This window comes from Mixophyes fleayi, chromosome 11 (assembly GCF_038048845.1).
Source record: "Mixophyes fleayi isolate aMixFle1 chromosome 11, aMixFle1.hap1, whole genome shotgun sequence".
Lineage (NCBI taxonomy): Eukaryota > Metazoa > Chordata > Amphibia > Anura > Limnodynastidae > Mixophyes > Mixophyes fleayi.
The window spans coordinates 63,974,693-64,118,871 of record NC_134412.1 but is presented as its reverse complement, the minus strand read 5'-3'; the positions used below and the strand labels follow the sequence as shown (position 1 = coordinate 64,118,871).

General features: G+C 40.3%; 1 protein-coding gene and 2 long non-coding RNA genes across 5 annotated transcripts; 2 read left to right on the top strand and 1 right to left on the bottom strand.

Moving 5' to 3' along the window:
- The first annotated feature begins 16,270 nt into the window (after positions 1-16,270).
- LOC142107605 (uncharacterized) lies at positions 16,271-23,480 on the top strand. Its single transcript, XR_012679985.1, has 3 exons — positions 16,271-16,682; positions 20,946-21,086; positions 22,499-23,480. It is a non-coding gene; the product is annotated as an uncharacterized LOC142107605 (long non-coding RNA).
- Positions 23,481-82,534: 59,054 nt separating this feature from the next.
- LOC142107597 (carotenoid-cleaving dioxygenase, mitochondrial-like) lies at positions 82,535-136,148 on the bottom strand. Of its 3 annotated transcripts, none has more exons than XM_075191115.1 (12): positions 136,054-136,148; positions 124,586-124,781; positions 120,077-120,285; positions 115,987-116,102; positions 113,811-113,913; positions 113,377-113,505; positions 105,454-105,614; positions 101,953-102,120; positions 91,627-91,758; positions 90,595-90,774; positions 88,232-88,342; positions 82,535-82,778 (listed from the first exon to the last, which is right to left on the bottom strand). In XM_075191115.1, exons 1-12 carry the CDS (start codon positions 136,091-136,093, stop codon positions 82,659-82,661), a joined length of 1,665 nt encoding a protein of 554 aa, XP_075047216.1. In that variant the 5' UTR covers positions 136,094-136,148; the 3' UTR covers positions 82,535-82,658. The 3 variants fall into 3 exon arrangements, with proteins under 3 accessions (XP_075047216.1, XP_075047218.1, XP_075047215.1); XM_075191117.1 differs by lacking the exon at positions 136,054-136,148 and adding an exon at positions 134,793-134,854; XM_075191114.1 differs by lacking the exon at positions 136,054-136,148 and adding an exon at positions 125,667-125,821.
- Positions 94,680-101,067, top strand: LOC142107598 (uncharacterized). The gene is made up of 2 exons (XR_012679984.1): positions 94,680-95,117; positions 99,486-101,067. It is a non-coding gene; the product is annotated as an uncharacterized LOC142107598 (long non-coding RNA).
- Positions 136,149-144,179: the final 8,031 nt, after the last annotated feature.

Genomic DNA, 144,179 nt, shown 5'->3' with positions numbered 1-144,179 from the left:
GCTGGCTATCTGTGTCTTTCCATCCCATCCTTAGCGCCCTCAAGTCCTTGTGCAGCACACCATTTAAGGTGGTTCTCCCTTTCAGTCTTGGCTGAAGCCATGACACCACTGCCTTCTGTGCTACCCTAATATCTTCTACCTGTACAGTTACTGTCAGACAAGCAGTAGTCTTATACAATTACACTTTATACATTTCTTAACAGGGCAGGCGTCCACTTTTAAGTTTGTCCTTTCTACTCAGCAGCTTTTGGATTTCTTATTGCTGGGTCAGTGTTAACACCTAGGGGACATTACAGTGCTCACTTGGAAGAACTTCCAATATTGACCCACTGCCTTCTAGATTCTATGTTCCAAATACAGTGTGTCAGCAATGTTTTAAATACACAATGAGATTGTTTAGCCCTTGAATTGGGCCCCATGGCTGCCTAACACTCCATATGGGGGGACGTGAAATGTATCGACCTTCATTACAAAGGATACATTTTTGTGCCGCATTGATGTGAGCTTTCAATTCTGGTGCTCTTCCAGAAAGGAGCCAGGGAAGTCCAGGGAAACGCTGCAATGCACAGGTCTTCGACAATTCTCAACGATCTATAATGCCTCTGATATCAGCTGTGATATCCCCTCTAACTCATCCGCCCACTCATCCACCTCTGAAACTCCACCTTCTGCTGAAATGCCAACTAGATATATTGTTCCCCAGGAGACTTATGACCTCCATATGGTTTTGTAACTTCTCAAATCCTTACCAATGAAGCAGGATCTGCTAAATAAACAGGGCGTTGAAATGTTGGAAGTCAAATTGAAATAAACTTTTCTTAAAGAAGTGGCTCCCCTACAAGCAAACATTGCACATCTTGTTATCTGCACTAGAGAGATTCAGGCAGCCTTAGAGGAACAACACACTAGAGTTCACTGGCACAACAGGCAAAAGAACTAACCTTACAAGATAGAGTTGACGACCTGGACACTAGAGACTGCCAAAACAGCTTGTGTCTGCAGGGTATACCAGAGGACATCCCGACCCAAGTCTGATAGACATTCTGACAACATTTTTAAATGAGATTGTCAATCAAGATTCCAATGAGCTCATAATATTTGATAGCATACACACAGGGCTCTACGTCTACATAGCTCTTCAACCAAAAGACCACATAACGTAATCAGTAGACTACACTACCATGAGAAGATAGAGGAGACCCCAACTAAAATACTGACACTGGATAGGATCGACTATGATGGACAGAAGATATAAATATTCCAGGATCTTTCCTGGCTTAACCTCCAGCTACCTAGGATATTACAGCCACTCATAGACGAGCTCCGCAAAACTAACATTAAATAAAAGTGGGGCTCCCCGTTCAACCTACAAGCTTCAGGCAATGGAAAAACATTGGTCCTTCGTGAACCTTCTGATCTAGAGTCCTTTTATTCAGCCCTTGACCTACAGAAAGTCCTTCTCCCAGAATGACAAGACCATCACCAACCTTTGTTACCACAGAATGAGGAGGGTTGGCATGTTGTTGTAGCTATTCTCCCCTGATTGTGGACACTTGAAGAATCCATCTCTGCGGGAACATAACAATGTGTGTTTCCTCGGTTTTTCCATTTTAAGAGTTGTCCTGATCATTTATCTGATTGCTGTTTTCCCCTTGTGAGGGTGCTCCTCTTCTCTCTTCCAGGTTTTGGAAACCGATGAGTACAAAGTCTTGATATAGCCTGTCATCTATATTGTAAGAATGTTGAAAGACTTTGCTCTGACTTGCTATATTTACATTTCCTGACTCTAATCTGTCACAGATGCCTTTAATAATTTCATGTTATGTGCTACACCTCAGGCACTCTCCCATTGGTTCTTTAACAGACTTTAGCTTACCCATTTTCGCTTATAGTAGTTTATGCACCATAATCCATTATTATTGAGATGTTTCAATCCCTTGTTATATTTTTCCATATTTAGCTTTGTATTATTGTAATTCACTACATTATTTTTGTTAGTCATAATTGTCACCGACCCCCGGTGATCCCCCTACCGCAAGAGTTTTATCTTGATCATGGGTTAGTCTTCTCCTCTCTTGTTGCTCAGGAGCAGTTCTTCTATTGATTTTTTGTTGTCATACAAGTTATGTGGATTACTTGTTCTCTGTTAACTTTCCCTACCTGTTCCCCCAACCTGTATAGCTCTCCAACATAATATCCAGTCCAATATATACTATTCAGCTGTGGTTTTGGTCATTTGAAATATGCCCGCAAAGCTTAAAATTGTTTAGGCCAATGCCAACGTCTTAAATATCCGATAAAAAAAGGTCTAGCGCTTTATGGGAACAGCAGTTAGAAAAAGATGATTTTGGGTTTGCTCAGGAAATCGCACATTAAATAAGTGGTGGATCCTGCCCTCTGCAATCACCACTTCTCTCATTCCTATGTTAGCAATAATAGCAAAGGGAACACTCTGGGGGTTGCTATACTCCAAGCATCTACAATTCTTAGATATGTAGAGATTTCGATTGGAGGACTGTGGAGCTCTCCTGATAAAATGTAAACTTAATAACCCAATCTTATGCTTGTCAATTTCTATGATCCAAATCAGGGTCAATCAGCATTTCTTGAAATACTTATGAATCAGGTGATGTGTTAAAGGACTGTATTGTTGTGGTAGGAGGAGACCTGAATTGGATGCTCCCCCCTGAACTGAATCCTTACAGTACAGCTACTACACACCCACAGAAACTTTATTGTAACGTAAGGCGCACCTTTCATGAGCACAAGTTGGTCTATATGTGGAGACTTCCGTATCCTAATGATTGCAACTACACATTTTTCTCCCACCCACATGGCGTTTTTCTTTAGAATTGACTACCATTTCCTCTCTCATAGGTCATTCCACTTGACTCTTGATGCCACTATAGGTCAGGCTACCTGGTTAAACCACTCACCAAACTCCTTAATCTTGCAATTAAATCACCCTCACTTTAAACTTTGCTCCTGGAGACTCAATGAGCTTCTTATTCATGACCCTTATTGTAAAACCCAACTTGAGGCCAGTATTGATGATTATATTGAAGTTAACAATAATACTGAGGTCTCTAGATTTTTGCTTGGGAAGCTCATAAATGTAACCTCCATGGTAAGTGTATACAGCTGTCCCTGATAGCCCCTGCTCCTGGCTTCTCAAATCGACCCAAATGTCCATGGCTCATATTAAAATATCTCTGTTGAAGCACCTGATCTGTGCTGCTAAGACTGTGATACCAGTTCACTGGCGGCCTCCCCTCCCTCCGACTTTAAAAGAATGTTGTGCTAGGCTGGGCTACTACATGGACAAGGGCAATGTTTTGCTATCATTAAAGGACAAAGTAGTAGACTTCTGCACCACCTGGTGCCACTGTTTGGAATTTAAGGGCACTAAGTGCTATGCCTCTATATGCATGTACTGCCCTCAGTGATTGTTTGACTTACTGGTCCCATTTTATTCTGATTTTACTCTGTATTATATCCTTTTGTTGCCTTTTCTTCCTTTGTCACTGGGCCCTCCACACTCTACCATTTTGAACCCCCCTTTCTCTGTTCTCTCCCTACCTCTCCCGCCTCCCTCCCCTGTGTTGCAATATTGCATCCTTTAAATTGAAGTTTCTCTATTCCTACAGATTTTGCAACAATTGATTTGAGTGATAAATACTGCCTTAGGATGAGACCCAGTCCACAGCCTTTATAAGTGTCGACTACTGTCCCTTTAATCTCCCCTAATATTAGTTGTAATATAAGATGTATCATTTTGTATTGGTATCTTGAAGATTTTTACTTTCTTTCATGCTCCTAATATTTGTTTTGTTCTTATTCCAATTTGTTTTTTAAATTGTTCGATCTGTTTGCTGAAGGCAGGGGCGGGCTGTACCGGGGGGCAGTCTAACAGCTGTTCGGGCTGGCCGCCTCCCCCCATTATGACGCGGCCGCATCACGTGTCAAGTGATGCGGCCGCCTGTGCGTGCGCCCCCCGGGCCAAAACCTGCCAGCCCGTACCTGGCTGTGGGGGGGGGGGGGGGTTGTATGTTCCTCTTTTTAAAATTCAATACACAAATATTAATAAAAAAAACAGTTAAAGTTAGCATTTTCATAATTTACACAACGAAGGTTAGAAAAAACAAACAGAAAAAAGTTACTGCCCACTCAATTGAGAAAGGACATCTTATATAGGACCAAAAAATCTAAAATGTTAATGGTCATGCATACTGTGCCTTTACAGGGTCTAGCTCCCATTTCTCCCCTGCTCTAAACTGATGCAAATTAGAGAAGTACAGCGCTCCAACTTAGCTGTTTTCTCAATATTTTAAACAATGTTCTTTGTTAGCTATTGATAAAGGAAGACATTTTTTTTGAAGCAGAATAAAGTATACAGAATTAGAAGAATGGTCAATCTATTCTAATTTCTAGCTGTGTTTTACCACACTTTTTGTTGTTTTTCATACTTTCAGTGCTAATGTGTTGACTAATAATGAAAGAACTAATAGAAAATATGCCAAAGTGTAAGCTGTTTTGGCAAATCTGGCTTTGTGAATAATGACATTAAAAATTATTGAAAAAAATGTGTGAAAATTAAGTGATTTTTTTCAGAATTAAAAATCATCACTTTTAGTATGTTATTTTTTATTTTTATGGTGTAAATACTGCAGACTGTTGTATCACCTTGTATACTCTAAATCTCATTGTAGTGTTAAGTGTTCCATTTCTTTTAACTGGATAATAGTCTTTTTTAAACCACTAGCACCAACAATTAAAGAAGATTGAATTAATAACATAATACATTTGCATATAATAGCCAGGCCCTGTTATGTTGTAATGCCATTAAACAAGTTTCAACAAATTCATATTTTCAGGTAGAACTAGTTGGGAATTACAAGCTTTACAAAGTGTCATTCCTTTTAAAAGTAAACTGCAGTCACATCATGGTTCATGTAATGTGACTCATTCAAATTATATACTTTGAACCACATTGTTACACTCTCTCCCTTTCCCAATATACAGTTATGGAGTTTACACAGCTTTTTCCCTAGACCATAGATGCCGCAGGGATAAAACAGTGTAGGACTAGTACCTTTTACAATAACCATCCATGATGTACTTTAATTATGGGGGGGGTGGCCAATAGAAGTGAGATATAACATTATTAGGTCTTCTAGTTTGAAACTTTGCCAATACCCAGTAGACAGATCTCTGCAGTGTTTAAATTTTTCACACACAAAGAAATTTGAGTATTGGGAAGCTGAACGGCATGTTCAGACAATAGCTCACACCACAAGTGTGATGAAAGACCCACCGATAATATTAAAGTGTTTTTAACCAGAAGGCTGAAGGATATCATAAATAAGGTTATGTTAACAGACATAAGAGAATGTGTGTGTGTATGTTAGGGAATTTAGACTGTAAGCCCCAATGGGGCAGGGACTGATGTGAGTGAGTTCTCTGTACAGCGCTACGGAATTAGTGGCGCTATATAAATAAATGATGATGATGATGGGAATGTTCCTGTAGGTTACTGTTACTGTTTAAGTTAAGGTGAACCTTAATTTAAACAATTGGAAATGCTAGGCTTGGGGAACTTTACTAAAATATTGTGCATTGATATAACAGATTATATTGTTTTTAAATCTTTCCAGATAATGTATATCACATATGTGGGCAAAGGGCGCATAATTGGTTAACTTCGAGCTTCAAAAGTATATGTTTTTCTAGGAGGAGTAGTTCCTGGAATAATGACTGTTTCCCGTGATGAAATGACTGACACTCACAGAACAAATTCACCGATATACGCACACACACAGTATAAACACAGACAAAATAAATATGATTCCAGGGGAAGAACCTTTAGCTACAAATCTAATTACAGAGTCCAAAGGATTCCAGATCATGGTTATATTAGACCATACTAAGTCTACTCGGAGAACCCTAAATTATAAATATATGCAAGCCCTGGCTAAAAAAAATTGACAATATTACCAAGTTGTATAATGACACATACAGGAAAATGGGTGGGTAAGGAGCTGCAAACATATAAGAAGGAATTAGTACAGCATAGAATGGTACTTAATTATCTTACTACAATTACTATTGAATATAATGGGATGTTAGCCACACAGTTTTATGATAAGTGTTGTGATAGTGGGCACAAGAATTGGTGACTGGTATAGGTAAGCTCCTTATCCTTATAGTTGGTGTCTTTATAGTAATTGGCTTATGTATCAGATGTGTTCCTGCTGTGCTGAAGTGTGATAACGCTCCACTGAAGTGACCACAGAAAATGACAAGGTAATGGTATTAAGAGGGGCAATTATTACAGAAAATGAAGTGTTATATTATGATCTTACAATAGAATCTTGAAAAGGTGAGAGTGTTAGGTATACTCTCAAAGGGTGAAACTGTTAAAGTTAAGTAATTGGACGAAGGTAGAAAATTATTAATCCCTGTACACTACAATCAGTTGCTATGAGAATCATAACTTTTATTATAAAATATAAGTTTGTTAACCTTATCTTCTATGTTTTAATATAAAATATATTGTGGTTAAATTAGTCAAATGAGTGTGCTATCACTCTGTTCGCAATTTCATGGGAAGTTTTCTGGTGTTATTACTGTAACGGTCACACCTTGCGAATGCTAGCTATAAATAGTATCATTTTTTTACACACTAAATGTCCAGCACAAAATGATCATAAAAAGCGGTTTAAACAGGTCTAGAGGCAGGAATCTGAATAAGTATACCTGGCCCCACAATGGAAAGTTGACCCCACCTCGAGGAATGCAGGGGCAGAGCAGATGCCAAACACTTTTGAGTCACTATCTAGGAGGATCTACAGTTTAACAATGACAGGAGGAATCGACCAATGAATCGTCGATCACTTGAGAGTGCAAGACCCTTCAACTAATGACTGAAGGCCTTACAGCTGTAACTGTGTATCTCTGTGATGTCATTACTTTTACAACTTTATAGTGTATAAATTGTTCACCTCTGGCTTCAGACTCCAGAGTGTTCTGATTGAAGCTAGAGTTGGTGCCAACGAGTGCATGCGTATATGTATAGCAAACTTTGCCTTGTTATTCTTTGCTAATAAATCCTTTGTGCTTTAGAACCACAGCGATCACAACGGAGAATCTTTATTACAGATGATAGTTCCGGACATAGCAGCTCATATCAAATATGGACCAAACCTGGTAGATCCCAACCATTCCAATAGTTCATTTATACGAGCCATGGGGTAAGCGTCTGTGGTGGTCACCTCATATAGCTTCCTATAGTCCACACAGAAGTGGGTTGTCCCGTTCCTTTTTGGGACCTGCACCACTCCTACTGCCTAGAGGCTTTAAGACTTTACAATCGCCCTTAAGGCTAACATCTCCTCAATCTAGGTCCTGACTTGTGCCAGCACTGCGGGAGTCATACTATATGCTTCTCTCTAGATTGGTTCACCTCCCCATGTCTACATGGCAAGTGGCCAGTTGGGTACAGCTGGGCTTGCCATTGAAATGAACCCTCTGTCCCCCACAACACCTTTCTCATCTCCTGGTTCTGCCCTCATCTAGCTATTCCCCGATGATCACTGCTTTTACCCCTATAGTGCTTTTTGCTACCTCGAGTAGTTTGGGCAAGGGGTCTAAATCTGGATTGTCCATGGAAACACATCAGACTACCATGGCAACTCCCTGTCGGTCCACATAGCCTTTTAACTGGTTAATGCGGAAGGTTCTTAAGTTCTTCCCTCCTTTGTCTAAAGCTACCACGTAATTTACTGGACCTGACTGTCTCATCACTGTGTATAGACCATCCAAGGTTGCCTGCAACTCATTCTGGGACGAACAGCATGAACTTTTGCCCTACTTACAGCTCCCTATCTTGGGCATAGGCGTCGTACCATTTTTTTTCTGGTCTGGGACCCTTTTAAATGCTCCACATCCTATCTCGCATTTCCTCCACATATCTTAATACCAGCTGTTCCAGGGTCTGAAACGTCCCTACCAGCTTTCCCTTATCAGATCTGAGGGTCCATGTACTTTCCAGCCATAGAGCAGTTTGAATGGGGAGTATACAGTGGGCAGTTGTTAGCATGGTGGCTTAGTGGTTAGCACTTCTGCAGCACTGGGGTCATGAGTTCGATTGATTTCCTACCATGGACTTATCTGTGTAGAGTTTGTATGTTCTCCCTGTGTTTGTCTGGGTTTCCTCTGGATGCACCGGTTTCCTCCCACACTCCAAAAACATACTAGCAGGTTAAATGTCTGCTATCAAATTGACCCTAGTCTGTCTATGGCTGTGTGTGTGTGTGTGCTAGGGAATTAAGACTGTAAGCTCTGATGAAGCAGGAATATCAGGAACTGTACTAGCTGTACCTCCGTGAAGCAGGGACGGCCGCCTAGTTGTTCCAGCCGTGGGCGACCTGTTGCTAAGTTCAGCGTCCAGCTCCATCGGGCGCATGCGCAGTAGCGTGTCCCTGTTTCGGTGGTCAACCTGCCCACTTCCATCCCCAATCACCCTATTGCCTCTATTTAAGCTCGGTTCTGGCACCATTAGGGTGCCAGAGTATCAGGTCTCCAGTCTCATCATGATCATCATCTATTTATATAGTTGCCACTGATTCCGCAACACTGTACAGAGAACTCATTCACATCAGTCCCTGCCCCATTGGAGCTTATAGTCTAAATTCCCTAAAACACACAGGCAGACTAGGGTCAATTTTGATAGCTTCCAATTAACCTACTAGTATGTTTTTGGAGTGTGGGAGGAAACCCACGCAAACACGGGGAGAACATACAAACTCCACACAGATAAGACCATGGTCGGGAATTGAACTCATGAACTCACGGATCACTTAGCCACTGTGCTGTCTCCAGCTATATTCTCCTTGGTTTGACCTGGTTTCCTCTGCCCATTCTTCTGATTGTGTCATTTATTGTCTCCTGTTGTGACCTCGACTTCCTGACTATTCTCCTGGATTGCGATATTCTGTCTACTTGTTAGTCTGACCTTTTTTTGGATCCTTCTTCAGTACCGTTTCCTCCTGATTGGCCTTACTCGGATAGTCTGACTTCTATCTGTCACCACACTGGTAACTGTCTTGAAGGACGACGACCTGTTTATCCCCTGCAGCCAAGTCAAAATCTTCTTGCGGGTTTCCCTGGTGAATACCAGTAATACGTTAGACTCCGCACCTCCTTGTTCAGTGGCGCTAATACGATTTGGTGATTCTGGTACATCCCAGAGTCTGACAGCGGTACTTCCCAGAGTCTGGCAAGGGACTGATGTGAGTGAGTTCTCTGTACAGCGCTGCGGGATTAGTGTCGCTATATAATCAGCTGATGATGATGATGACTGGGGCACCTCCCGATATGCAAACAGAAGTTGCTGCAGTGTCCTTTCCATATCTCTCCCTTCAGACTGCACATAGGCCCTTAGTAGGTGTTTCAAGGTGCCATTAAACCTCTCACACTGGTCATTGGTCATAAGATGTGGTCCAGAGGCATCTAATACCCCATTTTTTCCTCAGGGTATGAACAAGATCCCCATGGAATTAGGTTCCCTAGTCTGTGACTACCTTCTGAGAGTATCTGACCCAACTGAAGATGTCCATCAGAGCCTGGGCTACATGCTCTGCATCTATGGATGACAGTTCCACCGCCTCAGGGTACCTTGTGGAAAAATACACCAAGGTAAAGATAAGCTTCTTCCCAGTGTGACTGTGAACCTCTAAAGGGCCTACAATATATCTGGCCACCCAGGAAAAAGGTTCTCGGATAACGGGAAGAGCTTGCCACAGAGCTTTTCTAGAGCCTTTCCCTATCCTCTTACATGTGTCACAAGAGGCTTTATACTGTTTTACTTCTTGGAGGACTCAGGGCCAGAAGAAGCACACAGGGCAGGATGCCAAATATCCCACGGCAGAAATATCATCGGCCAGGGCTCATAACTGTGCCCAATAGGATCAGGGTACTACCAACAGCCTAACCTCCATCCCTAGACCCTGATCTCCTGTGGGCAAGACCTTCTTGTATAACAAGCCCTTGTCCCACACAATCTTACTGCCTGTAAGACCCTCTGCCTCTGTGTCAGCTGCGTTCTCAGTTAAGCTAAGGAAGGATCCATCTGGTAGACATTTCTGAACACTGCTCTGTCAAAGTCTAATTCAGGAACAACATTATATATCACAGGGTTACTCCCTGAAGGATAATTTTAACTGGTTACAAGCTCTTGATAGCAGGGAGGTGGTCCTCCATTTTGGAGGAGGGGCTGTCACAGGATGGTTCCTACTCTGACTCCGGTTCACCCTTTAGACATAATGTGTGACGAGTTCTTTGCCCAAATCTTTGCCCAAAATCTCCTTTGTGGGCAGTCTCTTTAAAACCCCCACCTCCACATTCCCATGTCCCGCTCCCCAGTTCAGATCTACTCGGGCAACTGGGATATCAATTCGCTGTTCCACCACAGTGGCAATCTGACATATTGTCTGTCAATAAGCTGGACCTGAGGATCACATCTGGTTCCACTAGCCGAAGAGAGGCTCCCCAAACTCTTAACCCTTGCACCTTGCAGTCTCCCACCCAATGTTCTTGGAGATGACCCTGCATGTTGCTGGGGCTGTTCTTTTTCCTCCCCAAAATCAAGTTTACCATGTAGACCCCATCTTCTGCCTCTGGCACATCAGAATGGATGGTGGAGCTTCCATGCCTACTTGGTAATCATTCTGAATGTAGATTGAAGATGGTATCTTGGCAGTGTGGCCCAGTCCCGTCACAGCATTAAATCTGACATTTAATTTAATTTAAGTAGCTATATTTCTTCCCACAAGACTTAAATGTTCTGGCTAGTCAGAGGTGCTAGAAACCCAATGTTTTGACGACACTGGGATGATTTTTGCGTCTTCCAGTTGAACTTTTGCCGAAAAGCACATTTCTAGATGCACTTCAAACAATGTAATGAAAGACCTTCTAATACACAAAAGTGACACCTATAATAAAGACAATCCTAAAGTCCCCTTACTCTAATGATTAGTTTAGGACATACTTGAAGCTAAACTGAGCAGTATTTTAGGAGGCAAACATAAAAGAGTAAAAAAGGGTGGTCATAAAGTAGAAGTAGGTTGGACGTTAATGTGAAGATTAAAAAGTTCCACCAAGTGCATTTTCTGGCATATTTGATAGACAGCACTTGTAGACACATATTGATTTTACTGTGCTGTTTCCAAAGATTGGAAGCTATTATATCATAGATAGATAATTTAGTTTATTATGCGAGTTGCTTAATAAAATGAAATATTTTCTTTTATACACAATCGCTTAGAACATACAGTACAAGCCTTAATGCCATAAGTAATGCTGAATGTCCATAATGCAACTGACCTTTTAAATCACCTGTTTGTTGTCAGGTATATAATCTTACAACAGAGTGTCAGTTGCCTCCCTGAGTTAGTTCCAGGAATCAGAGCAAAACAAGTTGAGGCTGCATCTTTCTCACTCCCTGCATTAATTTAATACATCTTAACCATTATCTCTACACTGGGGGAATTCTTCAATTTGACCACCCCTCCCTTTATAATGCATATTACTTCCTACTAGTTAGGGCAAAGAAAAGCAGCATAACTCTTTCACTAAGGGAGGGAATGCACCCCTGGGATATTTTACAGATAAGCATTATTTTTATTACACTTAATGTACGTGTATTTTAGCTTATTAAAAATTATGTTTTATTCGGTGGCATTGCTACTGGTAAGGAGATCCGGTGTCGATAACCATATATACATTTGAGCTCACTTTATGTTGTATACCCGGCAGGGGAGGACTGTCAAATTTTAGCCCGGCTGGGCAAGACTTGATTCAGCAGACTATTTTAAAGGAAAAAAATACAGGTGGCCCAGTGACCAAGCCCAAGGTAGCCCACTAAGGGACTGGACTGGGGGCCGACGTCCCCCTGCCCCCCAGCTCATCTGACCCCTAATACCTGGTATGAAGAATAGATCACTATATGAAGCCTTTTACTGTATATATGGATTTACCACACTATTAGTACCACCTTTCTTTTATTTGTTTTATTTTTAAATATGAATACATTTTAAATCTACAGTATAATTTATTTTCTGTGAACAAAATGCACACCCTCCTCACACTTTTTTTTGTTGCAAATGAAAAACCAATGAAGAAGTCAGTAATGGTAAAGCACAATTGAGCGTTTTTTGCATATCCTTGAAGTTTATTTAATTATCATTTTATTCACATTTATTTTATTATAATTTATGTTTTTATATTAACTCATATTATTCATTAATCATTTTATTCACAGCCCATATCATGATCTCTTTGTCACATTGTTATTTCTCTAATCCACCATCTTATCCTCCTCTGTTTTTCTTTGCTTTCTGTTTTGATTTTTTCATACATTTTAAATATAACATTTTACTATTGTTTAATATTCACTATTATTCATTTGCGTACCCCATATATAGAGAATCAAGGCTTACTGATATGTGCAGTGCCAGAGTGCATTAAATCTCAACATCACTATGCTTGAGGCTAACGAGCTGATAAAGAAAAGAATCAGATATAGTGTAGTATTTTTAATGCTATTATAAACATCCATTGTTGTGATAATAAATCTGTGTGCCAGATATAATAGAATAAAAAGTTCCCGTTGTCCTGAGCCTGATGCCGCCATCAGGGACGCTTTTCCCCAGGCAATCAGATACAGCCAGCAGGTCTATAAATAGACCTCCCAGGGGTTACAGTTTCAGTCTGCGCCGGGTCGCTTCCGTTTGCCAGAAGAGGTTGTATTGTGTCCTCGGCTTTGTTTTTTTTTTGTTTTTTTTGTTTTGCCAATCATGTTCCGTACGAATGGTTCTAGGGACCAAGCTGCAAGACAGAAGATTGTAAAAAATAAAAAAATGTGCCTTCTTTTTTTTTCTCTTTTGGAACATTTTTTTGACCTTTTCCCTTCACTTTGGAATATGTATGGACTATTTTTTTCTACTTTGTTTCATGGTTTTGGGCTTTTTATCTTCATGTTTGGAATGTGTTCTAGTACTTCTCTTCCTTTATGTTAGGACTATGGTTATCGATAAGCCTTTAGAACTGAGCTAGAAGAGGTCTTCACCTTTATCAGCTGCCTTTCCCGTAGTACGTAATAAGTTCGCAGGTACTCAGATGTCCCCAGGACTTATCTTTATGGTAGTAGAGGCTTATCAGATTAACTCCAGAACCGGGTAGAGAAACTGGAAGACTGGATGTGAGTAACTGGAGACAAGTCTCGGTCATGGGTCCGTAGCAACAGGAAGGTCCGGATACAAGCCAGAAGTCGGGGCAGAAAACAAACAAGTAGGTTCAGAATCTAGCAAAGGCCAGGGTCGCAAGCAAAAATAGCGAAGTCCAATATACAGGACAGTTTTCTAGATGAGGCCATACCAATGACCTATACAATGGCTTTATTATTTCTTTCTATCTGCTACTGATTCCTCTCCATCTGCAACCAAGCATCTGACTTGCCTTCTTCATTACTTTGTTACATTGCTTACCTGCCTTTAAGTCACCTGAAATAGTGACTCCTAGATCCCTTTCCTTCTGAGTAGTTTCTATTATTGAGCCATCAATACTGTAGTTAGCCTTTGGGTTTTTGAGCTTCAAGTGCATGATTTTGCATTTTATGGCATTAAACTGTAGTGGCCACTCTCTTCAACGTCCCTCTAGTCTACCTAGATCATCAATCATTTGTTTTACCCCTCCTGGGGTGTCTATCCTGTTACATATTTTTGTGTCATCTGCAAAAAGGCATACTTTCCCTTCAATACCATTTGCAACGTCTCCAATAGAGATATTAAAAAGCACTGGTCCAAGTACAGATCGTTGGGGTTCTCCACTGGTAACGTTTCCCTCCTGTGAATGCACTCCATTTACTATAACTCTCTGTTTTCTATCCTTCAACCAAGATCTTATCCATTCAACCATCTTTAAATCCAATCCCAAGCTTTCAAGTATATTTAACATGCTGCGAAGTGGGACAGTGTCAAGAGCCTTACTAAAATCTAGATAAGCTATATCTATGCCCCCCCCCCCCCTTGATCTATTACTTTATCAATTAGGCACCAATATTTTTAGTTCAACGATCAATCTAGCTTCCTCTTTGTTGATATATTTTTTATAGAATCCCCTTCCCTCTGAATTTCTCTTCTCTTTGCATGTGGCAAATATGTAAGGCACCTAGCATCACAATTATGTGCGCTGTTATAATGATGTGATACACTATGCAGGTTAAAGCCTTTGCAAATCTTTCTGAGATGTTTTATGATTCTGACCTCCAAAGTCCTTAAGCTACTTCCTATGTATTGCAAACTACATAGACAATATGATATATGATATTATTTATGCCATTGTTTGATTGTAATACTTGTTTGTTGTATTCAAATTAAAGCTATTCACAGATTTAGTGTTTCAGTATTCCAGTGTCCTACAGTTGGCGTAATTGACACAATAATAGAAACCACCATTTTTGGTGTATGTGTGTGTATACAGTCACTAGCCCTTCGACTTGATGAAATATGGTAGTATGTGAGTTTAAGTATCAAATTAGGTGCCTTACTGAATACCAGAATGGGGTAATCTGGTAACGCACTCCCTATTATCTTTTTGTAAAATGTCCTAATGTTTTTTAAGATTTATTTTGTAATTTATGGGCTAAGTCAGAATATTGTGTAATAACTTATCTTCATTATCCTCAATGTTGTTGGTTTTACATGTTAAGAATGCCTCTATATTACCAAATATTTAACTTCTTCTCAGGCCTTATTAACTAACTGCAGATCATAAGATGTCTCCAGAAATATATATTTTAATGTCTCACCTTGCAATATATGGTTCTTAGGGGGGTATTCAATTAGATTTCAGATTTGCGGTAACGCGCCGGAACAGCTGCGAAACGTAATACACGTTACCGCAATAACGTGGACTTTCGTTCGCAGCCCATAGGGTTGCGTATGAAAGTCTGCGTTAATGCGGTACTGTAATACCCGCAAGAACGCGCACTTTTCGCGATAACGCGCATTACCGCGAATCGGAAAGCTAATTGAATATGCCCCTTAATATTTAAACAGCTTTGCCTGATTCTTTTAAATTACCTAACATGTATATTATCCAACTAACTGTGTTGTGTTGATGGCCTTACTATAATTCGTAGTAAATGTCAAACTGCATGGATTCGTATTCAAATATAGCAGGATTTTGTTTTTGAGAAATTCCTCACTCACCTGCTATATTAATAGCACATCATCAATAGTACATCAAAATTGTACATAATTGTTAGGAACAGCAGGTAATTGCTGCCTTTGTTTTGGCTGCTGCAGTGTAATAATACACCTTAGTATGTCAACCTGGGTGTGATCGCATAATCTCCACTCACCTGGAGCTCTATCTGATACATGTCAGTTGCCAACTGCTTTAAAATTTTGTTTGTTTCTCTAAACAATTGACAGTAACAGCATTCACCAACTAGTTTCTCCATGCTCCTGCTTCTGTGCTACTTATGCTATTATCTGATTCTCGATTTTGACCTGTACCTGTGACCTGACCACTCGTGACAACTGACTGGATTGACCTATTTGCTTATGACCCCAACTACGTCTATTGCTGCCTGGATTGGCCTGCTAGCCTGGTGTTTGACTATGCCTTATTGTCTGTGACATCGGGCTGCAGGATCATGGTGTCCACAATCCACTCCATCGGACTTTCCTGTGACTACTTTGATACTCATTCTGGATATATAGTGCAAGGGTGCCTCTGCACTTTCCCTTGCACTGTGTGTTGCTCTACAGCACCATCTCAACATAGGCCACAAGTGGTATACATCTAATTATTTCATCTGTTGTATTTGGTGTTACAGCTCTTCACAAAACTGCCAAGCTGTTATACTGACAAAGTTACAGCACCCTATTGCATCTCAGCATATCAGCTCTACCTGGTCCAGTTGCAACCGCCAACCCTGAGATAACTGCTCTGCATCTCACTACAAAGTCTTCTGTGGTGTCCACCTATCTCAGTTAAGTTACTACTATGCGAGATTAAGTCCTGTGGACAGTCAAGTGCAAAGCAACCATTTCTGGTTCTATGGGAGCAGGGGGTTGCTCTCCTTAACATCAGGATCTGGTAACTTAAATAGTAGGGTGATTCATGACAATAATATAGCAGGGATACACATATTTTGCAGCATGAAAAATAGTATATATAGTATATATATAGTATATATCTTAAACACAGACCTTGCACCCAACTCTAAATGAGCTCTGCAATGTCTACATAAAATAGACACCTTTGTATTTCGGAGAACTGCGGATTACAGTCATATGCTGCTTAAAATAGCACTAAGCTTCTAATTCATTGTAATCATTAAAAAAATGACAAATGTGTTGTGCAACAGTTGAATAAATTGGAGGTGTGACATGCATACGTGTTAATTCTGGATTTTAAGGACTTATGTACCTTTGTTTTGTATTTACTGGTGAACTCACTCAGTGAAATAGTATACTTGAATTAGGACTGAGACATAGCTTTTATTCTAATAGGTCATAACCACTATTTTCTTTTTTCATTTTGCTTGGTAAAAAAAATGAAATTTTTGCTTCTGGGAGCCTTACTATACCTGACTGTAATGGGGCACGTGGGAGGTAAGTTAATTCATCTTAATGCTGTTGTTCATAGAATAAATGATTTATTATACTTTAGTTTATTTTAAAATCAGATGATTGTAGCAAAGTAAATGTTAGTACACAGGGTCTTTATTATAAAGGATTTATGTAAGGGATTATGAAATTAGTGGCTGTAACACATTATTAAATGCCAATAAAGACAATTGTGGAGTTAGATATGAAGTTATGTTAGATAGCAACATCTAAGATCTATGTCCTCAGCCACATCCTGTGTGTAGTTTCCGCACTTATGAGTGTATTTAAAAGTTCAACAACATGTGAAGTTTATGTTTGACAAGTCAATGTGAGGCAAAATTCTACAGTAAAAAAATAAGGAGGATAAAGAAAATATGAAAATTGAATAGTATAGTATGTACTTTGAAAACTGCTTTCCAAGTACCGGTATATGTAAATAATTTAATAAACCAAAAAAAATTTGTAAAAAAATGCCAGACACTGCAATGTGGTTCCATGAATCCCACTCTCAATTATTTTTATGTTTTATGTCTACTTCTTTTGACAACAATAATTTCCAATACAGCCTTTTATTTTCTCAAAATTTTGCTCCCTAATTCAAGGTTTCAGATAAAGGTCAGTTACAGTTGCACCTACTCTTCTGTTGCATCTGTTGATGTTTTTACACTTGGGGGTATATTTAGTAAACTGCGGGTGTGAAAAAGTGGAGATGTCACCTATAGCAACCAATCACCATCATCAACTATTTATATAGCAGCGCTAATTCTGCAGCGCTATACAGAGACATCAGTCCCTGCCCCACTGCCTCACATCAGTCCCTGCTTACAGTCTAAATTCCCTAACATACACACAGACAGAGGGAGAAAGAGACTAGGGTCAATTTGATAACAGCCAATGAACCTACTAGTATGGTTTTAGAGTGTGGGAGGAAACCCACACAAACACAGTGACAACATACAAACAACATACAGATAAGGCCATGAATTGAACTTGTGACCCTAGTGCTGTGAGGCAGAGGTGCTAGCCACTAAGCCACAATGCTGCCCAGATTCTAGTTTTCATTTATTTAGTACATTCTACAAAATGACAGCTAGAATCTGATTGGTTGCTATAGGCAACATCTCTCCTTTTTCAAATCCACATTTCAGTAAATATCCTCTTTGGTGTTGCAAGGTTTAGTCATCTCTTTGTTCCTGTTTATCTACATCATCAATCAAAGTTAGCAATGATGAAGTAGAATACCATGGCAGAATTCCATAAATCTGTTCTTCTTTGTCAAAGCGAATTTAATTAAGGTTATGAAAAGTGTTGCAATTTGGAACCAAAAGCACATTCAATAAATATTTTATTTTTTGCCTTTACATATCTCATTATATAGAATATGTAATTAAAATATAAAAATGATACTCTTTGGCGTTGCTTATGCAATTATTGACATTTTACTTGCCAGTAATATTACATGACCTTCGTTAGCTTTGGAAACTAAAAACAATGAAATAATAAAAAATCATTTTAGATTCCACTTTAAAGGGTACTTCAAAAAAAATATATATATTTATGTGTCCCCTCTTCTCTACCATTATATTTTTATAATGGGAACTGTCATGTATGCAACTGTGTCCTAAACAACAAGTTGAGATTTAAAACAGCAGAACAGCAAACCAAGTATCCTGATTACTTCCTAACTCTACACGTGTGAGGTTTCTGGCTTATATGAAAGTAATATTAGTATTATTATTTTTAATTTATAAGACGCTATAAAAAAGGTCTGCATCATCGTATATGAAATAGTAGTAGAGTGTACTCATCCAGCTCTTCATTTTGATCTTTTGATTTAATCTTTCATCTGAACAAGCAGATATCTGCAATTTACACCACCATAAGTATGGACATTTTGTACAGATCTAATCTTTTGGTAACATGGTTGCATAACCAGATTTAAAACGCTCGTGGCTAGTAAAAATCTAGTTTATACTTGGCCTACTTTCTGAGAGTGATGATGGATATGGAAATTGTTTTCAACATAGCATCAAAGTTAATATGTGAGTGTGTTAGATCTCACCATTGGTTACGTGTATATAAGAATAGCATATTTATGTCATCGTAGAGTTTCACCACTAAGAAAATGTTAAGACTACTTAACAAAAGAAATGACTGTTACATCATTACCATTTGTCTTTTTCATCTTGTCTATTTTTGCTTAGTGATTATTTTTCAATACCTTGCCCACCATGTATGCATGTTTAGCTGTTTCTTAATTTGGTGTATTAGTCGTGCCCTTTTATTAAGGTTGACTCTAATAAATGGCATTCCGCCATATTCATTTTGGGAGAAGGTGGACATGGTGTCTGAGGGGCTAAATCTTAAAAAGTATTAGCGCTATCGAGTTGCAGCTTGGCATGCAAGTGGAGAACCTGCATGTCAAATTTCAGAATAAAATAAATAAAAATGACAAATTTGGAAAAGTTTAAAATTGAAAATCTTGAAGTCAATGATTTTCTGATTTTTTTGGGGGTGAGTGTTACTCAGTCCACAGGGCGTTTTAAGACTAGGGGGTATATGTATCAAGCTGAGAGTTTTCAGCAGGTTTTAAAAGTTGAGATGTTGCCCACAGCAACCAATCAGATTCTATTTATCAGTTATTTAGTACATTTTATAGAATAATAGCTAGAATCTGGTTGGTGGCTTTAGGCAACATCTCTACTTTTCAAACCAGCCGGAAACTCGCAGCTTGATATATTTACCCCTAGGGGTCTGTCTTGTTGGAAAGCTATTGTGCCAGGGGAGTGCATTTGAGGGATGACCTTTTTGAGAAATCTTTTTTTTAAATATACAATTTGGTAAAGTATGCCCCATTTTAAATATAGGGGATTTGCCCAGATAGTTTAGATGCAAGTCCTATCACAAGGCTCGTTCACCCCTGATCTGTTTAATAATAGGTTTCATTTTGTAGGTATATAGGTGAGAGTGGTATAATGTAAATATAATACCTAAAAAAGTTATATATTTGTGGGCCCAGTGAAGTGGAAAGGTGCTTCTGTTTGTGTGAGTGGAAAACATGTTGTGTTTTTCGGCCCCTTCTCAACTGCAAACAGGGCCGGATTAACCCGAGGTCTAACTGGGCTACAGCCCAAGGGCCCCGGGCATCCAGAGGGTCCTTGAAAGTGCTCAGCAGCATTATTGATCAGTTGGGGGCTGGGGCGCCCCGGCCCGATCAATGCTGCTGAGCACTTATCTCCTTCTCCTGGCATTGCGGTCCTTCCCCGGCGCGCTGTAGTCTCCTTACTGAGGAGATCTCGTGAGTCTCACTCTCACGAGATCTCCTCAGAAGGACTGCAATGCCAGGAGAAGGAGGTAAGTGTCTTGGGGCTCACAGGGGGGTGGCTCGGATCACGGGAGGGGTGCATCTCCGGGGAGGGGAGGGGGGGGCCTCACGGAGGGAATGGAGGCCCCCTTCGCCCAGGGGCCTCCATTCCCTTAATCTGGCCCTGGCTGCAAAGCATGAACACTTCAAATTCAAACAGGAAAAAATACAGAGGTATAGCTTAATTTTTAATTAAATTACTGACTGTTTTTTCATGTAGCACACAAATATCAACTTTAAATTTCAGTGTACAAATAAGCTATCAAGTATTTGTGTGCTACATGAAAAAACAGTCAGTATTTATCTTATGTGCAAAACAGAAAACTAGTTTTCACCCCTTGCATTGTAACATGGTTTTGTCCAGGAGACTTAAATAAGATACTTCTTAATTTAAGATTCTTAATGAATCAGGCCCCTGATTGCTAACTTTTACAAATGGGATACGCTAATTGGAGAGATTGAGCAACAACTGAGTAATTGATTAAATGGCACTGCAAAGTAGAAGTTAACACACTGCCAACATCCACATGAGCAATCATATAAACATAAAGATATAGAGGTATAAATCCCTAAAAAAATATTTTAAATTGCTTTAGCAATGTACATTTTATGGATCGCCTCTTATGGTAGTTTGATTACAAAATAGTTTGAGACAAAATTAGTGCTTTAATACATGAAAAACATATGTATCTATGCAAGCACATATAGACAAGGATTAATATATTAGGCGCTAACACGCTAGTGTAAACCTCAGAAAAACAGTACATTCAGTATAATATATAAATACATAGAATGTGTAGACTATTTATACTCCGGCACAGGATATTTTCTTTAGGCTGTCTGTACCAGTTCCAGCTCATAGTGTTTTTGCTGTTGTTTATGATTATATTTCCTCTTCCCAGGACAGCCTACTCTTTGCTACTCATGTCTGAAATTCACCAATATCACAGAGTGCAACAAGCAGCCCCCACAACACTGCACCAAGAATGAATCTTATTGTAAAATAATACAGGAAAAAACTGGTGTTCCTGGAATAGAAATGTGTGAGTATAAGATTTGTAAATCTTAAGCAACCATTGCAAACTTTTTATTGGGAAAACACATATGATAACAAGTCCTTACATATCCTAATCAATCAATAATGTAACTAATAAAAATACCTCTTCAGTACCACTACTTTTTTACATAAAGGTTTATGGCACTCACTGCTGCATTTGCTTACTATTCCAAGGAGATGAAAAGTAAATGTTTAATCATCTATCAAACATTACAAAGGGCCTGAGTCATTAAGGAAAAGTAAGGCAAACAAATGAGTAAATGTTCCTCGGGACAAACCATGTTACAGTGCAAGGGGTGCAAATTAGTTTATTGTTTTGCACTCAAGTTAAATACTGGCTGTTTTTTCATCTAGCAGACAAATACTTGATAGTTTTGTTTTTACCCTGAAATTTAAAGTTGATCTAGGACATGCCCAACCCCAACTATAAATCTGTCCCCTCATTTTAAATTTACCTCCCCCTCCATTGCAACATGGTTTTGCCCAGGTGCAAAGTTACTTATTTTTTTCTGCTTTGCTATCCTTAATGACTCAGGCCCAAAATGTGGACAATAAGACATGTTACAGCTAGGGGCTACCGACATAAGCTTCTAGAACAGATGACAGAGGTCTTTATCTGTAGCAGCCGCCTATACCGTAGAGCTAGTCACGCTCACCGGTACTTGGATGCCCCCAGGTCTTAACTCTTAGCGTAATGGAAGCTTATATGCAATACCGCAGCAGGTAGAAAGGAGGCAATAGCCAAGATAGTAGCAGATAGTCAGAAGCAGGCTGGGGTCAGGAGTCCGTAGCAGGCAGAGTAGTCAGGGTCAGGCCAAAGGGTCAGAGCTGGCAGTGAGTAACGATATCCAGATAACAAAGCCAAAGGTCAGGGCAATCAGATTACAAGCAGGGTCCAAAGCAAGCCAGGAGTCAGCAACGGTGATTCAAACAGCAGTAGATTATAGAATTGAGAGGACAAGAGCAGGTCAGCAAAAGAGAAAGTCCACGGCAGGGAGGCTACACCCGCAGTGACATTTAATACACAAATGCACCAATCAAATGTCAGGTCGGCAGGGGTGAATAATTGGCCGCAGGAGGTTAATAATTAAAATATTTAATTTTCACACTTGTGCACGTCCCCGGCTGCCCTCATGCTGGGTTGTGGCACAGACACAGACAATGTCCCAGCCATTGTCCTGAAGACGACCGGGATGAAGCGGAAGTGACGTCCCGGTAGTCATTGCGACTCTATTTTGGTCCTTTTTATGTTCTATTATTCCAGACAGTGTTCCCCATTACATAGGTTTTTAGAGAGTTATGAATTATTGAATGAATGAATAAAAACTTACCTTTGATCATTTTATAACCTGTTGTCATTATACCATTATATCTATTTGCTTATGCTGTTTCTTACAGTTTCCAAAGTGACAACCACCAAGGGATGTGCCAGCGCAGAAGAATGTAGTGGAGAAGTTGGCAGCATATGGCTACCAAAAATACATATACGGTGCTGCACAAAAGACTTATGCAATACATTTGAGAATATTGACAAAGAAGAAAACCAGATCCCCCTGTCATATGCTGAAATGGCTAATCCAATACCTGCTATCTACACAATAACTATAGGCATTATACATTCTATAGTGTGTTTAACTTCTTAATGACCAAAGACATTTTGTACCACATAAACCACACAACTTTTCACATATTTGAAATATGTTGTGTTCACAGGGACCTTTTTTTTCGTATCTAAATTATTTTTAAGTTGATTTTTTTTTCAGGAAAATATGGTTTTCTTCTAAAAGAAAACTTAAATTCAGGGGATGATAGGTTTCTTTTTTGTTTAATTTTTAAAATCTTTGCCTACATTCAGGAGTCTGCAATTGGTCACCACTCTAGCCAGCAAATGTTAACTAGATCTAATAATAACTGAAATGCAAGACACTTTTAGATTCAGTTTGCCTGGATCCATTAGGACATACTGGAAGTGGAAGCCTGATACAGTGATCCTGTGCCCTCACCTAGCCTACCAGTCATTGACGGAGCGGCCTCGTGACATCTCAATACAGCTTCACTGAATGTACCTCTCTAATGCAGAAGTGCCTTGCATTTTGTCTAACATAGTTCAGGATGTGATCTAAACTATTCCTGGTTCCAAACCTTGACCCCGCCCCCCTGGGCTGTGATTTATATGCAGACATTCAGAGATATGGGATCTTCATTTTGACTGTTAAGTTGAGTAGGCGTTAATGATAATTTAATCACTCTTTTTTTTCCCCTCAGTTAATAAACCTCCTGTAACTGTAATACCTTGTAAAAGAGCTGCAAAAATATCAGGTGTTTTTTATTGATTTATTAATTTTATATTCAAATTATCAATTCTGTATTGGAACTGCTATCCTGTATGCCTACTGAAACCATCTGTCCTGGTCACCACCTGAGCCACTTTATTGTTCTCAGGCTTGAAACAGTGTTGCTTTTTTTTCTTTTAGCAGTCCTGTTACAGGGTCTGAAGCAACAAGCAGATTTGTTTTATTTTTATGGGTGTTTATGTTGTTATAATACATTATAGTTTTACTTGGGTTGGGGGTTTTCAGTTTAATAAAGAGTACGGTTAGGGGCACAAGAGTGCATCATTGGATCCCCTAGCAAAATTTGAGTAGGAGCCGGTGAAGCTGCTCTAGCCTCCAAGGCTCCCCTGCTCAGCTCTAAAAAGAACAGAATGGAGGCCTCGTCTGGGCATTTCTAAATACCCCTCTCCTCCAGGCTTGTATGATCTGTATAAAGTGAAAAAAAGTGAAAACATTGATACATACATATTGTCACCCGCCGGGGTATCGGGCAGCTCACCCGACCCCCGGCACACTTACCTGCCTCCGGCGGTCCGCTCTGTCCTGGGCGCCGCCATCTTGGATTCGGGTCTGCCCATGCGCAGACCCGCAACTTATAAAATCTTTGCCTGTCCTCCTATTGGCCAGGCAATCCTGGCGCCAAATACAAAAGGCACTTCCTCCAAACCCTCAGTGCCTGTTCCTCAGTTACCTTTTGGGTACCTTAGACGTGACTATCTGTACTACTCGTCTGCAAAGCTGACACTCTACTCACGTACCTGCTACTATCTCGTCTGCAAAGCTGACACTCCATTCAGGTACCAACTATCTGTACTACTTGTCTGCAAAGCTGACACTCCATTCAGGTACCAACTATCTGTGCTACTCGTCTGCAGAGCTGACACTCTACTCACGTACCTGCTACTATCTCGTCTGCAAAGCTGACACTCTATTCACGTACCTGCTACTATCTCGTCTGCAAAGCTGACACTCCATTCAGGTACCAACTATCTGTACTACTCGTCTGCAAAGCTGACACTCTACTCACGTACCTGCTACTATCTCATCTGCAAAGCTGACACTCCATTCAAGTACCAACTATCTACTCTACTCGTCTGCAAGCCGACACTCCGTTCAGGTACCAACCATCTAGTCTACTAGTCTGCTAAGCTGACACTCTACTAAAGTACCTGCTACTATACTCGTCGGCAAGGCTGACATTCTATTCTAATACCTGTTATCCTACCTGCTGGGTTCCAAACTTCCCAAGAGGGCCTTGTGCAGTACTCTAGCAGGAGCCGCGACCTGCGAGCAAGACGCAGCTAAAGACCATACTGCCTTGCGGCAGTTCCTGGTGAACACCGTCTGCTCGTTAGACTCCGCACCCTGTTGGTGTAGCGCTAAACTGTGCAGACCCTAGGATTCGCATTGTAAAGACCTGCTATCGCTTGAGGCCGTGGCACACATATATATATATATATATATATATATATATATATATATATATATATGTATATATATATATATATATATATATATATATATAAATATATATATATCCAAATACAAAAAGACAGGGGCGCCACACATAGTGTAATATATTCTCAGCAAGTGATATTAAGAATCCAAGTAGTGTTCGTACCAAATAGATAAATCAATACAGCTTATCTGGTATATGCGGCTGTATAACCTTATAAGGGATCTCTGGGTGATCTCAGACCCCGGGACCAGGTTACTTTAATAACTGGAACTCGATGAGATAGCCACAATACTGTAACACCATTTAAATACTTCTTAAATGAGACTAATATTCATAGAAACGATTTAATTAACAGTAAAATCGCTTGGCATTAGGGTACAAAATATGCCCGTACATATAGATAAAATAAACACAGCTTATCTGCCCTCCTCCAGGCAAACGTAATCTGCAAAACACGAGCGTGAGAACAATCCCGGCCGGCAAAGGCAGCCACACTCCAGATGACGCCAGTCAGACAAGGAACACCAGATATACCCAACGCGTTTCGCCTTAACAAAGACTTTTTCAATGGATTATTCCTTGAAAAAGTTGAAACAATCATGTTCCTGAATCTGTTTTATCTTTTTCCCTAAGTTGGAAGCTATTGTTTTCTTTTTGAATTGAAATAAACATGTTTGTTTAAGGAGGAAAAGAGAAAATCACTTCACAATGTTCTATAGTAACAACAATCAACAAGCAGGGCCAGATTAAAGGTTCAGACCGCCTTGGTCTAATATGCTCATAGTGCTCCCTCACCTTTCATGCTAAGCTAATATGCGCTAGATAAAAATGAACTTGTACTTAATTTAAAAAACAGCTTCCTGCAAACCCCCTTTCCACCGTCCCACCATCAATTTCTATGTTCCACTGCTTTGAAAACTGAGCTCCACAACAATCTTATGCCACTCATTTTGTTTTCATTAAAATCAGAACTGTATAGCAGAACGAAGGCATCTACGAGCACTACTGAGGGTGAAGATGTGAAAGGGGAGGGGGCTGTCACACCTCCACCTATCATCATCCTTGTCTCTCCTACTCGCTTATCCTCAAGCCTCCACCCAAGGACGACTCATTGTCTTCAACCTATACCATGGGAAAATGTCAAGATTGAAACCTTACTACATTGTTTTCATGTTTTCTTTTTACTTTAGGGAAAAACTATTCTCATATTATAGAATGAGTTTCAGTTTCCAAAAATTTTGCACCCCCCCCCCCCCCCCCCCAAAAAAAGGCCTGCAGCCTAGTCAGCCTATTGGATAATCAGGACCTGTCTGCAAGCACCCTCTCTGATAGCTAATTGCTCTGGACATGCTTGCTGCTACTTCGGAGATTATAAGATGGTTGGGAGAGGGGGGGATAAAAGGGGAGGGTAGAGGATAAAATTCTGGAGGCAAATACAAGCATCTTTACTAAGGATTTTTTTTTTCAAATTATCGCTGCATTAACTTTTTCTAGTGAATCTTTAATGAGGTGACCTTAATTTAGAGATTATCCATAGTTGTTTTATTTCTATGAATGTGAACACTTCCAATATTTTTGGCTGATGATTGACTGTACTCTTCCAGTTACTAATCCACCTGTAGTACTGAACACTCAGAAAGTACACTAGAACATAAACTGAAAAGCATTTCCATAACAAATTTAGTCATTCTGGCTACTGGCCTAGCTTATTATGCTAGAATTAGAGGTGATCACAATCAGGGGATAATATTATATTGCACTTTATGCATGTGTATGCCATTTTATGATAATAAGTTACAGAATTAGGTTGCTCTTCATTACAATTTACACAAAAAAAACATTTACATCATTCCCATCATTGTAGTTTTTGGGGCAGTGGTGTTGATAGATTTTACCTTTTCCATGGAGGCATTTGTGGTGATAGATTAGTTAATTCATTAGTATGCTCATTACTTTGCGGTTGTTGTGAACACCCTTTATCTGACACATTTGATTTTCTGGCTGTACAAGTGCCTGAAGACTTTATGCAAATGTTTCTTGACAAAAGCATTCTGGTGTAGCAAAAAGGCTCCTATATTATATATGTACACACTTGTCAGTTTGAATGCATATCAGCATATATTGTGTCATAGTTGCTAATTCTTCTTTAACTTTATCTTCTATCTTTGCCTTATCGTCAATGATCATTTGACTCCCAATATCAATATTGATCTTAAAGCACCATTGTCAACATCATCAGTGTTTTAAAGTTTGCCAACATTATAAAAGCCTGTCTGCTTCCATATATTAGTTGATAGGGGTTGCAGGAGTTAGAGTGAGAGTAGTGGAGAGAGCAGGAGATTGATGAGTGGTGTGAAAAAGAGTACTGTGAATTTTATTTTGTGTACTTATTGTATAGATAGAATTTTTAATGCCTTATCTTTATTGTAGGCTATTCAAACTGTGTAATGTGTGTGTGTGTGTGTGTGTGTGTGTGTGTGGGTGTGTGTGTGTGTGTGTGTGTGTGTGTGTGTGTGTGCGCCATTTTTATGTTTAAACCTGTGTTTGTCTGTTCTGTGTTTGTGATGGTGAGAGGAAGGAGAGGGGAGCAGTATAGGTCCAGTGGGGAGGAGGAGAGAGATAGAGAGGAGCATGTAGGTGAGGAGCCCCATACCCCATTCATACTGCACCAAAAACCCGGGTATTTGCCAGGGCAAACCCAGACGACCCAGGTCGCGGTGCAGTATGAATTGTCCCAGATCTAATTCCCGGGAATTAGACTTGGGTCTTTTGGTGGAGTAATTCCTGGGTCTGCCCCGGGAAGCCTGCACTATGAATGGTGCGAACCGGGTCTCACCAGACACACTGTTAAGGTAAAAAAAAAATCACAAGAGGAGCCAATCAGAGCTCTTCTTGTGATGTTGCCATGGAGAACCCGGGCAGACTCATGTTCAGTATGAATTCGGTCTACCCAGGATTTTGACTCCGGGGGAGCCTCTGCTCCCCTCTGTCCCCCAGCAATGTCCCGGGTTCATATACCCGAGATATTATCTGGGCAGCAGTATGAAAGCTGTATCACAAGCTTCAGGAAGAGGCAGGGTCTTCTGCTGCTAGTGGAGAAACTAAATCTAGGCGCAATGTGCGATTTGAGGAAAATTGTGTGCTTGTGACTGACATAGTTCCAGTGTATGACAGGCTTTTTGGGTAGTCAAACTAAAAAAACTATTTTCTAATGAAAAACAGCTTTGGTCTTCTGTATGTGGTGCTGTGAACGTAGTTGGCCCTATTAAACAATCCATTGAGAATTGGCACATATATAAAGAGAAGGGTAAACGAAAAAATGTTAGATAAGAGGAGAGCAGCAGCGGGACTGGTGGTGGCTCCGCCTTGATCTTTGACTATACCTACTCTGAAGAAGAATCCAAACAACTGATACCAGGAGAGATCATAGAGGGGATCCATGTCCGAGACACAGACAGGCCTCTGTCTCAACCTAAAGCTGCTAAGTAATGTCTACATTTATTTATTAAAATGCTTTATGCAAACTCAATAATCCAGCATTGTGTAAATGTTATATACAAGTTAACCCTTGCATGATACTCATGCATTCTAGTCAAATCAAGCTACTTAAGGTGTTAAAAAGGTTCTTGTCATGCATTTGGGCCATAGCCCAGGCCTCAACCACTCCCCACTGTCACCCCCGGCAACCACCAACCACTCCCAACTGTTACTTCTCCTTCAAGAAATATATATATATTTTTTTTTAAATCTTTATAAACACTTTTAACAATTAAGAAATTAAATTAACAAATTAAAAACATCTTAGTATACCAAATTTCAGCCCTTTCTGAATTTTTTTTTCCACACACACTAAGAATTTAGTAGGTCAGTGTATAACTCCGCCCAGCAGGTGGCGCTGCAGCTTGGTTTTATTTTTTCCACACACAGACAGACTAACACACGCCACTAGACATTTATATTATAGATTCTTACATTGAATTCAGAAGTCTGACACCTATAAGATAATCTGATAATGCCATGTTTTAATTTCACAGCTTAAATATATTATTTAAATGAAATATATTAATATCAATCAACTTGCAATTTTAAATACACAGGTTCATCTCAAATGTAGCCAATGGCACCAATCACTCTGTTTGATGATGAGAAGTTATTAGAAAGTGAATCCACCTAGGCTAAAAGCAAAGTTACATATCTACTGACACTGTCATCACAGTTTACTGTAGACATAAATCCCTGTAAATGTTTTGGAACAGGTACTGTTGAGTTATATATATATATACATATATATATATATATATATATTATTTTTATTTTGTTAAAAAAAGGAACATCACAACTGTATGTGTCTCACGATTCAACACCAACAACACCAGCACCAGGCATCGCATATTTTACAGATATTATTATTTCTGAGCAGAAGTTGAGTCTGGTGAACCTGCACCACAGATACTTCCTGAAACTGTTCCACTCAAACCAACGGAACCGGCAAATGTTCAAAATTTGGCAATTTCTATTTTGCACTTTAGTGAAGTGCAAAACAATTTGTTTAAATTCCATCATATTTCAATGAGTTAAATCCAAAGACAGCTCACTAAAGGAATTTAATATTTGCATTACGTCCGACACACCCAATGGCGCATGTGTACTACTTTTGAACTCTCTGGTAATCTTGGTTCGGCCTGTGCCCATATGCAAAATCTACTCAAGAACCGCTTACCTGTGTCAGCATCCTCAGGCATGAGCGGCCAGAATACGACAAGATCAAATCCACCTACTCCAAAAGGTTCTTGATTGTGTATCAGGGGATGAAGACGACCATCAAACAGGAGTTTCAGAGTTACAGAGGCCACAGCTAAGAATAAGACATAATGGGCAGTGAGTGATTTTAGAGAGAAAAGTTGATGGCAGATGAAATGTGGGAGACAAGCTTGTGGACAGGGGGGCATTTGAAGGAAAAGCTGTTGAGGATGTGAGGGAAAAGCTAGTAGGCTGACAGGTGACATGATAGGTGTCATGTATATGCTATCATTTTCAAGGTCAACCACAGTTATTATTATTATTATTAATATTTATTTATAAGGAATTGAATTTTCACAGTTGAATTTTTATATAAATCCGTGATCTCTATAAGAAAATTACCACTGTAGCCCTTCTCAAGTAATGTGAGTCACATGAAGGGACTTGAGTTTGTATGGAAATCTTTGTCTGTGTTAAGAGACATCACCAGGGCAGATGTCACATTCTTATTAGCAGCATGAATTGGAACAGCCCTCCTAATGATGGAAGCTATTTGAAGCTGGATATAAACCTATCCTGGCCAGGGTAGATTAGGGATAAGAGTTCCAAAGTAAGTACATTCACTGGGACCTTTCCAAAAAATTTTAAGTCAAAATTGAGGACACATATAGATCTATAACTCACTCATAAAGTAGGATAATTTCTTTTTTTTTAATAACTGCAATATTCCCCCCGGTAGTGACTTTTTCCCTTGGAGGATAGAATTAAAGAGCTCCAAATAAAGAGGAGACAGCCCTGTTGCAGTTTTTTTTTATAAAAATCTGCAGTGAGCACATCTGGGGGTAAATGTATTAATCTCCGGATTCTTGAACTCCCGCGAGTTCGGCGTCTTCAGTGCTTAAATTTAAAGTGGCGCTGCCTTGTAAAGTGGCAACTGCATTCTTTTGTTTTTTGATCATTTGAGAGATCTTTTCTGATGTGACTTTCTGGTTGAGTTTTGAGCTCTGAGACAATCGAGAGAAGCTACACCTAGCATAGGATGACTTTTATTTTTTTAATGTGATTAATAGGGGTATCATGAGTATCATCTAGTAAATTATAAAAAGAGGAGTAATATTACTAAAAATCTGTCAGCTACCTTCTCTGGGTCATATGATGGTTGAAACAATTCTTTTGCAAGCTTTACTAATTTCGGATTTATCCTTTAATTTAGGGACAAGGGACAATATTGTTCACTAACTCCCTATTCATAGAATCACAATATTATGCAGCTTTGAAACTGACAGTTTGGGAACAAAATTTCTACAATGAAAATGTCATCATTCTGAATGTTGAGATCATACTGCCAACAATCAGAATGTCGACATATTTAAAATGTTGACTGTTTGAATGTCAACATTTTCATTATGTCACCACAGATAACATGTTGACATTGTGACTGTTGACAGATTGCGATGTTGACAGTCACAATGTCGACATAATGCATTACATTAAAAGTGGCAATACCGCCAGCACAATATTAAAAATAAATAAATAAAACCACCAGAACTACCACTTACACTACAGTAAAAAAATAAAAATAAAGCATCAGTAAATAAAAACAAAAGCCAGTGTGTGCCCACTTCCCCCAAACAGCTTCACCAACCCTAGTGTTGCCAGTGCTCTAGGATGGTATTAGCAAAATCGGAGAGGATAAAAAGCAGGGGTCCCCCCTATTTTACTTGTACCAGTACTAGGCTTTGCCAGACGGGGCTGCTTATACTATAGCAGGGGAACCCATAGCAATGCAGTTATAACCGGATTGGGACATTGCTAATATTTCCAGGAGTTATGCAGCATCATCTGGGGCAGATATTTTACACTGTCTTCCAGTGGAGTCATCAACCAAAGTGGGAATTCGCAACTAGCATCCAGGCTGAGAAAAGCATGCTGCTCTTTTTGATAGGTATCTTTTATAATAGTTTCACTGGGTAAGCTCTTATTATAACTGCGTAATTAACAATACAGATTTCCCACTTGTGGATTGGTTGGAAAAAAAGTATTGTATGAAATGCATAGTAAATATCATATTCTGGGTTTTGGATTACCGTAAGGACCCATTTTAATGTTGGTGATTATCTATGTGTTTATTTAAATTGTGAATACAAACTATTGGTTTACAGGTATTTAAAAAAATAAATAGTTTTCTCATATTTTGTCTTGTATTTGTTACTTCAGAGTTAACCTCACTTAAATGTTTATAACCATATAAATGTTGGACAAAACTGTAATATTTACTTGCCACATAAAGGTTTAGGGTGTTTGTCTTACGAGCAGTTCTACATTGTACCAAGAAGTAAGTTCAAAAGAAGACTTAAGGATGTCCTTTGTATGTGGAGACAATGGGCCTGATTCATAATCGATTGGATCTCCCGTTTTTTGCGGATCTTACGAAAATCTTCTCTGTGCATGCCTAGAAAGGGGAGATAACAAGGAAAATCCGCTGCGTAAGCTAAGATTTACTTAAGTTAAGATGAAAATCCTTCTTAACTGCACTTAAGAAGATTTCTGACCACTTAAGAATAAAAGGTTGGGAATGGGAGGGGAATGGGCGGAGATCCTAAAGAAGTTAAGAAGAGTAGGCGTTATTTGTACTGACTTAAGAAGAGTAGGCGTTACCTCCGTATCCGTCAGATAGTTAAGAAGAAAAAGCTGTGAGTTGTATCTTAACTATTTATGCTTAAACTTAAGGAAGCTCAGGGTCATGTTTAAATCCAAAGCAGCTACAGCAGCAGAGATGAGTATCAACAATAAACTGTTCTAAAAACATTGTTCGTTTAAAACGCTCTACTAAATATGCACAACACACATTTTAATACACTTCACCTTTTTTGGGGGGGGGGGGGGGGAATTAATTTTATATTTATCTCAAACATTAAACATTGTGTACATTTTTTTAAAAGCAACCTCTAATTGGTTCTAATTGCAACCACCATTGTAGTAAATTGCACTGTAAAGTGGCTGATGTGTCAACAGTTAGTTGCTGATATTTGTTAAAAACAGCTAACAATACACTAGTAATAATATAAAAGCATAACAGCTTACCTACTTACATAAGGGACACATAGGAAATCCACACAAACATGGGAAGGCTCCCTCTACATTACAGAAACGACGAGATGTTGCCCCAATCACCAAACTTCTGCGAGATCACAAAATTTGCTACCGATGGGGATTTCCATTCCACCTACTGATGGGCCATGAAGGTCAGTCCCATAAGATTAAGACAGCAGATCAAGGAATCACTTTGTTATGATCTCTAGGAATACCGATACCCTCGACATTGGCAGCAAACACTGCAGAGACCACAAGACCAGCAGTCCCCACGGCCTCATGAACGCAAACATGAAAGACCCAGAAAAGTTTCCAAATTTGATATCACAGGACCCCACTGACTCATCCAGATGATCAGCTTATGTCACCTGAAAAAGACTGTCTGTGACACTAGGTTCGCTATACTTGATAGAACCTTCGCATGATTGTAAGTGAAGGAACCTGTGCCTCGAATGGTCCTCGAGGTTTCTTCGGGAAACTTGTATATTTAGAGTACATGCACGATACAGTACTGTTGTTACTTTTTGGTTACTTTTTCATTACTTTTCATATCTATGTTCTGATGTTAACGTTATTAGTATTTTTTAATAACAATGATTTAGCTCACATTAGCGATCATCTTGTGCCTCATGACTTGAGAGACAATCTGTAATCTACAGCTCTTAGCAGTTTCAGGAAGGCCCTTCGGGTCACGACAGAGATGCACTTTTGAGATCAGTCACATGACTCAAGCTCATAATTTATATTGAGGTTACGTTATTTAATTACGCAATTTGTATCATCTAGTAGATCTTAATTGCCATCAGCCAGTAACCTCATTTGTTTGCTTATCTGATCTAATGCTCCTTAAATGCATTTCATTGTATTTCTTCTCTATCTCTCTCTCTCCTAAATTTTTCTAAATTTTGCTATAAGTATACACACATGCTTTCTTACTCGCAATGCTTGAGATTTCCCTCCGAGCAAGTGTCCCCACTGCTACAAAACCACCACCCACACTCGCCAAGTACTCAGGATGTACTGGTTTCAATTTTCGGAAGACAAGTCTTGTCAGTTAAGCTGTTTTCCCCTCCCTGTCCTTCTCGCCTTGGCCTGGCACCTTACTGTATCAACCATGACTGTCTAAGTTCTAACTATAAATGTTAACAGTCTTAACACTCCGCAAAAATGTACTATATTGTTCCAGTACTTAAAACGTCATTCTCCACAGATTGTAATGGTACAAGAAACGCACTTTCAACATACGCGCCCAAACCTACAAAGTAAAAATTACTCTGCATCTTCTTTTCTTCTCATGAAAGTTTGTTTTATCTGTCAGTTTGTTTTCACTGCAAAATCCACTATGTTTAATCAGCCTGCTGTACTACTTGCTCAACCACTCCCTACCCATGCTACAGTTATTTCAGTCCCCTATCTCATCACTGTGCTCTCAGTTCTACTTAACGCTTTGTCTGCCATCACAAGTAGGAAGAATTGATACTGATTTTGAACGACTCTCCTCTCTCATGACTCTGCAAAAAACTCAGCTATTCAATCACCTGCTCTTTATTACTCTCCATTCAACACTTCCACCCATTCCCCCACATGGCTCCCACATCATTACTCTATACTATCCAGACATCCATGGATAAACTACATTTGCTGAAGCATAGCTCTGCACTACTTATCTGATTACACTGGACATTGCAATTAGGTAATTCCTTAATTCCCTCATTTTTGCTATTTGACTCATAAATCCCAATGCTTGCCAAAATATTTTTCTTTATCTCTTTTCATGGGCATTATCTTTAGGACTATATCATCCCTCACCCATCCTGCAACGCACACCTCTGTCCACATTGCCCCTTCATTACTTCACTCACCTCTAGTGAACACTCATGAACTGTTTTCCTATTTAAATTCAATAACTTTAACAGCCGCACCCTACTGCCAGAAACTAAAAAAAACACATCTTACAATCATCTTTCCTACCTTTCTTCCTCCCTGCTGCTATTAGCTGGTGATATATCACCTAATCCAGGTCCCCCTCAATTCTCCCACACGCATATATCTGAACACTACAGAAATCCAGCAAACCTCAAACGCATCACCTGTCTCCCCTCTCTTCCAAAGTCCTTTAAATGTGCCCTTTGGAATGCACTCTCTGTTTGTAACAAACTTACCTCCATTCATGATCTCTTCCTCTCAAACAACCTCAACCTTCTAGCAACAACAGAAACATGGCTCACGCAATCAGACACTGCCTCACCTGCAGCCCTTTCACATGGTGGTCTCCATTTCACCCACACCCCCAGACCGGGAGGCAGACAAGGAGGGGGTTTGAACTACTTCTCTCCCCACAGTGCACATTCACAGTTCTACCAAATGTCCCATCACTCACGTTCACATCTTTTGAAGTACATGCTGTTAGGATTTTTAACCCATTCTCTATGCATGTTGCTGTCATCTATTGCCCCCCTGGTCCACACCAACAATTTCTTGAACACTTCTCTGCATGGCTCCCTCACTTCTTATCTACTGATATCCCCACCATCATCATGGGTGATTTCAACATCCTTATTTCTAATCCATGTTCCAATGCTGCTTCCAAACTACTCTCTCTAACCTCCTCACTTGACCTCTCCCAGTGGATTGAATCCGCTACTCATCAGGATGGCCACTGTCTTGATCTTGTTTTCTCTAGACTATGCTCAGATTCTCATTTCCTTAACACTCATTTCCCCCTCTCGGATCATCACCTTATTAGATACTCGCTCACCCCCAGTTCTTTACTCTCCCTAGTGTCAAACTCTTCCAAGCCTCCTCACAACCGCAGGAATTTCAACTCTATTGATCTTCAACAGTTTTCCACCTCTCTCCAACACCTTCTCTCCCCAATTTCTACATTCTCCTCCCCTGATCGGACAGTACCCCATTTTCATCAAACCCTAGCAACTGCCCTGGATCAAGTGGCTCCAGCGACACTACAAACTTCGCATAGAATACGTTGCCAACACTACGGTAACACAAACTCTACAAAAACTTTCTCGTAAAGCAGGAGGTCACTGGCGTAAATCTTGTGCCTCTAATGATTTCATCACATATACTGATATCTATCACTCCTATTGAAATGCTCTGGACACTGCTAAACAAGCATACTTCCAATCTCTCATCTATGCTCAGGCTTCTGACCCCAAACACCTCTTTAACACATTTAACTCTCTTCTGAATCCTCCTGCCCCAAATCCTCCAACTAACATTAGTGCACAGGATCTTGCTTCCTATTTCAAGGACAAAATTGATAAGATCAGGCTTGAAATGGTATCATCTCCATTGACAAGCAATCGGCTCAATTCCTTTGTAGCACCCTCTGACACTCGCTCTTCATTTGATCCCACAAATGGAGAGGAAGTTTCTACTCTCTTCTCATCTTCCTACTCTACCTCCTGTCCTCTTGATCCCATTCCCTCACAAATTGGTATGTCCCTGTCTCCTGTGCTCATTCCCCCTCTAACTAAAATCTGTAATCTATCTCTTTCTACTGGTATATTTTCCATCACTATTCAAGCATGCAGTGATTACAACCATTTTAAAAAAACAGAATTCTGCCCCATACTCTTTCGTAAATTACCGCCCCATCTCCCAACTCCCATGCCCCTCAAAGCTTCTCGAGAGAATTGACTACACTTGCCTCACACACTTTCTTACAGCAAACAACCTATTGGATCCTCTTCAGTCAGGCTTTCGATCTCAACACTCCACAGAGACTGCACTGACCAAGGTTGTCAATGATTTGATCACAGCAAAAATAATAACCAATACTCTCTTCTAATTCTCCTGGATCTCTTTGCTGCATTTGACACTGTTGACCACTCTCTCCTCATACGAAAGCTACAATCCCTAGGTCTTGAAGGCACTGTCCTATCCTGGTTTTCATCCTACCTATCTTATCGCTCTTTCAGTGTTAATTTCTCTGGATCCACCTCTGCTCCGCTTCCTTTATCAGTTGGAGTTCCACAAGGCTCAGTGCTAGGTCCTCTGCTATTCTCTATCTACAGCACTTCTCTTGGAAACCTAATAAGCTCCTTTGGATTTCAGTATCATCTCTATGCGGATGATACACAAATTTATTTATCTTCTCCTGATCTTTCACCATCTGTGTTGTCTCGCGTTAAGGACTGTCTTTCTGCCATTTCATTTTGGATGTCTTCTCGCCAACTCAAACTCAATCTTTCAAAAACTGAATTAATAATATTCCTACCCAAAAACAGAAGCTTCCTGCCTGACATTTCTATTTCTGTTGATAACATGACCATAAATCCCACCCCGCAAGCTCGTTGCCTAGGTGTAATCCTTGATTTACAACTGTCGTTTATTCACCACATCAACTCTATATCTAATTCATGTTACATACACCAAAAAAACATTTCCAGAATATGCACATATCTGACACAAGACACTGCAAAAACATTAATTCATGCACTCATCATATCCCGCATCGACTATTACAATTCCCTCCTTACTGGTCTTCCCAAAGTCAGACTTGAACCCCTACAATCTATTTTGCACACAGCGGCTAGATTAATTTTCCTTACTAACCGTTATTCCTCTGCTGAGCCACTCTGTCAGTCTCTACATTGGCTGCCTGTATTTCAACGAATCCAATATAAAATTCTTCTACTAACATACAAGGCCATCAACAAAATTGCACCGACATACATTTCCTCTCTTGTCTCGAAATATCTCCCTACTCGACAGCTCCGCTCTGCACAAGATCTACGTCTCTCCTCCACTCTCATCACATCCTCCCATTCTCGGTTACAGGATTTTTTCCGGGCTGCACCCACTTTGTGGAGTTCCCTCCCACGCACAATAAGACTTTCCTCTAGTCTTCAAACCTTCAAGCGTTCACTGAAAACCCACCTCTTCAGACAAGGTTATGATATTCCTCAACCACCATCTTAATTTCCCTAGATTACCCTATTACCACCCTCTACGCAGCTAACGCAAGACAACAACCCTCTGATCAACATTGCAACACACACAGCCCACTCAATACTTTTACCTTTGTGTTCTAGCTGGTCCATTGTGCAATATGATGTAGCACATGACCTTGTGTTTCTAACTCCCATTGTCCTTTAGATTGTAAGCTTGCAAGCAGGGCCCTCTTACCTCTCTGTCTGTATGTATTACCCAGTATTGTCATATCAATGTTTGTTCCCAATTGTAAAGCGCTACGGAATTTGCTGGCGCTATATAAATAAATGTTGATGATGATGATTTTCTCAAAAAGTCAAGGGTACAGCTATCCCACTCCATCATACACTCCCGCTTACAATTGACTCATCTTATGCAGATCCACAAGGACGATTTATCATTCTAACTGGTTCCCCCCTCCACATTACAATCACCCTAGCTACACTATATGCTCCCAATGTTTCTCAAAACACCTTTTCCACTCAATTCTTTGCCAGACTATCACGAACAGGCATTGGAGACGAACTGCCAATATAGAAAAATACAGTTGGCAGACTGTCTTCCTCTCTCTTAGCTGCTCTTGTTTCTTTCCCTACCTATGGCTGCTGTGTCTTTTGCTCAGTTGCCGCTTGCCTGGATCCTGGAATGTTGGGGGCCCTATTCGGTAAATTTAGAAAACTCCAACCAGCTTTGGCATTAAATCACTAGCACCCACATTTAAAAAATAGGCCTCCCTCCAGCCCCAACATTATAATAATAGTATTCACATTTGATGAATAGATCTATTAGCCTCCAACAAGCCCTGACATTAAATTTATAGTATTCCCATTTAATAAATAAACCTATTTCCCTACCTCCAAACAAGCCCAGAAATAAATAACATTTAAGTTTAATAACTCATATTCACATTTAATTAATAGACTTCATTCTCCCCAAAGTCAGAACCAATTTAAATTAATAGCCCTCAAACCACCCCATCTGAAATTAAATATCCCCCACTAATAAATTAAATTGCCCCACCATCACCACACAAATAAAATAGTACCCAATTAGCCCCTATCTCACATGCACATTATATTACCATAAGCCCCCTGCCCTCACACCCATTATGTGGACATAAGCCCCCTGCCCTCACATCCATTACATTGATATAAGCCCCCTGTCCTCACACCCCTTACATGGACATAAGTCCTCTGCAATCACACCCATTACATTGATATAAGCCCCCTGCCCTCACACACATTACATGGACATAAGCCCCCTGCCCTTACACCCATTACATGGACATAAGCCCCCTGCCCTCACACCCAGTACATTGATGTAAGCCCCCCTGCCCTCATATCCATAACATTGATATATGCCCCCTGCCCTCACACACACACATACATACATAACATTGATAGAAACTGCCTGCCGTCACACACACATACATACATAAATATAAGCCACCTGTTCTCACACTTTACACTGAATTAACCCCACCCGCCTTCACACTTACCTTGTTGAAGCCGCGTTTCCTGCACTGCACAAATGGGACGGCACCTGTCACATGGTGTGCATCCCATGTGACATCTGGGATAGGAGGATGAGGCCACGCATAGGGGGAGGGAGGTAGGCAGAAGAAGATCCACAGCCACTAGCTAGTCCGCTACTGGCACCCCTGGTCCGGAGGGACTCTGAGCATGTTCCCCCGATCCTCACTTTCCTCTCCGTCTGTGTTGGAGGGCGCTGCTGCGGTGTCTGGAGATTAAAAAGAAAAATCCACAAAAAAAATGTAATCCGAACAAAAAACAAAACAAGATTACAAAAAAAAAAGATCAGGAGCCAATGAACAGCGTCATCAGACCACCGGCCTATCGGGAAAATTCTGATAAGGCCTATGGCCAATCCGCACCTGTTTAAGACCCTTAGAAACTCATCAGCTCCAGGCCCGGATGGCCTTATGGCACTATACTACAAGAACTTTGCCTCTGACCTTGCACCTATGCTTCTGTCGCTCTTTAAGACAATTTTAAGTGGTAAAAAGTTTGAAAGGGTCACCACCGGAGCAGACATTATTGTTATAGCCAAAGAGGGAAGAGAACCTAGCCACTGTGAGAGTTACCGACCTATTTCACTATTGAACGTGGATTTAAAGCTATTTGCCAAATTACTTGCAAACAGATTAGCTAGAGTTATCCCCTGGTCCACCCTGAACAAGTAGGTTTTATCCCTGCTCGACAGGGAGCTGACAATACAAGACGAGCCATAGATCTAATTAAGATAGCAAATCGGGCTCAAGATCCAGCCCTGGTGGTGTCTCTTGATGCAGAAAAAGTATTTGACAGGTTCTCGTGGCCTTTTATGAGAGCTACTCTTGCATCAATGGGATTTAATGGTTGAGTCTTATGTGGGCTGACCTCCCTTTATTTCAATCCCTCAGCTACGGTGTTAGCCAATGGCACCACGTCGTCTCCGTTTCTTATTACAAATGGTACGTGACAAGGCTGCCCACTATACCCTTTGCTGTTTGCTCTCACAATGGAACCACTGGTGTCACATGTTCGCAACAACTTGACGATCTCTGGAATTTAAGCGGGGACTTCTGACTACAAGATCTCTATGTATGCAGATGATATTCTTCTTACAATTACCAACCCCCTCATCTCCCTCCCATCTCTTCAAAGTGAAATCAGCGAATATGGTGCAGTATCTAACTTAAAGATCAACGTGGACAAATCGGAAATTCTTCCTCTCAATTTATCTCCCAACCTGTTAAATACCTTGAAGCGTCAATCAAATTTCCGCTAGCAGCTAGATAAGCTCAAATACTTCTACCTAACGGGTCATTATAACCAATTATATGCAGCCAACTTTCCCCGACTCTTGGCCTCACTTAAACGTGAACTGGAGAAGTGGTACAGACTTCATATTTCCTGGATCGGCTGCATAATGGTGGTAAAAATGAATCTCCTTCCATGAATCCTCTATTTGTTTCAGAACCTACCTATCAGAGTACCCTCCATTGCGCTTCAGACCCTTCAAAAGCAAATAGCCAGGTTTGTTTGGGCAGGCAGGCGACCCCGTGTGTGAGCTTGTACGCTATACCAGCTGATCACAGAAGGCACTAGGCCTCCCAAACATCTCTAAGTATTAAATTGCTACACATCTTACTCAGTTAGTCTTATTTCATTCACCAACTTCCACATGACTGTAGGTAGACATTGAAGCCAATTTCCTACACTTGCTTTCGCCCTACGCACTATTGTGGATTTCAATCAAACATAGACCGCCACTCTCTCTACTCCTGCTTACCACTCGTTTTTCCCTCCAGATATGGAATTACAGTACCCATACATTTCAACTGCTGAAAAATTCTGAAGCTATTCTCCCATTATGGAACAACCCAGCCTTTCCACTGGGGCAGCAGCATTCCACATTCCATCACTGGTCCCAACGAGGTCTAAGGTTCATTACTGACATAGCGCCTATGCGTGTTTTCCTTGAATTTGCGGACTTGCAATGACGATATGGCATTCTTCAAGACCGTTTCTACCAGTATTTTCAATTAAGACACCTATACCAATCAATTCCAGCCAGGGCCGGACTGGGACTAAAAATCAGCCCTGGCATTTAAGGTACACAGGCCCACCTCAGTTCCAGCAGGAATGAAAATATGTGCCGCCGCGTAGCGGTGGCGCTGAACACGGCGTGACCTCATTGTGTTGTGGGTGTGGCCAACATGGGGCATTGATACATACATTATAATAATACATTACATTTTAGACAAATACACAGGCCCTACTGTTAGAAGCACACAGCGTTGCCTTCACAAGCAGTACGTTGTGAAGCGGGACATACCTCCCAACTGTCCTTGCAGTCGGACCAAATCTTGACTAAGGGAGACAGTCATCCAAATTCAGGACTGCCCTACCAGATTCAGGACAGTTGGCAGACTGTCCTGCTCTCTCCTACCTGTCTTGGTCACTTTCACCACTTGTAGCAGATGGTTTCTTTAGCTCAGTTCATTCTTGTCTCGAACCTGGAATATTGGATGCCCTATTTTGAAAAAAAAAATGGGTACATGAGATTTAGAAAACTCCAACCAGCCCCAATGTTAAAACAATAGCACTCACGTTTTATAATTAGGCCTACCTCCAGTCCCCACAATAATAATATTCACATTAATTAAGTAGACCAATTTCCCTCCAACCAGCCCCAACATAAAATTAACAGTATACCCATTTACTCAAGACATATTTCCCTCCCTCCAAACAGTCCCAGCAATAAATTAAATAGCATTAAAATGTAATAAATATAGCCATTTTCCACAACCAATCCCGACAATAAATAATTTATATTCACATTCAATAAATAGCCCTTCTCCCCAAAATCAGCCCCATATTCAATTGATAGCCCTAAACCACCCCAGCATTAAATTAAAGGTTCTTTCACCTCACCTTAAATAATTAGCCCCCACCTACACTCCACCATTAAATAGCCTACCTCCCACACTATATTAAGATCCTCCCTTCTCTCACATATTATATTAAAATACTGCGCGCACGCACACACATGCTATATTTAAAATACTGCGCTCGCGCACACTATATGAACATGGCCAAACACGCACGTACACTATAGCAACATGGGGCCACACATGCACAAAATTAGCCCCACAGCCACACTGTTAGCCCCACTGGTTGTTAGCCCCACTGTCTGGTTGTTAGCCCCACTGTCTGGTTGTTAGCCCCACTGTTTTTCCTCCACTGTTTGTTAGCCCCACTGTTTATTTGTTAGCACCACTGTTTGTTAGCCCCACTGTTTGTTTGTTAGCCCCACTGTTTGTTTGTTAGCCCCACTGTTTTTCCTCCACTGTTTGTTTGTTAGCCCCACTGTTTGTTTGTTAGCCCCACTGTTTGTTTGTTTGTTAGCCCCACTGTTTGTTTGTTTGTTAGCCCCACTGTTTGTTTGTTTGTTAGCCCCACTGTTTGTTTGCTAGCCCCACTGTTTGTTTGTTTGTTAGCCCCACTGTTTGTTTGTTTGTTAGCCCCACTGTTTTTCCTCCACTGCTTGTTTGTTAGCCCCACTGTTTGTTTGTTAGCCCCACTGTTTGTTTGTTAGCCCCACTGTTTGTTTGTTAGCCCCACTGTTTGTTTGTTTGTTAGCCCCACTGTTTGTTTGTTAGCCCCACTGTTTGTTTGTTAGCCCCACTGTTTGTTTGTTTGTTAGCCCCACTGTTTGTTTGTTAGCCCCACTGTTTGTTTGTTTGTTAGCCCCACTGTTTTTCCTCCACTGCTTGTTTGTTAGCCCCACTGTTTGTTTGTTAGCCCCACTGTTTGTTTGTTAGCCCCACTGTTTGTTTGTTAGCCCCACTGTTTGTTTGTTTGTTAGCCCCACTGTTTGTTTGTTAGCCCCACTGTTTGTTTGTTAGCCCCACTGTTTGTTTGTTTGTTAGCCCCACTGTTTGTTTGTTAGCCCCACTGTTTGTTTGTTTGTTAGCCCCACTGTTTTTCCTCCACTGTTTGTTTGTTTGCCCCAGTTTGCCACACTATTACTTACTTACACACACAGACACTTACCTTTTTACATCCAGCAGCAGCAGCACCCTGCGCGCTGGTCAGCCAACGGAGAATCAATGACTGCCGACTATGCAGTAATCACATGGGACGGCGCCTGTGGCGTGGTGCCGTCCCATGTGATTACTCACATAGTCGCCAGTCACTGACTCTCCGTCCGCCGAGCAGCGCGCAGGGTGCTGCTGCTCGGCGGACATGCGGACCGGCCCTTCTGGCCATCGGCCCTTCTGGCATTTGCCAGAAGTGCCAGATGGCCAGTCCGCCCCTGATTCCAGCACTCAAGTTTATATACCAACTTACACCTTTAGAAACTGTTTGTAGAGGTCAGTCCCTTCCCATTGGCTTAATCTCCACTTTTTAGAATATCTTGGTGGCATTCCGTCAACCTGTCAAAGACTGTTATGAACTAAAATGCCCACCTGTACCAAACCTTAACTTGGAGCTGGAGGTAAAGGAGTGGGTTAAGATCAGGACACGAGTCGCCAAGAGCTCTATCTCTGTACGAACCAAAGAGAATTCATATAAGCTCCACCCACCTGAAAGCTATATATCCTGATTCCTCTAGGTTATGCTGGAGATCATGTGGACAAGAGGGCTCATTTCAACATATATGGTGGTTCTGTCCTAGGGTCATGGGATTCTGGCAGAGAATTTTACAATCTGATCTATAGAGTCACCTCAGTACAACTTCTCACCTGCCCCTCTTACTCTTTACTACACAGACCCATACCAGATACTAATAAATCTACAATGGTGCTTGTGGGCCATATACTCAATATTACCAAATGCGCAATAGCGGCAAGCTGGAAACAACCAGAACTCCCTGCGCTGCCTGAAATGATTAATAGAATATGGCAGTCCTACCGCTGTGAACATATTACAAGTATTATCAATGATCGCCCTGACAAATTCCAAGCAATCTGGAGTTCTTGGCTTGCCTTCTATGAAGCAGACCAGCCAAGACCTTATTAGCATTGAAACTGAGGATTATAATATCAGATATGCGCCGAACGTGGAGTACCTACTAAACACTTAGGTGTCAGGCCAGATGCCTTCCTCCTTCCCCCACTTACCATCTAACATTCTCTTTTCCTTCCCCCCTCTCTCCTCTTACTGAGATTTCCTGCTCCTCTCCCCTTCCTGTCGACTGCTTTTCTTTTTTTGTATTTACTTTTATTGTTCTTGTTCTTATTGACTTTCTCAATTGCATTATATTTGCTGTTTGATCAATATAATTTATTCTGTATAACGGTTTAAAAATTTAAAAAATCCCTAATAAAAAAGATAAAAAAAAAAAAAAAAAAGAATATAGTCAAAATGTACCTAGGGGAGATAACGGCCATGTTAGGGGTGGGTCGCTGCCAGTATCAATTTGGCCCATCCCAACCAGAGACTCTTCTGAAATTGCCACTCTCGCGACAATATTAGGTTTAGTGCTGGGCCACCACCCATTTCTTGAGCATGCCTCCTTCGCTCCATTAGTTTTGTTTTTTTAATATTATGGAATTTTGCTATCACCAATTCTACCAAAATATCTAATTCTCTGGATGTAAAATGTAATTTTAGCCAGCTTCTGGCCCCCTCCGTGCTTGGCATAGCATCAGACATTTTGAAGCACAAACTAAAGAGAGATGGGAAAAAGAAGTAAAATTAAAAATTGTTAAACATTAGCATTGATTAACCCCCCACAAACCAAAAAAGATAGCATAATTAACAAAAGCAATGCATTCCCCACGCTCCTACATAGTTTGCAAGTACATTAACATTCGAAAAGAAATGCTTGTGCATTGGAAATGGAGATGTGTAGCGTGTACACAAGTGGAAAGCAAAAAGGGAGAAACTGACCTTTTTTATAGGGCAACATAAAATTGTAATAAAAAAACCTTCCATTGTAAGACACCCCAAGGCAGTTAATAAATACTAGAGATGGTCACTGACCACCGTGTTTTGGTTTTGTATTCGGTTTTGGATTTGGATTACCGTCGTGTTTTGGTTTTGGTTTTGCAAAACCGCCATTGCGTGTTTTGGTTTTGGTTTTGTTTTGCCATTTTTGAAAAAAATGCAATGTTTTTGGTCTAAAATAACCTAATTTAGTGCTCAACAAGTTTCTTGGATAAATGAGGTAATTCTAAAGCAAATTAATTATCCAAAAAACTGTTTAATCCCTGGTAGGCCGTCCTTAATGCGAACACTTGCCTGCAAATTATACAGACAAACCTGGTTGTCTACCTCCTCCATCTTTGATTATTTGCAATGTAGCCATCGTCTTTGGGTGTATATTACACCCTCCACTTGTAGTTGAATCGAAAAAATACAGCCTGCATAGACTGTGGAATTAGAAAGTAAAAATAAATTGACCACGGTAGTTTGGTATCTGTCTGCATCAGACCCTCTCTCCACTAGGAGTAAAATAGAAAACTATTCAGCCGTTATAGAGTATAGAATATAAATAGAAATTGAGAAAGGCAATTTGGTATCTGTCTGCATCATAATCATCAACATCATCATTAGTGCCCTCATCACCTACACAAATCTCCCCCTCATCCTCTTCTAATTCAAAAGTGGCATCCTCAATAGGTGTATCACCGGCTACACTCGGGCTGTTTAGGCACACATCAGCAGAACTGCTGAAAGGAACCTTCTTTATGGGTACACTGTCACTAACAGAATGCTCACGATTAGACATCCCACTGTTGGATGGACTCGCCACAGGGATTGGTGTCATTTCTGATTCAGAGCAAACATTATCCTCTAATGCCTTACTGTTATCTTGCAGCTCAGCTTTGACGCGTAACAGTAGTTGTGCACCACTTGTAGGCTCGATAACATCTGCCACTAATAGAGAAAGGTGAAGGCCTTATTCTCTCTTTGCCACTGCGTGTGTAGAATGGCATGTTGGCAAAAAAAATTTTATTGGCAGTTAACTTTTCCTCAGTTACACTTCGTTTTCGCTTCAACACGGTAAAAAAAAATTTGGTGTGTGTTTTTTTGCCTGATTTCAAAAGACGGTGTACTTTGACATCGCCTTTCCCAGATAACGCACTGGGAACACTACCATCACGACTGGTGACAGAACCTGGTTGCTCATTTTGCTCATATGCGGACTGCTTTGAATCCATTCTGAGCCCAAAGCACTTGTAGTGCTACAAATTGTTTTTGACACTGCTGCACAATAGTTTTTTCACAGCCAGATAAATTTCTGCAAAAGAATGGGGGACACCCCAAAAGCAAATGGAAGTGCTAAATATATAAATATATTTCTTATTAATGTGCTGCAATATAGTTCTTTTTTCACAGCCAGATAACTTTCTGCAAAAGAATGGGGGACACCCAAATAGCACTTGGAGTGCCAGAAACTGAACAAAAAACCCTCCTCTCTTCTCCTCTAACTGCTGTAACAATCTGGTATTAAGCTTTCAATGCTGTTTAATACAATCAATCACTGTCCCTGCACTGATATAGCCAGTGTGACATAACCCTGCTCTCTCCCTGTCAAATGGTGATGGATTGCTGGAGGCTGGTATTTATGCTTTTTAAATCTCGCGAAATCCGAGCTCAGAAAAACGAATACGTCACAATGACGTATTGCCTCGATTTCTAAACCGAGTGGGCGGGAGAGTACCGAGCGTACTCGGCTCAGTACTCGGATACCCTAAATTCAGTTGAATTCGGATCTCAGGGAACCGAGCCCGCCCATCTCTAATAAATACACAACATAGATATAGGCAAAAGCAACATCACCAAATTGGGAATGAGGCAATAACCTGAAAATACATATAAGTCAGCATCCAAACAAACTTAAAAACAAATACAAAATGTGGAAACATTAGCCATACAAGGTGAATGTAATTGCAATTCGTGCTACTCACTTCTAAACCAACAGTAACGGGCGTCGGCCCCCTTCTGAGGGCCAAAAAAAAAAAGGAACAGATTCCATTCGTCTAGCTATTTCATCAGCTGAGTACAGCTACAACGTAGGTGGAGCGACCTGCGGTGCCGCCAGCCCCAGCTCTTAGATGAACTGAAGGATGAGATTGTAAGATGTGAGTTCTCTATTAATCGTATAAGCTACTGTAATACTGTAATTGTGGCTTACACAGTTTGTTGTAAAATTTAGCTAAGGAGGTGGTCGACACCAAATATGAATCTGTATCCATATTTCACATGTAAAATCACTATCTAATACCACATCTTATACCCCAGGGACGTGATTTTATGGTGCTACATTTACTTTCCTTAACGATTGAGGCCCAAACTCCAGACCAATACGCCATGTTTGGGATTCAAACTCATGTCCCTAGTGCTAGGAGGCAGAAGTGCTATCCACTAAGACAACGTGCTGACATTACCTTACAGACATTTTTAAGATGAAAGTGGCAGATGTGTTATATTGGCTACAAAATTGAACGCCATCTTGTAAACAATGTCCACCCATGCTCACATTTGCCCTTAGATGATTTTCACATATTAGCACGCCAAACACAAATACCTCTTGTATTATATGTCCCTAATCAGTCAGTAATTATCTGGTTATCTGAATTATGATGGGCCCCCAAAAAACGACTATTTGACAATTACAGACTAAAACTGAGACAGTCCCCATCTCCTAAGCCTAAAGAAAACATTGCTACAGGCCATGTGAAAGTGGTGTGTGTCTGTCATGTTTATATCCTTTTTGTCCAGATTTTATTTAGCTGCGGTGCAAAAACAATGTTTCACAATGTCTGATCACATTATAATCCAACTACATCTATATAATTGGAAAGCAGGTCGATCTTTGAATAATACACTTATATGTTATTTTTATTCGAACAGACAGCAGACGTCGTGAACAACGCCAGGCGGAATAGGTGGAGGTGGAGCCAGTAGAGGAGCCTCAGGGGAGGAGGTGGAGGTGGAGCCAGTGGAAGAGCCTCGGGTGCAGGAGGTGGAGCCGGTGGAGGAGCCTCAGGTGGAGGAGTTGGAAGTGGAAGCGGTGGAGGTGGTAGAGGCAGAGAAAGCGGAGGAGGTGTTGGAGGCAGTGGAGGAAGCCGAGGTGGCGGCAGATACTCAAGACGCGGATGCCTTTGTAGATGGTAAGTATTGACATAAAATGATTGACATAATTTGCTAACATTTAGACATCCATTGTACTGTAAAAAAAAAACATGATTTCACACATGGTCAATTAAAGTAGACAGACTTAAAAATGTCACAGGTTTCCATCATGCTGGCCATACAAGGTATTTATGGAAAATACATTCTCCACCTCCCTCTTCCATGGGCACAAGAGAAATGAGCATATATATAAATCTGCAACCAAAAAGCCTTAGGCCCTTACTCCTAATGCATTTTGCATACCATTAGACATTGCTATAATTTGAACGTTATGTAATAGTACATGTCTCTGCTAAATCCTATGTGTTTTCAACATTCGGTAATCAAGTAATCCAATTTTTTTATTTATTTATTTATTTATTTTTCCACGTTCAGCTCCAGAATACACATTCATCAGGCCGCGCCATCTGCCTTCACCGAGTAAAATATTTGCCAGAATCAGGCAAAATAACAAAAAACATTCTTAAATATCAAAAAACAATTGCCAAAGATTTAAAAATTTTAGATGACCTGTATGGTTAATAATTTTAAAAATAGTTTTTTTGCTAATATAGGTTTCTGCTAATATATTAATTCAAACACAATCATTGGCCTGTGTGTCTTTATTAATATAGCACATTTGCACAACATGTGGGCATTAGGGCATTAACGAATGTAGATGTCCAAATAAAATAAAAAAAAGTAAGGTCATTTGTTTTCTTAATACAACATCATCATTTATTTATATAGCACCACTAATTCTGCCTCACTGTACAGAGAAGGCCTTACTATCCCAACAGAGATTGCAATGTCAAAGCCATAACACAGACTGGGGTCAATTTGTTAGCAGCAAATTAAGCTACCAGTATGACATTGGATTTTGGGAGGAAAGGCACACTAACATGGAGAGAACACTAACTCCACACACATAAGGCAGGAAACAAACTCATGACCCCAACACTGGAAGGCAGAGGTGCTACACACTAAGCCACTGTGCAGACCCAGTGTTGGTTGCAGTGTTTTTCTTTACCAGATGGGGATATAACATACAAGCAGGAGATGACACAACAAGGTTGGCAGATGCTGATGCTAATTGTATTTCACAACCACTCCACCCTCCAAAAGGTAGCCCATTTGTAGTAATATCATACACATAAGGTGCCAGGGGGCCCAGAATCGTTAAGAAAGGTATATGCTAAATGGCAAACCAAAATAACAACTTTCCAAAACCATCTTGCATTGCAAAAATTATCAAAAGAGCATAGCGTACATCAACTTATAATGTCAGAGTAAACCCATGCAAACTCCACACAGATAAATGCATGGTTTGGAATTGAACTTATGACCCCAGTGCTGTCCAATGCCAGGACCCCACGACTTTGACATCTCATTTAAACGTTGGTGTTAGGCATTGCCGCTTTAAATACAGAGATATCTTTGTAGCTATGGAGAGTGACATGATGTAGCGTAAGGATGCCGAGGATGCCCACTGTCATTTTTATTGTAATTAATTATTTTGTTTTTGAAGTCATTCTTGATCTTTTTTAGTAGATTTAACCTGTGTTGGGATTACCAACATCGTAAAATGGTACCCAACCCATAAGATGTACATCTGGACTAAGGACTTGTTCCAAGTCATAGCTTGTATATGAATGCCTTTCACCAGGATGTGTGACTTCCTCAGTGGGTTCTGTTTCCAGAGCTTTTTCAAGGCCTTGAAAAAGCTAATTAAGCGAAACGCGCGTTGGCGTTCGCTCTATGTGTCTTAAAATCTAATATTTAGATAGCGCTCTATGCATATCTAGTTCTTACAGACCTACCCAAATTAAATTTAAATGATAGCGATGTGTGGGGGTCTGGGGACACTATAGCGACTAGCGCTTCTCCTCAATTCAGGGTCAGAGGACTGAGACATAAGATACTAGCATTTAGATAGACTACCAATGCTATGTGTTACTAATCTTAGTGGAGACAGTTTACAGGCAAACTAGACTCACATTGAAATGTCAATATGAGCGCCTCACTAATGTCTGAACCTTTATGAGTCACAGGTGATAACGGAGATACAATTAACTGTGGGGTTTTAAGGACATTTTAGTGAATAATACCTTCATATGATTCAGGATTAAAGGATTTAGGAGTTATTAATCTCTGGACAAACTATTAGCATGTGTGATAACACTGATAGCAGATACAATCTCCATTTTCTGTTAGCCCTGTATATTAGGAACCATAGCAGGCATAGCCTCTAAACCTGTTAGACTCGTACACAATTAATCATATTACTAAGTGTATCCCTTTGTTGGGACAGAGTATAGTTTTATGGCTTACATTGTCCTTATTTCTTCAGATAGATAATGAACCTGTTACTAATGGAAATGTTCATACTATACAACTGACACATACCAGCCATACTATTTTAGTATACTACATCTCTGTCCTTGAGAACTGTATCAGGACAGTGATTAGGGCTCTAATTCAAAAGAGAATATTTGATTTGGTAGTCCATGGTATCTATTATGATAAGATAGACAGAGGATAGATATTTTCACAAACATACCTCTGCATTAGGACCTGATATTTGCCCACTGACCCTTCAATTTATATCATATTATATGATTTATTAGCCCTAAGAATTTGACCATAGATTGATTGTTGCAGTTGATTTGCAACTTTTAATTTCACTATTTTTGTTTTCTTTTAACTATTTCGCGTAGCTTTCTTCTTGCTAGGATGTGTGTATTTTAACATATACCAATAAAGATTTGCTTTTTATCATATACATCTCCATTAACCTCGTATCCTAGAATGCCCCACGTTATAACCTCTGTTCTGTCTCTTCTTGTTACTAATATATTTTTAGGTTATAGGGTGCACCTTTCAGCGATCCTGCTGATTTCAATGATAATATATTATCAATTATAAACTGATATATATAGGATACTTGGCTATAGACCTAGTGCGGCTGTACTCCCCCCCTTTTCCCTTAACCTCATATTCGCAGAGGAACACAATAACACCAGCATTAACTTCCTTGACCTAACTCTATACTTTGAGAACTCAGAGATTCATTCAAAAACATTCTACAAACCTATAGACAGCAAGAACTATGTTCTCAGAAGCAGCTTTCAGAAAAACATGGATTTATAACATTCCCTTCAACCAATAGAGACACCTTAAAAGGAACTGCACAAACAACACCTATATGAACCAAGTCCAAAACATGATCACTAGATTTAATGAGAAAGAATACAGCTCACCAACCCTAAAAGAAGACCAAACTAGAGTTGAACAATTTGATAGGTCTGAATTAGAGATGAGCGCACTCGGATTTATGAAATCCGAGCCCACCCGAACGTTGCCGATCCGAGTCGGATCCGAGACAGATCCGGGTATTGGCGCCAAATTCAAATCTGAAACTGAGGCTCTGACTCATAATCCCGTTGTCGGATCTCGCGATACTCGGATCCTATAAATTCCCCGCTAGTCGCCGCCATCTTCACTCGGGCATTGATCAGGGTAGAGGGAGGGTGTGTTAGGTGGTCCTCTGTCCTGGTAGATCTCGTGCTGTGCTGTTTAGTTCTGTGCTGTGCTGTTTAGTTCTGTGCTGTGCTGTGCTGTGCTGTGTTCTGCAGTATCAGTCCAGTAGTGCTGTGTGCTGTGCTCTGTCCTTCTGAGGTCAGTGGTGCTGCTGGGTCCTGTGCTGTGTCCTGTTCAGTCCAGTGGTGCTGTGTCCTGTGCTCTGTGCTTCTAAGGGCATAGTTATTTCCCCAATATTCCCCTGTGTTTAAAAAAATAAAAAAAAGTTATTTAAAAAAATACCAAAAACTAATTAAATTTTTTTTAATTACCACAATATTTGCACAACCAATCCTGCAGTATAAGCCCATTGGTACTGCAATATTACCAAGTTCACACATTCAGCAGTAAAAGTCCAGTGGTACTGCAATATTACAAAGTTTACACATTCTGCAGTATCAGTCCAGTGGTGCTGTGTCCTGTGCTCTGTCCTGCTGAGTTCCGTAGTGCTGCTGGGTCCTGTGCCGTGTCCTGTTCAGTCCAGTGGTGCTGTGTCCTGTGCTCTGTGCTTCTAAGGGCATAGTTATTTCTCCATTATTCCCAAGTTTTTAAAAAATAAAAAAAAAGTAAAAAAAAAATTAAAATTAAAAATTAAAAAAAATATATATAATTATAACCAAATTTGCAAAACCAATCCAGCAGTATAAGTCCATTGGTACTGCAATATTACAAAGTTCACACATTCTGCAGTATCAGTCCAGTGGTGCTGTGTCCTGTGCTCTGTCCTGCTGAGTTCCGTAGTGCTGCTGGGTCCTGTGCCGTGTCCTGTTCAGTCCAGTGGTGCTGTGTCCTGTGCTCTGTGCTTCTAAGGGCATAGTTATTTCCCCATTATTCCCAAGTTTTTAAAAAATAAAAAAAAAGTAAAAAAAATTTAAAAATTAAAAATTAAAAAAAATATATATAATTATAACCAAATTTGCAAAACCAATCCAGCAGTATAAGTCCATTGGTACTGCAATATTACAAAGTTCACACATTCTGCAGTATCAGTCCAGTGGTGCTGTGTCCTGTGCTCTGTCCTGCTGAGTTCCGTAGTGCTGCTGGGTCCTGTGCCGTGTCCTGTTCAGGCAGTGGTGCTGTGTCCTGTGCTCTGTGCTTCTAAGGGCATAGTTATTTCCCCATTATTCCCAAGTTTTTAAAAAATAAAAAAAAAGTAAAAAAAATTTTAAAATTAAAAAAAAAAAAAAATATATAATAATTATAACCAAATTTGCAAAACCAATCCAGCAGTATAAGTCCATTGGTACTGCAATATTACCAAGTTCACACATTCTGCAGTATCTTGTGCTACATATAATGAAGACCAAAAATTTGGAGGATAAAGTAGGGAAAGATCAAGACCCACTTCCTCCTAATGCTGAAGCTGCTGCCACTAGTCATGACATAGACGATGAAATGCCATCAACGTCGTCTTCCAAGCCCGATGCCCAATCTCGTAGTACCGGGCATGTAAAATCCAAAAAGCCCAAGTTAAGAAAAAGTAGCAAAAAGAGAAACTAAAAATCATCTGAGGAGAAACGTAAAGTTGCCAATATGCCATTTACGACACGGAGTGGCAAGGAACGGCTTAGGCCCTGGCCCGTGTTCATGACTAGTGGTTCAGCTTCACCCACGGATCTTAGCCCTCCTCCTCCTCCCCCCCCCTACAAAAAATTGAAGAGAGTTATGCTGTCAGCAACAAAACAGCAAACAACTCTGCCTTCTAAAGAGAAATTATCACAAATCCACAAGGCGAGTCCAAGGATGTTGGTGGTTGTCAAGCCTGACCTTCCCATCACTGTACGGGAAGAGGTGGCTCGGGAGGAGGCTATTGATGATGTAGCTGGCGCTGTGGAGGAACTTGATGATGAGGATGGTGATGTGGTTATTGTAAATGAGGCACCAGGGGGGGAAACAGCTGATGTCCATGGGATGAAAAAGCCCATCGTCATGCCTGGTCAGAAGACCAAAAAATGCACCTCTTCGGTCTGGAGTTATTTTTATCTAAATCCAGACAACCAATGTATGGCCATATGTAGCTTATGTAAAGCTCAAATAAGCAGGGGTAAGGATCTTGCCCACCTAGGAACATCCTCCCTTATACGTCACCTGAATAACCTTCATAGTTCAGTGGTTAGTTCAGGAACTGGGGCTAGGACCCTCATCGGTACAGGGACACCTAAATCCCGTGGTCCAGTTGGATACACACCAGCAACACCCTCCTCGTCAACTTCCTCCACAATCTCCATCAGATTCAGTCCTGCAGCCCAAGTCAGCAGCCAGACTGAGTCCTCCTCAATACGGGATTCATCCGAGGAATCCTGCAGCGGTACGCCTACTACTGCCACTGCTGCTGTTGCTGCTGTTAGTCGGTCATCTTCCCAGAGGGGAAGTCGTAAGACCGCTAAGTCTTTCACAAAACAATTGACCGTCCAACAGTCGTTTGCCATGACCACAAAATACGATAGTAGTCACCCTATTGCAAAGCGTATAACTGCGGCTGTAACTGCAATGTTGGTGTTAGACGTGCGCCCGGTGTCCGCCATCAGTGGAGTGGGATTTAGAGGGTTGATGGAGGTATTGTGTCCCCGGTACCAAATCCCGTCGAGATTCCACTTCACTAGGCAGGCTATACCAAAAATGTACAGAGAAGTACGATCAAGTGTCCTCAGTGCTCTAAAAAATGCGGTTGTACCCACTGTCCACTTAACCACGGACATGTGGACAAGTGGTTCTGGGCAAACGAAGGACTATATGACTGTGACAGCCCACTGGGTAGATGCATCCCCTTCCGCAGCAACAGCAACAGCTGCATCAGTAGCAGCAACTACAAAATGGCGGCTCGTGCAAAGGCAGGCAACATTGTGTATTACAGGCTTTAATAAGAGGCACAACGCTGACAACATATTAGAGAAAATGAGGGAAATTATCTCCCAGTGGCTTACCCCACTTAGACTCTCATGGGGATTTGTGGTGTCAGACAATGCCAGTAACATTGTGCGGGCATTAAATATGGGCAATTTCCAGCACGTCCCATGTTTTGCCCACACCATTAATTTGGTGGTGCAGCATTACCTCAAGAGTGACAGGGGTGTGCAGGAGATGCTTGCGGTGGCGCGCAAAATTGCTGGACACTTTCGGCATTCAGCCAGTGCCTACCGCAGACTAGAGGCACATCAAAAAAGCATGAACCTGCCCTGCCATCACCTCAAACAAGAGGTTGTGACGCGCTGGAACTCCACCCTCTATATGCTGCAGAGGATGGAGGAGCAGCAAAAGGCCATTCAGGCCTACACAGCCACCTACGACATAGGCAAAGGAGTGGGGATGCGCCTCAGTCAAGCGCAGTGGAGACTGATTTCCGTGTTGTGCAAGGTTCTGCAGCCATTTGAACTTGCCACACGAGAAGTCAGTTCCGACACTGCCAGCTTGAGTCAGGTCATTCCCCTGATCAGGCTGTTGCAGAAGCAGCTGGAGAAAGTGAGGGAGGAGCTGGTAAGCCATTGCGATTACACCAAGCATGTAGCTCTTGTGGATGTAGCCCTTCGTACGCTTTGCCAGGATCCGAGGGTGGTCACTCTTTTAAAGTCAGAGGAATACATTCTGGCCACCGTGCTCGATCCTCGGTTTAAAGCGTATGTTGTGTCTCTGTTTCCGGCGGACACAAGTCTACAGCGGTGCAAAGACCTGCTGGTCAGGAGATTGTCCTCTGAAGAGGACCGTGACATGCCAACAGCTCCACCCTCATTTTCTTCCACATCTATGGCTGCGAGGAAAAAGCTCAGTTTTCCCAAAAGAGGCACTGGCGGGGATGCTGATAACATCTGGTCCGGACTGAAGGACCTGCCAACCATTGCAGACATGTCTACTCTCGCTGCATTGGATGCTGTCACAATAGAAAAAATTGTGGATGATTACTTTGCTGACACCATCCAAGTAGACATGTCAGACAGTCCATATTGTTACTGGCAGGAAAAAAAGGCAGTTTGGAAGCCCCTGTACAAACTGGCTCTATTTTACCTGAGTTGTCCCCCCTCCAGTGTGTACTCGGAAAGAGTTTTTAGTGCAGCGGGGAACCTGGTCAGTGAGCGGCGAAGGAGGTTGCTTCCTCAGAACGTTGAAAAAATGATGTTTATAAAAATGAATAATCAATTCCTCAATGAAGTACAGCACTGCCCTCCAGATACTACAGAGGGACCTGTGGTTGTGGAGTCCAGTGGGGACGAATTGATAATGTGTGATGAGGAGGAAGTACACACTGTAGGGGGAGAGGAATCAGAGGTTGAGGATGAGGACGACATCTTGCCTCAGTAGAGCCTGTTTAGTCTGTACAGGGAGAGATGAATAGCTTTTTTGGTGTGGGGGCCCAAACAAACCAATCATTTCAGCCAAAGTTGTTTGGTAGGCCCTGTCGCTGAAATGATTGGTTTGTTAAAGTGTGCATGTCCTATTTCAACAACATAAGGGTGGGTGTGAGGGCCCAAGGACAATTCCATCTTGGACCTTTTTTTTTTGCATTATATGACCAATCAACAGTCGTTTGCCATGTTCAAAAAGTAAAACCAAATTTAAAAAAATTCAAGAAATTAAACCAAAAGTAAAATGCCCTGTCATAATTTAAAACAAGAGGTATTGACGTGCTCTAAAACTACTGTATTGTTGTTTATATTTTATAAACACTACACTTGAAAGCTTGAGTCTTTCAATAAAAAAGTAACTGTCCATTGCACGAATATTTGCAACAGGGACAATTTTAGGGTTAAGAAAGTCAACTAATAACACTTCGACGCTGTCTGTCTTTATAAACACTACACTTGGAAGTTGGAGGAGGTATTGTGGCCCCGGCACCAAATTTACTACCGGGGCCACTCCACTGTGCAGTCCATATTTAGGTGTATCAGATATTAAACAACGGTGACAGTTGATGCCCAATTTTTTAATTATATTGTGGCCTCGGTACCAAATTGTGTACCGGGGCCACCACACTACGCAGTCCATACCCTTTTTTGGTGGAATTCTGACACGTGGAGGGTTTTTTAATTATATTGTGGCCTCGGTACCAAATTGTGTACCGGGGCCACCACACTACGCAGTCCATACCCTTTTTTGGTGGAATTCTGACACGTGGAGGGTTTTTTAATTATATTGTGGCCTCGGTACCAAATTGTGTACCGGGGCCACCACACTACGCAGTCAAGATAGATAGATGCGTATCATAGATAAAGTACATTCAGTGGTGTGGGGCAAATTGAAAAATATTCAAAATGCACTGACATTATCAAAAACAAGAGGTTGTCACACGCTAAAACTCCAACATGTATATGATGGAGAGGATGGAGGAGCAGCCGTATGTGTAGTGTAATGCAGACCTGTTGAAGGTTTTTTATATATTTTATTGTGGTGCCCAGTGCCCACTCCTCTACGCAGTCCAGATACATTTATTGTTGCGAATCATAAAAGTTCAGGGTTTTTAATATATATTGTGGTGACCCACTCCTCTACGCAGTCCAGGTACATTTATTGGTGCGAATCATAAAAGTTCAGGGTTTTTAATATATATTGTGGTGACCCACTCCTCTACGCAGTCCAGATACATTTATTGGTGCGAATCATAAAAGTTCAGGGTTTTTAATATATATTGTGGTGACCCACTCCTCTACGCAGTCCAGATACATTTATTGGTGCGAATCATAAAAGTTCAGGGTTTTTAATATATATTGTGGTGACCCACTCCTCTACGCAGTCCAGGTACATTTATTGGTGCGAATCATAAAAGTTCAGGGTTTTTAATATATATTGTGGTGACCCACTCCTCTACGCAGTCCAGATACATTTATTGGTGCGAATCATAAAAGTTCAGGGTTTTTAATATATATTGTGATGACCCACTCCTCTACGCAGTCCAGGTACATTTATTGGTGCGAATCATAAAAGTTCAGGGTTTTTAATATATATTGTGGTGACCCACTCCTCTACGCAGTCCAGGTACATTTATTGGTGCGAATCATAAAAGTTCAGGGTTTTTAATATATATTGTGGTGACCCACTCCTCTACGCAGTCCAGGTACATTTATTGGTGCGAATCATAAAAGTTCAGGGTTTTTAATATATATTGTGGTGACCCACTCCTCTACGCAGTCCAGGTACATTTATTGGTGCGAATCATAAAAGTTCAGGGTTTTTAATATATATTGTGGTGACCCACTCCTCTACGCAGTCCAGATACATTTATTGGTGCGAATCATAAAAGTTCAGGGTTTTTAATATATATTGTGGTGACCCACTCCTCTACGCAGTCCAGGTACATTTATTGGTGCGAATCATAAAAGTTCAGGGTTTTTAATATATATTGTGGTGACCCACTCCTCTACGCAGTCCAGATACATTTATTGGTGCGAATCATAAAAGTTCAGGGTTTTTAATATATATTGTGGTGACCCACTCCTCTACGCAGTCCAGGTACATTTATTGGTGCGAATCATAAAAGTTCAGGGTTTTTAATATATATTGTGGTGACCCACTCCTCTACGCAGTCCAGGTACATTTATTGGTGCGAATCATAAAAGTTCAGGGTTTTTAATATATATTGTGGTGACCCACTCCTCTACGCAGTCCAGATACATTTATTGGTGCGAATCATAAAAGTTCAGGGTTTTTAATATATATTGTGGTGACCCACTCCTCTACGCAGTCCAGGTACATTTATTGGTGCGAATCATAAAAGTTCAGGGTTTTTAATATATATTGTGGTGACCCACTCCTCTACGCAGTCCAGGTACATTTATTGGTGCGAATCATAAAAGTTCAGGGTTTTTAATATATATTGTGGTGACCCACTCCTCTACGCAGTCCAGGTACATTTATTGGTGCGAATCATACAAGTTCAGGGTTTTTAATATATATTGTGGTGACCCACTCCTCTACGCAGTCCAGAAAGATACCTCGTTGCAACGTTTTGGACTAATAACTATATTGTGAGGTGTTCAGAATACACTGTAAATTAGTGGAAATGCTTGTTATTGAATGTTATTGAGGTTACTAATAGCATAGGAGTGAAAATAAGCCCAAAAACCTAATTTTTAAACTTTTTCTGTTTTTTCCAAAAAAAATCCGAATCCAAAACCTTAAATCCGAACCGAGACCTTTCGTCAAGTGTTTTGCGAGACAAATCCGAACCCCAAAAATAATGAAAATCCGGATCCAAAACACGAGACCTCAAAAGTCGCCGGTGCACATCCCTAGTCTGAATCAAAAAGATTCAACCATGACACTCCCTCTACCTCAAAACAACCCAAAGATGACACTATTAGATTCATTGCACAATACAACATAGACAGCTTTAAAATGAACATGATACTACAGAAACAGTGGAACATCCTAAAAAGTGATGAGTACATAGGCCCTTTACTACCAGACATACCCCCACCTAACACACAGAAAAGCCAAAGATCTATGGGGACTTCTAGTATTGGCAAAAACATAGACAAAAATAATACTATAAAAAAAAAGTAATACTTTCACCTCGACAACCACTGGAAAACACTCCAAAACACAAACAGGATAAACTGCAAGTCCACATATGTAGCCTACTTTATCATATGCTCTTGCAACCTACAATATGTAAGATGCACAGCAAGACCCCTAACCATAAGGATGCTGGAACACATGAGCACTAAACAAGAAGCAAAACAATACAAAATCTAGTTGAACATTTGCAGACAGTGCACAACCACGACATCTACAACTTCAACATTATTGGCATGGACACACTCTCACCTGAATGCAAAGGTGACATACAGAAGGTACCATCTAAATTAGAGACCAAATGGATATATAAATTAAAAACACTAGCAGCAAATGGTCTAAACAGAGAGATAGACCTCTGAAACTTTATCTAACCCAAAACAATCAGGCACAGATAACCACTACATACCCAATAAATAATAAAAACAATATGTTCACATATTTTTATTTTCTCTATACCTTTATTTATACTCATACACTTTTTAGTATTATTTCTATTCTTATATTCATTATTATTGCCATTTCTAACTTGTGATTCACTCTATTTTATAATATTTTATATTTACTAATTGATCTCTCTAAACCAAATTCACATATTAACCTTGTCCACCTAGTTCTACTCTTTACCCTACATCATGCTTGCTCTTCAGACTGTACCATCTCCACTGAATAAACAGACAGTTATTGTCAGCACTTATCAGTCACCTTCTCTTACACTTACAGGCTTTCTTACCCTTATCTTAACTCTTACCCTAATCCATCCTTTAAAATAGACTCATTTCCTTCACCACAGAGAAGAACTAGAAGTCTCAGACTCATCCAACCTCAGGGACTATACTCGCATCCAAACAGTCTACCTCTATGGTGCACAGATCCTAGAGAACAAACAACCCACTACAAACAGCATTCCACGGCCACGGATAGATAGGTATTTTTTCTGTTCCTATTTTCCATATATTGAACATTAGAGGGTTTTCGCTTCTACAATATCATCTTCAGCTGTGGAAGTTATTTTGCTTGACTTGCGATGGGAGTGGTTGGAAATCTGCATTACGGCAGAGTCTATTGATTCTTTGAAACTCGTTGGCTTTTACTCTACTAATGGTAAGATGATTTCTGATATTTCATGCTCCCTTTTCACTGCATGAGAACTGTACTTCTTTGCTTCTAGATCTGCATCTAACGAATCCTATTCCATAGGAACTTGAGGAGAATTAGGTTGTTCTGATGTATCTTTTGTTCTAGCAGTATGCCCTCCAGGAGAGGCTCTCTGTTGTTTTGCAACAAATTTCTCCATTTCCCCACAAGGGTGGAATTTAAATAAGAGCTCAAACAGATTATTTATTTTATTGTTTTTCAACAAAGTATAGTTACGCTTCCTGTCAATGAAGGCAATATTTCTTTAATGAAATGTAGGTGAATTAGTAACGTTTAACTGTAAATTTAAGTACTGGCCACTAGGAGGTCGTGTTGTCTACATAATGGTGAAGAGTTTCTGTTATATCATAGCTCAATGCTGCAAAAATCATGTTGTGAAAGAAGAATGTGGAACACAATCCACCTTATGTATACTACAATCAAACTAAAGTAGAAATCCGTGCAATATATATCAATGCTCTGTTTCTTTCTTTTAAGGCTCTAAATAACTTTATTGAAATATCTATAAGTAAATGAATCATGCATTAAATGTAAACACAAGTGAACTTAAAGTGCAGACATACCTGTTACCTCCATCATTATTATTATTATTATTATTATCATTTATTTGTTGTGCGCCACAGGGTTTTCGCAGCTCCTTACATAATACGAAAAGTAGACCATACAGGGTAAAACATCACAGAACAATAAACACTAAGTACCAATGCTTCGGAAACTCCGGGCAGACATATGGAGTGAGGGCGGAGCAGAAGAGTCGGTATGAAGACAGGAGGGGAGAGGGGCCCTGCTCATACGAGCTTACATCCTAAGGGAGGGTGGACAAAACAGGCACGAAGGGAGGCAGTGATGCAATGGAGAAAAAGGGACCAGGGGAGAGGAGGGAGAAAAAGCAGAGTGGATGAGGGGTTAAGTGGATGGTTGGTAGGCTTTCAGGAACAGGTGAGTTTTGAGTGCCCGCTTGAAGAAGCACAGATTGGGAGCGAGACGGATGGAGCGAGGGAGGTCATTCCAGTGCAGGGGGGCAGCTCGGGAAAAGTCTTGGACTCGGGAGTGGGAAGAGGTAATGAGAGTGGAGGAGAGGCGACGGTCGTTTGCCGAGCGCAGGGAGCGAGCGGGAGTATGAATGGTAAGGAGGTTAGAGATGTAGGGAGCAGTAGACTGGGAGAGAGCTTTGTAAGTGGTAGTAAAGAGTTTAAAGAGGATTCTGTAAGGGAAAGGGAGCCAGTGTAAGGCCTGGTAGAGAGGGGAGGTTCTGATTTTGGGTTCTGATTTTTTTTTTTAAAAAAAGCATAAAAAGTGCTAAAATCCATATTTTGGGTTTTTGTTTCACTCCTACACTATTATTAACCTCAATAACATTCATTTCCACTAATTGCCAGTCTATTCTGAACACCTCACAATATTGTTTTTAGTCCAAAAGGTTGCACAGAGGTAGCTGGATGTCTAAGCTAAGCGACAAAAGTGGGCGGCACAAACACGTGGCCCATCTAGGAGTGGCACTGTAGTGGCAGACAGGATGGCAGTTTGCAAGAGTTTGCTAGAGGTGCAAGATGAAATTGTCCTTGGGCCCTCCCACCCACCCTGATGTTGTTGAAATAGGACATTCGCACTTTAACAAACCAATCAGGAACAGTGAACGTAGTTTAATCTCTGGCACTAATGTTTCTGGACTGCAGGAACAGTGAACATAGTTTAATCTCTGGTACTAATATTTCTGGACTGCAGGAACAGTGAACGTATTTATATATTGCAGTACTAATATTTCTTGACTGCAGGAACAGTGAATGTATCTATATATTGCAGTACTAATATTTCTTGACTGCAGGAACAGTGAACGTATTTATATATTGCAGTACTAATATTTCTTGACTGCAGGAACAGTGAACGTATTTATATATTGCAGTACTAATATTTCTTGACTGCAGGAACAGTGAACATATTTATATATTGCAGTACTAATATTTCTTGACTGCAGGAACAGTGAACGTATTTATATATTGCAGTACTAATATTTCTTGACTGCAGGAACAGTGAACGTATTTATATATTGCAGTACTAATATTTCTTGACTGCAGGAACAGTGAACGTATTTATATATTGCAGTAGAAATTTTTATATACTTTTTTATAATTTTTTTATATATTTTTTTAATTATTTCTGTATACTTTTTTTATAATTTTTTTTAATTATTTTAGTGCAATTTTTTTATAATTTTTTTTTTATTTTTTTATAACTTTTTAATAATTTTTAAATAACAATGGCCTTAGCAGAACAGAGCACAGGACACACACAGCATCACTGGACTCAGCAGGACAGAGCACAGGACACAGCACCACTGGACTCAGCAGGACAGAGCACTGGACAAAGCACCACTGGACTCAGAAGGACAGAGCACTGGAAAAAGCACCACTGGACTGATCAGCAGGACAGAGCACAGGACTAAGTAACCACTGGATAAAGCAGGACAGAGTGACAGGACACAGGACACAGGAGCACCAAACTACAACCTCCCTCTTCAATGATCTGAGCCCGACTGAAGATGGCGGCCGCAAGCGGGGAATTTATGCAATCCGAGTCTCGCGAGATCCGACGCAAGACTTGGACGTCATAGCCTCGTTTTCATTTCTTTTGGCCGCCGGAAATACCCGAACAGTGCTCGGATCCCGTTGGATCCGCACTGTTCAGGTGGGCTCGAATTAGCGCAATCCGAGCCCACTCATCTTTAATCCCAAGCATGTTTAAATTGCTATACTTTATTAGCCTCTACCACCTCTGATGGGAGGCTATTCCACTTATCCACTACCCTTTCTGTGAAGTCATCTTTCCTCAAATCCCCTATGAACCCACTTCTCTCCAGTTTCAGTGCATGTGTTTGTGTTCTAATATTTATCTTCCTTTGAAGAATGTTTCCCTCCTGAACCTTGTTAAAACCCTTGCTATATTTTAAAGTTTTGAGCATGTCCCTCCTTTCTCTTCTCTGCTCAAACTATACATATTAAGATATTTTAGTCTTTCCAGTTAAGTTTTATGCTGTAGGCCATGCACCATTTTAGTTGCCCTTCTTTCTATAGTCTCTAATGTATTTATATACTTCTGGAGATATGACCTCCAGAACTGAACACAGTGTTCAGGATGAGGCCGTACCAATGACCTATTAAGTGGCATTATTACTCATTTTTGCTACTGATTCCTCTGCCTCTGCAACCAAGCATCTTACTTTTCTTTCTCATTGCTTTCTTACATTGATTAACTGCCTTTAAGTCACCTGAAATAGTGACTCCTAGATCCGTTTCCTCCTCAGTAGTTTCCATAATAGTGCCGTTAATACCACATTTAGATTTTGGGATTTTGAGACCCAAGTGCATGATTTTTACATTTTTTGTCATTAAACTGCAGCTGCCTCACTTTTGACCATTCCTCTAGGCTACCTAGATCATCAATCATTTATTTTACCCCTCCTGGGTACACTTTGCAAAATCACCAATAAAGATATTAAAAAGCACTGGTCCAAGATCCCTGGGGCACTCCACTGGTAACCTTTCCCTCCTGTGAATGTACTCCATTTACTACAACTCTCTGCTTTCTCTTCTGCAACCAAGATCTTATCCAATCCAATCCCAAGCTTTCAAGTTTTTTTACCAATCTGCGATGTGGGACAGTGTCAAAAGTCATATTGAAGTCTAGATAAGGTACATCTATGGCCCCCCTTGACCCATTACTTTAGACACCCAGTCAAAAAAGTCAATATGATTTGTTTCATATAATCTTTCCCCAGTAAATCCATACTGTTTGGGATCCTGTAAGTTGCTGAATTTGAGATGTTCTACCATTCCTTCTTTTAAGAGTGTTTCCATAATTTTCCCTACTATCGATGTCAGTTCCCTATTACCGATGTAGTTGCTTGCCTCTTTCTTGCTTCCACGTTTTTGCAGTGGGACTACGTTTGCTCTTTTCCAGTATTGACTTATCTACTTTCAGTTTTGAGAGCTCTGTTAGGACCTTCTCCTTGGTAAATGTGTTTGTATCTACCTCATTTTTATGAATATATTTGCAACTTAATTGTGGCCCCTTCACTTCTCTTTCTGTAGTGAATACTGAGAAAAAAAAATGATTAAGATGATCTGCTATTACCTTGTCTCCCTCAACAAGTCTCACTCTCTGGCTTTAGTCTTATTATTTCTCCTTTTGCTTTTCTCCTTTCACTTATATACCTAAAAAAAATTTTTGCTGCCTTTACCTACTGATTGGTCCATTTTATCTTCATCTTGTACCTTTGTACATCTGATTACCTTCTTAGCCTCCTTCTGTCTAGCAAGATACACCTGTGTGTCTCCATAATTTTGAGTCTGCTTATTTTTCCTTTTGCTTTCACAGTACATATTACTTATTTTGCAAACCACACTGGTTTCCTTTTCCTTGTGATTTTCCTAACCTGTTTGATACAAAGGTCTGTTGCTTTTAGTATTACACTTTTTTTTTTTAAATCAGATAGTTTTTATTTGGTTTTCAAAACACAAACAAAACAATACAAAACACCATACAAAAACAAAAATACAAATACAGCAATTGTATATGGAACGTTTCTCAACTACATTAGGATTAGGCACGGGTAGGTAATTGAGGAGCAGTGCAATACAGAGATAGTGATAAATTGTTTTTTACTTCCCTCCAAATATAGGAAAACGCAAAATGGAAGAATAAAGTTATACATTTCACCACTTGCAACTTATTATTATTAGAAAAAGAGGTAGCATAAAAAGCTCCGACAACTGGACACTATACAATATCAAAAGAATTGTACACAAAATTTACATTTTGCATATTTACAAGGAGCGAGTCTCCCTCAGAAATCCCCTCTCCCCAATCCCCAGCACATATATTAATCAAAGGACACCAAGTCATTAGAGCATACCTGGTATCTAGATGTATACCACATAGACCACACTTTATGATATTTAGATTTAACATTTCTACTATTATATACAAATCTTTCGTGCTGTACCGTAGTATTAACCAACTATCTCCACTTATGGAAATCAGGTGGATCAGGCGCTAACCAAGTCCTGGAAATCATCACTTTAGCAAGTGTCATCAGATTAAAGATGAAGACAGCTGCATATTTATTAACTAAATCTTCTAACGATATTCCATATAAGCAACATTTAGGATTCATAGGGGTGCCATGGGAACAGTATTAAGAACATATTTCCAGACTTCCGTCCAGAAAGTATTAACAACCGGACAATCCCATAACATATGCCAGAAATCGGCAGGGGAAAAACTACATTTAGGGCAAGACGGATCATCTCTTCAACCAATGCAGTGTAAACCCCTTGGTGTAAGGTATACTCTATGGAGGACATATAGATGTATTTGCTGCTAACGTAGGCAGGAAGTAGCATTACGAAGGGATTTAACCATTCCTCATCCGACAGGGGACCCAAATCCACCTGCCATTTGACTTTTAAAGAATCTAAATCCCTAGGAGCCAGCGAATCATTAATATTTGAGTAAAGTTGGATAAAGTTTTATTCGTACCTATATTTTGTAAGAGAGAGTTAAGAGAAAACGGATGAACTAAAGGAGGGGAGGTAGGAAGCTGTGTGTTTAGAGAATGTCTTAGTTGGAGATAACAATAAAACACAGAATTAGGCATCCCTATTCCTGTGATAATTGTGCAAAAGATTTCAGTGAGCCAGACTCATATAACTGTCCAATGCTAACGATACCATATCTCTGCCAAATATACACTCTTGTAGTTTAATAAGCTTCAGAAAGGAGAGATTATGCCACAGAGGGATAGAAGGATCATAACCTTGACATTCCAGTATGTTCTGTGAAATACGCCAAATTTCTACAGCTTGTTTAATTATTGGGGCTACCTTCCTAGGACATTTACCCCTAAGCAGTATCCCCATGGGTAACAAAAGCACACCCACAGAAGCATAAGCCTCAGCCTGCTCACCAAGAAAACCCAACAGATCTACAGGAATTTGATTTCCCACCCAGCTAACCAAATGGGCAAGCTGCGCTGCATAATAATATATACGGAGATTTGGTAGAGCTAATCCTCTATCCGCCTTAGATCTACATAATATAGACAATCGGATACGAGTCCTGCCTTCACCCCACACAAACGAAGACATTAGTTTGTCTATTTTGTGAAATAATGCAAGCGGGAGGTAGACAGGAGAATGCTGAAGAATGTAAAGAAATGCAGGCTGTATTACCATTTTAAATAGATTTATCCTACCCGTAACCATAAGGGGAAGTAGGAGATTTTATTTTAAAATATTCTATATTCGGGTTAATGTTAAGAGATACAAATTCACTAGCCAGGTTAGATATCCAGACTTCAAGGTATTTGAAACTATTAGTCAATTTAAGAGAGTGTCTAGTTCTGTCCTCTTGGGAAACACACCATGCAGTGGAAATATATATACGATTTGTCCCAGTTAATCAGTAAATCCGAAAAATATCCAAAGTTATTAACCACCTCTAAAAGGCATTGGAATCAGACAGAAACAACAACTTGTCATCAGAATATAGAGTTATAGAATCCCATATTTCTCCCACTGGAAGCCCAACAATTTGAGGATGATCTCTAATTAAACAGGCAAGGGACTCTATGGCTAATGCAAATAGGACTGGAGACAAGGGACAGCCCTGTCTGGTCCCTCGCTCTAGACTAAAGGAGGGTGAAGTGTGGCCATTTACTGAGGCCCTTGCCGCCAGCTCGGAATATAATAGCCTAATCCATTTTATAAACTCCACCCCCAGCCCAAATCTACATAGCACCTCCCATAAATACTCCCACTCGACTGAGTCAAAGTCCCTAACAGCATCCAAAGGCACCACCACCGCCCCTCCTCAGCCAAATGGGACAACTGGATATGAGTATAGAGACCCCTTAGATTTGAAATAGTAGACTTAACGGGCATAAATCCCATTTGGTCAGGGTGAACTAACTCAGAAACAACCAAATTTAACCTAGTGGCAAGAATCTTAGCCAAAATTTTTACATCAGTACAAAGGAGGGAAATGCGTCTAGAAGATTCAGGGTATAGAGCATCCCTCCCAGGCTTCGGGAAAACCATGATCAGTGCCTCCGACATTGAAGGGGGAAATGAACCCAGGTCAAATAGATCATTAAACACCTCCGATAGTTGTGGGACAAAAAAGTTTTTAAACTTTTTATATTTCTCTATAGGGAGGCCATCAATTCTCTGAGCCTTATGGCCAGGAAACAAGGATATAGCTGCATGTATTTCCTCAACCATAAGAGGTGCATTCAACAGGGAAGCCAAATCCTGAGAAAGAGAAGGGAGTTTAATGGAGTCTAAATAATCAATTAATTGATTGTGCGAGTATTGTACCCCAAAGGCTTAGGCCTCCTTGTAATATTGAAAAAAGGTATCAACAATATCAGGTCCCCTAAAAACATTTACATTTTTCATATTATAGAGTGCTGAAATAGCTCTGCTAGACTGTTGTTCCTTTGCAAGGCAGGCTAAGTAGCTTCCACCCACACCCGCTTCCGAGTATTGTCGGTGCTGCGAGAATAAAAGGCGACGCTTTGACTTGTCCAAGCGATAATCACTCCATTCTACCTGAGCCTTCAACCATTGAAGACGATCTTCAAGTAAATTGTTATGAACTCCTCCAGCCAGTACAGCAAAACCCGGAGTCTGCTCCGAAAGTCTTGTGTTCACTGTTGCCCCTAGTGGTGGAGGGTCGTGAGATGTGCACTGGCTGGGGAGAACCTAGGAATAGAGTTACAGAGGCCATAGACTAGGAAGTGCAGGAGGGAGTCAGGTGAAACACCAAGTGGATGGTGTCAAGACTGATATATCACTTGTGGCCACTGGAATAAATAAGGAACAGCTGATAGAGAAATCCCCTGATACACGGCAACTTCTGTACTGATGCTTGTTCAGAAAGGAACGGAACCTGCAGTGATAGGTAAAGATGATGAAACTGAACGACGGCAGTAGCCAAGGGTAACTACAACCCACAGTACCGGTGAGAGTCCGGAGATATTAGGGAAATAGTTCTTAGGCAGTTTCCAGGGGAAACTGCAACCCACAGTACCAGTGAGAGTCCGGAGACTTAGGGGTAACAGTTCTTAGGCAGTTGCCAGGGGTAACTACAACCCACAGTACCGGTGAGAGTCCGGAGATTTGAGAGAAACAGTTATTAGGCAGTTGCCAAGGGTAACCACAACCCACAGTACCGGTGAGAGTCCGGAGATTTAGGGGTAACCGTTCTTAATTGGTTGCCAGGGGTAACCGCAACCCACAGTGCCGGTGAGAGTCCGGAGATTTAGGGGTAACAGTTCTTAGGCGGTTGCCAGGGGTAACTACAATTATAGGCACACGGTGATATATGTAAACAGTCAATAGTACCTGTGGCAAGGTTGAGTCAGGAGCCAGAGGAAGATAGTAGAATAGTCAATGGGAAAGCAGGGTCCATACACGGGGAATCCAATAGAGAATAGTCAGAAGCAGAAACAGGTCTGGCACACGGGTAATCCACACTTGGAGAAGAGTCAAAGCTGAGCCGAGTCGGTACACAGGGAATCCAATGAAGAGTTGACAGAAGCAAAAACGATCTGGTACACGGGGATACCACAAGCCGGCAGGAAACAACAGGAACAGGTAGGGCAGCACAGTGGCCTAGTGGTTAGCACTTCTGCCTCACAGCACTGGGGTCATGAGTTCGATTCCCGACCATGGCCTTATCTGTGTGGGGTTTGTATGTTCTCCCTGTGTTTGCGTGGGTTTCCACCGGGAGCTCCGGTTTCCTCCCACACTCCAAAAACATACTGGTAGGTTAATTGGCTGCTATCAAAAATTGACCCTAGTCTCTGTCTGTTTCCCTCTCTGTCTGTCTGTCTGTCTGTGTCTGTGTCTGTGTTTGTGTCTGTGTGTGAGTGTGTGTCTATATTAGGGAATTTAGACTGTAAGCTCCAATGGAGCAGGGACTGATGTGAATGAGTTCTCTGTACAGCGCTGCGGAATATAAATAAATAAATGATGATGATGAACAGGTAACAGGCAAAACACAAGGGAGCAGGAACACTATGGTAAACATATTACCGGCAATCCTGCAGAGGATTAGCTGGCTATTTAAGGAGAGCAGAACCAATAGGCTGCAGGTGATGATGAGAAGCCAGGTGAGTGAGCTAGGAGAAACAGGCTGGCCAGGTGAGCCATAATATATAAATGACGGCATGAACTGAGGGCAGATTCTGACAGAGAACAGACCTAACTGACCCTATCTAATACCTATCTTATCTATCGAGTTAATCTATCTGCCTATCTAATCTACCTAAACTAATCTATCTAATCTATCTAAGAACTAAACAAACTACTTATCTAAACACCCAGTGGCTATCTAAACTTACCTAACTACCTACCAACCTATCACTAACTATCTATCAATCTAGTTACTTTGACAGAGAGCCCGGCGAGTCATAACATGAATTGGAGCTAATGTATAAACAATCCAGATCCCTGCAACGCTGCTCCAAATCAGACTCTTTCTTTCTATATGAATTCTTAAGACCAGAAATGTGTTTAATCAGGGTTCCACTCAAATAGACCTTAAATGCATCCCAAAGAATATTTGCAGATGGAGACATCTTATTATCAGTAAAATACCCTTCCCAAAGAACTGTAAGACTCATCCCAGTACCCATAGTATCTAACCAGAATGAGTTTAGCTTCCAAAACCTCACTCCTCTATCATTTGACAAATCTATAGACATGAGGGCCAGAGAGTGATCCGAAATGCCTCTGGACAAATATTCAATTGAAATAACATATAAAGATAGAGACAGGGAAGGTAAAATCAAATTTATCATGGACAAAGTATGATAACTGGTAGAATGACATGAAAATTCCTGTTTGTTAGGATATCTACACCTCGACACATCAACCAGACCCATCTCATCCACTACGCGAGAGAAAGGGGTAGGACCACCTTGTAGGGGTAAATTCGACTCAAGCCATCTATCTAGACTAGTATGAAGGACATTATTAAAATCACCTAGACACACCACTGGGGTGGCCAGGTATAACGCCATAAAAGAAGAAGCTTTACACAAAACATCACTATTTTATGGGGGCGGAATGTAAATTGCCAGGATAATAAGTGGGGAGAAATGAATAACTGCTCTAAGAAACACATATCTACCATAGGGATCTATTTCCACATGTTAAAGATTTCTTAACCAAAATAGAGACCCCTCTTGAGTTAGCAGTATGCATAGAATGGTATGCCATCCCACCCACTGACGTTTTAAAGCTAAAACCTTACTACCGTAGAGATGCGCCTCAGTCAAACATGCTATATCCACATTATACTTTCGAAGTTGGGATAACACAAGGAAGCGTTTTATCTTTTCGTTCAACCCCCAAACATTCCATGTTAATAACCGGAGCCCCCCCCCCCACTTCATGGTTACTTATAGCCATACATAGTCATACCACATTGGAAAACATCGAATATATACCTGGAGAACGAAGCATAAAACTGGAAAAGGATTTTGGAGACCCGTTCCGTGCACTTTGAATAATTATCCACTACCTGAGTCATAGACAAGTATAAAGGCATTATGGTGAAAACAAGACAAAACACAGAAATAAGTCTACAAATGAAACTATTTAACAGCCCAACCCCCACCCTGTATACCCCCATTAATCTAACTAAGGTATAATTTAACTCTAAAGAACCCTTAAAACTATAGGAAATGTGGGAGCGGTACGTTCCTAGCTATAACTAGCATGACCTCTCCTATGAATAAGATAACCGCTGGCTCTCTGCCATCAGACCTGCAGAGCAAAAACCCCAAATTCAATTATACACAATTAGGGCACATTTCTATCTCTCTCCCATGGAAGTCTGCCCAGCCACGCCATTGCTTCCTGCGGGGAAGTGAAGAAGTGATGTCGACCCTACACTTCCACCCGAAGCCTAGCTGGGAACATCATAGAGTATGACAGGTTTAAGTCTCTTAATTTTTGTTTAACTGAAGTGAATTGAACTCTGGATTTCTGGACATCCAATGCAAAGTCCGGAAACACTAAGATGTTGTTATTGTCAAACTTCAGAGGGCCTTTCTGACGGATCAATCTGAGAGATTCTGTTAATCTTTAATATGTATTTCTATTACATGTTTTTATGCTGCAAATGTAAAGTGCTGTAAATCCCATTGGGAGAAAAATTATATATAAATAAAATATTATTTAGGCTGCCATTTACAATAGCGATATTATTTATTATAGTTTATCTAGCATCACCATATTGTGCAGCAAACTACAGAGAATATAATTATCACCATCCCTGTCCCATTTTAAGCTTACAGTCTATATTATCTGGTGTAAGGAAGGGAGATTAACCGCACCAGATTATCAATTCAATAGTTTATATCATAGAGCATCCCCTATTATAATGGATATTCATTTGAAACTCAATTAATATCACTGATATTTATCTTTATTTCTCTGAGGGGTGCGCCCAAATACTTATATCATAAATGCAAAAGAAAAGAGAAAAGAAGTATATATCAAGGCACTCCGGGATGTTTGATTCAATTAAAAGCACCTATTTTATTGGTATGCATTGCAATATATATATATATATATATATATATATATATATATATATATATATATATATATATATATATGTATATATATACTGATTCATAGCTATTAATATGTTCAATAGCCATTTCATATGTTCTAACTATTGATTTGACACCCATTCCAGGATGCCAACAAGTAGTATACATGGTATTTATGGTATTAAAGGGTAATTAGTACAGGAACATTTATGATGAAGGACAAACAAATAGTGATGGAAATATGAAATCTCAGCTACATATGTCTATTTTGGGGTGTAATTGAAATATCGACATTGAACATGTTGACATTCAGAATGCTGACACCATAATATCAGCAGTCAGAAGGTTTACACAGTTAAAAGGTTGACAATCAGAATGTCGTCATGTAAATCAGGTCGACAGGGTTAAAATATCAACATTGCGAATGGCGATAGTTTGTAAATTCGACAGTGACAATGTTGACATAAGGGGATAGATTTAAACCAGCAATACAGTAAAAAACCAACTGACAGGTAATAGAAAAGTCAGGGGGATAAAAATGTGGGGTTCCCCCGATATTACTATTACCAGGACTGGGCCTTGCCTGCCGGTGCTGCAGACACTATAGCTGGGGAACCCCTGCCATAACGCCAAATCAGCCCCAGACTGGATTCCTAGGGAGGTGGGTATGCCAAAAAATATGCGGTCCCACATCTAGGGTTAGCCAACCCAATGCTTAAAGCACGAGGAGTCTTCCAACACCCCTGGGTGGTGGGTGTGTGGTAATAAAATAGATTTTATAATAAAAAAGCATTTTGTCCCTGGTGCACTACAGGTTCCAGCATGCTTTGGCTGCAATTAAGAGTCTGAGCATGCTGACACTTGTAGTATTACAAGTAGCAGCATACCCATGGTTTTCAGGGCATGCTGGAACTTGAGGAACTACAAGTGCCAGCATGCCCTGGCACCCAGGACCCACTGGGATCTGTAGTGCACCAAAGAAGATTGTAAATAAAACACACACACACACCATTGTAACATTACTTTAACAATAACACAGTAAAACTTCCCTTATTTACCCTAATTATTGCTCACCTACATCCAGGCACCTTCATCTGTCATAAATCCAAATGATCCTTGCTTGGCAAAACAAAAAAACCCTGTTACACGATGCTAAACTAAAGAGCTCCTGCAGCAAAGTGAGCGCTTAGCGGCACTGGTCCTATTTATAACATGGGGATTTCCCACGGCCGCTTGAGTTCAAGCTGTGGGAAAGCCCCATGTTATAAATAGGACTAACAGGACAGCATTACTTAGCTTACTGCTCCTCTTGCTTTAGACCAGTGAAAAGGATTTGCACTGTTCATCATCACAAAGACCCAGCACTGGGATATGTAACAGCCAATCACAGTAAGTAAACTCTAATTAACTGTTGAGTAATAAAAGAAGACTAGCGTTCAGTATTGCTACGAATGTACAAAGTCTCTGCGCTGCAACAGTGCTCCAATTTTCTTTTCTTAAACTTTTATTATTAAAAGAATGTCAAAAATAACATACATGGTTGTCAAAGAAAACCCAAACCACTTTGCAGCATATTTGAGAACAAACAAAGCAAACAGTTCAACATTTGGAACATAGCTAAACGAAGAAGTGATCATATAAAAGAGCCAATCGGAGCCTCTTGTATTTGCCCAACAGTAGTCATATTCACATAACAAGACAGGGGAGAGAAAGAGAAAATTATTGTTGGACATAGCTACATCTTAAGCAGCACCCCGACGCCCCCTCAGGAGTTGACATAAGCAATTGCAGTTGCTATTGATTGATGGGGTCGTCATTGGCACATGAAAACAACCTTCTATGCATTCCTTCAGTGGATTGGAGTGGGTGTAAATGAAGCTTTCCCATGTATCAAAGAATGCCTGGGTGTCAATTTCCTTCTACAAGGAGGCCTCCACCCAATCCATACAAAATAATATTAATATTATTCCTTATTTGTAACCCGCCACAAGATTTCCGTAGCGCTGTACAGAATGCAAACAGTAGACCATAAAGGGTAAAACAGTACAGAACAGTAAATGATTAATACCAAGACTCCAGGCATAGCTATTACAGTGAAGTTGGAGCAGAAGACTAGGTATAGAGACAGGAGGGAAAAGGGAATTGCTTGTAATAGCTGTATAAGATTTTTCTATTCTTCTCTTTAAATAATAAATGAGAAGAGCAGGTTTCCAAAACATAATATTTCTATTTTTTATTAAAAAGATATTATGCATAGATACAGCCATACTGGATGAAACAGACATACGTCCATGGTCTCAAATCCCAATTGACAATCTATATTTGATTAAGTCATTTTTTTATACAAAATGTTACTCATCATTGACAGAACCACACCTTTCCATCTTAGATCACTGCTGACACTCTAAGGACCTGATTTATTAAGGATTTTAACTTGAGAAACTTCTTATTTAAGTCTCCTGGACAAAACCATGTTACAATGCAAGGGGTGCAAATTAGTATTCTGTTTTGCACATAAGTTAAATACTGACTGTTTTTTCATGGAGCACACAAATACTTGATAGCTTATTTGTACACTGAAATTTAAAGTTGATATTTGTGTGCTACACGAAAAAACAGTCAGTATTTAACTTATGTGCAAAACAGAATACTAATTTGCACCCCTTACACTGTAACATGGTTTTGTCCAGGAGACTTAAATAAGAAGTTTCTCAAGTTAAGATCCTTAATGAATCAGGCCCTAAGTATTTATCATTAGTCTTCATTAAAGTGACAAGTTCTTGGAGGGGTCTTGAATGGGTCATCTCAACCTTTTTTAAGCAACAATGTCCTTGGCTTTGTACGGTCATTGTGAAATAATGGAATTTTACAAGAAGTGTGTGTCTTGACCAGGGCCGGATTAACCATAGGGCTAACTGAGCTACAGCCCAGGGGCCTCGGGCATCCAGGGGGCCCTTTTAAGTGTTCAGCAGCAGTATTGATCGGTCGGGGGCGGGGGCGCCCACGGCCCGATCAATGCTGCTGAGTCCTTCCCCGGCGCGCTGTAGTCTCCTTACTGAGGAGATCTCGTGAGTCTCACTCTCATGAGATCTCCTCAGTAAAGAGCATACAGCACGCCGGAGAAGGACTGCAATGCCAGGAGAAGGAGGTAAGTGCCTTGGGGGCGGCTCGGTTCACTGGGGGGGGCAGCTCAGATCAAGGGGGGACCCTCACAGGGGAATGGAGGCCCCCTTAGCCCAGGGGCCTCCATTCCCTTAATCTGGCCCTGCTTGGAACAGGTATGCAGAGATCAAAACAGTCCAGCATCCAGTAGTAACGAACTCAAGGAAGCGATGAATAGCAGCTTTTCCAAAGATAGTGGAACGGGTAACAAAGTCAGTAATGTAGATCGAGCAAGGAACAGATGTAGTTCATAGCATTTTACCACAAGATGTAAAGCAGGCATGCAGAAGTTGAGGAATACAGAATACAGCAGAGTACGAAAAATTGTGGAACAGGTAACAGGTGTAGATCATAGCGTTTACCACGAGCAGTGGAACAAGTATACAGAGATTGAAGAAATCCAGCAAACAGCAGCAATGACCTCACGGCAGTGATGAACACAGCAGCTTTACCACAGATTGTGGAACAGGTAATATGTGTAGCTCATGGCGTTACCACGAGCAGTGGAACAGGCATGCAAACAGAGACATCAGAGTATCAGATATGACTTGAAGAACCGGGAAGGCAGGAAAGGAAGAAAGGCCCTAATAAAGAGAGGCTGACCAATAGCAATACTGACCAGCACACAGGTGTAATGATCACAGATGCAGTCCATGACCAATAGTCTGCCCTAGGAACAGAAATTAAAGTGACAGTCAGTAATTAGAGGCTCGGGTAGAGGTACCTGGAGAGCACAGTGTGACACAATGGAGCACTCCTCTTTGTGTTTTACTTATATAACACAGTACAATGTGACTGCAGATTTACAAGACCAAGCATGCCAGACCTATTATTTGTATTTCAGCAATGACAATTAGCAATGGAGCAATGGAGCTCTCCTCTTTGTATGTTACCTATATAACACAGTACAATGTCACTGCATATTTAGAAGAACAAGCCTGCCAGCCCTATTTCTATTTCAGCAATGACAATTAGCTATGGAGCAATAGAGCTCTACTGAATGTCACTGGAGACTTTTAAGAGCACTGCTACCCCTCCTCTTTCTTTTCTACCTATGACGCTGCCCAACTACACCAGAGACTGCCAAGAACTGTGCTACCCCTTCTGTGTCCCTCTGTGAAATGAAGCTGGATTGCCGTGGAGGGTGGTACTTATAAAATCCAAAATTCGCGAGACCCGACGACGTAACAATGATGTTTTGCCCTGTTTTCAATTCCGAGGACGTGCGAAAGTACAGAAACTTGTATCTGCTAAGTTCGGGTGTGTTCGTTTCTCGGGGAACCGAGCCTGAGCATCTCTAGCATTACTGTTACAAATGTACAATTTTTTTTATTTGAAACATTTTTCATGTAAAATGGACAAGACAAAACAGACAATCGGTGTGATTTACCAAATCACAGGTCTTACTTCCTGAGTGGTGTGACAATGACAGGCCAACAGCATGAATTTTTTTTCCCCAACTTATCACAGACCTCTCTCACACACAGTAAGATGGAGACAGAGACAGAAAAAAACATACAATGTCAACTGGACAGATCACAAATCTTTCTTGTGTAATAGGCTTTGTCCTAGCTGATAAACACTGTGCCAAGAATTGAACTCTCTCTATGTCTGTGTGTGTGTGTTAGGGAATTTAGACTGTAAGCTCCAATGGGGCAGGGACTGATATGAGTGTGTTCTCTGTACAGCACTTCCGAATTAGTGGCATTATATAGACAAATTATAGCATTAACTATAATTTGTCTTGGGATGCTTCTGCTAAAAATGTCAGCAAGGATCTGCTTGTGATTGTTCCCTAGATGCGAGATCTATGCAACACCTCTGTTCTTCCATCTCATATAATTCTAACTCATACACCACTGTCTCTGCCCTTTCATGCCACTGATTTGCCTAGGTATTTGTCTCATATATTTCAGGTGGCTCATTCTCATTTCTGTCAACCTATCTGGGTCCCCTTGCAGAGGGTGTGCGGCCCGTTTAAATAATTTGTCCATTCTCTTCAGAACCCACTCGCCATATAGTGCACACATTATATCAATGGCACTCTGGGGATTCTTATCCAAGGGAGGGCTCTCTGTATTCCCCATAGTCAATAACCATTGACTATAGTCAAAATCCAAGATCCAAACAATCTTCTGAAATTATACTGTGAGCTGATAGTTTAACTTCTGTCAATATATCTATCCACCTCCTCCCTATATCCTTTGTCAGTGACACAAAATGACAGCAAGGTGGTATAAAAATAACACACCCTATTTGATATGAAGAATCTGCTGCCAAATTTTACTTAAATAGATTAGAGTTTTTTTCAAATAGAACTGAGCATACAAAAGCCCCGCAACTCATTGAACAGTGTTTATTTCTTTATTGTTTTCAAAAATAAACTGGATATTGTGTATCCCTTCTTTGCTCTCACTCCTATCTAACACACTATGACTATGAAGTTTAATAGTATAAGGACTTCTAAGATTAATAGTATAAAGACTTCTAAGAATATTAGTATAAGGACTACTAAAAACAAAGATCCCTCAGTGCTGTCATCTTCTACCCACTTATCATGACTAAATTTCATGAGGACAGACAAATATATAACAATCCCCTGACTCAGTGCACCTCTTATGGGTCAGAACAGAGAAGTGCAAGGGTCCCTGGCCAGACTCAAGGAGTGGCTTTAAACACTGTCACTTCTTTTAATGTCGATCTTGGCAGTGACAATCAAATATCACCAGAAAGTCAGGGGCAACTAGTGCAGACTGCCGATACCAGTCACGCAATGCCAAAAAAGTCTTCACTCCTAGGTTCAATAAGATCGCCTCACAATTCAAAGTTCAACACAATCACATATGCTCATAAAATTATACGCCTAGTAACAATTTAAAGCACACAAAAGAAGTCAAGAAAACACCTAATCACTGAGTCTTACTATGATACCTGAGCTTTCCTTGAAGACTGACTGGTTTTAAGACACTGGAGGAACAGTGACCACTAATCCTTCCAAATTGTCCTTAAGCCTAGAGGCAGAACACTGTCAGCCAAGGTGATTTATAGTATGGCCTATGAGACCTCCCACAGTGACAATGCACTGAGCCTACCTCAGGCTCACTTGCCTACTCACTTTAACCACTTAGAGAGGGACAAATAGTTGAAAACACAAACCTCAGCTTTCTACCTCTGGTTTAATTCATCCCTCAGTTATAATATTTGGATTGAACAATGAAACAGAGATTGCAACTGCTGTCAAACTATCTGGGGTTATGTCAAGTAGTGCTACATCCATGGTCGGCATGGTGGCTTATTGGCTAGCACTTCTGCCTTGCAGCACTGGGGTAATGAGTTTGATTCCCGGCCATGGCCTTATCTGTGTGGACTTTGTATGTTCTTCCTGTGTTTGCTCCACTTTCTTCCCACATTCCAAAAACATACTAGTAGGTTAATTGGCTGCTATCAAATTGACCCTAGTCAGCCTTTGTCTGTGTCTGTGTGTGTGTGTGTGTGTGTGTGTGTGTGTGTGTGTGTGTGTGTGTGTGTATATTAGGGAATTGAGTCTGTAAGCTCCAATGGAGCAGGAACTGATGTGAGAGAGTTCTCTGTACAGCACTGCGGAATTAGTAGCGCTATATAAATAGCTGGTGATGATGATCCATGTCATCATTTTACTCCCTGCTAGCTTACATCACAGCACATAACAAAAATCAAAATAGGTACCACAGTGATGCCGGAGAGGTGCTATGAACGAAGGAAAACTGTGGGAGGTTTCAAGGCTGTTTCTTAAGGTTTTCCTGGAGTAAGCACAATAGAAAACATGGAGTGGTTTCCACATCACATGGAGGAGTTTCCATCTGGAATCATTTTCACAGCTTATGAACTAATCTTCATTGTTATTACATATTTACTGTCCCAACTATTGGTGGAGGTCTTTGGATGTGATATTACCTACTACACTAGATTGGTTTTCCTTTTGTTTTTCCCTTTTCTCCATACACTAAGGGCTAGATTTACTAAACTGCGGGTTTGGAAAAAGTGGGGATGTTGCCTATAGCAACCAATCAGATTCTAGCTTTCATTTATTTAGTACCTTCTACAAAATGACAGCTAGAATCTGATTGGTTGCTATAGGCAACATCCCCACTTTTTCAAACCCCCAGCTTAGTAAATCTAGCCCTAAGTCTCTATCCAGGAAGAAGGCCTCATAGAAGAAGCAGCATGTGAAACGTACGTTAGGTTAGGGTAGCTTAGACTACCATATATTTTTAGAGAATCTAGGGAAAGATTCACATGATTAAAGCTATAATATCCAGCAATTCTATTACAATTACCATTAGAGATTTTCAAAGCCTTAGGGCTAGATTTACTAAGCTGCGGGTTTGAAAAAATGGGGATGTTGCCTATAGCAACCAATCAGATTCTAGCTTTCATTTATTTAGTACCTTCTACAAAATGACAGGTAGAATCTGATTGGTTACTATAGGCAACATCCCCACTTTTTCAAACCCGCAGCTTAGTAAATCTAGCCCTTAGTGTGCAGATGGGAAAACATACTACCTTCAGTGGTACAGCAAGCAATGACAGGCTATCTGGCAGTAAATCAGTATTAGAGATTCCCAAAGTCCAGTGTGTAGATGAGAAGATAGAAAGTATTCAGCGATGTAACAAAAACATGGCAGCTCCACAGTTAAAGGACGCCAGCACTCACAGCTTTTTTCAACCCTTATTCAGTCTCTATTGAAATATGAGCCACATAGTTCCTTATCTTATCATATAGATAGATAAACTTTGAAAAACAACTGAAGTTGAAATTCAATGAACCCGTTCCAATGTCGGCAATCTGCCAATAGTGGATCAATAAAGACATCTCCCTGTCTGGTTACTAACATTTTATTCATTAATAAATAACTTCTGTGTTCCAGGATAATGTTGTTTTAGTGGCATGTGCTTTTGATTACCTCACCAATTTACCTCTTAGGGGTCAACTCAGGCTTTATCACATATGCTCTGCTATATAACAGTGCTTTAAGAATGGTCTGTCTAAATAACTTTTTCTCCCTGCAACTAGTAGTATACATTTAGACAATATTATTATAGGTATTTCACTTAAACATAGAGCAGAAACACTATTTATACAAGTATTGAGCAATCAGACATATGCCTATATTTAACATATATATGGGATAGGAGTCTGCTATTTATTATTACAGCACATAGCATTCTTTCAATAATGTGATAGAAATGGCTACAAGTGTAGATAGGTGTCTGTAAAATTTATCTAGTAACAATTATCGGCAAGAGTTACCTAAGTAAAGCTGGGTACACACTACACTGTTTTCATCCAATAATCGGCTCAAACAGCCGACATACGACCGCTCGTTTAAAAGTCGGGTCAGTGTGTGCAGTGACACGATGGTCGAAAGTCTGCCCAAATGGATGATTATCGCCTCATTTGGTTGGTCGTACCGTTTAATATTTTCGGTCCAATCTCGTTTCCGCTGTGTAGTGTGTATAAACTTCCGACCGATCCACAACAGTGAGTACGAAATTACAGTCATTGCTCACGACAACATGGCTGTAAAAAGTCGCTAAAGGGACGTCCGCTCTTCCCTTTCTCATCCTAAACAAGGCTAGTGTGTATGCAGTCCATGGACCGAGCGATCGGATCGTTGATCGCATGTAAAATCGCTCTGCATAAAAAGTTGGTCGAAATTTCTGTAGTGTGTACCCAGCTTAAGCATTAAGCTGATGCATAATGTCTGTTCTTAAACAAAGGTAACTGAAGGGAGACAATTGCTTGCTATTGCAGCTCACAGCTAGCATGTGATAATACTGAATGACATCTTTTTGGTCACTTTATCTTAATAAACCAGTGTTGGCTAACCTGTGACACTCCAGGTGTTGTGAAACTACAAATCCCAGCATACCCTTCCAGCAATAAGCTGCTATATATTGGCAAAGCATGCTGGGACTTGTAGTTTCACAACACCTGGAGTGTCACAGGTTAGCCAACACTGTAATAAACCCTATGATGGGCTAATATTTGGAGCAAATGTTTGATGAGAACAATAAATGTGACTAAACTTTTTAGATAATGACATATTACATACTAAGACATCACAGGGCTAACAACAATTACACAGTAGATCTCACTTTCCCTACAGGTCTCACTTATTTTATATTTCGATTTTAATCATTTATTTTAATAAGAACAATAAAAGTTAATTCTTATTCTAGTGTGAGCCTATTCTTTATCACCCATTGGATGTCCAAACCATTTCTTCTTGAGATTTCCTTTCCTCTATTTTTCATCTAATAGGTCAGCATATACTCACTTGTCAATAAAGGAGTGCCTCACATACGTAATATTTCTCTCTTGTCTTTTTGTTTGCATGTGTATCCGGGAAGATCCCATTCTACAGTGTATGGAGCATGGAGACATAATTTGGAGACACAGAGGATGTTTGCGACGTCCATTAGTACAATTTATCTCTGGTAACTGTAATGTAGGATTCTGTATTTCCCATGTTATTGTTAAGAGAATGTATATTGTGCCTTTTACTTTTATCCATTGGTAAGATATCAGTGGGTTCTTTTATATACGCACTAGGCTGCATAGTTAGGTACGCTTGCATGTTATCTCTGGTTTTGTTTTCAAATATTCAATTAAGCAAATCTATTGATTGAGTCTTCAAAAGACAAAACAGAAAAAACTCTCATATCATTTGGTAGTCACATGTGTTTATTGCACTGCCCCTAGTTTGACCAGAGAGACATGCATTGGGTACACTAACATTGGTGGTGCCCTTGTGTATTCACATATCTCTGGATACATAATCAAAGTAGTTGTGAATGGGCAGAGCTTATTTGGTCTGATTAATTAAGCAGAGATTCTAACTGCTGTCAAACTATCTGGGGCAATGTCATGCTAGACTCACATCGTCAACTTACTCCCTTGCTGGCTTGCATATTGTCCTGTATGTAGAATATAACAATTACATCTATCACAGTATAAAAACAAAGATGGCAAAACTCTGTACGCATCAGGGAGGAAATGTATGTACAGCATATATTTTGAATTGTAAAGGTTACTTTTTATATTTATGTTGATATTTTTCATTTATCTTTTGGTTAAAAGAGAACAAAGATATATAGTTTAAGTGGTTCTAAGCACACAGTAACAACAACAAGACACAATAAAAATTATATAAATGTAATATTTATTCAAGTATATAAATGTTTTATTACTCAGTATTTATTATTATGCAGTATTATAACATATTGTGCCCTGGGTTAGGAATTCTTCATATCCCTCTGACATCTACATTTAAGTCCTCTGAGGCACAAACATACCGTGAAAACCATACGGCATTTGCACAAGTACTTCAGCTCTCGCAACTTCTGTAAAATCTTTTGCATCCAGGATTAGAAGGAAAGTATTTTTATCCTAAAAAAGGAAAGATAGATATCTCATTGATATGATAAATATTTTTTTCAATTCCCCCAACAGATTTGCAAGTGATTAGTTCCTATTTCTTTTTCTGCTGTTGCAACACTATTATCTGCTTCCAGAAGAATACAGCCCTAGCACATTCCCTCGCACATTCCCTCTCACATTCTCTACAATTTGGGCTTTGCATATGGTGTGTAGACATTTCCCATGTTTCAAGCTTCTAGCAGTGCACTTTTACCCCATACTCATATAGAGATTATTTATCCCAATGGAAAATGGAAAGGTAAAAGTAGGGCAATCAGGGTTCATGATCCATCATCCTTTTGAAACAAGTTGGATGCATGAACTTTTCATGCAGGGATGTGTTTGACAATACAATATCCCCACACTCATTACAGAAGTCTTACATTACTACTCTGTGCTGTTGAAGGGCCTTCTAATATCAAACACTCAGTCTGTGGCTCCTTGCATGCTTACATTGCCCTACTAACATCAGGACACGCCACTGCTTCCCACAAAGTCAGCACATTCATCTGCCAACTTACTCTGTGTTACTGTGCCACATTCCAGTGATCTAATAAGTAACAAGCCAACTTCAAAATAGCACACACACGATGAAGAATTATTACAAAAAAGCTCCAACCTTTAGTTAAACACACCTTAAAAATATAATCACAAATTCATAAAAAAAATACTACAGGATTTTATTCCCCATAATAAAATGTGTTCCATTTCAGTTCACCCAACACTAAATACAATAATAGCAAAAAAAAACCCACATGGTTAAACACCATTATCTACTATGATTCAGCAGTCAGATTCAAGGTAACTATGAAAGCTGTCAGTTGTCTTGTGTCTGCTCTGTTAGAGAATTACTTCTCTGCTCAACTTGTGAAAGAGCATGATGGACTTAATTAAAAATAAGCACAGCAATTATAAATGGTATTTTTATGATCACGATAAATCCATTTCACTGATTCCATCTGGGGGACAGTGCTACCATGGGGTTGTAGTGGGGTGTGAGGGAGTGAGGGAGTTGGCACTTAACTAGTTAACTTGTTACTTGTGACCTGCTGACCGACTCCTCCCCTCTGCAACACCCCTGTTGCTCTTCAGTGTAATTCTATAGCCCCAAGGAAGGGGAGAAAAACAACCAAACCGTTAAAGAGCAGAAAGGAGGGAACGCAGTGTCCCGCAGATGGAATCAAAGAAAAGGATTTATCGTGAGTATAAAAATCCCATTTGCTCTTTCATTCTATCTGGGGGACCGTGGTATCATGGGGACTTAAAAAAGCAGCCCCCCTAAGGGAGGGACTGCTCTGATTGCCTGGCCTGTAAAACACTACAGCCAAAGCTAGCATCTAAAGACGCAAACACGTTGAACTGGTAAAGTTTAGTAAATGTGTGTACCGAGGACCTGGTGTCTGCTCGGCATAGCTGCTCCATAGAGACCCCATTTCGCACGGCCCAAGAAGCTCCCACTGATCGGGTGGAATGGGCAGTAATGCGACTGGGTACAGATCGGTTCGCACCGATGTAAGCATACTTAATAGTTGAAATAAGCCATCTTGGAAGCAGGCCATTCCCTTTTATGGGGATAATATAGTACAAACAGAGAATCTGAACGTCTAATGCGTGCAGTCCGATGAACATATATGCGTAATGCCCTGACGGCATCCAAAAGCTCCGTCTGATTACGTCTGGAAGGAATAGAAGGTTCTTGAAAAACTGGAAGTACAGTTTCCTGGTTTAAGTGAAACCCTGATACCACCTTAGGTTGAAAAGACGGAACAGTACGGAGGACCATCCTATCATCATGGAAATGGATGGTTCCCTGCATGAAAGAGCCCCAAGTTCCGATACTCTACGAGCTGAGGCAATTGCCAGCAGAAATATTACCTTCCATGTTAACAATTTCAGATCCGTTGACTGTAAAGGCTCAAAAGGAGGAGACTTAAGCATTGAAAGTACCAAATTAAGATCCCATGGAGCAGTGGGTGGTACGTAGGGAAGCTGAATGTGCAACACCCTCTGAAGAAAAGTCCTTATGTTGGCATGTCTGCCAATCGCAACTGAAAATAGACTGATAAGGCCGGCAGCTGAACCTTCAAGGAACCCAACCGGATGCCCATTTGAAGACCATGCTACAGAAAAGCCTTAAGACGAGGAAGATTAAAAGTCACAGTATGGCCATCTCTACTCTCACACCAACGAATGTAGGTTCACCAAATCCTGTGGTAGATACGAGCAGAAACAGGTTTCCTAGCCTGCAAAAGAGTGTTCACCACCTTGGAAGAGAACCTTTTTGACCTCCAGAGGGTGGCCCCAACAGCTATGCTGTTAAAGCCATCCAAGGAAGGTCCTGATTTTGAAATGGTCCCTGAAGAAGGTCGTTTTGTAGAGGTAGCCAAAACCCCTCACCGACCACCATGGACAGATTGCCTGCAAAATAGACCCTGCACGGCCATCCGGACGCCACTAGTATTACTGGCAGACCTCCCTGCTTGACCCTCTTGAGAACGCGTGGAAGAACTGTGATTGGGGGAAGCATCCCAACCTGAACTCCCAGCGCATTGTCATGACATCTACATCCACCGCCAGGGGGTCTCTGGCCCTTGAGCAGAAGCTGGGAACCTGACGGTTGTGTCTCGACGCCATTAGGTCCAGATCCGGAAGACCCCACCTGCAAACAAGCATTTTGAAGGCCACCAGATGGAGAAACCATTCTCCTGGCAAAACTGTGTCGACATAGGAATTCTGCTTCCCAGTTTAGCATACCTGGGATCAATACTGCTAAAAGCGAGGGAAAAAATAGTTCCGCCCATTTCAGGATCTGAGTAGCCACCTACATTGCCCTGGCACTTTTGGTTCCCTCCTGTTTGTTGACGTATGCCAATGCTGCTGTATTGTCGGATTGGAGGGACACTGGAAATCCCTGAAGAAGAGCCTGAGTCCCTCCCATTGCCATTAACATAGCCTTCAACTCCAGAATGTTTATTGGAAGCGCAGCTTCTGCTTGTGACTAGAGACCATTGAGGCGAAGATAAAGAGTCACCGCTCTCCAGCCTGATCCGCAGCGGTAGGCTCATCTATGTCTAAGAGGTCTAAGGTCCTGCTAAGACCAGATCATCAATGCCTTGATTTCTGTGAGAATCCTCAACATCCATCACTTGTTGACTGTGTCTTGTAAGGAATTTCTGCATCCTCTTCAGATGACATTTCTGAATCGGATACTGAAAGAATAGGATGAGTGGTTCTCATACGTTTGGTTCTAGACTGAGAAGATCTCGGAGAGTCTAGAATCCTGTTCAGTCTATCAATAACCGTAACCAAAGAGGAGGACCAAGCGAGATCTCCTATGGGGGCCTTGTGGGAAACAAAAGAGGATGAAGGGCCAGCAGTTGCTAGGTCTGTCCCGTCATTAACCTGTTGTTGGAGTACCGCTGAAACTGTAGCCCCCCCTGTTGAGGTAGAAGGAGAGCTCACAGACAGCACTGTGGTCTCCGTCTGACGGATGAGAAGCTGCACCAGAGTGCCCATCAACTATGCCAGGATACTGCCCATCCTGTTTTTTTGCGTTAACAACGAAATACTGCCCTGGGCCTGCGCCCCCTCGGACCCTGCCTCACAATCTATGCAGAGCGCCCCCGGGTCCTGCTGTACATTTGGCAACTTTATCTTGCATTTTGAGCAAGCAAAGTATTTTGCTTTTGGTGATTTCCCTTTATCAGACATTGTAAAAGGAACAGTAACAGAGGAGTAGAACATACAGAGACAGTTAGCAATTATACAACACAAGAAACAAGATTATGAAAGATACTATCTAATCTCTGACTATCAGTCAAAAGATGTATCTTGGAATATGTTGTATGATATTGTATTGTGTCCCAACCAACTGTGAGATGCAGCGATTTTCTCTAGAATATGCTACTATCCAACAATTTGTATGAAATGCATAAGGGAGGTATTTGGTGTGAAAATTTGTGACAAATCTGGTACCTAAAAGGAACAGCCTTTTTCTGGCCTGCAGATAATGATTTCTAGATGCAAAATGAACTTGGTACTATTGTCTTGAGCACTGACTCCTGTAGGAGCATTATCTAGGATCTACAGATAAGACTTCTGGATTTATCTTGTATGTGTTCTATGTTTATTATATTTTAAAAGATGTTTAAATTCTGGAGCTTTTCATTTGAGTTTACATATACATGCTTATAACAGCTTCTACTATGCACTGAAAAGCAGAAAATCTAATTAGCAGAAGAAGAAAACACCAAATTACATCACAATACAGCAGACAAGCCTGGTTTACTAACACTTCTGGCACCTACATAAATATTTTATTTACTAAAACAACCAAAGTTATGTCACACATTAGGGTGCCCCCTATCTCATTTACTGTTTCAGACCTGTTACCTGGAGGAACAACAGATACTCTGCAGGGAGGCTGCTGCCCTCCAATAGAGGGAGTTACTACTACTGGAAGAACTGTATTGATTCTGGGTGAAGTTTTGCCACTAACTGAATATGTATAAAAACTAAACATAGCACCCATCATCTGCCATGTTGTATTAGTTAATAATTATTATTGCCATTTATTTTTATGGCACCACCATACAGCTCTGGCTTTAAAAATGGATGTCCCCTAACTCTCTTTCTGATTAATTTAATCTACAAATTAGGCTATCCCAAGCAAAAATGTGTTAAATGAAGGAGATTTTTCCATCTCTCTGAAAACCTAAATGCACTTCTAGTTTGTGTAGGCATCTCTAGAGAGCAAAGGGAAGGCATGCACCTCAGTCTTAGCAGACCATCTAGTCACTCTGCTGCAAAACCAAAGTGTTTAAGGCTGGATATCATGTGTGTTCATAAATGAGGTCCAGAACAAAATGACTGTATGGATAACAAACGCAAAACATCAGGGGGTAAATGTATGAACCTCCAGATTCTTCAACTCCGGCGAGTTCAGCGTCTTCAGCGCTCAAATTTAAAGCGGCGCTGCCTTGTAAAGGGAAGTCTCCCTTTACAAGGCAGCGCCGCTTTAAATTTAAGCTCTGAAGACGCTGAACTCGCTGGAGTTGAAGAATCCGGAGGTTCATACATTTACCCCCAGGTGGCATATGGATCAGTATCACCTCACAGTATTAAAAGAATGTCATTTGGTTTGGTCTCAATTTTTTTTTTGTCCTTTGTATTTATATATTTTCATGTTTCCTTTTAATTATATCCTTGTTGTATGCTTGTCTCTTGGGTGTGGAATAAGCAAAAATATACAAACAAACGTACAGCTGAACAAGGCATAGAGTATAATATTCGGGTAGGCCTAATACTATATTCATTAGAGCTATAAAAAAAAACTTTTTACCTGCTTTACATGTTACAAGTAAGATCAAAGCTAGAATTCATTTGAAAGAATATTATGTGTAAAAAGAATCCTGATCACATACCTGATGGGGTGTAAGAACGACAGAAAGAATCACACCATCGTCCTCCTCAACAGAATCTGGGTAAGGCACAAATATAGGCTCTGAGGGGTATAACCCTTCTTCTTTCCAAACCTATAAAGTAATCAAAGACGTTTACAATGTTTATGCAGTCTATCTTTACTAACCATGCGTCATCTGTATTTTAGCTTACACTAAACTCGTGTAATAAGCTGAAAGTTATTTATTAAATATCATGTTAATTCAATAACAGAACTATTATTGTGATATAACATACTGGTATGAAGTGATGAGCTATAGAGCTTATCTTAACCTCACATGTAAAACTGTCAATACCAGCAACAATGAGTATTAAATTTAATTTAAGACTTTATACAATTTAACTATTAGTTAACAATGAGTATTAAATTTAATTTAATATTTTATACAATTTAAGTATTGTTATTTATTAAATATCATGTTAATTCAATAACAGAACTATTATTGTGATATAACATACTGGTATGAAGTGATAGAGCTTTTCTTAACCTCACATGTAAAACTGTTTCTTGTTGAATTTGGGTGTGCACAAATCCAGATTACATCCATTTTAAAACAAATGCACTTTGAGCTCATTGGGCCTGATTCATTAAGGAAAGTAAAGCAAAAAAATTTGCACCCCTTGCATTGTAACATGGTTTATCCAGGAGAAAATGTACTCTTTTTTTGCCGTATTTTCCTTAATGAATCAGGCCCATTGTGCGTTTTTAAAAAAAACAACTATAATTCGGGCATACGTAATCTATATTCAACTACAATCAGATCTGAAGAAACGCCACTACTGTACACTGACTATGTGCATACGCACATTCCCCTTGCGTTCCGCCCATAAAATGGTAGGCTTTTGTAAATGTCCTTTGCGCTCAAAGGTGAATTTGGATGTCCTTGCTTTCACTGAAGTATAGTCCATTCTGGTCATTAACAGTGCGATTTTACGTGAAATACAGGACATGACGTCATTACGTTCCTTAATGAATCAGAACCAGAGTCTGCATTTCCATCTCAGCTATTAACTGGGTAAAAACATAAAAATAAGGCCTTCCCAAAAGACTCTAATAGAATATCTAGGGCAAAATGTATCAAACTGAGATTTGCCTTTTTCCGCAATTTTCTCGGGCGAGTTTGAACCTACTGATATATGAAAGTGCGATTGATAGTAAATCGCCAGTAAAGTGATGTAACCAAAATTGACACGCTACAAATAGTTCTACTTTTGGCCATTCTAAGAATACAAGTCACCATATGAATGAAGCTGCGCTTTTGCAAACTCACCCGAGATTGCTGTGAAAGTTGCCGGAATCAACATGCTGCTTTGGATAGGTGAGATTAGCAAACACATCAGCTTTCCACTGCTGGCCAATGTTAACATAACAGGAGGCACAATACAGGTTTAAATTATGAGGGTGATCATGATTTGTTGTTTAGAGAAGCAAAAAGTATTATTATCTTATGGGGGCCAATTTATTTTATGAATAAGTTAAAGGGCCAAATTTAATTAATGCAAGGGGGAAACAATTATTTTATATATTACAGTGGCATACTATTTAATTACCAGTGAGGCAACACCATTACCATGTGCATGCTGCCACTTGTAGTGCCACAAGCATGTACTTTAAATGGTGTTCCCATCTGGAAATAATAAGTGCTGCCACATCAGAAAAAAATATTATTGCCCCGCTGGTAATGAAATAGTATCCCACTATAATATATAAAGTAAAAAAAGTGTTCTCTTACATATAATCATGAATGAAAATTGGCCTACTGATTTATTGATAAAATAATTGGGCCCCAGTAAGATAAGTAATAATATTTTTTGCCCCTCTTATGATTACCCTCATAATTAAAACTTGTAGTGTGCATCCTGTTATGTTAAGAATGGGCAGATAGCTGTAACAGCATGGGGTTTTTTTAGGTTAAATATCTGCCGAGTTTCTGTTTGTTGAATCTCAGGCGAGTTCTGTTTCTGTTGAATCTCGGTCAAGCTTCAGTTTCTGATGAATCTCGATCGAGCTTCTGTTTCTCTTGAATGTCGGACGAACTTCTGTTGAATCTCTGACGAGTTTGACTAAACCGCTGGCAGGTGTTTTAAAATTGATAAACAACGCAGGAGATCGGATTTTGGAATGCCAAAATCGCAGATTAATACATATGGCGACTTTGCGCATAAAATCGCCAGTGATCTTGAGCAATTTGAAAAAAATCACAGCTTGATACATTTACCCCCTGATATGTTTTCAACAACCAACCTTTTTAACTATTGGTATTAAAAACTGAGTTCAAACCTAAATAAGATGTAGAAGCTGTGTTATGAAAGCTTGTCTCTTTACCTTTGCTTTCTTTGTCTCCACATCCACTTTAAGCAAAGAATCACCAACCAGGTGCTGGAACCCACATCCATATAAGAAACGATATTTCTTTGTGTTGTATTTTGCGTAATTTATTTGTGGAAATTCTAACCCACATAAGTCCAATGTGTGGTCATGGAGGTTTTCATGCGAGCACCATACCTGGATTAAAGACATACCATTTTATTATCATGCATATAAATGTATTCATTTTCTATGACTGATATAGGCAGTGTAATTTTCAGGAATATACTATTTCAATCATATAACATAAGACCAAATTTGCTAACAGGTGGCAGCAGATCATATTGATTTCATAACTAAAATCAATCATACATCTGCAATTCATATGGATTATCCAGTCCTGCCTGTGTGCAGGGTGGGAGAAAAAACATCTCTTTCATTAAACTTTCCACCTGCAACCTAATATACTGCTTGGTGCAAACTCATTAATGGCTTAAAGTTTGAACTATTCATGAGAGTGAGCAGACTTCAGGACTTCCCTTATTACATGTGGCACTTTTGTGTTTTTGAAACTTGGGTATAAAGTGTGCCTAGGAATGTGCTTCTCACAGCTGGGGTCTGTGCACCTTTCTGCAGTGCAAGGAGTGCCCCTAAAAGTGCACCCTCTACATCCTTCATCTAATTTCTGTAATCTAGCTCTGCAAAATGAAATCTTGTTTTAGTATCACTACTCAAGAAATAATCAAACTCCCTAAGTCAACCAGAGCAAACTGCTTCCCCTGCCTGCCCCACCTGTGCAAATTGAGGCACATAGCACATAAAAGGGGATTTTACACAGTGTCTCAGCTTTTTCTGCTTCATAAATGACCTTCAATGTGTTTTTATCCAGCAGAGATGCTTCTTGCAAATTTCTATTGTGGATTTAGTGTTTTGCACATTATCTAGGTGGATTTGCATTTTTACCTATTTAATTTAATACAATGTATCAAAAGTATGTTTGCTGTTATCTTTCTTATAAAAAGTATGATTTCTATAAAATGATTTGCTTACCTTCCCATCAGCTTTCTTAGCAGCAGTAGCAGTTGTATAGTTTAGAGGTTGGGTGACAGCATCTTCTTTGGCTTTGATGTCTAGAGGGAGAACAAACCTCCGTGGATAAGCCTTTGACACCTGTTTGTAGATCTGCAGAGCAAAACAGTTTGTCACAACAAATTCTTAAACACCTTGTATATACAGGGCCTCATGTAGACCTGGGCGCCATTTCCATCCAAAAAGCAGGCATAAATTGTGCCCGAAAAAGACACATTCTACATAGTATGCTGATTTGGACACTGTCTCAGCTGATAGTCATCATTATAAGTTTGTAACTTACACCAGGGTTAGAGCACTCGCAGCAGATACATTTCCTGACAGGCGTATCTGTGTCTGCATCCAGGTCTATATATCGATGGCATTTACTTGATCACGACTTACGTTCCTTGGCCTACAGTAGCATGCCCCTTGTCTCCCCTGATCCACCCAATAAGCGTAAAGAGCCATATACACAAGTATTGACTGACTCTGCATACAGATGCAAGCATAAATCATTTTTGTGCACATGCACAGTAGTGAAATTAGTATTTTACACTATGCAAATGAATTTGCATCCAACTCTAAATGAGGCTCACAGTTCTTGCAAATGTAATATTTTACATGTGAGGATCCCTTAGAATACCAGCTATAGACCACAGGTGTCAGTGCACCATCAACACCTACAACTGCACATTCCTTTTCACTTACTGTAACCAGCACTTTGCTAAATTCAGAACTAAAACACCAAACATGTATGCAGCCTTTAAGACCCTCACTCCTAGCAATTGTTAGAGTGGAATTGTATGATTATTGATTTAATATCTATCATGTGCTAAGCTTTAGATGCTAATATGTTATGCTATGACTTTAAGAGAAATTAAGCAGATATTATTTTCAGTTTAAAAAGACAAATTATTCAAGGTTGGCCACGCAGCGCCATGTTCCCATCAACGAAAACATTCCAAGAACATGTAGCAACGTTCTTGATAAGATAAAACCCAAGGACTCAAAGATGGGGGCAGCACAAGGATATTGGCAAAAAGCCTGGAAAGAGATAACACACAAAGAAGAAAGAGTTGTTTGATCTTTGATGTAAAACTGAAATATATATATTGTTAATTGATTTTCTCTCATTATTTTACTGTCTTATAATTGGTTGTTCAGAATCTATACCCCTAGACTTACATGTATAAAAATAAGCGCTGAAGTGGTCTCAAATTGGAACAGAATAAAGCTGCTCAGCATTATATCATACAGGTGTTGAGTATTTTCTGTTCACCAGTCGACTGAAAACAAAGAAAGATCTGACTGACATTGAAGGTGCTTGATAGAAGTATCGGTGAACCCCGATACCCCAACATTTCTGGGGGCTAGATCCGGGATGCTCCAATATCTCCACACCTGACGCCACACTCCATTGATGTCCAGAGAACTGCTGAACTAAATCCGGTGAGTAAGACAAAGTGTAGATTTCTACCATCTTACTCTGTTCAGTATTTCTTTGTATATCTAAGGAAAGTCAGTTGAGGTGATTAGAGGGTATTTCATGAACCCAATGTTCAGTCAGAGGAAAGGATAATGAAATGATAAATGTATGGATACTGTAGATTATGATGGATGTAGACAATTTGAGTTAGAAGATAATAAGAGAGTTGAATGTAAGAATTGTACCTGCTGCATTGTTCTGAGAAAATATTCAGGTTGCAAGGGACCTAGACTAAAGGGTGTTACAACTACAAATGCATATTACGGTTTTGTAAGTAATGAAAAAGAACTATATTTTACGTTAGGGTGCATTTGAATGAAGAAATACTACATACTGGCCACAAAATCATATGTTACCAGATTATAAACCTATATGTCCATACACTGACTTGAGGGGAAGAATCGGATCAGCCATAAATGCCAGCCTTTTAATCTACAGCCAATAAACCTTACATCTGGTGTTCCTAGGGCAGACTAGGAGGTAAAGGATTAAAGATACTTATAGTCTGTACAAAGGGGAAAATTGTATTACCTTATTCCACTTATAAGACATTGTATCCCAGATACTGACAGTACTGTGACCAGTAACCCAGTAAATGGGGGCACAGAACAGTAAGATGCCTACTATAGGCAAGCCTATGGATATAATGAAAAAGAGAGAAGGTAGTAAAGCTCTTAAAAGAATTCATAAAGTACTCAAGAGAGCAGGATTTCCCCCAGAAGGGACATTAGACTTACAGAAATGGTATGGGTTTTATTTGAATAATAAAGAATGGATAAAAAGGCTTGGCTATGAAGATCAGGTCAATGTGTGGATATGCTAAATGTATGTTTGATCCTGCGCAGCTGAATGAGTGAGATGTGCCCCTCCCTTATTCTGTGTAAAAGATTTCAGTGTGTTGAGATAAGAAGCACTCTGTTTTTTGTTATCTGACAATGTATGTAATGCTGATAAAATATGTCTGGAGTGCTGAGTGATAATGACATGTTGAGGCTAACTTGTATTTAGTCTAATGCTGGGACTTGTAGTTCCACAGCAGTAGGCTGGAAGGTATCGGCTGATTTTTCTTTCTCTGTATGTGAGTTTTGTCTCCGTCTTACTTCGTGTGAGGGAGATCTGTGTTTGTCTGTCTTGTCTGTTTTTTGTTTTTTTTTACAAAAGACATGTTTCAAGGTTAAAGAAGTTGTACATTTTTGTAAATAATATAATGCCTGCCTGCTTAATTCTAAGCTTTTAAAGAGATGCATAACAAGTGTTGAAATGTTTTGGTCCGTCATTACACGATTCAGTGGACGGACAAGTTGGCTGGGGTCCAACAAGCCGTTTCTGTATTTGAACAAAATAATTTTGTTTCTGAAATTTGAGAAAAATAGCTTTCTCTTTAATGAAGTTGAGAATTGTGGGAGTGAGCTTTACATGAAGATATATATTACAAGCTGTTTTTATCTGTGTGAAAATGGCGCTGATGAATGTTCTCAGAAATAAGGAGGGTTTGTTATGCCCATAAAGAAATGTTACGAGATAAAATGTCGCCTGTGAGCGAGAATTGTGAATAAATATTTGTACTTTAAACATGGAAATCACAGAATCTGGAAATATGTGTGAATATTTGGTTTACAAAGAGATGATGAGAAAGGAGTGGCTTTGAACACTCGCCCAGGTCTCGTCACTTTGACATTCCCTGTTTGTGAGATTAGGGACTGCCCCTTTGAGGAAATCAGTTTTTCATTGCATGGAACGCATAGCGTCACAGTTAAGCTACAAAGAGAAACTTTTAAACAAGTGTCGTATTAGCAGCTGTTCAATGTGAATTAATAACAGTTACTGTAATTCCTAGTGAATAAATGTTAATCTCTATGCAAAAGTTTTTTTCTTCACAGAAGCTCTCCAGCTACAAAGCACCCTTTCAATCCAGATTGAATTTATCCAACTTCCAATGAATAGAAGTTTGCAATGTTTTGATCCACAGCTACAACAAACATAAGTAGAAACTAATCAAGAATTTAAAAACCGTAGACTCTGCTGAGTAATGATTACCTTGTTTTGGAAAGAGATATTAGAGTTTATGTGCTATTCGCATAGCAAATGCATGAACCAGATGGTTTTTCTGTATGTGCAGAAAGCAAAAGGTTTTTATTTTTATCCTCATAACAATTTTGAGTCAATCAGTGTTGTAAACGCATTCACTGCCATTATTTACTGTGCTATAATAGTAGTATACTGCAAGTCCTTCTTTGTATCGTGGGTATAGTAATGCATTGATGGGAATTCAATATTTGTACGGAAATGAAAAAGATTTAAGACTTTATGAGCTATTATCTGTGTTTTTGCATTAGTAATTCTGGGTGATAGTAAGACATTTACACTCTCCACTGAGCAAAACCAAATGTTTAACCAATTTTAAGCTAAAGCAACTTCAGCACCAGCACTGGCTTTGCCAGATTGTGACAGAGCTACTCAAGCACACAAAGTTGAAGGCTTCACTCAAGATAATGCCCAACATCGCAGACTGTTTAAGACCAGATTTCTCAATGGCCTTTCTGAAACATATCGTCAACAATTGTTCCTTATAAGACCAGAAGTAGTAACAATGGAAATGCAATCCATGCTCCAAGTCCTAGAAGGTATAGAAGACCGGGAAAAGGAGAAGCAGAGGAAAGTCAAAGACAAGTCCCAAACCGTTCATGTGGTCCAAGAAAATCAAGACTGGAAGGTTCGTACAGACACAAGAGGTGCACCTGAGTTATAAATAAAGGAAAAAGGAAATATGACTCTGGCAGAAATGAAAAAACAAGGAGTTTGTTTCTTTTGCAAACAAAGAGGCCACATGAAAAGAGATTGCATTAAGCATAAGAAATGGCTGGAAAGAAGAAATCAACAAGCTACAGACCAACAACTGGCATAGGAAATTGGCACTCCAACGTACCTCCGGCTCACATATAACCAAACTCTGAAAGATGACTTAACTAAATGCCTAATGAATATCATATTACCCAATGGTCAAGAACGTGAGTGTCTAATTGATACTGGAGCAAGCCACACTGTATTAAGAAAACAGGAGGTACCTCAACAACTATTAACAGAAATTGATTTACCTGCTACAGGCCTAGCAGGAAAAGAAGTAAAACTAACAGAAAGTAAACCAGTTACACTTTTAGTAGGTGAAGAGACAATTGAAGTACCAATACAATTTCTCACTTCCTCATCTTGTCCCTATAATCTGTTGGGAGCAGATGTACTTTCAAAGATACAAGCCAGCATCAAATACACCCCAACTGGAGTAAAACTCACAAGTCAACTCCCATCTCCAGTCCAAGAAGAGCTTACAGCAGCAATCTAGATGCTAGAGCAGATGAGCACATGTCACAAGGATAAGACTGTTAATCTACCAGATTGGCTGAACATAGTACCAGACAAGTTATGGTCCAAAGGAAAACACGATGTGGGCACACTTAAAGTAAATCCTGTAAAACTGACACTAAAGCCAGGAACACATCCTGTCTCAATTAAACAGTACCCACTTGCTGCAGCTCAAACCAAAGCGATATCAGAACAAATACAAGAATATCTACAAATAGGGGTGTTAAGAAAATGTCGCTCTCCTTATTCTACACCCCTATTCCCAGTAAAGAAACAAGATGTTGGACAAGGGGGTGCAATACTGGATGGTTTATGACCTAAGAGAGGTCAACAAAAGACTTCTGATCAACACTCCCATTGTACCCAACCCCCACACTTTGCTTAATCAGATACCGCCAAATGCAAAATGGTTTTCAGTAATTGACTTGGCAAATGTTTTCTTCTCAGTCCCAATCACAGAAGATAGTCAATTCCTTCTAGCCTTCACCCATGATGGAAACCAATATTGTTGGACAAGACTCTCTCAAGGAGGAGCCACAAGCCTATCAGAATTTTCAGAAGCAATGGCACTAATTCTCCAAGGATGGAGGCCTATCAATCCAACTACTCAACTCATTCAATATGTAGATGATCTCATGGTGGCTGCGGAAGCTGAAGAAGAATGCAAAGCAGAAACACTGTCATTACTTTGTTTTCTGGCCGAACAAGACTGCAGAATATCACAAAGCAAGTTGCAACTAGTACAGGAAAAAGTAATATTCTTAGGACATTGTATCTCTGCAGGAACCAGACATCTTACAACTGAAAGAGTTAAAGTTATACGAGACATGAAGACACCAAAAACAGTCAAAGAAATCAGAGCCTTTTTGGGACTCCTCGGATATTGTAGAGAGTGGATTCCTTCAGCTTCAATTCTTATGCAACCACTGTATGAATGATTGAGGAAACAACAGGGAACAGAACCACTCAATATAACTGAAATAGAGAATGCAGTGCAAGCCCTGAAACATGCTATCTCTACTGCACCAGCACTTGGACTACCAGACTATCTGAAGCCTTTCACATTGTTCTGCCATGAGCAGTCAGGACATGCTCTAGGAGTCCTCACACAGAAACATGGAACGAAGCAAAGGCCACTGGCCTATTATTCTGGCCTATTATTCTGCACAACTCGATCCAGTTATAAGAGGTTCTCCATCATGTATACAAGCAGTAGCAGCAGCAATACTGAAAGAAAAGGTAGCAGATATGGTTTTGGACCATGCACTTATTATTCAAGTTCCACATGCAGTCACAGAAATTCTTAATCAAGCAAAAACAAGACATTTGTCTGCAGCTAGACTAACTAAATATCAGGTAGCCTTGCTCAGCGCCTCACATGTAACAATTACCAATTGCACAGTCCTCAATCCAGTAACCCTGCTCCCCATTGATGATTCAGAAGAGAGGAGTAAGGGGAGTCGCAAAGAAGATGAATCATCAGACAGGGGATATGAGGACCTGAGTGAAGCGTCTGAAGAAGAAACTGAAGAAATACACACACAAAAATTTTCACATGATTGTTTGGAACTTATGAAATTAGAAACTTGAGCTTTGCATAATGTTACTGACACACCACTCTCAGATGCAACCCTAACTCTTTATGTAGATGGATCTAGATACTATGTGGATGGAGTTCCATATACAGGTTATGCCATCACAACTGAGGAAGAGGTGCTTAACTCAGGAACACTGTCTAATGGAGCATCAGCACAAGAAGCAGAATTGATAGCTCTAACTAAAGCTTGTGTATATGCAGAAGGACAAAAATCCAATGTATATACAGATTCACGTTATGCCTGGGGAGTGGCGCATGATTTCGGTCCCATTTGGAAAAGCAGAGATTTCCAAGGATCAAATGGAAAACCCATCAAACATGCCAACTTAATTAATGAACTGTTTAGAGCATTGGAACTCCCTAAACAAGTGGGAATTATAAAGGTTCAAGCTCACACTAAAGAACAAACTCCAGAAGCAAGAGGAAATAACTTTGCAGATCAGGCAGCAAAGAAGGCAGCCCTCCAACAAAAAATACTACATTTCTTGTAGACTCAACAGAAGGTGACACAGACAAATTTCAATTCTCAGACCTACAAAGCTTTAAAGACTTTCAGAAACAAGCAACAAAGGAAGAAAAGAATAAGTGGGAAAAAGAAGGTGCACAGCTTGATGAGCAAGGAATATGTTCAAAAGAAAATAAATGGTGCCTACCAAGAGCCTTATACCCAGTAATGACTCAGATTGCACATGGACAAGTACATCATTCCAAAGAGGCAATGACTAATAGGGTATGGAAAAATTGGATTGCCCCTGGATTTAACTGTGCGGACACAAACTATGTGGCAGCTTGCTGGATATGTGGAATACACAATCCAGGGCAAAGAGTAAAGACCCAAAAGGCTTTCTATCGCTTTCAGAGACTTCAGATTGACTATATACAACTTCCTAAATGTGGTACCTACGAGTATGTGTTAGAAGGAAAAGCTACTGCTAAAAATACAGCAAAGAAATTAATCTCAGAAGTCATCTATAGATATGGCATACCTGAAGTTATTGAATCAGATAGAGGTACAACCTTTACAGAAGAGATAATGAAGCATGTAATGAAGAACTTGGGAGTATCACAAGCTTTTCACACTCCTTATAGGCCACCAGCAGGTGGGAGGGTAGAAAGGCTTAATGGTGACATTAAATTGAAACTACAGAAAATGATGCAAGAAACCAAAAAGACTTGGTTAGAATATTTACCAATAGTTCTGTTTAACATTAGAACTACACTTATGAAGAGACACAGGTTTAGCACCAAATGAGATACTGTTTGGCACAGCACACAGAACAGGCTGTTATTTTCCATAGCAACTACAGCATGTACGTGGTGATTTGTTGAACTATGTTGCTTTATTACAGAAACAACTAACTGAAATACATGGTCAAATGTTCTCCTTCATTCCAGACCCTAATTTTGATACAGGTACCCATAAACTGCTATCTGGTGACTGGGTGGTCATAAGAAAGCACATCAGGAGACGTCTTGAACCCAGATATAAGGGTCCTTATCAAGTCCTGTTGATGACTACCATGGCAGTGAAAGTACAGGAAAAAGACACCTGGAAAGTCTTCAAATCAGGGGAGTCTTGTTCTGATAAATAGAAATGACTGTCTTATGGTATTGATATGTCTTACCAGAATATTTCTGCCTGAAGTAGGGGTCAAGGCCTCCCTAACCCAGTATGAAACAGACAGATAAGTGACAAATTGCCTATGTCACTGTGAGAAACAGAAGGGGAAGGAGTGCTCAACAATTTGCACTCATAGGAGAATAAACTTTGAAAATGCCTTTGTGAATACATAACCTCATTGGCAAAGTTGTCAGCAATGATTCATTTTGAATATTGGGAATATTGCCATTAGTAGCAAAGGGTTTGGCAATCCAGCTCATTGTATATGTGGTAGAGAAAATTGTTATATGGCTGATTAAGAAATTACTGACACTTGATTGTTGTTCCTGCAGGAAAAATAATGAGCTTCCAGAACCAGTAATGATCACAGAAATTTCTACAAGTTTAATGTCTGAGACAAACAGTGAACATTATGAACAATGGTCAACAATCAAACCAAAAACCTGCACAGTCTGCAACAAGAGATTGACAGTGACCATCGAGAAACCAGAATGAAAATTGATGTCCTATTCATTAATGGGACATATTTGTTAAAGAATCTTATTCCATATAGAAAGCAATGAATATCTTGATTCATCCATTGATACTAATTCTTCTTGTACTAACTATAATGATTATATGGAACTGCTACTTAAAATGTAATACAAGAAAGTTTTTAAATAGATATCAGCAAAGTATTCCCCTCTATGCAACGAGATAAAACATTAAGTAGGGAAAGAAAAGTTATGGTGATAAAGTACCAGAGATATGTGCTTAATGAATTCTTGTTCTAATCATATGGGGTCCTTATGATACCATATGTTTAAATGTAGGTACTAACTGTCTTCTGCTGAGTATCGCCATGACTGATAGGTAGAGGTTAATAGTTGATATTTAATCAAAGAGGGGAATGTTAGAGTGGAATTGTATGATTATTGATTTAATATCTATCATGTGCTAAGCTTTAGATGCTAATATGTTATGCTATGACTTTAAGAGAAATTAAGCAGATATTATTTTCAGTTTAAAAAGACAAATTATTCAAGGTTGGCCACGCAGCGCCATGTTCCCATCAACGAAAACATTCCAAGAACATGTAGCAACGTTCTTGATAAGATAAAACCCAAGGACTCAAAGATGGGGGCAGCACAAGGATATTGGCAAAAAGCCTGGAAAGAGATAACACACAAAGAAGAAAGAGTTGTTTGATCTTTGATGTAAAACTGAAATATATATATTGTTAATTGATTTTCTCTCATTATTTTACTGTCTTATAATTGGTTGTTCAGAATCTATACCCCTAGACTTACATGTATAAAAATAAGCGCTGAAGTGGTCTCAAATTGGAACAGAATAAAGCTGCTCAGCATTATATCATACAGGTGTTGAGTATTTTCTGTTCACCAGTCGACTGAAAACAAAGAAAGATCTGACTGACATTGAAGGTGCTTGATAGAAGTATCGGTGAACCCCGATACCCCAACACAATCTTTGCACAATCACAGTTGGAAATTAATTTTTCCTTGGTTTGCCCGTTTATCGATTTCGGCTTCTTCCCTCATAATTCTACATTCTCCAGCCGATCGACCTTGGCTTCAACCCTCACAATTCTACCTTCTCCAACCAACCAAATTCAGCTTTATCCCTCACAACCTGTGATCTCAGGACTAAATGTAACCAGCACCATGACTCTATGCTTATAATATACAGCAGGGAACACATTTTTCCATGCATTTAATTATATCACATTGAATTCACTTTCATATCATTCATTAGTAACAAATATTACAGACCAGAGTTTTTATGTAGGCTCTATCAGGCACTGAAGTTTGGACTGGACTGGATGGCAATAAACTATGCTGTGCAGCTTTGTGAGCCTTTGCATACCTATATAATTACACAAACAGGGAAAGAAAGATCTAGCTAATGACACCCCAAACCACCAGTCCCACTCCAAACACTTTCATTAAGCAAATTATATGCATATACATGAAAACATAAATCATAATCCTATATTGCAGTTCTGAGAAGTAATCAGAGATTACAAAGAATATTGCACAGTTCTTGCATTTGAAAATGTTTTAATGCTAATAAAGCTTTGCAATATCTACAATTTACAATGAAAACACTTTTACAACTTATCTTCCGTTCTTACACTGCTTCCATACAAAAACGTGTTTAAAAAGTGACGTGAAATGCCCACTGAAAACACTACTGTCCCATTATATTACCCACAGCTCTGGTTACCATATTCAATTTTACCTCATTCAGCGCTTGTCCAGATTTGCGTAGGTTTTGCAGCTCGAACATTCCCACAGCTTCCCCATCATCCTGGCAGCAGAGGTCCAGCACAATGCAGCCTTGGTCCTCAAAAGCATTAATTTGATGAAAGGTTGCAAAAGCCTTTGTGTGGAAAGTCACAGGGTGTTTCTACAAATATACATTACACATATAATATATCATGTTTTTAAATCCAGCTCATAAAAGCAAAGAAAATATAACATAGCAGCATAACCAGTATCTTCATTGGGCCTCATGAAATATTTTTCACTAAACTACATCATACTTGCCAACATTTCTTTTTCTTTTTCCGGGAGATGCCGGCTGGGACGTGGGCGTGCAGGGGGCGGGGCTGCGAAATCGCGTCATTTTGGCCCCGCCCCGTGACGGAATGACGCAAATTGCGTCATTTTACAGCGGGGGCGGGGCTAAACGCCGCGATTCCGGGGAATCGCGGCGTTTAAACTGAATTTTTCCCCCTTCCTATCAGGGAGATTGCCACACTCGTCCGGGAGACTCTCGCAAAATGCGACAATCCGGGAGAGTTGGCAAGTATGAACTACATTGATACAATAAAGTTCACTGGCCATGTGGGGCCTAGCCACAACTAACCATTCAGCAGTGTTAATATGTATTTTTCTCTTGCCTTTAGATCTACTGGGGAAAAAATTAAAGGATCCCTTTGGAATTAGGCAATTAATAAAGTGGTGAACAAATGAATGGGGGAGTATTTATTTTAAATTAAAAAAATTGGCAATACAGGTCCCAGCGGGCATGCTGATGCTTTTAGTTCAGCAGTATGGTCTGGCAGACATGGGTATGCTGGCACATGTAGTTCTACAGTTGTCATCATAGTAACTTATAGAAGCCACCACCTCCAACAGTATTAAATATGCCAAGTAATATGGCAGCAGTAATACTATAGCTATATATACATATATATAACTTCCAGTTTTATAAATCAGTTTGGAGCTTGTGGTCCTTGTTGATATAATCATCAACAGAGATACAGGCTTGGAGATACTTACATCAAGACCAGGGCCAGATTAACCATAGGGCTAACTGGGCTACAGCCCAGGGGCCTATGGCATCCAGGGGGCCCTTGAAAGTGCTCAGTAGCAGTATTGATCGGTCGGGGGCGCCCCCGGCGCGATCAGTGCTGAGCACTTTCACTGCGGTCCTTCTCCGGCGCGCTGTAGTCTCCTTACTGAGGAGATCTCGTGAGTCTCACTCTCACGAGATCTCCTCAGTAAAGAGCGGGCAGCTCGGATCACGGGGGGGGGGGCCCTCAAGGGGGAATGGAGGCCCCCTTAGCCCAGGGGCCTTCATTCCCTTAATCCGGCCCTGATCAAGACACAAAAGGTTGTAGAATACTGGGACATATGAGTAAGGTACTGTATTGTTTAAAACGTGAATCAGTGTGGAATACAGTAGCACAATACCACAGCTCCAGTCTATAACACACTATCTGCACGCTATTTGACAATTATAGTACATTTAATTTATTGTATTATTCTGAAATTTCGATTCATTCACAAATTGATTAAATTGTTGTTGTCATTTGGATATGTACTGTGAAGATACCGGGTTTATCTTGTCCAATTATAACAACCAGCCCTGCACCTTCCAGTAATCAATCTTCAGAATGAACACCCCCTCCACTCCCTGGAGTGGCTCCTTATATCCAGGGTCAAATTTCCACAGTATTGTCAATTATCAGGGCAAACCCCTGGGTCTCCCCTTTTTAACCAATGGTGGGTGCTGGACCAGGAGGTTGAAGTGGCTCCCCTGCTGTGTCCCTGCCACAATGTTTGGGCCAGTTCTGTGGAAGACAATGAATAATAATTGCCCTTCCAAACATCCAGATCTAGGATAGCACTCCGTCCCTCCTAAAATTAACCCCCTATAAGCTTTTTCATCCAGAACTAGCTTCCAGCTGATCAGGACTTCCCGTAGAGAAATAGAGGGGGAGAATGAAGGCAGCTACAGCCCCCTCACCAGGCGCGGGCTAGCAGATTTCAGCCCGGGGGGCGCACATCATTTGTGACGCGGCCGCATCACGTGTTATGTGATGCAGCCGCAGGTAATATTGAAGTAATATGGCATCCACAGGGAGGGGGGGCGGCCGGCCCAAAAAGCTGTTAGAGTGAGCGGCCCGGGGGGCCTATACCCCCCGCCCAGCCCGCCCCTGCCCCTCACCTGTATTTTGGAACTGGACCCCACCCAATCCTTACCCGTAACCCACCTGGCTTCAATTTAAAAAACCAATATATAACTGCATCACTGTAATATTAACAATATACATTTATACAATGAGTAACATATAGTGAAAAAGTCTCCTATATAGGCATGGCTACAATGTCCCCCTTACACATGTAATTAGGCACTGCATTTGCACTCTAGTAAGCTGGAGAACATTAACAGGGCTATAAAAAGTACATGTTGTTATGCTTCACATTTTGTGAGAAATGAGGGCCAGGCTGGTAAAGGTAATATCAACAACTGACAACTGTCTTTTTGTTTTGCATACATATATGGGCATTTATATTGCAATGCAGTTGGTACGATGTATCATATGGAATATACAGAGCACAGGGTTATTGTCTACTCTGTTTTCGTTTCACAATATTACTTTATGTTGTCTTCACAGCTGTCCATCAAGCCTATTTAAGGCTCATTTGGGTGTGGCTCATGAGCCAGTCCTTTCCTTGCTAGATGTAAGCCCTATACCTGGGAGGAGGTGAGTGCATCTGATTTAGCTGCATTTTAATGGGAGTTTAAAGCATATAGGTCCGTGTAGTACCTGCATGCAATGTGGTGCCCTTAAAACTGGGATACAAGCTTAAATGTATTGTTAAAAATATGAACCAATACCTCATGTTTTCATTTTGCTAGATACACACAGATATGCAATGTTAGGGATAAGTGCTGCCTTTTTGGCTAAGGTGATATCAAACTCGTTTCGTCACATGTATTTATACATGAAGTACTAAAATAGTCTCAGCATCTATTGCATACTATCCTATCAGTGAACACTGTGGATTTTAGATATAAAGTAACAAGTATTTATCATGCAATATTATTACTATTGTTATTAATTATGTGTTTGTAGTATTAAACTGTTTTAATAGAACACATTGGAAAGTGGACTTAGTTTGTTTTTTGTGGTTATAATAAAATCTTTGCCATTGTTTGATAAAATGCAGACACTGGTATTTGTATATTTATCATTAGCAGTAATGCTCAGTTAAATTTCAGCAGTAGTAGAAATGTTCAGTGGTAGCATCTAACTGTAGCCACCAGTGACCAATTAGAAGTCAGCTACGCAATTTGCATGCTATGCAAAAAGACGTGACAATTGAGGTTGGCTTGCGCAGCGTTACTGCCTACTCTAAACTCTGAACCTGTGCATTTGGAGGTCATGAATTTTGTACAACCAATAAAACTCTCAATTGTAGACAACCATGAACTGAAAGTATGTACCATTCCTGAGTGCTTATTAATCACGTGGAACACAGTATTCAGCTCGGGTTCCCAGCTCATGCTCCCTGAAAAGGACTTTCCTTGTACTTGGCTGAACAGTAACTTCATTATATTCAGTCTCAGAGGCTGTTCCACAAACACTATATAATTCTCGCTCATTCCTGTGAATACAATAAAAAAACAGGTATAAACTCCAAAACACTTTTTGTCATTTTAAGTTAAAAGAAGACACCTGTTCTTCATTTTTTAATGAATTCAGTCTTTTATTACATGCATTTTTACAGAATGATTTTTAATCAGCAGTAACGCATCTAATTCTATTTTATAATCAGCTCCTGGCCACCCTTTCTGAAAAACTATAACGTCATTTCATATTTTGATTGAAATACTGTTTAAGACAATGTAGGGCATTTATTAAGAGAAAAAAAACATTAACTGTGAAGTGAAAACACAACTTTGGGCCTGCATTGCGCACTGCACAAGTGCGTCTAGATTTTGGAGGAGCTAACGCTCATGGGAGGTGTTCAGAGGTTTGAGGTATATAGCTTTGTGGGACAGTAGAGAAAAGATAGTTACATTGTTATGGAAATGAGATTAAAAGGTGTAGATGGTGCATTTTTAGGTGTGTTACTTTATGTGCAGAGGTGCACCCCATCATTTCAATTGCGTAAAGAGCCTTCATTTTACACTAGTTCAGAGCTGGTGGTCATCAGATTTTGTCCTGTACTTTAAGGTGACCTGTTTTATGCCTTCATGTTGTACTGTAGTGGACAAGTATATTTCCAGGAACCCTAAAAGTAATTTAATACAAAGCTTCATACAAGTAATAAAGGCAGTATATGTATCCCTTCATGACTAATTTATGCCATAAATATGGCTAAAACAAACAATATTTTAGGACAAAAATGGAAGCATATTTTGTTGAAAGAGTTGATGCTAAATAGTAGGAGGTTAAATTTCTGACGTTTACACTTTTGCACATTGTAGAGATGTTTACCTAGGCATTTACTCAGGCTACAGCGGCATTCCCCGAGAGAGGAGGATAGGCATGAATGCTGAGCATGGACCATCCAGACACATGGGTGCAAACTTAATGAATTTTGCAGTGTGCGTTACCTCCAAGGAGGGATGTTTTCTAACACTGCTCAGAATTGCAAATCTGCACTTAAACCACAGTAACTAACCAAAATATTTGCTTTAGTTAAGCATGTTCTAGACAGAAACCTAATGGTTCATTGTTTGCTTGGTTTTAGTGAGAATTTGTACCTTCCAGATATTTTAATAAGTATCCTCAGTGGCATTTCATTGTATCAATAAGATTCATTGATAAAATATATCAAAGAACCTGATACAATGAAGTGCAATGAGAGACCACATGAGGTCTAGATGCATCTAACCAACCACAGTGGATTTCTAGCGATCTATATATCTATACCAGAGTGAAGTGATCTGAATAGGATTAGATGTGGATAGTGTCACAGTCTCTGTAAGGAGCAGTTCAGTGTTGTTTAACAGGATATTTTTATTTCTTTTGGACTCACCTGAAAAATAAGAAAAATTAGGATCTTTTTGAATAAGGACTTTAATAAAACGCTTTCAACATATTTGTAGGGTTTATTTTTAGTATTGCTGGCACTTTTAATTCTAATACAAGTTTCCCTGTTATCGTGTGACCAGTCCAGGCTGCAGTAGTTTGGTACTGGTTGTTTCTTTTGTGGGTTGGCCCCACACTGTCCATGTCCCCGTCTTAGCGGTATCAAGTCCTATGAGTGTTGGTGCTAGGTTCACTTTTCAGTGGTGCACACTTTTATTTGATACTTTTTTAACACTGCAAAGGTCAGTTATGATGATTGTCATCCATCATCATCACCACCACCACTGTATCCCTCTCAGTTCTTGTATTCTTTACATTGTGGGCATTCCAGCCTTGCCACCAGCTCTATCAATCAATAATCACAAAAGTTTGTACATCTTTGTTACATATTCCACCCTAGTGAAAATTCACTGTATAAAGAACAAGGCCTAATTAAGAGTAGAGATGAGCGCACTCGGATTTCTGAAATCCGAGCCCATCCGAACGTTGCCGATCCGAGTCGGATCCGAGACAGATCAGGGTATTGGCGCCAAATTCAAATCTGAAACCGAGGCTCTGACTCATAATCCTGTTGTCGGATCTCGCGATACTCGGATCCTATAAATTCCCCGCTAGTCGCCGCCATCTTCACTCGGGCATTGATCAGGGTAGAGGGAGGGTGTGTTAGGTGGTCCTCTGTCCTGCTATATCTCGTGCTGTTCAGTTCTGTGCTGTGCTGTGCTCAGTCCCGTGGTGCTGTGTCCTAAGCTCTGTCCTTCTGAGTTCAGTGGTGCTGCTGGGTCCTGTGCTGTGTCCTGTTCAGTCCAGTGGTGCTGTGTCCTGTGCTCTGTGCTTCTAAGGGCATACTTATTTCCCCAATATTCCCAAGTGTTTAAAAAAATGAAAAAAGTTATTTAAAAAAATACAAAAAACTAATTTCATTTTTTTTTGTAATTACAACAATATTTGCACAACCAATCGTGCAGTATAAGCCCATTGGCACTGCAATATTACCAAGTTCACACATTCAGCAGTAAAAGTCCAGTGGTGCTGTGTCCTGTGCTCTGTCCTGCTGAGTTCAGTAGTGCTGCTGGGTCCTGTGCTGTGTCCTGTTCAGTCCAGTGGTGCTGTGTCCTGTGCTCTGTGCTTCTAAAGGCATAGTTATTTCCCCATTATTCCCAAGTTTTTAAAAAATAAAAAAAAAGTTAGAAAAAAAAATAAAAATAATTTAAAAAAAAAAAAAATAATAATTAGAACCAAATTTGCAAAACCAATCCAGCAGTATAAGTCCATTGGTACTGCAATATTACCAAGTTCACACATTCTGCAGTATCTTGTGCTACATATAATAGAGACCAAAAATTTGGAGGATAAAGTAGGAAAAGATCAAGACCCACTTCCTCCTAATGCTGAAGCTGCTGCCACTAGTCATGACATAGACGATGAAATGTCATCAACGTCGTCTTCCAAGCCCAATGCCCAATCTCGTAGTACAGGGCATGTAAAATCCAAAAAGCCCAAGTTAAGAAAAAGTAGCAAAAAGAGAAACTTAAAATCATCTGCGGAGAAACGTAAAGTTGCCAATATGCCATTTACGACACGGAGTGGCAAGGAACGGCTTAGGCCCTGGCCCGTGTTCATGACTAGTGGCTAAGCTTCACCCACGGATCTTAGCCCTCCTCCTCCTCCCCCCCCCTACAAAAAATTGAAGAGAGTTATGCTGTCAGCAACAAAACAGCAAACAACTCTGCCTTCTAAAGAGAAATTATCACAAATCCCCAAGGCGAGTCCAAGGGTGTTGGTGGTTGTCAAGCCTGACCTTCCCATCACTGTACGGGAAGAGGTGGCTCGGGAGGAGGCTATTGATGATGTAGCTGGCGCTGTGGAGGAACTTGATGATGAGGATGGTGATGTGGTTATTGTAAATGAGGCACCAGGGGGGGAAACAGCTGATGTCCATGGGATGAAAAAGCCCATCGTCATGCCTGGTCAGAAGACCAAAAAATGCACCTCTTCGGTCTGGAGTTATTTTTATCCAAATCCAGACAACCAATGTATGGCCATATGTAGCTTATGTAAAGCTCAAATAAGCAGAAGTAAGGATCTTGCCCACCTAGGAACATCCTCCCTTATACGTCACCTGAATAACCTTCATAGTTCAGTGGTTAGTTCAGGAACTGGGGCTAGGACCCTCATCGGTACAGGGACACCTAAATCCCGTGGTCCAGTTGGATACACACCAGCAACACCCTCCTCATCAACTTCCTCCACAATCTCCATCAGATTCAGTCCTGCAGCCCAAGTCAGCAGCCAGACTGAGTCCTCCTCAATATGGGATTCATCCGAGGAATCCTGCAGCGGTACGCCTACTACTGCCACTGCTGCTGTTGCTGCTGTTAGTCGGTCATCTTCCCAGAGGGGAAGTCGTAAGACCGCTAAGTCTTTCACAAAACAATTGACCGTCCAACAGTCGTTTGCCATGACCACAAAATACGATAGTAGTCACCCTATTGCAAAGCGTATAGCTGCGGCTGTAACTGCAATGTTGGTGTTAGACGTGCGCCCGGTGTCCGCCATCAGTGGAGTGGGATTTAGAGGGTTGATGGAGGTATTGTGTCCCCGGTACCAAATCCCATCGATATTCCACTTCACTAGGCAGGCGATACCAAAAATGTACAGAGAAGTACGATCAAGTGTCCTCAGTGCTCTAAAAAATGCGGTTGTACCCACTGTCCACTTAACCACGGACATGTGGACAAGTGGTTCTGGGCAAACGAAGGACTATATGACTGTGACAGCCCACTGGGTAGATGCATCGCCTTCCGCAGCAACAGCAACAGCTGCATCAGTAGCAGCATCTACAAAAGGCAGCAAACATTGTGTATTATAGGCTTTAATAAGAGGCACATTGCTGACAACATATTAGAGAAACTGAGGGAAATTATCTCCCAGTGGCTTACCCCACTTAGACTCTAATGGGGACTTGTGGTGTCAGACAATGCCAGTAACATTGTGCAGGCATTAAATATGGGCAATTTCGAGCACGTCCCATGTTTTGCCCACACCATTAATTTGGTGGTGCAGCATTACCTCAAGAGTGACAGGGGTGTGCAGGAGATGTTTGCGGTGGCGCGCAAAATTGCTGGACACTTTCGGCATTCAGCCAGTGCCTACCGCAGACTAGAGGCACATCAAAAAACCATGAACCTGCCCTGCCATCACCTCAAACAAGAGGTTGTGACGCGCTGGAACTCCACCCTCTATATGCTGCAGAGGATGGAGGAGCAGCAAAAGGCCATTCAGGCCTACACAGCCACCTACGACATAGGCAAAGGAGTGGGGATGCACCTGAGTCAAGCGCAGTGGAGACTGATTTCCGTGTTGTGCAAGGTTATGCAGCCATTTGAACTTGCCACACGAGAAGTCAGTTCCGACACTGCCCGCTTGAGTCAGGTGATTCCCCTGATCAGGCTGTTGCAGAAGCAGCTGGAGAAAGTGAGGGAGGAGCTGGTAAGCCATTGCAATTACACCAAGCATGTAGCTCTTGTGGATGTAGCCCTTCGTACGCTTTACCAGGATCCGAGGGTGGTCACTCTTTTAAAGTCAGAGGAATACATTCTGGCCACTGTGCTCGATCCTCGGTTTAAAGCGTATGTTGTGTCTCTGTTTCCGGCGGACACAAGTCTACAGCAGTGCAAAGACCTGCTGGTCAGGAGATTGTCCTCTGAAGAGGACCGTGACATGCCAACAGCTCCACCCTCATTTTCTTCCACATCTATGGCTGCGAGGAAAAAGCTCAGTTTTCCTAAAAGAGGCGCTGGCGGGGATGCTGATAACATCTGGTCCGGACTGAAGGACCTGCCAACCATTGCAGACATGTCTACTCTCGCTGCAATGGATGCTGTCACAATTGAAAAAATGGTGGAGGATTACTTTGCTGACACCATCCAAGTAGACATGTCAGACAGTTCATATTGTTACTGGCAGGAAAAAAAGGCAGTTTGGAAGCCCCTGTACAAACTGGCTCTATTTTACCTGAGTTGTCCCCCCTCCAGTGTGTACTCGGAAAGAGTTTTTAGTGCAGCGGGGAACTTGGTCAGTGAGCGGCGAAGGAGGTTGCTTCCTCAGAACGTTGAAAAAAATGATGTTTATAAAAATGAATAATCAATTCCTCAATGAAGTACAGCACTGCCCTCCAGATAGTACAGAGGGACCTGTGGTTGTGGAGTCCAGCGGGGATGAATTGATAATGTGTGATGAGGAGGAAGTACACACTGTAGGGGGAGAGGAATCAGCGGTTGAGGATGAGGACGACATCTTGCCTCAGTAGAGCCTGTTTAGTCTGTACAGGGAGAGATGAATAGCTTTTTTGGTGTGGGGGCCCAAACAAACCAATCATTTCAGCCAAAGTTGTTTGGTAGGCCATGTCGCTGAAATGATTGGTTTGTTAAAGTGTGCATGTCCTATTTCAACAACATAAGGGTGGGTGGGAGGGCCCAAGGACAATTCCATCTTGGAACTTTTTTTTTTTGCATTATATGACCAATCAACAGTCGTTTGCCATGTTCAAAAAGTAAAACCAAATTACAACAAATTCAAGAAATTAAACCAAAAGTAAAATGCCCTGTCATAATTTAAAACAAGAGGTATTGACGTGCTCTAGAACTACTGTATTGTTGTTTATATTTTATAAACACTACACTTGAAAGCTTGAGTCTTTCAATGAAAAAGTAACTCTCCATTGCACGAATATTTGCTACAGGGACAATTTTAGGGTTAAGAAAGTCAACAAATAACACTTCGACGCTGTCTGTCTTTATAAACACTACACTTGAAAGTTGGAGGAGGTATTGTGGCTCCGGCACCAAATTTACTACCGGGGCCACTCCACTGTGCAGTCCATATTTAGGTGTATCAGATATTAAACAACGGTGACAGTTGATGCCCAATTTTTTAATTATATTGTTGGCGCTGTAAAAAATTGTGTACCGGGGCCACCACACTACGCAGTCCATACCCTTTTTTGGGGAATTCTGACCCATGGAGGTTTTTTTAATTATGTTGTGGCCTCGGTACCAAATTGTGTACTGGGGCCACCACACTACGCAGTCAAGATAGATAGATGCGTATCATAGATAAAGTACATTCAGTGTTGTGGGGCAAATCGAAAAATATTCAAAATGCACTGTCATTATCAAAAACAAGAGGTTTTGACACGCTGAAACTCCAACATGTATATGATGGAGAGGATGGAGGAGTAGCCGTATGTGCAGTGTAATGCAGACCTGTTGAAGGTTTTCTATATATTTTATTGTGGTGCCCAGTGCCCACTACTCTACGCAGTCCAGATACTATTTTTGGGTGTAATGCAGACCTGTTGAAGGTTTTCTCTATATTTTTTATTGTGGTGGCCAGTGCCCACTACTCTATGCAGTCCAGATACTATTTTTGGGTGTAATGCAGACCTGTTGAAGGTTTTCTATATATTGTATTGTGGTGGCCAGTGGCCAGTCCTCTACGCAGTCCAGATACTATTTTTGGGTGTAATTCAGACCTGTTGATGGATTTTTAATTATATTGTGGGGAACACTCCTCTACGCAGTCCAGAAAGATACCTAGTTGCAACGTTTTGTACTAAAAAAAAAAAAATATGGTGAGGTGTTAGGTGTTCAGAATAGCCTTTAAATTAGTGGAAATGATTGTTATTGAATGTTATTGAGGTTAATAATAGCATAGGAGTGAAAATAAGCCCAAAAACTTGATTTTTTTACACTTTTTTTAGTTTTTTTTTCAAAAAAAATCCGAATCCAAAACCTTAAATCCGAACCAAAACCTTTCGGCAGGTGTTTTGCGAAACAAATCCGAACCCAAAACATCGCGAAAATCCGGATCCAAAACACGAGACCTCAAAAGTCGCAGGTGCACATCCCTAATTAAGAGGCATAAAAAGGCTCAGTACAAGGTGTAGCATTGTTCAGAAGGTATTAGAGAAATTAATTTCCTTTATTTTTTTTAGGTTGTGCCAAACATTCCTTAATGTAAAGAAACCTTCAGATACTAGTATTATCCATACTTGCCAACTCTCCCGGAATGTCCGGGAGACTCCCGCATTTTGCGAGAGTCTCCCGGACTCCCGAATTCTGCCCACTTCACTAGGAAGTGCCCCACTTCCTAGTGAAGTGGGCAGAATATGATCCCAAACGCCGCGATTCCCGGTGAATCGCAGCGCCGAAATGACGCGATTTTGGCCGCCCCGCCCTCCTCACGCCCACCTCCACTGGCTGGCTCCCGAAAGAGAGCTGAAGAAAGTCGATAAGTATGGTATTATCGGTATGTCTCTCTTTTCTTACCAAAGCTGTGATAGTAAGCAGGTTTCATTTTCTTTTCTGGTTCTATAGAACATACAACTTGTGCTCCATCTAGAGTCTCCCCGGAGCTGGATGTCTGAGAGGGAACTCTTATAATATTGTAGCGGGTTCCTGTATCAAAAAAAATGAAGGACATTCAGATATCGATAACTAACTTTGAATTATATCATCACTTGCACTAAACACAGCTGGGAGGAAGTACTATAGCAAATAATTCCAAAGGACTGATTGTGACTTTTAATAGTGCATCATATACACACTGCTTCTATTTAAGTTATGGTGAAAAAAAATATTCTATTTCAAATTAAATATATATAACCAGTTATATTTTTAATGTTGTGTAAGGATGGGTAGTCACAGTAAGCAATGCCCAGAGAACAATCTAAAAAGGGTTCTTCAATATCATTAGTGCTTACCATCTTTTCCGTAGGAATTTCCCATATTATATGTAGTCCCATCAGGATCATAATGAGGGTGTGCTGTGGCACCATTCACAGCAATAAACTTGCTCCAGTCCACCTAAACCCCCAAAAAAAACAAAATGTATAAACGTATGACATGACTATTACTGGTCATGATGAAAATGCAGTCAGAAGATAACCACTATCAGGCTGTGGGTGCTTCACCTTGTGGCCACACTAAATTGGAAACTGTGTTCTCAAATTGAGCAATGACCATGCCGCTTGACCAGGACATCCCCATTTTTGCCCACCAGGGATTCCTTTATTAGAACTGTTGGTCTACCATGCACTACCTAGCCTAGTAACCTTCCTAGTCTATCCCGCCAGTCAGACTTAATCCTCCATATAGGCAACCTTGTTATTTTCCTCACCATTATAACTAGGGGGTACATTTATCAAGCTGCGGGTTTGAAAAAGTGGAGATGTTGTCTATAGCAACCACTCAGATTCTACCTGTCATTTTGTAGACTGTACTAAATAAATGATAACAAGAATCTGACTGGTTGCTATTGACAACATCTCCACTTTTTCAAACCCGCAGCATGATAAATTTTCCCCTAGGAGTGTATATGAAGCTTGTTCTACCCCAGACTATTATTGTAAACTTGGTCGCACAGTGACTGCTATATACCACAAATGTCATACATGTCATAAATGTTTCACTCACACTAACCACCTCCAACTTGTGGAGTTGCTTCAATAGTATTAGTTCTGGTAGATTTAGGCCTGAAGCTTCACATTCCTACCCAATTATCAACTTCTCTTGCCAAACCTAGGACCTTTGCTTATTGCACTTAAATTTATCTAGCCTTCCATCTCCCTTTGCTCAGTTATGGAATAAAATAAACTTTTCTCCAGGTCATCCCCAACCCATTTTTTTGGCACAAAAGGAGGCATTAAAATGGTGGTTGTGGTCTTAGGAGATTCTTGTAAAATTAAAGGGAAATAAGGCCTTATGAATATCTCCAGATAATTTTATTAGTTCACTTCAAAAGGAAAAAAACATTACTAGCAATGTCAGTTGTTGTCGGCGCTTGCCCTTAAGTCTGGTGTAATTTTATTTCAAAATATTTCATTGTGTTTTCTTGGCAGCTGTCTATCTGCCTATTTAAGATCTTTTGGGGTGTGGCTTACAAGCCAGGCCTTGCTAAATATAAGCCCCTATACCTGGGAAGTTAATGCATTTGATTTTAAACACATTTTAAAAGCGTTTGAAACATATAGGATAGTGTAGGACCAATGAAATGCCCTTGTCACTGGGATGCAGGCTTAAATGTTAGGATCAAAATAGAAACCAATACCTCCTGTTTTCATTTTGCTAGATACACAAAAACTGTATATGCAATGTTAAGGACAAGCACCGACAAGTCTATTTGTTTTGTATACATATTGGGCATTTATATTGCAATGCAGCTGGTACCATGTATAATATAGGATTAACTATGCACAGGCTTATTATTTCTTTACTAGAAATGTAACCTCCTTTGAACACAGATACCTGGACAATAATTAGAGAATTAGAAAAAGAGTTGCTAAATCTTCCATCTCAACTTTAAAAAAAGAAAATTCCTATAATTCCAAATGGATGGTACTTGTTGCCTTCTAGACTTTCAAAAATATATGGCTCAAGCTCACTCCTGTGTAGGAGAAACTGTTAATGTGGGGAAATGTCATCACTTTTAGGTAGCATTATTCGCCCTAGGCATTATGTATTTATATCTATGCTTGCTCATGTGTTCCCACCTTGAACTGTAATAATTATCCCTTAAAAAAAAGAAAATTATCATAAAGCAATATTATGCTGTCCAATGAGTAGGCTGCACCTCCCTAGATATATGATAAATTCTATCCTTATCCTAACCAGCCTTTAGCATAGTTCTAAACATAAAGCCCCCGAGTAATGTATAAGACAAAGATATTACTTAAAGAGTAGCATCCCTGCCAGCAATCAGGCCATTGCCAGTCTGGTTTGTCATTGTTTAAGGTATATTGCCCTTTCATTTTTACTTAGAAAACAAGGATTAGAAAATAGAAGTAAATTATATCAGCCTTTAACATTACCACAATGAAATGTTCAACAATGTTTAATTAGCATTATTTCTTGTTTAGCATATGGTAGACTATGGATTACCTTTTCCAGGGTATTCAAGGTTTCAGGATCCACTTTAATCATAAAATTGGTTTCAGTACTGACATAATAATCACCTTTATATAGCACATAATTAACACTGCAATTGTCAGTTGATGCTGAAGAGGACAAAGGAAGAGAGATTAATATTAATTTATGCACGCGGCAGTATTTTGTCATACCAGTATGCTTCAGATAGTATACTATAAAGACATGCTTTTGACCTGCTCAGTACTGCTATCGCTGCATCCAGTTAAAATGACATCACATATTCAAAACCACAACAGTACCAAGAATGACGACATAACAGTCATAGGTGCTAAGTGTGCTATATTAAGGGTATCTGTGTTACGCTTATATATTTTGTACAACTTTATAACATGATAAACCATATGATGAACTGTGCTGATAAAATTGTGAATATATTGTTAAACTTCCCAGAGAAGCTGACCTCACGCTAATGTATATATTCATATCATACTCAGGTCACCACCAGTTTCTTAATCTTTTCCTTACAAAATCCCCTCTTTTGTCTGCAAAGATTTTTCCAGTACCTGATTGCATAATATAACCCATTACAAACTATCAACTCAACTTCTACAAATGGTTTCACATTTCCTTCTATCTGTATATGTTTAAATCAACAATGGCATAACAATTTGGGGATTGGGGAGGGTCTAAATTTGTTGATGAGGGGAAGCATAACTGAAGTCTTCTGAATGTTAGTTGGCATAGTGCAGCTTGTGAGAAAAGTGTTTAAAATACGAGAAGTGAAAAACTGGATTAAGTATTTGAGGGAAGGATACTATAAAGTGTTTGATTCAGTGTTGATAAAAGTTTCATAAGTAACGTGCGGATGAAAAGCAGTTCTGGGGAATGATAAACAGGAAGAAGAAATACAATAATGTGTGTGTCTGATATTTAGTGTAGTGTGTGACACAGTGTAATATATGGGAGCTTAGCAATGTATGTAAAGGTGACAATGTAATGAGTGAGAGAAATTTACTAAACTGCAGGTTTGAAAAAGTGGAGATGTTGCCTATAGCAACCAATCAGATTCTAGTTGTCATGTATTTATTACATTCTACAAAATGACAGGTAGAATCTGATTGGTTGCTATAGACAAAATCTCCACTTATTCAATACCGCACTTTAGTAAATATACCCCATGGTGTCATTTGTGGATTTAATAGTACAGGGGTACTAATTATCATAATCATCTATTTATATAGCGCCACTGATTCCACAGCGCTGTACAGAGAACTCATTCACATGAGTCCCTGACCCATTGGAGCTTACAGTCTAAATTCCCTAAACACACACACAGACAGACAGAGACTAGGGTCAATTTGATAGCAACCAATTAACCTACCAGTATGTTTTTGAAGGGTGGGAGGAAACTGGAGCACCCGGAGGAAACCCACGCAAACATGGGGAGAATATACAAACTCCAGACAGCATGTAGAAAGAAGAAACATAGCTTCCAGCTTGGTAGAAGTTTTTACACTCACCACTTAAAGAAAAACTGTAGTCAAACTGGAAACCTCTCATGAAGCCAACCCATTGAGATCTGATGCGGTCGCACCCTTTCGACAAAGTCTTTAACCTCACAATCACTACTGGAATTGAAGCAACCAGCTTCACAATTGCTGCAGTGATGCAAACACTTGGTAAAACAGGTGTCAGTGAAATGGCCATGTGTCGTCCCAAACAAATCCAGCGCCACTTTAAGAGCACACTCCCCGTTGACAACTATTTGAATCTTATGTGGTGGCTTCACTCCATCAATTGTGAAGCTTTTTGCAATTGGTGGTTCCAGCTGCAATCGAGAGTTAATGGTCAGGGTCCAAGTGAAAATACTCCAACAGAACTTCTACTTGGGGGGGGGATGCTTGGCAACGAGGGAAATTCCACTTTGACTGAGGTTTTATTTTAAGGGGTATGAATGTAGAAGAGACCAGTGTAGGACATATGGCAATGTGTTAGTTCATGTTAGTTTATGATCAAGAATATAAAGGTGTATTTATTACAATGTGGCACAGCACACCCCATTTCCCATGGATACAGCACAGACAGAGTGCACAGTCTCTGACACATATCGGCAACCCCCGGCACGCGTGCCAGATGTGGAACGCAGACCACTTTTGTCTGGTACGCCGACGCTCTAGTTGCTTCACTAAAGCAGGTGAGGATGGCCGAAATGGAGCTGCTGCACATGTGCAACAGCTCTGTTTTATTTATTTTAATTATCAGCTTTACACGGCGCTGTGCATGATACACTTGCATGCCTGGCCCATAAGGCAGATAAAGAGGCGTGTTTCAGCAATTTGCACAGTATTCTAAGTTGCACGGATCTAAAGATCTGTGCCACTCTGAATACTGTTTAAATTATGGGATGAAATTTACATTTACGATTCCAGTGTAAATTGCGTCCGACTCTAAATGAGGTCCTCAATGTACAAAGTATGTCTGCAGTGCCACAAGACATTACTGGGAAAAATCTACATCTTTACCTAAAAACTGTGAAATCATCAGACATTTAACAGTTAAGTGTTGTTATAAGACATATTCATATATTGGAAAACCTATATTGTGGACTTGTGGAAATATATTAGAAAAGAATGTAACAGCTTCTTTTGAAATGCTGAACGGATAACAGAGTAATGAGCTTCTGGATTGTTAATCGCAATACTCTGAAACGACATATTGTTGATGTTTGCACATTTATGTTTATGCAATTTTATGGTACAAATAATAATTGCTTTTGAGATATGCACAGTGAAACATTCTTTTGTTGACACTGCAGACATATATTGCACATTGAAGGAGACTGAGCACTTGGGACGGTTTCTTTTGCTCACACTGAGGGAGGGTTGGTAACCTTACACCCACAGTAGCTCTCAGAGTAAAACCCTAGATTCTTAGAGCACTGGTAATTAAATTATACAGAGGCAGAAATCTGCGCAACTGGCCCACATAGCAAAAATTGGGTAAGTTTTAGTCGATATTTCCTTTAGTCCCCCACTCTGCTCTGAAAAGTGCAGAGGGATGTTTCTTCTGAGCAGGTACAGCAGCGTTCTGAAGAACACTTCATTCTGCTCTTTTCTGAGTGGAGATTGCACTGGAACATGATGTGGGGGTTTTAATGGGGCGTCTCCTGCAGAGCCTCAGGCAGGCCCCATAGCGCCTGCAACCAAGTTAGTTCCCCCACTGCTCACAATCCTCTACCTCCGCAACACCTGGAGAGCTATTTCTTCCACAACACCTGGAGAGCCATTTGTCGCTTGCAATGAAACACACATACTGGCCGTGCTGCTTCTATTAGGGTCATGGAATATGTAAACAGTGTGATAACTTGTATCTGATGTTACAAAAAAGACAGCGTGCAGGACGGTGAAAAGAGCAGCTAGCATTGAAGAGAGCAGCTGGCTGTTCAGGAAGATTGAGGTGTCTCATGTGCACCTGAGGCCGAAGATATCACCAGGAAGAAAGTGTTGCAATTTGAGTCTGTTGACAGTATGAGGTACAAATGGAGCCCCAAACTGGACAAGACTTTGGGGTGGGGGTGTTTGGTTCACTGTAAATCCTGGAGCAGAGCAGAAATAGGAGACATGTGTTGTGTGGTATCAATATACTGTGTGTCAAATCCAACAGGGAGAAAGGTTGCTACACTGTATCATTCCCTTCTTGAGCTTTTCTACTGTGCTGTTTGGCTCTAGTTCTCTGTAAGAAATTGTGTATCTCACAAACTGTAATACAGAATGTTTTCCCAGTATTCCTTTGTGCACATAAATGTTTAAAATGCTCTTTGTCTCTGTAAATGCCCACGCAATACTCTTTATCACCTGTAAATGTTTACTATATACTCATTTATATGCATAGATTTTACTAAGTACACAATCTTGTTTACTCTGTGCATATACTGTTACTTGCAGACACAGTAATACCATTGTTTTGAATTTAAAGAAAAGGACTGAAATAACATTTGGATGTGTCTGAGATGGCTCTGATGATACAACTAATGCATGCTCTAGGCACATATACATATAATTCAGTATACATTGACTCCTGTAACAACAAGAATATGACTTACTTAATTTAAACTTGGACACAAAACGATCATACACAGACTTGCAGGGGTCTGGCATCGCCAAGGTACCAAACTCCGAGACAACTATCCGGTTCGCATCCTTATTCTTTGCATAAGAGTCACTTTGCAGGAACTTGCTCAAGTAGGTGACAGAGCCATTCTCAATCTTGAAGCTGTGCATGAGAGCCATGCCATCGAACCAATGATTGTACCTGAAACAATTGTTAATACCCGTGGCAAATATTAAGATACCATACATATTGCAGTTGGTTAAACACTCAAAGGGGACACTCATGAAATATACTATATTAAAAAGTAAAACAAAAAGAAAAAAACAACACATAGACTATAATAACATACTGTGCATAGACAAAGACCAGCACAATACACACATTTGGCATTCCTGTAAACTGTAAAAAAAATAAGAATAAGAATAAAATTAGTGATATTTTTCATGGATTGTTTTATTTTGGTAATAGTAGCTAAGGGAAAACACTGGAGAGGGTTTGCCTGTTTTTCACATATTATTATTATTATTATTATTAATAATAATATTATTATATTTTAATTATAAGTCACCACAAAAGGTCTGCAGCGCCGTATATGACATATACAAACAGCAATAATCCATAACACAGTACGTAATAATACATAATACATGAAAAACAAAATTCAAAGACCAGACATACTGTATAAACAAAAAATAAACAGATAACATGATAATGCAGATAAAAAAATGACAGGACAGTGAGTGAGAGTGATGAGTGCCCAATGTGATTTAGGCTCAAGAAACCAGAGCTAGGGAATCAGACCAAGACGTACAGAGGTTGATGGTATAGTAAAAGGAGAACACAAGGAAAAAGGGTCCTGCTCGCGAGAGCTTACATTCGTATTACAACTCACTGCTTGGACAGGAGTACAAATTAAAAAGTTATTATTGGCGAAACTGACGCAGGGCAAAACAATGAAAAATGATGGTGCTTCCTGAGGTTCAAATTTGGACCAGACCTCTTGAAGCGAAAATGGCATTAGAATTCTAAAGATTGATGGATATAGGGTTAGTTAACACTAGTAAATGTATTGTAGACTGTTGTGTACAAGCTCTTGCAACCATACTTACAAATATTAGACGTGAGATTAGACATTACCAACTTTTATATTACTTTTGTCCTTATGATAGTGGTGTTCTATAAAATCACTTTGGACATTTCTAAATATTGATATAAGTGTTGTTATTAAGGTTTAATGTTATTAACACATCTTTTTTAATCTAACTCCACTTTTGAGAATCTGACCCATTGCTTCTGTAGCACTATCCATGGACGGCAAGTCTGCACTAATATTCTCTACAGATTGTGCTTAACTGAATGTTTGTCCCAGAAAACAGTCACTAAAAAAACGCCTGAACATGCCTGGAGTACTATGAACTGAGATTAGAGGTGGAGAAAGATTCTGAATGTGTTAGTAGGAAGTATGAGAAGGACACAAGGATAATTTGTTCATTATCTGTTGGAAAAATAGACAAGAAGAAGCAAAAGTCAAAACATTCAGTAAGCGCAAGTGCAGTGATATCAAAAACATAAGCATAATAAGTAAATGTAACAGGCATGACACACAGCAAAACCTAGGGGTCTATTTACAATCGGTGGTTAGTGGGCAGCAGTATCATACAAAATGTAGCACCACTGCTATTTACCAAGCCAGAGCTCATTGGCGTGCAATGGTGAAGTCCCATCTCTGCAGAGATTGTTCCTGTCTTAATCTATTTTACACTGCTTAATGGAGATTGCGAACCTAGTCAATGTACCAAGCAGAGAAAAGCTCTGCTTTTCGGCCCCAACCCATAAAACCTAAGAACATCTCAGGACGTACTCGATCTGCCTGTCAGCATCAGTGATTGTTGGCAGTCTACAGACACTGGTAGGGCTGGAATAGCACACTTGCACTTGTATGAGTGCACAAATGGCTTGGGCAACACAAACAGGTAAGGAAGAGCTTAAAACAGGCACAGGGTCTGCCACTTCTTTTTCTTGTGTGGTGGGTAGGGTCGCATTTTGAGGGAATCATATGTGACATTGCCTGTTAATTGGCATTGCAAGAACAGCAGTTGCAGTTTTTACCCCAAGATAGCCTGTTTCCATTAGCTTATATAGTAACAGCCACAGCCTTAAGCTGGGTACACACTGCCTAAGTTTCCACCAACTTTTTATGCCAATCAATTTAATATCCAATCGATGGTCCTATCGTTCGGTCTATAGACTGCATACACACTAGCCTCATTTTAGACTATAAATGGAAGAGCGACCATACCAGTATCGACTTTTACAGCCATGTTGTCATGAACAATGATTTAAATTTCATACACAGTGAAGCGACATTAGCGGGTCATGTAACGATATACCGATAAACCAAAGAGATTAGCATAAAGGGCAAGAGCTTTCACTATAGTTAACACCTAAAAACTCTCCATACACAAGGTTATTGTGCATGAATAGTCTTCACCCACAATGCTCCATTCTGTCGGGCATCATCGCTGATTGGTCCACAGCAGAAACCAATGCCCATGTGTGAGTGTATAAAATTACTGAGGAGCCTGTCTGGCACAGAGGGACATGAGAAGATGGCGGATGAGGAGCAGGTGTTGGTGGGGGTTGGAACAATGGAGGTGGAGGTGATGCTTGAAGGCCCAAAAAAATAATGAAGAATTTGTGGTCGGGTATGGAGATGGTCAAGAAGAAGAAGAAGAAATAAAATTTATGGCAGTTAAAAGAGCAAAGTCAATGAGCCCAAGAGAGGGGGAGATGACGGTAAAAGCACTGGACCACTGAAGACTGGTGTGAATTCGTAGAAACATAAAAAAAAAGTCAGTACCACGTGTAGTGTACCAGTTTCAAGGAGTTTATTTATTTGATTTTAATTTAACATGAAGCAATGAAAAAGCTAGATTTGTAACACAGGTTGTTTTTTTCAGAACGAAGAATTAACGTTGATAATAGCAGCTTAGATACCACTGATACCACTTATGTTACACCTGTTATTAAACAAGAAAACATTGATGTCGAATACCGACATATGAAAGGAATTATGCAAGAAGGTATTTAAATGAACATGTGTAGGAAACACAATGATTTGGGCATACACCTGTACCGTTATAATAGCCAAAATGGCGCCTGTTTTACAGAACCTATAGAGGTTAAGCCCACTATTGCTGCGATTGTACCAGAGGGACCACAACATAAACTGATCTCGAGCAGTGTGCAAGGTGAGTAAATGGGACTGTTTTTGGTGTTGGATAAAGCCTTTTGTTAACTTTATTACAGATATAGAATTTTAATGCTAAGCATTTTTTATTTCCTTGTTTTCTAGATACCATCATCATATCCGATGAAAGTTCAGAGGGAGAAAAAAATGTTGTAAAGCTCAACGATTATTTTAAAGAAATAACAGCGATTATAAGTGACGTCAAGAAAAAAATTAAAAAGCTTGTGAAGAATGTTGTTGATATGTCTATGGTGTTTGGAACAGTTCTGCCACAAACCACTAGCACCGTTAAAGTGTAGTACTATTTTTATAACTTTTATTATTATTCTGCACTAAACATTTTTTTAAATTTTTCTGCAATAAAACTGTTGCATTAACACTGTGTGGTTTATTCTGGGTATGTTACAAATATTAGTTAAAAAAGGTTAATGTTAGTTTACAAAGTTTATAAGTTTATTCGTTTATACAGTTATAAGTTTAGAAAGGGTAAATATGAATAGGTTGCCAATATAGATGTAAAGTGTTGGTATAACACTACACTTTATTAAACTGGCTGCCATATGCTAGACGCATATATGCAATAGACTACTGCTATTCCGTTACAATCAACTATTTAACAAGTCAGTGATGTGCGGACACCGCACCACGTGGGACAGGTAGAGGCATCTGAAATTTACATACACACGCCCCCAACGGAACCCCAGGTCGAGGAAGTATCGGAGGATTATCGTGAATTTATACACACTACACAATGGAAAGGTGATTGGAACGAAAATATTGAACGGTGCGACCAACTAAGTGAGGCGCAATGAACCATTTTGGAAGACTTTCGACCATCGTGTCACTAAGCACACTTATCCGACTTTGGAACGACCGCATTTTGACTGGTTGAGGCGATTATTGGACGAAAACCTGTAGTGTGTACCCAGCTTTAGATAAACGTTTTGCTGATGCATGAGCAGTAGTAATAGGAAGGACATGCGTATCATTCCGGACCTTCACTGTTAGGAGCACTGCAAAACCCCATCCTCTATCGCAGAGGAGGGTGATTTTAAATACTGAAGGTAAATGCATACATAATGATAGAGCAGACAGCAGCACACCAATGATAAATAGATCCTTTGGAATAATTGGGAATACTTAATATACTCCTAACCAGTGGTTTTTTTTTCAATCTACTGTTACAGTTTATATAGACACCAGTCTGTACATCTCAGTTGAGGCCATCAAATAAACAAATTACATCCTTACTTGTCATTGCCAAATTCGAATCTGCCTGGTCCGTTCCGCAGCAGACTACCTCTGATCCATTTTGGGATGGTTCCTGTGATTTTTGTCGGTACAGGCTGTGGAGTTTCTGCCACAGTTTGGAAGAGAGGGGCAATACACTCTACACCTGCCTGGGAGGAAAAGGAGACTCTCTGCCGGACGTAACACTTTTTTAGAACTGAAATGAGAAAAATTTCAGAAACATAATCATTAGATACTAAACCAGGCTGTACAACTGAGTTTGGAAACCTCAAGAGCAATGCACAGTATAACATAATTTTTTACACCAATGCAGTCCTACTCATGTGCATATTTTGACAGCACTGTATTAAATTACATTGTAATGAAGAATAAACAAAGCAGAAATCATGTCAAGAAGCTTCTTCTATTGTAATCAAGTCTATTTTTACTAATGTTAACGATGAGCAGATAGTGTCAGATGCAATATAAGCTCAGCTACTGTAGAATAGGTATATTCTAGTTCCAGTTACGGCTGCCAGGCTTATCATATATGTATTTCTCTTAATAAATTCACTCATATTAGCAAAAATACGAATATGCTGCACATAACGTATCTATAGGGAGAACAATTTAAGTCCAGTCGTGACTGAAACGTTATATGCATTTATGAAAAGTGACCAATCATTCATCTCTTTACAATAAATAATAATCCACCTTTAGTTTACTGATCTGCGCTCTTTAAGACAACGAGAAACTTCTCTTGCAGTTTCAGTCCTGAATTAAAACCAAATTCTCTTTAGAGCTACACTGTATCAAAACGGTTGTCACAGATCGCAATCACAAATCCGGGCTGCAAAATCCACAGACACCAGACAATTGTACGGGCTGGGAATCCGGAGAATTTCTAGGTGTGTAGGTAAAAATACAGGTTCTGAGTCTCATACACGGTGCTTCAGGTCATGTTTAAAGCTGTGCAATTATAACACCCAGAGCCTGGCATAGCATGCAGGGGCTAGATCCACATCGTGGATAAATCCATGTTAGGGTGGATCTGCAGGGACTAGAATTCTCGCTTTGTGTATTGTTGTACGACGCCACTTACTTGTCGCCCGCAGAGTCCAGCTATTGCCCAAGACCCTCATCTTCCACAGCAACAGACCATATCCTGGCTGACAAACAAGTCCTGTCTTGTGCTCATTGGCTAATGTAGTTGTCAGTCAATTGACAAGTGCAGCCATAAGGGAAATGTCCCTAAACTCAGATGATAGGGATAACAAATGGTACCTGCAGCTTAAGGGTTAACTCCTCTCCAGTTTCCAGCAAATGGGTTGGGGGTGGGTGTTGACACACTGGAGAGGCTATATGCTGTGCATTCCTTCTTACTCGCCTGGAAATCAACAGGACAAAAACGGACAGGCTTAGTATCAGCACTGTATTGTTTTCTCCCTCCTGTTTTTTGCTGTTCCCCTGCATTGTTCCCTTTGTTTTCCCTGCTGTTTTGTCCTGTCTTGGTGGTATTTATTCCTTTTCTCCCTGCTTTTCTTTCTACTGTCTCTATCCTTGCAGGCATTTCCTGCCCCCCTGCTCTGCTTCTGTGGTTTCTGCCTTTCCCCTATCCCTATTATATCCGTGTCTCCTGTTTCCCTCTGCTATTACCATCCCATTCAGTTGCTCATTTTATCCCTCATTGTATTGCATTGTATTGTTTACACTACTGTTTTTTGATCCAGGATAGTCACTGCATTTCTCTTCATTTATAGGCTTTGCTTACCCCTGTTTCTGTACTGTGTTGGTCTCCCTGCTGTTTTTTACTGTCTCCCTGGCAATTGTTCCCTCTCTCCCTACTATTCTTTATACTTTCACTGCCTCTCCAGACATTTAATACCCCCCTTCCCTGCATTTTTATTTGCCTGCTTTTCTTTGTCTCTCTACCTACAGTTTCTTTATTTACTATTACTAGTGTTTTCATCACCTCATGTTGCTTAGCTTTCTCAGACAGGCTCAGTATCATCACAGTCTGCATGTTTTTTCTGCTCCTCTTATTATATACTTCTTGTGTTGTCCCCCCTGCTTCCTCAGCTTTCCTTGTATACTTTCTTCTCTCTATCGTTTCTCTACAATTTCCCTCGTTTTCTTTCACCCCTTTTTAATTCTCTTTCCTTTTTCCCAGTCTTCCCAGTCTTTCTTCCCCTCTCCTCCCACATGTCCCTTACCCGCAGACTCGTTCCCCCCTTCCCGATTCTTGCTTCCCCCTTCCCTACATACATCTCAGCAGTCAGGACCCTCTTCCCCTCCTTTCCCCAGTCAGAGGGCATCCCGGTGGCAGTACTCGATGCGAGTTACGTCTGCGATGATAGCCGGCCGGCCACTGCCCACGTGCGGCAGTCGCGAGCTCCGGAGCGGACAGCGGCGCTGCTTGGCTCCGGAGCTGAACGGAGGGCAGACAGAAGGCGTCGGGGAAGTGGGAGAATTTCTCCCACTCGCCCCCGGCCAGGTGCTGTTGTCCACACTGAGCCACCAATGAATGTGGTGGATTGCGTCCCCACTGGCTCCACCATTTTGCAGCCCCACATAGGGAGTAATGCTGCTCCCTCTCCCCTGACAGCGGAGGGTTCCACTCCCTATATTAATTTTATTTTAGTAATATATTTTGGATTAAAGTTTAAAATAATATGCAGGATAATTTCTTATTCATAAGCTTTTGTTAATACAAAGCACCACTTTACATTAGCATCCTATTGGCATTCTATTATTGGCAAAATGTCAAACATATACAATCTCCCCCTATTCTTGATACATATATAAGTATTCCTCCCCCTCCCTTTTTCCAGCCATATCATATATAGCACCCATCCCTTACTCCCCCTGAATCCCATGTTCCACTACCTCTCCACGGGGGCTACTGCATGTGTCAACGACAGATTTTTAGCATGTTCTTGTTTCAGTACTGCAGATGCTATGGTGTGAGGGAGACAGTCAGACGGCACTCCCGACCTTCCCGCCAGATCAAGCGGAACTGTAGAAGGTGCACGACGACGTCATCTAAGCGACATTCGGGACCTCACGAACCCCAGGAACAGGGGACCACCGACGCATACCTGGTGAGTATGATTATCATAATGCGTTACCCACAACACGTTTCACATAATGTAGTTCCAGCTCTTCATACATTTCCCAAGACACGCTTAGCCTGTTAGGCCACTACATGCAAGTCTGCCTTGCTGGGTAACAGAAATCCTCATTAGGACCTCTCCCACTCAGATACGCAGGTATCAGTGAGAGCCATGGTCTTGGAGCTCTTGGAGCTAACAGGTTCGTTCCCTGGTAATGCTCGTCAGCCCTTTAGTCAGTAACCGCAGAAAACCTTGTCCTGCACATGGGTGCCCTAGTAGGAATTTTAATTTGCGGGAGTGTGGTGCCATGACTTTAGGAGGTTTCCATTACCACGCTGCATTCCCAAATTCTGCACGCAATACACGGTAAACATGTAGATATTTGGCACTAGATTCATCAAGCTTTCGGTTTCCTGAGCAGGTACATGATACTGTCCAGCCCTTTATGAGCATTTCTAGGGCCCTTTAGTGCCTGGGCAACAGGAGTCAGCAGGTATTCTCCCGCTAGTTATCGGTTGGGGACGTATTATTGCATTTTATAGACAGATATGAGTTCATTACAGAGTACACTAGATGCTTATGTAGGAATTGATGTAGGATTTGAGGTTAGGTTTCCCAAGGGTATACTTCTCTACACTTCTTTGCATTCAAGGATCATTTACACATACATCTGCGCATACTTTGTAGCAGGGGGAAGAGTTTCCCTGAGGTCCTAATTTAACACCAGTGATTTATTCTCTTCCTTTCCTTAGCTGGCCTGTTATATTGGTTTTATACGTTGGGTACACGTTAAGGGCAAGGGGCACATGAGGTTTACCACGTAACGCTATTGTCATCCTCTGACTCCCTGTTAATTAGTGCACGGCTTTGTACCACTTGCACGAACTGTCGAATTCTAATAATATAGTATGGAGTAAAGTATGGTAATGCATTGCGCATGAGAACACTGACCGTATGTCCAGTTGCCTTAGGGAGCAGTGTATTAGTTCACAAGGGAGGTCACATACTTTGTGACGATTGGTTCCCTTACTTGCTTACTAGCAATTATTAACGCGTTTAAAGCACTTAAAAAGTAGCTTTCATGGCAAAGTCAAAGCAAAGGACACGAGTTTGACAGGCTTCCACATGTGTGGGGTCAGCTTAGTATCCAATCTTAAGGGATTAGTCCCCTTGGGAGGAAGTCCGGTTTAGTCATGACACCGGGCCCCTTCCACCAAATGTCAGTTTAACATGCTATGTTGGCGTTTGTTTTGGTGGTGGCTTGGAGCCATCCTCCACGACACCCACTCCTTTGGATTGCTGCTGGAATTTATGGAAACATCATTGTCAAGTTTAGACTAAGCAATTCTGAAAACCTGTGGAATAAGCTTATACTCATGAGGAGACTCCAGGGTATACCCAATATATGGGTACCTAATTGACGTAGGCCCGAGCCCGGAGGGGAGCTACTCTCAGTACACACCAGGCATCTCCCCTTTATGAATTTTTATAATTCAGCACAATATTTTCCTTAGCTGATTTGGGGCATTCCGAGTTGGTGAGCTTGTGTCTCAGTCTCAACACACCATAAGCACTGTACTACTGGCTAGGTGCATCAACATGTCTACTTCACAGGTGCCCTGCTAAACCCTCCGTTCCTATACTGATCAATCGGGCAGAGGTCGTTGGATGACATTACCCGTACACGGGGATAACTCGATATGTCTAGTAGCATGATGTACCCGCTTTGCAGCATTCCAACCTATAGTCTGAGGCATTTTGTGAGTCGGCAACCGATCACACGGTGCTATTACTGGCCGCAAGTCACTAACCTATTCAAAGCACCTGGGCTCTCGGTTCCTTTAAACAAGGCTCCATGGCCTGCCTTGTAGGGGCGGGGCATTGCGAGCCCAGAGGGGGGTAGTCACACACCAGATTTAGCACCGGCCAATCGTAAAGGGTTTGTCCTGGGACCAGTAGTTAGTGCCGGATGGCCATACACTGTTTGGTGTTTGACGTCGGTCGTGCCACCTCATGATTTTTCCGCTCCGTCAAGATTTAATGCCCTGTTTTCACGTAAAAAAAAAACTTGCAGCACTTGGGTCTAGACCCGGCACTTTTTGGCACCCACTCGTATAGGATTGAGGCGGCTACTGCCGCGCCACAGTCAGGTGTTTCCACCGACAATATTAAATCCCTGGGTGGTGGAAATCTCACGCGAATAAAAGATATAAAGGACCTTGAACTCTTTGGTCCCGCCACACTAGCAAGTTTTTGCAGTTGATATTATCGCAAAGGTGTAAGTGTTTAGACTTTTTTGTCAGGACAACATTAAGGCACTAGGTTGTTGGAAATCGGGCGTGTATAAACGGTACATATGCCTGTAGTCCGCTGGGTCCACCAAAATGAGGACAATGTTATAGGGGAGGGCTGTAAATTGTTGGAAAGTCATTTGTGGTACTGCATCTAATCCGTTCTCCTTCTTTCTTCCTTGCCCCCCTCTACCCCCATCGGTAGTGTTAGGCTTAACAGCCCGTCACATTACGTTGGGGCATGAAGGATTTTTCCCATCTTTCTTCCCGGACTAAGGCCTGATTAGTAATGAGCCACCAGGGTTTTTGGGTTTTCGCCTTCATTGGGGCTACCAACTCCACCCCCCCTCCCAAATCTTTCTTCTTTAATCGCTTTACCCCATGTATGGTATAATCCCCTCACCTGGGCATGGCATGTTAAATATGCATAAAGGTGAAGGTTCCAGGGGGTTCGCAGAGACGCTGCTTGACATTAGATCATTCTGTTTTACCCACAGGTGCTTTGACAAAGAAGATCCGGGTATGGGTTATTGGTCAATCGTACGTCCACTGGGCGCCAGACACAGGGCTGCCAAAAATTTGGCTATTATCGATCACAAGCAAGATAATATCCGATGGATAGGTAGGCAAGGTGTGCAATGGTCAGCCTTAATTCCCCTGCTGTCCATGCAAATTGCAAAAGATAGTGCCCTGGACTTATTAATAGTACATCTAGGGGGTAATGATTTGGATCTAGGTAAGTCCCTGGATTTGATTATAACCATAATAGAAAGTTTGTGGTCAATTAGAGCCCAATGGCCATCGATTCATCTTTACCGGTCTGAAGTCATACCCAGATTAGCATGGAGATGCCCGATTGATCCCTCTATTATGAAGCGTATCATCAAGAAATTGATTCATTACATAGGTAGAGTAATAAGATACCTAGGCGGAATAAGCATTAAACACACCCAAATAACAGTCGATCAGGTCCATTTATATTGGGCAGAAGGGGTTCATCTCACAGACGAAGGTTTAGGTAATTTTATCAGGCATTTATCTAGAGGGCTATAGGAGGTGTGTAGGGCAATTGGTGGCGGGCTGTAAACCTAAAAGACCTCCAGCTTTGGCAGGAAGTCAAATTTGGTGAGTCGGCAACCAGTCACACGGTGCTATTGCTGATTGGCCAAAGGGCACTACCCTCTTCGAAGCACCTTGGCTCTTGGTTCTTTAAACAGGACTCCTTGGCCTGCTCTGTACAGGCAGGACATTGTGAGCCCAGAGAGGGGGGCATGCAAGCTGATGCCAGATTTAGCTAGTGGCGGATGGCCATACACTGTTTGGTAATGCGGACGTAAGAGTTAGCACCGACCAATCATAAAGGACTTGTCCTGGGACCAGTGGTTAATGCCGGACGGCCATACACTGTTTGGTAAGTTTGACATAGGTTGGGTGGTCTCTCCATCCTTGCTTTCTCCATCACTGATTTAAATTCAGCAAATTATAATTGAATGCTAATAAATTGCAACTTAAATTAGTCAAATTTAACAGTTGTCCGGTGTCGTTATTCTTAGTGTTAAGTTTGGTTTTGGTTAAGCGTGTTTGCAGGGGTATGTTAACAGAGGTTAAGAACTCTTCAGTCTGCAGTTTATGACAAGTGCAGCCATAAGTGAAACGTCCCTAAACTCAGATGATAGGGATAACAAATGGTACCTGCAGCTTAAGGGTTAACTCCTCTCCAGTTTCCAGCCAATGGGATGGGGGTGGGTGTTTAATCAATGGAGAGGATATACCCCGGGTCAAGGCATGTGTCAAAAATGAAATGGTTTGCGAGACTAAGGCTAAATAAACCAATCATAAAACGCTTATTAGGTTAGTGCTTTTATTGGTATTTGCAGTAAATACAATTGTACATTTTATTATTGTATTGTAACTTCTGGTTGTTAGGATATTTTAAATTTTAAATATAATGTAATGTTACGTTGAAGATAGTGGGCCTATTTATCATCATTCGGGTTTTTTTGGCTAAAACTTCTCAATCCTTATCTCCTTGATAAGGATTGAAAGTTTCCAGCAATGTATCAAGAAAGTTCTCAGGGACAGCAGTGATGATAAATAGGCTCACTATCTTCAACATAACATTTCTTTATATTTAAAATTTAAAATATCCTAACAATCAGAAGTTACAATACAATAATAAAATGTACAATTGCATTTACTGCACATACCAATAAAAGCACTAACCTAATAAGCGTTTTATGATTGGTTTATTTAGCCTTAGTCTCGCAAACCATTTCATTGTTGAAACTTTGTGAAGGACAGGACTGTACTTTTAACCTACCATAAAACAAGGGCACGCGAACACCAATCAGAGTGAAAAAAGTAATTGACTGACAACTACATTAGCCAATGAGCACAAGACAGGACTTGTTTGTCAGCCAGTATATGGCCCGCTGCTGTGGAAGATGAGGGGCTTGCTGTGGAAGATGAGGGTCTTGGGCACTAGGTGGACTCTGCGGGCGACAAGTAAGTGGCGTCGTACAACAATACACAAAGCGAGACTTCTAGTCCCTGTACATTGTTACCGGTATATTGTACGTGAGGTTTCCCCAGTGACTCACCTCTTCATCGCAGTCTCTTCTCATCTGAAGAAAGCAGCGTTGATCTCCTTTTTTTTTTTTGTTAGTGCGCATACGCTGACTATAAATGCCGGGCATGTGCACAGACATCTCCAACTGTGAGTGTATGACCTCAGCTTGTCGGACGGACGCCAGCACAGAAGCTGCAGCAAATTAATTAATGCTTTTTTTCAAAAAAAATTTTTTACTTATGAAAGGTATGTTAAATGTATTCTGAATACTTGTTTATATTTTTTATAAAATCCTTGTTAAAATTAATTAAGTAATGTAATGCAATTTCATTGAAATGGAACCTATCTATATAAAAGTCAAACACTAGAGTTAATATTAAATAGTGAGCACTTTTTTCATATATATCTTATTAAAATTAATTATTTAAATAATACATGGTCACCAGGTTCACATCGTATATAGCAATAACCAATAAAGGCAGTGAATAGTTGTTCACAACAGCAATCAAACTGGAACTTAAACCAATTATTTTTTATTGTAAAATATAAGGTTACCCATTTACACAGGCCCATATAAAATAATAAGTAAACCGTTATATTGATAATAAAAAAATATATATTTTATTTCTTGCTCATATAAGTATATAATAGCATCACAAAGTGCAGATTAGATTGATTATTTTACCACAACCCCTTTGATGACAGAACAGGTAACAATCATTTTCGTTAAATCATATTAAAAAGTAATGTGTTTTAATTCTGAATACTATACTAAAATGTTTAGTTTACATTTGTTAATCTGACATTATTTATACATTTTTGCACTGTAAAGTAATTACACATATATTAAAAACAAATATTAATTTTCAAATCCCAAATACTTATATAATATTTAAATTGAACCTTGTAATTTGTAACATTTATTGTAAAGTAAATACCCTAAACACAATTGATTTTGGTGGATGAATGTAAAATGTTTGCATATAGCAGCTGCATGTGTTTTCACTTTTTTAAAAAGTATTTAAGCTTGTGTACATTTAATTGTCAATATGGCCTTGCAGTAGCTTCAATAGATATATATCTACTTAACATCTTTAGATAAGTGTGGTGGGGGCTAATTGAAGTGACTCACACACACATAATCAAATAGTTTGCTGTATGTATCCTTATCTTGTGACCTTTAAACTTGCTTTTTCTGTCTGCATGCTATTGTTTTTCTTTTTTTTCACATTTGTATATAAAGATTCTTACAAAACAATATTTGAACTTTGTGGAACAATTACCATTGAAATCCACAAAATATCCTGCAAAGGAAATTTTAATTGTTCATTTTTTTCATTGTAATGTAATTTTGCTTTCATGTAATAATACAGCATTTTATCCTAAATAAGTAAAATAAACATAATACCTAATCAAGTAATAATATTATATAATGTCATAGGCAAACCGAGAGGGGGGGGGGGGGGGGTTCCTAGTGCCTGGAAACCCCCTCCAAGCCTAGGACACTGTATAATTGAGGTGGCTGGACCCTGCTCCCGCTTTATACAGTTCTGCTTGAAAAGGGAGAGCTGCGTGTACCTAACAGTAGTGCATGTAGCATTGCCCATGTATATTATGGGGATAGGAAGAGTTGGAGAGCAGCCAAGCACTGTCTAAAATTATAGCCACGCCCCCCATGCATGCTGGTCATGCCCACTGGCGGCATGGTGTGGAGACCCCCCTTTACAAATCCTGCGTTTGCCCCTGAATGTGTTCTATAACAGTAAATGTTAATTTTATAAAAAATGAACACTGAAGTTATTGTGCATCCCTGATTTTGCTAAAAAATTTTTTTAACAGAAATCATTCACATCGAGGTAATCATCCTGCTAAGTTTGTGTAATCTTTTTGCACTCTGTAGATGTCTTCCTACTCAAGCAGCAACAAGGATTTGGAGACGACAAAAGTGGGACAGAGTGCACCCCAGAATCCACATACTAAATCCAGCACCACCACAAAATGTTAAAGGACGCTACAGTTTTCTCTTGCAGAAAATCAGGCCCTAGTAGATGCAGTCCTTCAAAATTACTCCATATTATTTGGTCGAACAACTAGATATAATTATGGGTCAGAGACCAAAGAAGCTGTTTGGCGAACTGTGGCTGAGAAAGTGACTGCGGTGGGTAGATGGCAAAGAAGTCCCAGAAACATAATCATTATTTACTAAACTTTACAATCCTTTAGATTGTTCGCTCCTTTGAGCAGGGCTCACGTACCTTCTGTTTCCATCACTTTTAACTGCGCTCTCCAGCTACTCAGCTCACCTCCTCTCAGTCCCTCTGCCCTCTGTCTCCTCTCGCTTCTCTCCGCTCCCTTCAGTGACTCTCAACCTGTCATCAGTGCCCACCCTCTTGGGCCATAGTTACCTGCCTGTACTCACTTTTCCCCTCCCTCCCTCTCTTTCATGCTGTGCCTGAGCCCCCAGAGTTATAGTGCTTACTGTTACTTGTACTGTGCTGTTTCACCTTTTACTGTGCCATTGTTTGTCCTTGTACGGCACTACGGATACTTTGTGGCGCCCTATAAATAAAAATTAATAATAATAATAATAATAATAAACCAGGCTGTACAACTGTGGTTGGAAACCTCAAGAGCAATTGACAGAATAACATCATTTTTTAAACAGTATTCAGTTCACCAATGCAGTCCTACTCATGTGCATATTTTGACAGCACTGTATTAAATTACATTATACTGAAGAAAAAACAAAGCAGAAATCATGTCAGAAAGCTTCTTCTCTTGTACTCAAGTCTATTTTTACTAATGTAAACAATGAGCAGATAGTGTCAGGTACAATGTAAGCTCAGCTACTGCAGAACAGGTATATTAATTCTAGTTCCAGTTACGTCTGTCAGGCTCATAATATATTTATTTCTCATAATAAATTCACTCATATTAGCAAAAATAAGAATATGCTGCACATAACGTATCTATTGGGAAAACAATTTAAGTCCAGTTGTGACTGAAACGTTATATGCATTTCTGAAAAGTGACCAATCATCCATTTCTTTACAATAAATAATAATCCACCTTTACATTAGTGACCTGCGCTCTTTAAGACAGTGAGAAACTTCTCTCGCAGTTTCAGTCCTGAATTAAAACTAAATTGTCTTTAGAGCTGCACTGTATCAAAGCTGTTGTCACAGATAGGAATCAGAAATCCAGGATGCAAAATCCGCAGAAACCAGATAATTGTACGGGCTGGGAATCCGGACAATTTGCTAGGGGTGTATTTAGAAATACAGGTTCCGAGTCTAATACACGGTGCTCATGTTTAAAGCTGTGCAATTACAACACATAGAGCCTGGCATAGCATGCAGGTGCTAGATCCACATCGTGGATAAATCCATGTTAAGCTGAATCCACAGGGTTTCTATACATTGTATAACAGCACTGGGAAAACCTCATGTACAATATACCGGTAACAACGTACAGGTACTAGAAGTCTCGCTTTGTGTATTGTACGACGCCACTTACTTGTCGCCCGCAGAGTCCAGCTAGTCCCCAACACCCTCATCTTCCACAGCAACGGACCATATCCTGGCTGACAAACAAGTCCTGTCTTGTGCTCATTGGCTAATGTAGTTGTCAGTCAATTACTTTTTTCACTCTGATTGGCCCTTGCGTGCATTTATTTTATGGTAGGGTTAAAGTACAGTCTTGTCCTGCATGAAATGTCAACAATGAAATTGTTTGTGAGACTATGGCTAAATAAACCAATCATAAAATGCTTATTACATTAGTGCTTTCATTGGTATGTGCAGTAAATGCAATTGTATATTTTATTATTGTATTATAACTTCTGATTGTTAGGATATTTTAATTTTTAAATATAAAGTAATGTTATGTTGAGGAAAGTGGGCCTATTTATCATCACTCGTTTTTTTTGGGCTGAAACTTCTCAATCCTTATCTCCTTGATAAGGATGGAAAGTTTCCTGCAATGTATCAAGAGAGTTGTCAGGGACAGCAGTGCTGATAACCTGCTGTGACTCTTCATTACAGTCTCTTCTCATCAGAAGAAAGCTGCGTTGATCTTAGCCTTTTTTTTTTTTGCAAGTGCGCATGCGCTGACCAGAAATGCCGAGCATATGCACAGTCATCTCCCACTGCGAGCGTATGATCTCAGGTTATCGGACGCGCGTCAGCACAGAAGCTGCAGCAAATTAATTAATGGGGTTTTTTTCAAAAATTTACTTATGCACGGTATGTTAAATGTCTTCTGAATACTTGTTTATAATTTTTTTTAAAATCCTTGTTAAAATTAATGTGAATCAAGAGTGATTTTTTATAAGTAATGTAATGCAATTTCATACAAATGGAACCTATCTTTATAAAAGTAAAACTCTAGAGTTAATATTAAATAGTGAGCACTTATTTAATATATATCTTATTAAAATTAATTCTTTAAATAATACATGGTCACCAGGTTCACATCGTATATAGCAATAACCAATAAAGGCAGTGAATATAAAATATAAGGTGATCCATTTACACAGGCCCATATAAAATATTAAGTAAACCATTATATTAATATTAAAAAAATTAATCTTTTATTTCTTGCTCATATAAGTATATAATAGCATCACAAAGTGCAAAAATAGAAATAAAAAATAAATGCATAATATAAGATATAAAAATGTTTAAAATATTAGAAAAATATTTGCTGAAATTAACAATATAAATTCTTGTTAAATTTTCTGCTGACCACCATACACTGATTTATTATATGACCATTGATTTGTATTTTTAGATTGATTATTTTACCACAACCCCTTTGATGACAGAACAGGTAACATAATCATTTTCGTTAAATCATATTAAAAAGTAATGTGTTTTAATTCTGAATACTATACTAAAATGTTTAGTTTACATTTATTAATCTGACATTTTTTATACATTTTTGCACTGTAAAGTAATTACACATATATTAAAAACAAATATTAATTTTCAAATCCCAAATACTTATATAATATTTAAATTGAACCTTGTAATTTGTAACATTTATTGTAGTGTAAATACCCTAAACACAATTGATTTTGGTGGATGAATGTAAAATGTTTGCATATAGCAGCTGCATGTGTTTTCACTTTTTTAAAAGTATTTAAGCTTGTGTAGATTTAATTGTCAAAATGGCCTTGTAGTAGAGTAAATAGCTATATATCTACTTAACATCTTTAGATAAGTGTGGGGGAGGGCTAAATGAATTGATTTAGAAACACACACAATCAAATAATTTGCTGTATGTATCCTTATCTTGTGACCTTTAAACTTGCATTTCCTGTCTGCATACTATTTTTTTTCTTTTTTTTTCACATTTGTATGTACAGATTCTTACAAAACAATATCTGAACTTTGTGGAACAAATACAGTTGAAATCCCAAAAATATCCTGCAAAGGATAGGTTAATTGTTCATTTTTTTCATTGTATTGTAATTTTGATGTCATGTAATAATACAGCAATTTATCCTAAATAAGTATAATAAACTTAATATCTAATCAAGTAATAATATTATATAATGTGTCCTATAACACTAAATGTTAATTTTATAAAAAAATAAACACTGAAGTTGTGCATCCCTGATCTTGCAATTGATTTATTTTTTACAAAAATAATTCACATCGAGGTAATCATCCTGTTAAGTTTGTGTAATCTTTTTGCACTTTGTAGATGTCTTTCTACTCAAGCAGCAACAAGGATTTGGAGAGACAGAGGTGGGACAGAGTGCGCCCCAGAATCCACATACTAAATCCAGCACCACCACAAAAAGTACAAGGTTTTCTCTTGCAGAAAATAAGGCCCTAGTAGATGCAGTCCTTCAAAATTACTCCATATTATTTGGTCGACCAACTGAATATAATTATGGGTCAGAGGCCAAAGAAGCTGTCTGGCGAACTATGGCTGAGAAAGTGACTGCGGTGGGTAGATGGCGAAAAAGTTCCATTGTTTGCAAAAAGAGGTATCAAGACTGTAAAATAACTGTGATGAAGAAGATGTCCCTGATATATCAACATGCAAAGGGAACTAGTGGGGGTCCTCCATTGCATATAGAACTGGTGGAATGGGAAAAAACGATTAAGGACCATATCTCACACAGCAGTAACTGGAGTAGCAGCAGGAATGGATACAGGTGAGGATCACTTTTATAGTATTTGATTTTAATTATAAATTAATACCATTTAAATATTTAATTATAATATCTAAAAAAAATTATAATATATTTCATTTTGTTCACATTACAGGTTCACTACCAAGCAATGAGACAGCCACTTCCCTTGCATCAGGTAAATAATCACATATATTGTGCAATTAAAAATCCAAATAAGTAGTTTCAATTTATTATATGTTCATTACAGTTTCATATATGTTATATATTGTTCATCTTAGAGATTCTTTTGGAAAAAAAAGAAAGAAAAAACGTAAGTATGTTTCTACTGCCATGAGTGGTAAGGCAACATGATACTAAATGCTTTATTGATAATAAATTATGTAAAAATAAAATTCCATTACATATGTTTCCATTTATTTTTATTTATTTTTTTATTTTAGGCCATAGCAGCTCTTTTGCAAATCACCTTGCAGAAACGTAAAAAATCTCCCAAAAAAAAAAAAGGTTACACTTTAATATTGTATAGCTATATTGCATATACTACTTATAAAAGTATTGTTTAATAACTTTCACATTGATACTGTAAGCTTTTATGTGAGTTATAGTAGTATTCAATTTACCTAATGATTCACTTATAGCCTTCAATGTAGAATAATATATTTATCTTAGTTTATTAATGAAGTCTAATATGCTTAAATAGTTTTTGTTTAATTTTTTTAAAATATATTGAATTAAAACAGTATTAATAGAAATTAATGGGTTCTGCAATTTTTTGGGAATTGACAGGTAAAGCTGGCAATATTTTAAATATCAGCATTGATGGATTATTCAAACATTTTAATAATCAAAAGTGGTTAATCTTAGTTTTGAAATAAAAAATCTCTTAAAAATGTTTCTGTTGTGTGAGTGTTTATGATAACTAATTGTGACCTGTCAGCTACAATGATGCATAGGGGAATTTAATTGTGTTATCTGTGAACCACAGCCTAATTATTAGCGTGTTTGAAAACAATACCGGTGATTGTGTTATGTTTCTTTAGATCATTCTAAAAAAAGTAATAAAACATCAAGGGAGAGCACATCGTCATCAGATAACTAATCCTATACAGTAATATAAACATCAATATAAAAATGTAAAAGCTGGCAAGTTAAAACCTTTGTAATAATTTTTAAATTTTTTTGTTTATCTATTTATTTTTTAAAGTTACATCTCAAGGTGTTAAAAGAAAAAGTGGACACCGAAATACATCTCCTGGTTTGTAACATAACCATTGTAATGTTTTTTAAATGGTGTTTTGTATGCTTATTTTTAATTGTTTACTATTTCATTTTATAAATATACAAGAACACTATCTTTCACTTTTTAGATTACTGATCTATTGTTTCTGTAGATAAATGGAAAGATGTTTCATTTAAAATGTATCATGCTTTGGAAACATCCGCAACAGGCAGTACCAAAAAAGGACATGGTCACAGGGAAAAAGATGTAAAAAGACGAATGTTGGAAAAGTCCAAGAGACTTAATCCATCTGGTACATGTAACCTTTAAAGACATTTTGTTACTATGTTAGGTTTGGTTTATGTTATTTTAGAGTATAGGTATTATTACAGATTTAGCGCTCTCTCTCTGTATAGACACCAGAGAGAGAGAGAGAGAGAGAAATATAGTCATTGTAGTAACTGTACCTGGATTAACCCTCTTGAACAATAAAGTAAAGATATAGTTTAAATTAATTACTAGTGTAACATGTAACAAATATTTTTTACAGGAAGAACTGATAACTTGACATCAAAGCAGAAACATAGCTTTGCAGAATGCTCAACTCCAATTTCAAATATACCTGCAGGTAATTTACAAATTTAATTGGTGTAAAAAATTTTCAAAAATGATCAAAAGAATTGCTGCTATGTATCTAACTGCACATATAAACCGTTTCTAATGTACAATATTTGCCTTTTATTTGTTGTTAGCCTCTGCGGACTTAGTTGATGAGGTGGAAGAAGAAACCGAAATGCTACAGTCTGAACATTTATCAAATACTACTACTATATTAAGCGATGCCGAGTCCACTAAGGTTGATAATGCAAGCACACCATTAAGTTTTTCACAATCCATTCCTTTTTCTAATACAGTACAGTTTTAAGTGATGCTGAAATATCAAGCAACAGTACATCCACAGTATTAACAGATGAAGATTCTAACACTTTATCACACACACCAAGGGCTAGATTTACTAAGCTGCGGGTTTGCAAAAGTGGGGATGTTGCCTATAGCAACCAATCAGATTCTAGCTATCATTTTGTAGAAGGTACTAAATAAATGAAAGATAGAATCTGATGGGTTGCTATAGGCAACATCCCCACTTTTTCAAACTCGCAGCTTAGTAAATCTAGCCCCAAGAGTCTTACGAGATGCAGTAGATTTGAGTAGTCAGACAGGATCTTTAAGTACTGTGAGCACACATATTGTTACCCCTTACGAACATCACGCAGAGTGAAAAGAACAATAAAACTTCCTCAGCGATATTGGGATTGGTGACAAAAATGGTACATAATGACAGTCAATTTTTTTAAAAAAAAAAATGTAAACACAACAGATTAATTTTAATAATAATTGTTTAATTCTGTGATTGAAGTAAAACATTTTTTGTTTGGATCCCTGCATAGGTAAAAAAAGAAAGGAGGATGCTAACTTGGGAACATCACCACGGACCAAAGGTGATTTTAATATTTCATTTTGGATCTATAAATTTTTACATAACATGATAGCCACCTCAGTGTTGCTGACACTGAAGGACGTTAAACCTGTAAACTGAATATCTATCCGTAATATTTGGATTTTGTGTACACCATCAAACTCCCTAATGTTTTATTGCGTGTTCAAAATGGTATTACTGTAGCGCCTGCGGGGAACCGGACAGACGCATTACAGAAGAACTTACTTTGTAAGTGATGGTCACCTCCAGTCTGTTTCCGATGTCCCAGCTGCGATTCGATCCCAGCAGATCAGCAGCCGCAACCCTTGTCACCTCCAACTACGTCCCTCTAAGAAAGAGACAGAGATTACAGCCGTGCCTACCAGGAAAGGGCTGTCCGAGAACACGGCAATGAACAAGGACACTCTCAGTCCAGACTCACTTGCCACCTCCTTACTTTACTCTCGCCAAGGCACGGGGGACTACAGGCACTCGAGACCAGGAACAGTCCCGCCTCAAGTACCTCGCACACCTCCCGGTGAGGGCCTAACCAAAAAGGGGAATCGAGCGTGATACTCACCAGGACACTCCTGCTTCCGGTCCTGCTCTCCTGCACCTCCCCGACACCTGCGGATGACAAGGAACACACAGCCTCCCTCTGCGCTAACAGTGAGACTAAAGGTGTGCACCCACAAACGCTAAACTGACTACAACAGCGACCCGACCCTAACAACGCTCTAATGGTCGGCAACGCAACTAAGTCAAACAACTATGACTAACTAGGTGTGGTGCACTAACGGAACTGCTCACTGACCACTACGGGGAACACCAGCCGGTGTTCACGGACTATACCGGAGGGCGGTTCCTAACCCCCTCACCCAGGTCTAACCAAGGAGACTGTCTCCTTACTATGGGGTCACCCACGGACCCTAAGGACCGGCTGCACCAGGCCCGACTGAGGCTCGCTGGATCAGCACACTAACCCACAGGCCGACTGCCGCACGGAACATCCGATCGAAACTGAACCGCCCGACTGCCTGTACTCAGGTATCGAACACGTATCCTTACACCCTGAACCACAGGATGACCTGCACGGAACTCGGGCTTGGAGACCCTCGACCAGAACCACGGGCCGCCCCTGGAACTGCCTCAAGGTGTGCTGCACTGCCACCGACTCGCTCAGTCACCCCCTCTGGGAACCAGCGTGACCCCAGGGACCTAGGAGCGGGAAAACTACGTATGTTCTTCCCTGACTATGTGTAAGCTGGTAACTACACTTGTCCCCCACAGCACGGGTTAGTACAGGAAAACACAGGAAAAAAGAGCCTACCTTTAATGGGGGCCTGACGTCTTGCCCCTGGACACAATTATGTAGCACACCCCAAAATACAGTAATACAGCCAATACTCGCCGCACAGACAGAATACAGTAATACAGTACTTTGTACGCTACTCACCAGAGCACACAGCTGCTAGCCAACCAGCCGGCTGCTACAGCACCCACAGGAGCCTCCGCTCTACTGTACCTCCTAACTTTGTGTGCCCACCTCACACAGGACCGTGCCCTACGCTCACAAGGCTCTCACGCCTCTGTCACACCACCAGGGTCTTATGCCCTACACACCATGTGCCTCTGCCCAGCTACAAACCGAGCCTTGTGCTCTGACCATGGGCCTCAGCCCCCTCTCTAACTCAGGGCTCTAAGCCCACTACCTAGGGCCTTGTGCCCTGCTACCTAGGGGCACTAGCCCCTGTCTACTTAGGCCTTGTGGCCTCCCTATCTATCTACTAGGGCCTTGTACCCTTACACAGCCTATGGGCTATCAGCCCCCTGCCAAGGCCCTGTGGCCTTTCCTATGGCCTCTAGGCCACTACCTAACTAAGGGCCTTGTGCCCTTGTACACCTGGGGGCTCTGAGCCTCCCCTTGTGCCCTTTAACAACTATTATGGCCTACTGGCCCACTACTTAGCAAGAGCCTATTGCCCAGTTCCCTGGGCCTTGTGCCCCTAATTTAATGCTCCACGGGCCTTGTGCCCGACCGTGGCCACAGGCCTAGTGCCCGACCTGATGCTGAGGCTACTTACCTGCTCCGCTCAGGAATCTCAGCTTGCCACGCCGTCTTCTGCCTTCTTTTCCAGGTCTTCCAGGCCCTCCAGCTGGCGGCGCCTCTTCTCCGGTTCGGCGCTGGCTCCTCTGCTGCTCTGGAGGCAGGGGCGCTCTCAGCCCTGACAAGGGCTCCCCACTGGCGATCTCTGCTCCGGCGGCTTGATTGGAGTCTTCTTCCGCCGCTCCGCACGTCTGATCATCTCCTCCGCCGATGGACTTCTGCCAAAATGGCGCCGGCCGGCGACTTATATAGTCACCTGCGCAACGTCATCAGCCGCCGCGAGCGCTGATTGGCTCGCCGCGGAGCCAATCTTTTAAACAGCGGGGCGGGAGCCGCGATTGGCTCGCGTATCCGGCCGCTGATTGGCCAGCGGGGAAAGATGAGCCCTGATTGGCTCATCCTTCCTCCGCGGCCAGAACCTGGAAAGATGAAGCTATACTTACCGCCGCTGGATCGCTGGACGGGTAAGTAAGTTCTTTTTTCTTTTTTCACCCTCTTGCTGGGCACGGGAATCAGGGGCATCTTCTGTCCCTCCAGGGACACGGCGGTAGCGGGCATCTTCGCCCGCTTCTCGGGCACCGGCTGCGGGTGCATCTCATCATTACTGTACATAGACCCCAAGAAAAGAACAAAACATTGGACAATTGTAATGTAATGTACAAAAATGTATTCAATATAGTTTTTGGTATCA

What these genes read in the sequence shown, in the direction of transcription:
- LOC142107597 (XM_075191115.1), bottom strand. Translation starts at nt 136,093, where the DNA reads ATGAGGGTGTTGGGGACTAGCTGGACTCTGCGGGCGACAA. An exon ending in AAATTCCTACGGAAAAGATG is followed by an intron (nt 113,506 to 113,810) that starts GTAAGCACTAAT and finishes TTTTTGATACAG; the next exon opens with GAACCCGCTACAATATTATA. An exon ending in CTGGACAAGCGCTGAATGAG is followed by an intron (nt 91,759 to 101,952) that starts GTAAAATTGAAT and finishes TTTGCTCTGCAG; the next exon opens with ATCTACAAACAGGTGTCAAA.